At 32.3% G+C, this 132,968-nt stretch overlaps 1 protein-coding gene across 1 annotated transcript; it reads right to left on the reverse strand.

Moving 5' to 3' along the window:
- Nucleotides 1-21,921: 21,921 nt before the first annotated feature.
- LOC143912511 (protein unc-13 homolog A-like) lies at nt 21,922-121,457 on the reverse strand. The gene is made up of 5 exons (XM_077431792.1): nt 120,969-121,457; nt 86,402-86,431; nt 86,185-86,287; nt 71,376-71,493; nt 21,922-22,702 (listed from the first exon to the last, which is right to left on the reverse strand). The coding sequence occupies exons 1-5, from the start codon at nt 120,988-120,990 to the stop codon at nt 22,553-22,555; spliced, it is 423 nt and encodes a 140-aa protein (XP_077287918.1). The 5' UTR covers nt 120,991-121,457; the 3' UTR covers nt 21,922-22,552.
- Between the last annotated feature and the right edge of the window lie 11,511 nt (nt 121,458-132,968).

Here is a 132,968-nt window from a genome sequence, read left to right on the forward strand (position 1 = left end):
TATTTTCATTTGTAATTTTTTTCCACTGCTAATACTATTTCATATTTAGTATTTTCTATTAAAAAATGTTTATTGGGATAGTGTTCTGGCCACACTATTTTTTGTTTTCGTTTAAATGGGTTAATTGGAAGTGTGCTGAATTTTAAAGCGGTAAAATTGCGAGCTAAAAGCTCGTACTAGTATTTACTAGTATATCTCGTCTCTGTTCCATTTTTCGTGTCGAACAGTGTTATTTCATATTTTTATTAATGTAACTAGCTGAACCCGGAATGCGTTGCAATGCCACAATAACGCATGCAATACCCGTTCCCGTTCCAATTTGTCGGAAAAACGCAGGCAGCGAATACATTTGAAATTATTTCGTTGCAATGACATTAATTCCCGTTTCCGTTCCCATTTTTTGGGCGATTTTTTTTCACAATAATCTTCCCGGACATGCATACAACAAATCCTGAAAGTTTCATCGTAATCGGTTCAGTGGTTTAGGAGCCTATTCGAGACACACAGACAGACAGACATTCATTTATATATGTACATATATAGATTTGACAGTAATGCTATATTCAATTGCAATAAATTTTTGTTCCACAGAAATTTTGCATAGATATGAACTTTCAATGACTATTCAAAAATACCAAAAACATTGACTCATCACTCTCTTACCAAATTTTAAATTTTCGTAATCATAAGCGAGAGTAAATTAAAGTTATGTTTGATAGATAATATTTGTTTACTTGGTTACTGTATCAATTCATTGAAATTAAGTATAAAAGTCATGTTTTTTTTCAGTATTTAAGAGTAAGATTAAAATGATTTAACTTAAAAAGAGCTTTAACACTATAATTATTTTATATTATATATACATAGTATGTAGATCGTTCGATACAATATATTTTACAATCGTTTAATTATAGCTTGTACAATTTATCACTTTGATACTTAAAAGCTCGTATGAAACATATTATATTAAAACGATTAAAAAAGAATATCGCCATATATTAATATGATGCTTCAAACTAATGAAAGTCTATATATAGGTACAATGTTGGAATAATCATTGAATATTTCATGAAGATCCCTGACTGAAATTTTAATCGTGGTTCATTTTGTATTTACATAATTGCTTTCGAAACAGATATTTCAGTAGTCAAATTTCAATGAAGAATGCATGTTCTTTAGCAATACCGGCTATAATTCCGACAAACAGAAATATTGAATAGATTTTAATGAATTGAAAACGATTATTTATTACAAGAAAAAAAATATTTTATTTTATTTTTGGAATAAAATAAACACTTAAACGTATAAACAATACATTTACACTGTCACATAAAATTTCCACCGTACACATTCGGGGTTTTAGCTTGTCGGAATTTCAGCTTAAATATCCAGGTTTTCACCTGTCGGAATATTATTAAAATAAACGCAATGTTATTTAAGTTGAAAATAACCTCACATTTTAATGAAGTTGCATGCATTACAAAATCCTTTAAATCGGGGGAAAATTCGCAAATTAAAAACGAGGTTTAATTAAACGGGCATCGTAAAATTAAACAGTCTCCAATTTTCACAACAGAACGAATGTGCTCTCATACATACATACATAGAGAGTATTCTAAAACAGTGCAGCGAGTGAACGAAATTAGAAATAGTACACGCCCCTGTAAAAGTACGTGAAAGCAATTTGCTCAAGATTGGAACGAGTCGAGATTTATCCTGCGAGTGATATAACATACATACAAAACACGAAACGTGTGGTAGTGAACTGTGTGCTGAAAGTGCACAAATATGCATAACTACAATATACGATCTCGTGTTCGTTCCTAAGGCGAATAATGCATTACTAGTTAATTAAGTGGCAATGGTGAGTGCACACAAATACTGACAATGTGCGGTATACTGCAGCTGCCTACGGGCCTGGTCCGCTCTTTCTTGGCCTGCAAGACAATTTAGAAGGTCCAGCTTCCGTTGGAGTTCAGCAGCTTCCGTGCCCTCCGCGTCTGCAAACAAACACACACACGAATTTACAAAACACTAGCACAAGGGCATAAATTCGAAAATTTCTCCTAGCAGTCCAGTGAGCGGTCCTCGTATGTAGAAGAAGTTTGCACAGCATAGGAAACACGCGGAAACTGTGTAAAGGTGGCCATCCACGTACATAGGCATTAGTCTGCAGATAAGATTCTTATAGGGGCTCTAGCTACGAAGCTTGCAGTGCCGGCTCCACAACAAAAGCTCCACAGACTTTTGGTCTAACGACTATGCGTCAACGAACAAAAGATCCAGTCGTGATCGCTACTTTGTTGGATCTAATTGCATGTAGATTAATAATTGGCTGGAGCTCTAGTCAGCTATATATATTTTGTTGCTTGGATCTTTTGGCGTGGACGTATAGTCATTGGACCAAAAGTTCGTGGAGCTTTTGTCGTGACACGTGCAATAGCTAGAAACGTCACAGCAGACATATTGACAGATAAATCTTTCAACTGTATACCTGATGATTTTTTTTCAATGAGATGCAAATTTTTTCAAATAAAAAATTGTCAAAACCATTAAACTCATTCATAATAATATTTTGATTTTAATGTCTCGTCCATTACTGTAGTAGATCCACATTATTTATAAAAGTACTTTTAGTTATTTTGATTATTATTATCAATGAATCGAGAAAAAATAATGCTTTTTAACTTGAGTAAAAAATCGACCTGGTAGATTTTTATGATATAACGGTTACATATACATGTCTCTTTCATAATCGATATAAATTTTGTGTTAAAAAAATGCAATCAATACTAAACTTACAGTTTTGAAAATGCTATTTGATCTTAATTTTAAAGATAAAGATATGAAATCGTATACCTTGGAAAATCGCCCGAAGGTGATTTTGATTAATTAAGTAAATAAATTTAAAAATTTAAAGCTCAAAATTAAAGGTCGATTTTTGTGGAACTCATTATTCTTACAAAGTATCAGCATTCAGCGGCTTTGAAAAAAAACTATATAAAAGAATTATGATCTACGTATGAGCCGTTATATTTGAAAATGGCCAAAGTCCAATTTTCAGAACCAAAAACACTATTTCTGACTTAATTGTCAACAAATTGCTATCACTTTTTTTAATTCCATATCTCCAGAATCTCGGACTAGTAGAATAAATGTATTACAAGCCGCCAGTATTTTTAAATATTATTTATATACGCAAAACATTATATGTAATATTTTGTGAAATATTTGAATATAACGTTTTTAAATTTCATCGAATTTCATTTAAACTCGCAATATAACGATTTTAAATTTCAAATAATATGGCACGTATAAAAAATGGCACGCTATAAAAACGATAATTATTTGACTTGAAGACTTATGATCAGGCTGCAGGATTGCGTCAAGGTTATAAAAATAATTTATGTTTATTTACATGACGATCCTGATGATTAATAAATGAAAATATTACTAAGCAAATCTACAAAATATTAGTTACAACGATGAGATATATGAATATTTGTATTTGTAAACAGATTTTATCTAATATTATAAACTGATATCGTATTTTTAATGCCAAAAGAAATACAAACTATAGTCTGTAGTGCATAAAAAGAATATGTATATATAAACTTTTAACTAAATACCGTGGAAAATCCAGATTTATTTTTTAATTTAAAAAAGAACACAACTAAGATGATTCGACTGATTGTATTATGCCGTGAACAAAAGCATTATCCCTCGGCAGATAAGTTGCCAGTCTTAACAAAAACCACCACGACCTACATATTTAGCTGCACACTTTACGTGTATGGCTTCCTTTAGGGTCAAAAACTACCGCTCTGTGTGGCATTGGTAAGTGGCCAAGTTAACGCTATTATTTATTTGCCCGTACGGTAATTACACGAGGGAAATTTTGCACACTTTAAACATTATACATGTGTGTGTGGAAATAAAAATAAAAAGGCGTGTTAAAAAACAGCTCAGCCCATCAATAATGTAAGGAGCATTCTGCGCGTGCTTTTGTATACAATCACGTTACGCCGGCATTCAGCGGAGCTTTCGGAGCTTTGTTGGTTTACAGGACCAGTCCTTTATGTACACGTGTACATATATCGAGGTATGTACATACTGAACAAGTTTAGGGCAGTGTTGCGGTTCGAGGTATTCAGGTCTCCGGGGATGATAAACACCAAAAAGGGATTCAGGGCCACGTGAGATAGAAAGAAGGAGAGACGTAATTTATTAACAGGTAGAGAAAAATATCGAGGTTCACATACATACATACATACATAGGTATATGAGAAATTATTGTTTCAAATATTAAAACGGAATGTATCTTCTCATTCGAATAGTACAACAAAATGTCTTTACCCTTCAGGTATAAACACAGATTAGCTAAACACAATCTGCTTTAGTTTATCGACTTTAGAGAGTCTTTAATTAATATTATGTATTAGATGTATTATGAGCATTTATAAGAATTGTAAATAGGTTTTTGAGCTCTTTTTCCTATTATGCTGTACATTAACATTGGAATAATATGATACTATGATTACTAACAAAATTAAATTATAATTGTAAAATGGAAAATGATCAGTAGATCAGTAGCTATTAAAATAGATATAAGATGGATTGTGAACATGATTTCATAATAATAATAAAAATCAAAATCAATTCGAATATTCTCTCGTATGTATGTGTATATAGGTATAATACTGTTTAAATTTTAATAGTTTCTTTTATGCAAACTGACTTTAAATTGACTGTCACACTGAAGTGTTCAAGAAGGGTTTCTCCCAAGTGGTTACTTTTTTACCATCTGAATATGAAAAAAGAATGGGCAATGAAATAGTATTAAGTGGTGTTATATTTCTACAGAACCATTCCAAATACTATTCTTAAATAAGCTAAGGAAAGTCTAAAAATATTAACAAAAGTCTGCTATTTAAATTTAAGCAACTTCTAAATAATTTAATAAATTTTTGAAACATTTAGTATATATAATTGCATCTACAGAATAAGAAATTATACTACGTACATATGTACATATATTTCCTTGCCAATTTTACCACATTTTTAAATGCGGATATATTTTTCTTTTCTTTGGTGGGAAATACGATTTTTCTTCATTCTTTACTTTGTCTTTGTAAATATGTATATATGTATGTGTGTAGGCAGTCACAATATATAATAGTTTTGTGATAATACGAAAATTTGACTGATTTGAACGTTTTCATGGTTTATAAAAAAGTGTGTATTTTATTTTTTTATATGTTCAAATTATTTTATAACCATGTTTACTCTTCCATCTTGTTCGTATAATAAATTAATTGTAAAGGTCTATTCATAATAGCACAGAATGTCCGGCAGCTGCACATAAACAGCAGTACGAAAATTATTATTTGTCACATTCATGTTTAAGGTGGCGTACACGTAACAGCAAGTAGCCGCAGTAGCCGAAAAAATCTATTCATACTACAGAGCACTAAATGTCACTGTAACGTATCAAGCTAAACCGATTTTCTTTGTCCACTGTTGATATATTCACACATGATATGATGTCATGGTAGTGAGTTTTCGTGTAATATTGTCGGAAAAAAGTTTACTTTTCACTCGGCTAATACTTCTGGACGTACCGAAGCCGTGACGTGATGGATATTATGAATAAAAACTGTCGTTTACGTGAGCTACTGTGCTGTGAACTGCTGGATAGAGTGAATAGACCTTAAGACGAAAGGTTTACTTATATTTGAGACGAGAGAATTCGACAGAAGGGAAATGATGTAAGAAAAATGAATTAGTATTTAACAATATTATCAAACGGTACAAATGTATTGTATATTGTGAATGTTTTTCCGGTATTTTTCAGGCGTTGAGATTCCATCCTAATAGTATTTCTATATATAGACATACATATATTGTATATAAGCCCTATTCGAAAAACTATACATATACATGTGTATAACTGTGAAAAATATTGCCTGAACACAGTTTTGTCGGTTTACGAAACAATCGATTGTGTTCGGCTATTAAACAAAGACATAAAAGTCGCATGTTTCAAAGGCTTAAGCGGTCAGTAAACGATTCAGCTATTTGCGAGGCTTATCCGCTCCTGCGTATAATATAAGGTACGAGCCCTGTGTGTGTAATATTAAAATTTGTGAAAAATTGCGTTTCAGTAGCAACATCGCCTTTTTTGTTCAGATTTTAAATATAAATTTTTGACGCATTATGATATTTATCTATTCATACATATATATGATTTTATATTCGAAATGCAATTAATTTTTATCAAACAAGAAAATGTATTAAATGATAAATTTATTATATTATTTTTAAATATTTTTAATACTGATTATTATAATATGATATATAGCGTCTGGCACAATATTGCGAATATTAATTTGAAATTCAATTTAAAATTTCGCTGAATTGATTCAATGGAGATAAAATTTCAAAGCAAATCGTTAGCCAGATGATTAAAATTGCATATCAAACGTAAAAATTTCGTTTGAAATTATCATTTAATTTTTTTGTTCGAATTTTTATAATGAGCCGAAAATGGTTGAATGACCGAATTTGATTAGCTAATTTAAATGTAATTTATAATTGCCTATACGTATGTATATGTAAATATTACATTTTTATAAAAAAATCATTTTATAAAATCGTACGCAAACTATTTAAAAAATAAAAATAAAATTGAAACACCGTCGAGAAGTCAATTTTCTTTTCCGAAATAAAGAAAGCATTTAATGTTACAAAATAAAACAATTAATCGACGATGAATATTCAATGCCTACTCAAAAATCTGATTGGAGAAATCAAACGGGGATTTTAAATTTCCATTTTATTCTCATAAGTACAACATTTCATTTAAATAATAAAAGAAAATTATTATTCCTTCGAGAAAAGCTGGGTATTGTAATTTTTAAACGATTTCGTTTTACTTTCCTACTGCCTACGTCCAGGAAAATCGTTTGATTTATGAAAACACAATACCCAAAATATAACAATACAATGTTATCTTTTATTCTTATAATAATAAATGTGTCTCATAAACAGCGAAATTTATATCGCAGTGGCCGAGTTAAAAAATTGAATAGACCGTTTTCTAATAATTTACGATGCCTTTGATGCCAAGAAAATAGACATTTAACACAAATCGAAATCCCAACGTTACAAAACTATTATATACCTATATATTTCCAAGTACTAAAAATCACCACATATTATAATATAATAGGTCCAAAGGCACATCCCAGATAAATTTCCAAATTTAACTTTCACAGACGTGGTAGTAATAGTACTTGACACGATGTCACATTTTCACACATGGCCGTAAAATATTAGTACAATAATAATAATACATAAAAGAATTAAATTAGTTTCCTAGAGAATAAGTTTGGGGAAAGTGAGCAAAACGGATGAAACTTTTGTAATGGGAAACGTGCTATATGTATTTTTGTGCACACAAATGTCTAATACAAAGCTAAAAATATATATTTGGCATTTCTCATTACTTTGTGACTTTGTTGCGGTATTACGAATATTACATATTGATAATACTTTGTCTACATCTACGTATACCCTCAAAGAAAATTATTGACAAATTAAATTAACCTTCCACGCTTGCGAATCACATCGTCGTGGTAAATATTACATTTACTTATTACCTTGATCTAAATATATCATACATAGCGCTAGTTTGACGTCATACAATACCGATACCTTTTAAAAGGTTTCGAAATATTAACATTAATATTCTGCCACAAAAAAAATAAATAAACGAACAGGACAAACTGCAATATTTTGGTACAATTTTGCACACATCAATGGTCGAATCTGCATATTTACATCGTTTGTAATTTTGATGAAAACGTACGAAAACAAAATGAAAGTCTTTTTTTCAACAATAACACGTCGTTTTAAAAACACGAACGTTTTTAAATACAATCTCGTGCATGGTTTAAGTGTAACGTTACATTTTAATGTGTACTAAAGTTAGAGAAAGGCATTCAGAACGCTACTTTATTCCATTTAAATACTGTTATTTTTAAAGTTGCACTTCAAACATTATGCAAAATATTATATCGATTTGTATTTACTGAAATGTTCCTTTGAATAAAAATCGCATCGGAAAATATGATACTTTCATTATAAGTTTGAATACAAATCTAAAGATAGATACTTATTTCAATAGACTGATTTAGATAGTACATGTTAACAGAAACTAAAAAAAATATTGACATTCATCTAGAGACGGGTAAAATTAATAAAACAAAGATTTTTAGTATAAAAATCCACTTTTGAGCGCAATGTTCATATTTCATGATCAGTATGACATATGTACATATGTATATACTGAATTAAATAGATAAGTTCAAAAAATATTCTATATATAGTCCTATTTCGAATTTGATTTGATTTTTAAATGCTTTTTATTATTACTAAATTATGTTCACGATACATCTTATATCTATTTTAATAGCTACTGATCTACTGATCATTTTCTGTTTTACAATTTTAATTTAATTTTGATAGTAATCATAGTATTATATTATTCTATATAATGTACAGAATAATAGGAAAAATAGCTCAAAAACCTATTAAGTTTCCGAATGAAAACTAATATGTGTATATATATATATATATGTATATACCTACATAAAAACGAAACAGAAAATATATATCGAAACCGATTAGCTTTAATAAAAAAACTTAACCACTCTTCCCTCATTTCTAACGCATCGGGCACACACAGAAGATCATAAATAATCCTTTCAGGTCACACAGTTCCTCATAGAGTCTCTAAAGCCCCAAAAGGTTTACCCTCGGTAATAACTAATACATACCCCGTATAATTGCTTTGAAAGCGGTTCACCTGCAAGCTTAAGGCTCAAAACGCAATTCATTGAAATTCATACAATGTAAAGCTATTTCGAATATCGACACACTCCACTGTCGTTTCGTAAATCTTCAATATTGACTGCTGATCCTGGTATAGTCTATATCAGCGTTTCCCAACCTGTGGTACGCGTACCACTTGGTAGTACGCGGTTGATGGTTTATGGTACGCGAAAAAAAATCAGTAATGGCGGACATGCAGGAATGAATGGTTTACAATCATAAAAATAGAAATATTGAACAATGAGAAAAATCTAGTTAATTTTTGAAAATATCTATCTAATATATAATTTCGAAAGAGACTTTGTAAGTTTTTATCTTTGTTTGGGAACTTCGAAAACAAAATAAAATTTCCATGACAACAATTCAATTGGTTGAATATTATATTTTTTTCAATTCAATTAATTTTAATATAAAAACAAATGAATATTTACTAATAGATTCGCCATGTTTAAGCTGTTTATATTACAAATACTGAGCGAAGCCGGGTAAAACAACTGGTAATTAATAAACATTATCTTAATTAGTCATCGTCGACTTCAATATGTACATACAGTCGATGATCGAAAATCTGGCAATCGATACGTTTTCCTCAGATCCGACATGGATTTTGGAGTACATTTTTAAATTTACCGCGTTCACGCTTCAATTAATAAATAGCTTGAATTTGACTTGAGAACAGTTCGATAATAATCTTTAATGTTGCAGATAAAATTGAGAGTACATATGATTAGAATATTAGATTTTTGGAATGTATGTATCGAAAATGATCAAACTGAAGTATTTGAAACTTTACATAATTTCTTATCTGAAAACAAGAGTTGTATGTCTCGGGATATACGTGAAAAAATAATTGAGTATTTAATAGAGCTGAAATCGTCTTTTACGCAGTGCTTCCCCAAACCTTAAGAAGCAAACAATTTGATTTCAAACCCCTTTGATAATGAACATTTTCGGACAGCTAACAAGGAAATGGAGAACTTGATTGAACTTTCAAATTATATAAAAATATTTTAAAAATATCAAGTTATAAAATTTATAATTTGTATTACATTTGAAAAAATTTTACTTAAAAAAAGGGGACACTTAAGTATAAGGGGCGGTACCATTTCCGGTCAACTTAAAAATTAGAAAAAAATTTATATCGTGTCCATAAAAATTTCAGTAACCAATACTAAGTTTCAGTTCGATAGGACTAACGGTGTTCAAAAAATCCCCAAAATACACAAACACACACACACACATTTTTTCTAGATCATGAAAACGTGATCAGTGATTCTGAGTTGGAATCAGTTAAAATCTCGAGTTCGAATTTTCGCATGATCACAAAACTACATCTATTGTTACTACGTACATAGATAAAGTAAAAAAATCCATTCCACAATGATTTGTTATGTTTCCATACAATCTAAAACGAATGTTTATGATATGTGTTTTTTTTCCAAGCTTTTAAATTATATCATATAATTGATAATCCTTATTTACGAAGTAAGATCCTATTCCAATCTCCAATCAGATCACTCCGTATTTTTTTTATTTATTTATTTAATTTTCATATTTCAATCGAATATGTACACAAGCCTTTATAGATCGCTCCAAAGCGACTAGTGTACTAATACAGATACAATACAATAATACAAACTATATAAGCAATATAATTCGAATTCTTCGAATTCATTTTATGTATTACATAGAAATTGGCGAACCTCAAGACGCTGAATAACTTGAAATTTGCAAGAGAGATTGGAAAGGATATGCCAATTTACATTTCAATGAACCAGAAAAATTGGTAAACTCTGATAGAAAATCATCGACCTGGAGTCTGGCCAATAATTAGTAGTGGGAATAGAACCATGACCTGCTGGTCCATTCTTCATTATTTCACATTAATCCCTGTTCTACCACTATTCCTGTAATAACTTATTGTATATGATAAATCTTGATCTTCTTTTACTAATTTTCTTCCTCATATTCATCCTTTTTGTTGTTCTTATTCTAGCTTTAACTTTATATTGCTTGATCATATTTCTTTCTTCTTCACTGTTGTAATTCGTAGTCCCTTTAGAAACTTTTTTGGTGTCAATGCTATATATCTACATACATTGTAATGCTGTGTGTTTCTGGTTTTTTTTTTAAATATATACATAAATATATTCATGTAGGTTTGAGTTTTTAAATTAATTCAAATGCAATTCACACTAGTATGCCTTTCAATTAGTCAAGTTACGACAATTTAATTTTAACTTTAGACAGTTGTGACCGAATGTGACGAACTTTTATGAAGTTTATATTAAATTAACATTCGTGCTATTTTGGGGGATCATAGCTCTTTCTAAGTTTGTAAAATTAAGCCCATTCCAACTTTTGCCTAGAAGATATGTATTTTTTTTATAAAAACCAAAATTCAATTAAATTTTCTATTGTGTGAAACTTTCGTTTGCCTTTTTCAGACTAATGAAACAATTAAAGACCCATCAAAATAAATTTAGATGAGTTCACAGTAAAATTTAATGCTGTAAAGATATGTAATTTCGAAACATATATTTTAGAATGCAATCACAAACAAACTATATTGCATGTCAGTAATAAATTAATTCCCAATAATCGAAACTGATTCCGGCGAAAGATGTCTCTTAAAAAATCACCATCTATTTTTCAACGTCAAGTTTTTATCGCGAGGTTTACTCGAGGGTTCGCATTTTGATTTACCGTTTTAATTTTTTTTTGCCCTTTCGTATTCGCCTTTGAAAAAGCCTCGTTGTTAGAGAGACGAGCTTTTAAATTATTTCCTGCATCTGTAAAAAAATATAAATAAACACAACATCCTCCACGTTTACGTCAACCCTTCGAATCTGCGCACACGTGCTAGTTTCCAAAATCCGACCTGCGAGTTCTGTTTCTGAACGTCAATTAAGCACAACGGGGCGTATTTAATTAATTTGATTACACGCTAAAGATTATTTTTTTTAATATCAAACGATGCCTCGAGAAAAACTCGTTAATTAACGTGGGGCTTTGAAGTGTTTAAATGGTTTCCCCGAAATTTATTATACGCCTTGTAATGAGTTTATTAGCACTCCCCACCCTCACCTTACGACAGTACATTTACAAAAACGATTCAAACTAATTTAAACGAAATCTTAACCAATAAAAAAATAGCGTCATTTGCGCCACGCATTCTCTGACTTGGCACGAAAATTTCATCCTTAACCAGGAATCTTTTGGTCGATCTAAGTTATGCGAAAATTGCAATAGCAGGGGGCATCAATTCGTTCCATTTTGTTTTGTGTACATTTCAAAGAGGCCTCTAGTCGGCTTACCGCAAAGCCGCCGTGCCGTACCTTTTGCGTTAAAGTTAAATTTAACTGGGTAAGCAATTAAATTCCTTAGAGTTGGGATGTGATTAGAAAACTTAAAGTAGACGGATTTGTCTGCTTTGGCAAAAAGGTATGAAACTCTCACACCATCAATACTAATGTAAATTCTTTCAAAACTCTGAAATGAATTAATAATGGCTGTAGTTATATACCTAAATATATGTATGTACGTGTAACCTCTCGGCTAGCCTTAAACTACATATAAAAGCATGTGCACGAAACTTTTTTCTCACAGAATTCTGAAAACTTTACAATCTTGTACAACTTCTTCGAACAACACGGAAGAATCTAGGTTAATTTAATTTACGATATTTCACACGAGAGACCAACGGGAAATTTTCGATTAAAAAGCATTTTTTTTATCAAAAACGAAACACACTAACGTTCTAACGTTTTTAAATAATAATCCTAACAGGTCAAGACTTCTTAGCCTTTCTGACTCGCTAGCGAAATTGGTGTAATAGTTTGGTGCCATATAAATACCAATTAAATAAATTTAAATAATATAAAATGCATTACTCATATTCATGTCAGCGTTAAACTTTATATAATGTGAGACTTGGCTCTGAAAAAGTTTTGAAAGATGGTCAAATCTTGATGCTATTTAACGCTTCGTGCTATAATTAACAGCTTGGGTCATTGAAGTTGTTTATTTTATTGAAAACATCTGAAAACAAAACTTCTATATATCATCCAATGTGGAGTGAGACTTACTAGAACTAAGCAGGCAGGTGTTTTAACATTATAAGGACGTAAAATAATTTCTTTATTTTTATTAAATTATTTATTATTTAACTTTATAATATTATTACAATATAATTCATTTAATAATACTATTGTAAGTTTTGCTGTCCATAATATGACGTCGACAATTACTTTTATCGTCTAAAAAATATACATTTCCAATTATATTAAATACTAGTTGTTTTACCCGGCTTCGCTCAGTATTTCTAATATAAACAGCATATACATGGCGAATCTAATAGTAAATATTCATTTGGTTTTTTATTAAATTTATTTGAATCGAAAAAAATAATCGACTCGTCACCATAGAAATTTTGACTTGTTTACGAAATTCCCAACCAACAATACTTACATATCCAGTCTCTTTTGAAATTTCATATTAGATAAACGTATTCCATAAATAAATTAAAAATATCAACATTTATGTATTTTATATTAAAATTTTATTTATGTAAATATTTCAAAACACGAAACACGAACTCAAAACTTCCAAAAAATAAAAGTAAAATTCTACCGACAGCTATACGCACGAACAATGTTGTATTTCTTGGCGAAAATGCAACGCGAAACTGAAACGAATTGTGATTGGCCATCGCGGATCGAGTGGGGGGTGAATTTATTTATTTATTTATTATTAAATAGCAAATTAATAATGAATTATTTCACAATTAACAATTTTAAACTAAAACTAACAATTATAATATAACATATGCGATAGCATGTACATTTTACGAAAGTCTCATGGTAGATAAATCTATTTTGAAAGAGTCGTTCTAAATTTCGTTATGTATTATTTAATTATCTAAAACAAATTATTTCTAAAAATTCAATTTTTGCTCTGAAACATCCTCAAACTCCAAATCGATCCCTGAACCTATCGAATTGGTATTTGACTTGTCAATTTATTATGACCGATGCCTTTCCAAACGTTAAACTGCAAAATGTACGTACGCCAGAAGCTCACTCTTTGAACTCGATCAATCTTAAATGAACATAAAATTTTACTTATGTTCAGAAGCGACCTTTTAGAGCCACGTATTAGTATCTAATGACGGAATTTTTTGATTGACGTCCGCCGATAAATCAAACTTCGAATGATTTATTCACCCTCGCGTGAGTTTCAGTTTTGTTTACCATCGCGACGCGACGTACCGAGTATGAAAACACGACATGTTGTTGTAATATTCAAACATATTATAATTTATTCGAGGGGATCCGGACATTTTACTCGTTCATTGAAAATTAGATGTGTACCTGCGCAGTGTACCTGGGCGAATAAATGTCGGAGAAAAATACGAAGACGCGTCATAATAATTTAATTAAGTTGATTAACATTCGCCGTGTCGTTGGGTTGTTTTGTAAAATGTAATAATTTACTGTGCATAATGAACGCGAATTAACCGTGTCACTTGCGAGCAGAGATTTTCAAACTGTAGTTTTGTATATATAACCTCGAAAATTTTTTGGAATAAATTATTATATAATAATTACACATTATATATATAATATAATACATACAGTCCCACGACAGGAAATTAGAGCACCCGATTGAACGGTCATAAATAACTCACTATGGGAACTTTTGGGATCAATTTTTTTGTAAGCTCATCCTAAAAGACATTAAACTTTATTATCCTGCCAACTCAGATGGCATCAATTCTCTTCAAAGCGATTTGGACACAATTGTCACGTGGTCAAAAACTTGGCTTCTAACTTTAAATGTTAAGAAATGCTCTGTTCTCCACCTAGGAAAAATAACCCAAATCTTTCCTACAAAATAAACAACCTTTTCCTCAATTGCGTCCAATACCAATTAGACCTAGGTATCATCACCACTTGCGACCTAAAATGGTCCGCACATATAAATTATATTGCCAGCAAAACTTACTCATTTTTGTATGTTATAAAGCGGGTATTCAATTTTCTAAATTTAACTATTTCATCAAAAATATATAAAACTTTCATCAGACCTAGACTTGAATACGCTTTTAACATATGGAATCCTCATTTTAAAAAGGATATTACATGTATTGAAAGGCTTCAAAGGAGAATTACAAAGATTCCTTCTGAACTAAAATCTCTTTCTTATAATGAAAGATTGAAAAGAATTAATCTCACTACAATGGAGACGAGAAGAACTAGAGGTGACTTAATCGAAGTCTATAAAATTCTTAATAATCACTATAATTTTCATATGTCTAATATTATTTCATTCAACATAAACACTCACCTCAGAGGTCACTCGCTTAGACTCCAAAAAGATAAATCTAATAAATTGATCAGAGATTCATTCTTTTCTAACAGAGTGGTTTCAGTTTGGAATAGTCTTCCCAACGATTTAGTAACCTGTAATAATATTAATATTTTTAAGAATAAACTGGATACTTTTTTTAAAACCAAAGGATTTTTGTGATTCTTCTTTCCCATAATCATATTTCTGTATTTTTATCTTTTTTGTTTATATGTTTTATATTTTTTTTTCTTCTCTTATTTTATTTTATTTTAACATTGTTTTTTTAATGTATTTTAATTTTTCTCATTTTTTTATTGCATATATGTACATATGTATAATTTGTAAATTATGTTTATTCAAACGCCTTGAGCCTATCGGCTTTGCCGCCTCCCCCAAGTATATTAAATAAATAAAATAAATCCTTAAAAGTAACTCTATTCACTGTCAAAAAAATAACGGTACATTATTCTTCAAAAATAAAAGAAAGATGTTAGAAGTCATTTTGCTTCTGAATTACGTTTAGTGTTGACGTGCGTTCCCGCGAAGATTTTTTCTTTTACTACATCTTTATCATATTTTTAAGGTAAATTGGTATTTAATATCTCAAAATTTTACTTTGTTTTATATTTTAAATTGCTTGTGAAACTTTTACATACATATGTATGTATGTATATTAATCTAAAAACTAACAATTTCAGTTTACACGTATTTTAAAAATACATTATCTAGTTATTTCCTAATACAAAAATAAATAAAATAAGTAAAAGAAACAAAATAAATAATTGATAATAATAGTGTTTGGCGGAATATTGGCTGAATGGACATATCTACAGAATCGTTCCAATTAGAATTCATAAATAAGTTATAAAACATCTACAATTCTTACAAGAGACTTCTTAAATTTAAGCAATGTCCAAATTATTTAATGAATTTTTGAGGTTTATGGACTATTGGCCGAATGGACACTTATTTTTAAACTTTTAATTGTTTAAATTGTTATGATATGTCGAAGTGATTTCTAAAAATTGTATCTATTTTTAGTGAATTTAATCAAAACACTAAATTATTTGAAAATAATATTTATCTATATATGTATATAAAAATCAAACGATGTATGTATGTATCCGATAGGCTCCTATACGACTCGATGAATCCCTACTGAATTTGGCACGAGTATTCTTTGAAATTCGGAAAATCTATCCGTGTAATCAGCTGTTTATATATAATATGATGATCTGACGCTAATAATTAAGAAAAATTTGAATCATTTAAAATGTGTTCGCCACCTGCGTTTTTCCGACAAATTATCATTACTGTAATTTAATTTGATTATTAATTATTAATAATTTTAAATGTATTATTAAAAAAAGAAAAAATAAGTAAATTTTGACAAAAAAAATCGATGCGTCGAAGCATTTACTTATCGAAACGCATCGAAAAGCACGAGTCAAAACACTGGATAAGACAGATTTAACGTATGTTTCTGTGTTATATTTCATAAAATTATCAATTGGTGCATGTATTTTTTGAAACATTGCAAAAAGACAACATGTTTTTTGGTTTACATTTGTCTGTCATCATGTATTTTCAGAAAAAAAAAATACTAAAGAAACTACTCCATTAAGTAACCAAGATCTACATATACACACGACTATTTATATACATCGACCAAAAGTTCAAGCAGCTTCAAACATACGCACCTATTTATTTTACGATTCTTTTCTAAATATCTTTTCTATATGTACAACATGTAATCAGTCTACAGTTGCTTAAAGTCTATTTTCACAGAGTCCCGAACAACGCCGGGTAAACGCCGCTAGTATTTAGTAAATAGTAGACGATAAAAACAATGTTTAAGGTATTTAATAGGCTGGCGGTGTTGAATTTCGTTTTATTTTTATACTATTTTTAAAGAAGCAATTACATTATAATTTAAACAAATAAAAACATAATCGGCAATGATATTTTCAACCAAAAGTCCGTCAACCTCCAAAAATAATATAAAACCTACATTAAATGATTTTTTTTCTTGAACCAAATAAAAACTTTCATTAGGAATTAGACTCAATAGGCATGATGGTATTCAAAATCAATTTCACCCTCAATTTCCTTCGTAAGACGAAACTTAAAATATGCGATAAATTGTAAGGGTGCAATTCATAATATATTAGTATAGTTATAAAGTGCTATGAGCGTATTCAATTTGAATGAGTCGCTCTTGCGTATTTTATGTAATACAAATTGAAATTACCATATCTGTCTGTCGGCGCATACATTCATTGCAGCTATTATACAATGAAATAAATTTACAAAACGTAGTAATTCACATAATACGCGCATTTCAAAAAAAAAAGAAACAATTTTCGCACCACCAAATTCATCAGGCATTCTGATAAAATGCCCATGCTTAATATTTATTTTCATAAAGTAAAAGCAACGGGTGAAAGCTCCCTCAATTTTAATAAGCACAACAGTAGGCGTTCGCATTTATAACGAGCTCCCCCACCGCCGATGAAATGTATGTAGAAATGTTGGTCTACTCTGCATTATATAATATTATACTACGCAAGCTCGTTCTTATACATACATATACATATATATATATATATATATATATATATATATATATATATATATATATATATATATATATATATATATATATATATATAAATATATATACATATATTACATAATAGCATCAAAGACGCCCAAAGCCTTAAATGCTTCACCCGGCACGCGCTCGCGTCCGAAACGACTTATGCGACATTGCTTAATTCAGCGGATTCGAACCTTTTTCGCGAGGCGAGGATTGTCTCCGTTTACAATCGATACTAAATTATATGAATGAAAAGGTTTTGCTGGTATTTTATCGATACGGAAAAGGTTACCGCGGGACCTTGATGCCATTTTGGCGCTTTTATTCGACCGACATTATTTTATTGGTTTTCGTAACAAGAACGGCACGGAAGTGAAAGACGCCACTATTTATAAATAAAATAAACCGTTTTGCAGTCCAAATACGGAAATAAAATCAGTTTGAATCGATTTTGAATCATTCTACCTTACAAACACATAACCTTTACGAAGTGAAATATTTGTTTATTCATAAAGTTTCATTTAAAATATTCCACTTGCATGTTATCGTTAATTCGACATCGTAATTTTCCAGTCACTTGCCCTAAGTAAGCATTCAATTAGCATATTATTAAGGCAAGTAAATTATTGGTCAATGGTAAGTATGTATGTAGCTATATATGAATTTATCAGTTTGATTCGTAACTACTTTTATAAGATTCAACAAATAATCAGTTCTCTCAAATAAAAAAAAATCACACGTGTGTTTATCGGCTTCAATTATGCGTAGACTGACCATTTATTGTAATAACTTAACATTTTTTTAATAACGAGAATATACTGACCATTTATTTTATCAACTGATAATACAATTTATTATATTATAACCAAAAGCACTCGATGTGACTTATCAAAGGCATACAATCCTTTATAAAGCTTCAATCAAAATATTCTACTTGCATGTATCGTTAATTCAAAATTACACTATTCCGGTCGCTTTGATCAACAAAAGCATTATATTAGCATGTAAAATATTATCACATTTAATTTTTCATTAAAAAAAACGTGGTAAAGCTATGTAGTAATTATTAATGACAAACTAGATAGCTGAATTAATGAATGGCAGATAAAATATACTATATTCATAATCTTGTGCAAAGTAGCATACATACCTATATTATTCAATACAAATACGACATTTCATTACATGTGATAAATTCAAATTTATACCTTGATTTCGCAAGAAATAATGATTCCCAGAAATACAAATTAAATTGAATTCGACGGAATCAAACCGAGTCACAGTTCCTGCACACAATTTCCTTATATTAAAATAGGCTGTAGGCAAATTTTCTCCGCTTTATAAACTTCACAGGTAAAACGGAAAACTGCGTAGTGAAATTGTATTAATAATATTATATCATAGTATGTAAATAAAAAAAGCATTCGTTCTTTATCCGGTGTGACATGCACGCGACCCCAACAGCCCGGTTAGGTTTCGTGTTGAGTTTATTTTCGGATGTTTAAAACCGAGCAACCGTCAAAATATAAACGAAAAAGGAATTATTAACAGTTCCATAAACTTCTAGAAGTTGTAAATTAAATATGTGACGGCTTTGAGGTCGTTCTGAAAACTCTATCCAGCCGATTACAAACGACTCAGTCCTGGAACAATTTTTTTCACACGTGTTTCACAAATTCGAAGACACTTACTTGTTAATCGAACAAAATATTAGCTAGATTAGAATTAAAATCAACAATAAATACTGTATCAGTTTACTGTGTGTTGGTTATATATGTAAGTACACTCCTATATAATAAAAAAAACAATAAAAAAATATCAACTACTAAATTGACACATCTTTGAAATTTTCAGTGACACCACAATTTAAAAATAAAAATAATATATATTAATCATGCGAATTTTAAAGTTATGCACACAATATTAAAACACCAATATTAATTAATTCCTATGTTTGTCATTCGCCAATTTTTACTGTTGTTGGATCGTGTATCATCATGCAGTTTGACATGCACTTTACTCACACAAAAAATGTACACCATGTAAATTTGCGTTCACCGCAAAAATACGTATACATTTAAAACACAAATATATAAATATTCAACATGCATCATACAGTGGCAAGTATGGTAAAATAAAAATAAAATTTCATGAAAACTAATAAAATAAAAAATGATTACAAAAATATGACTCTTTTCGAATAAATTTATCGTATCGACTTCCGTATATAAAAAAATGCAAAATTCTATTACACTAAGGAATACAATTTAATCTTGAATTCATATTACAGTATACTTTTGAAACATGATGTGATAAAAAAAAGTTCTAGGACCGACGTTTGTCATAAATATGTGTAAAATTGAAATCGCTCTTAATTATCATAAAGCATGATTTCGCGGACAATATAGCTTTGAACATGTGTATATAAAATGTAACAATTAAAATTTCTGTCTATTCAAAAGGTAATAAGATCACCTGCTTTGTACCGTTTATCATTTTTATTATAATTATATGAATGTTACGCAAATAAATGAAATTATGTAATACTTTCGTGACATCGGTGATGTGAAAAATATGATAATAAATTCGATGAATATGCATTCACTAAAATGCTAGAGCAATGCATATGAACATACACAGATATCTCAAAATGAATTATTAACAATTTATCGGAATAAGGGATTACAACAAAACAATTTATAACAATGAAAATCACAGGGGCAACTTTTAGAGTAAAAAAATGCATCCTATGAATCATTGTTTTAATGGAACTTTTATTCCATTAAAGCAAAAACAATTATCACAGGCTGCCAATTGTATGCTGAATGATTCACAAACCATAAAACATAATATGAAAATCGTAAAGGAATATATTTGCTTGTTAACAAATTAATTTCAGAATTATGTACTATAAATGGAATAAATCCTCACTGTTTCTGTAAAATATGTTTTTTGAGTTTCAAACCATTCTGCATACTGTTTGTACATAAATATATACCTTCTCGTGATCTTTATGAATTAATGTTTTTCAAATTTTTGTTGTTCTTTACAAGCTTTTTAATCTAATCGGGCAGTTGAAGAAAATTTGAAAGATGGACGTTAGACCGCCAGACTTTTGGACGAACGGAAATTTGACCGACTTTTAGTCAAATGAAAATTAGGCCGATGGACATTTGGCTGAACGGAGATTAGGCCGAACGTACATTCGGCTGTCGAAAATTTTGCAGAACGAAAGTGTTGGTTGTCTAAATTTATTTCTGTTATGAAAAAAAAGGATAAATACAATAATAATCTGCAACGCTATTTTATTTATCCCTTTTTTAATACTAGAAATAAATTTAAGCAATTTAAAATTTCATTCGGCCTAGTGTCGATTCAGCCAAATGTCCGTCAGCCTAATGTTCGTTCGGCTAAAAGTCGGTTAAATGTCAGCGCATAAATTGGGCTGTTGAAAAGAAGTTCAATAACTTGTAATTTTGAAAATCTCCTTCTGTATTCTAAATTACATAAGTATTCTTTTTTATAAAATTCTACTCATAAAATTTGGTGAATCTCAAAATTTAAATGAATAGTTGCAAGTAGTTTAAAATGATAAAAAACACAAAACCAAGTGAGGAGAAAATATAATACTCCTTAACCTTTAGAAAAAAAAAAAACGATAACTCGTGATTGGTAGATATACGAGAAATAGAAAGAACAACAAACGTAATAAAAGAAAAACTTCATTTTCACTGTCATTGTCTAAAATGAATAATATTTAGCATAAAAATATTAATTCATAAACATTACGGGGAAGGATACATATGTATAACTATGTATTCATATCATAATTGAAACGTCCATTGTACAATATTGCATAATAGAAACGGAAAAAGTTGACGTATTCATTTTGAGTTAAGCTGCATACATGATCTGCATATATATATATATATATATAAATTCTAATTTCAAATACTGCAAATATTGCAAAAGTTTCCAAAAAAAAGCGCTGCCTAAATTGCTGATCCGCATTGCACACTTGACGTTTTGATATTATTACAGCTTTGTTTCTATTTTTTTTTTTTTTTTTTTTTGTTAATAAATCAATTATTGTCATTGTACAAGGTATGTATGTATGAAATACTTATTCAAGCACATCGTGCACCGTGGATGAGAGAAAATATATATATTTTTTGGAAAAGATAGAAACATTCGTGCGGCAGTGTTACGAGCTTTGGGCTGTGGCTGGTGGGCACTTATTTATATATATATGTATTTTTTTATATTTATTTGGTGGCTGTGGATTGTGGGATTCGGGCGGTGAGGTTACCGTGGGTTGCCAGGGCTCGAAGACCGCCCGTCCTGTAGGGCTCGAAGGGCTTGTAGGGCCTGTATGACTCGTAGGGCTCGAAAGGCCTGTGGGGCTCGTAGGGCGAGAGGCTGGAGAGACGCAGGGAGGACGCGAGGGACCAGCTCCTCCAGATACCTTGGCACCCATCCCCTGCACCATGGCACACAACTGTTTGTATCTACATACTTTACACACTCAAAATATTTAGAATTTTTTCGCGATCGATCGCCATTCTCTACAGTACCGTAGTTGTTTTCAAACGCGTTCTACGTGTGCAAGATACATACATTGTATACAATAAAAAAATAAATGTTGTTCTGTCGCTGTTGTTTCTATCGAATTATTTTGTTATTTGTTATTCGTAAGAATATTGTGGATTACCAGTTGAAATAAGTCAACTTACCAAATGGTAGTTCGAATCTACAGTCTAATAGTATGGCGTGTCCGGTTGCTCCAGCAGTTCCCACGACCTCTGATCCTCTCACGACCAGCTCACCAGCTAACGGTGCCCAACGTCCACACCCTTCCTGAAAATCAAATTGCTATAAGTTAGATCAATGCAATAAAACCTTAAGAATATGCATACATGTAGTCAAGAAATAATCTAATATATAATTTAGAAAGAGACTTTGAATGTAACTATTGTTGGTTCGTAAATCCGTGACGTCATCGAACAAATGAATATCTATATGTATATATAAAATTGAATGGCTGTTTGTCTGTTTGTTTGTCTGTCTGTCTCATATAGGCTCCTAATCCTCCTCAACCGATTACGATGGGACTTTCAGGCTTTGTTGTATGCATGCCCGGGAAGATTACTGTGAAAAAAAACGGGAAAAAAACTCTTAATAATAATATTCGTAGTTACGATTTTACCAACGCGAAAGTTTTAAGTGCCATTGTGTAGTCAAGGAAATGTGTTCTTTGGTAACCACGTTGCCAGTTATGACGAAATATTAAAATATTTACGAAATATAAAAGTTATTTATGACGAAATGGCTTTGAAGAGACACGAGTTGAGCTCCAACCATAACTTGAAACGGGAACGGGCATTGCATGCCTTATTCTGGCATGCAATTCCTATGCCTTGTATGTAAATATGTAACTATGTATGTATGTATGTAACTATTGTTGGTTCGTAAATCCGTGACGTCGTCGAACAAATGAATATCTAATATATAATTTCGAAAGAGACTTTGTATGTAACTATGTATGTATATATTGTTGGTTCGTAAATCCGTGACGTCATGGAACAAATAAATATTCAAAAAAAAATTAATAAAATGTTTACTATTAGATAGGCCATGTTTAAGCGGTTTATATTACAAATACCAAGCGAAGCCGGGTAAAAACACTAGTTAAAATATAATTTCGGAAGAGACTTCGTATGTAACTATTGTTGGTTCGTAAATCCGTGACGTCATCAAACAATTGAATATTCTAATAAATTTAAATAAAATAAATCTTTTCAAATAAATTTAATAAAATGTTTACTATTAGATTGGCCATGTTAAAGCGCTTTATATTACAAATATCGGCGAAAGCCGGGTAAAAACACTAGTATTCTATTGTATATTTATATTCTGATTAAAGAGATATGTACATACATATGTACATAGTTTATTTATTTATTTTACATACATATATACCAAGAAGTAAACTCTGATAGGAAATGATCGACTTGGAGTCACAAATATCCAAATCTGGCCAGCAGTATTACACATAATATACTCAGAATAAATTATTTTCAATCGAAGTCAACTCGCGGGATCGAACCCGGCAACCTCTCGGTTCTAGGCAAAAGTCCAACCAACGAGCCATGTTGCTGGCTAATGTAATAGTTAAAGAAGCCAAATTAATAACGAGCTATTTGACATTAAATATAAGTCTTAAGGTCCTGGAAATTAATTACATACAATACATCGTTACACTAACTTGTGTAGTTATGTACCAGCAGCATGGACTAGTGCTTAGCATATTATGCTTTCGAGCAGAGTGGTCACGAGTTCGAGACCCACTAGTGGCTGCTGGTCACACCTTAGTTTATGACTCCAGGTCAATCGATCAGAGTTTGCCAGGTTCCATTGAAACGGTTCCTTTAAAATTGGCATTTCCTTTCCAATCTCTCTTGCAAATTCTCCAGCGTCTTGAGCTTCGTCGATTTGTATAATAAAACGCTACAAAAATTTCTCCATAGATGTATCTGTGGATGATGTTTGTATGAATTCTCATTGTATAAATGCTTGTATTGAAAAGCATTTATGGTCATGTTGTGTAGAAAATACATAAGTAAATATGTACGTGTTGAGGGATGTTGATTTGAACAAACATACAGACAAATACCGGAAATCTACAAATATACATATCGCGTTACTTATTATATAATAGTGATGAATAAACGTTTACTTTTGAAACGATGTATAAATATTTAATATAAGATAAATCTACGTATGTACATAGCTTAAGCTAGTACAATTATATTTTCAGGTACATATTACATATTTATTTAATAGTACATAGTTGGCGGGCACGAAGGGATTTTCACCCCGAAAACGTATTATATAATAATATAACCAAAAAAAGAAAATAATATATGTATATAGAGCAAAATAGAAAAAAAGAGCACAAAGAAAATAAAAATATACATAGAATTGAGGGTGAGTTAGAAAATCGAATTTATTTTTTAAAATGTTTATATTCTTAAAATTCACTATTTGTTTAGACAGACTATTACAAACTTTATTCATTTTATTTGAAATACAATGTGGTCGAAATAAGTTGAATAATAAATAAAATTTACTACATTATTGTTTCTGAGGTCTTGGAGAAAGGTTTCAACCGTGATTTACGGTCCTAGTTCTACTAAATGTAATACGTAGTGATTAACATAATGTTTTCTTTTTACAAGTGTAGTGTGTGGTGTTACACGAGTATTTGACGCGTTTAAAAGTAGGCTAAAAACATAATTAAAAATGCAAATCGTGTGTATGGAAAGCAAACGTATCAAAAAACTTGTTGTGACACAACAAGGTCCATGCTCAATAATAATGTTAAAGTTCATCTTGTGCACCTAATTTCTAAGACACTAACTTTCTATATATATACATATATTTAAAATGAGTAACATACATATGTGTATGAACGTGACACGTGTTTTAGGAGTTTGTAATATCCATTAACATTTTGCATTAAGTATGTCAGATATAAAAACCACACCTTATATAGTTATTTTTTAATGTTTCCTACAGCGTTTTAATTGTAATTAAACAGACTATTTTAAATAAATTCACAACCTCGTTCTTTTTGTTTATTAGTTATTTTTACGTACACACATACATGTAGAAATAAAATAATAGTTATGTATGTATGTACATATGTGTATCGTCTTGATATATTAATGCAAATTGTTTTGACGAAAACAATCATACGTTGTTGTACAGCACTAAATTAAATTCAACGGTATCAATTTATCACATCTCAAACTACAGTATAATAAATAAGCATTCATAAATGATTCTGTATACTGGGAGCAACAGTTTCTAAGCCCTAATATGAATATAAAATTAAAAAGAAGAATAGTAGATGGAATTTATTTTATAGAAAATTTATACTGCAATAATGGCAAATGTCGAGTCTTGCCATCTTTTTAACGAGGTAAACAAAAACTGTAATTAAATACAAACGTTACGAGATTGCCAAAATCAAAAGTTTCAGAATTAAACAATTTCAACCGGAATTTTCCAGCAACAGACACACCGAGATGAAACTCCAAGAATGGTCAAAAAAAAAAAAAATCAAAAAGTGAGAAGGAAAAACACGGTAAACAGAAAAGTTAAGTTGAAAGTGGGCGCGTCTAAAAATCGAAGCAAACCGTTGGGTCTTAAGATGAAGTGGCAGATAAAAAGCAGATTTCTGGTGAAATATGCCCACCGAGAACGCCCATTAAGTGAACTTTCCTGTTTTGCTTAATATTTATCAAAATACTTCATCGACCACAGTGCAAAAGGTCAAACGCGATTTGCCCAAACTCGACCGATAAAGAGTTTTCGTCTGTAAATAATGAAAATCTCGTCGAAATCAAGATCGCAAGCTCGATCCGAGCATAATACTAATGTGATTACTGAAACACTAAAAAAAAAAAAAAAAAACATTTCGATACATTCCTACAACCGCAAGCAAGTGAGTTGTTAATTCCACCTCTTTATTTTTATTTTTTTATACCTATATAAGACGATTTTCATTTTATTTAACATTTCAACAAAAGTTCTCGCGTTATATAAACTCCCTACCTTAATTACCCTAAACTTCTTCTCGAGTTATAAAAGTGTATAAATATTAAATTCAAATCTGCGAAACTGATCAAATAAACATTACAGTCGCTACTTTGATACTTAAGTTCGTACACAATGTTTCATTGTATCGTTCATAATTTTGCCAAAAATAAACTGTCGTTATTTATATGCCAAAGTAAAGTTCGTTTGCAAAATAATTACGACCTTTAAGTATTTTTTCTTTTACTTAAAGAGCTTCGTCTATATTTAGAATGTTTCATGAATATTTTATATAACAAGAAGCAGAGGTAGGTATGTTTAAAATTTTAAAAATATCCTCGAAAAAAGATTTTCACCGGAGAGAACTACCATTAACCGCATCAGTTGCAGCTTCAGTTTTGAACCGAGCGTGAAAACTTTTTCAATTTCAAATATTGCAATTCGAGAGAAAAGGCACACATGACATATTGATCCTTTTATCACTACAGCTTCATTCAAATTCGAATATAATAAAACGTACAAAATGAACCGTAAGAAACAGAGCAATATACAACATACATATTTCGCCTACAAAATACACTATTTATTTATATATATGTACATAACTTTTGATTAAAATATTTTTAGATTATAATGAAAAGATATTGAAGCAAAAAATGGCTTCATTACTTTACAAACCATCGTGTGGCTTACATAATAATACAATCCAAAATAGATGTTTTATATATAGCAACAATTTTACAAACGAATACACATCAAATAAGTCAGTTATACAAACGTGTAATAGAATTTATTGTGACTTAATTTGGATTGAGATCCTTATATATTGTATATGTATTACATAATATTAAAAAAAAATCAGAATAATTATATTAACTGATATTAATTTGAGTTCAAAGTGAGGTGCTTATGTATGGTAAAATTTGCATACTTTAATATTGAAACCGTATACATATGTATAGTCAATAATCTGTTTCATGAGTCTCATTAAAAGTTTTATTATATTATAACTAGACCCGTGCACATTCAGATATATTTCCGCATAACGGCTTCCATCACAAAATCCCACAATTGCAAACGATACGAGATAAATATCATGAGAATATACATATTTATATAAAGCAAACAGAAGCCAACATGTTGCGCATCAAACCAACAAGACGTGACTAATAGAATATAGCAATCAACACGTTGCAATTTGATATTTGCGGAAAACCTTGCATTGTTTCTGGAAGTATACATACAAAACTATAGCGAAGTGTACACAATATATACCCACATCTGTAGCCGAATTTCGACCTAAATACGTATGTATATATGTATACTTAATAAGGGTATAAACGTATAAGCCTTGGCAACTTTTCCGTGGCCATTAAGTGCATTGGTCGTCACGCTTTTCCATTGCGAATAGCTCTCGCGTATTCCCACTGAATCAGTACGATTTACGCTCGCTGCTCCGTGCAGATGGGGATGCTTAATTACCTTTTCAAGTAGGCCAAGCGCCGTCGGAAAATAGGGAAGGAAATGATGAAAAACATGGAAAAGCTATCTAACTAAAAAAAAAGTATGCCGATATATTTTGATTGCGCGCAAAAGCGTGAGAGCATGTCGAAATATTATCGTAAGTACATGCGTACATATGTAGATATTACAGGCTTGTATTTATTTGGTCAGAAAATATATCAATCACTTAATAGTTATTTAAATAATATTATCGGCCACTGACTACTCGACTATTCTGTGTCAAAAAATATTCAAATAATAAACAATTTATTGACCGTTCATATAAAGTATACTAGTAACAATAAAATTTCGTAAAGGTCGCTGACCATTTAATTTGTTGCCCATATTATATATGCGATTAAATATGTACTGTTATTACTTTTGGATGCTGTTCATATGTAATTATATAAAGAAAGTTAAATAAAGTGGTAAATCAGTTATAAAACCACATAAATAAGCAACACGCGAATGTCAATTTAAAACTGTAAGCGATAATTTTGATGATTAATGCGAATCAGTTTAAGAACTTTTATTATATTATTTATAGGTTTTCACTTTTTGTATGTATGTATGTATGAACAAATACATTATATCAAATAATATAAGCTTTTATATTTTCTGTCAAATTTAAATGAAAAGTAAATTTAAAGTACATAAACGATATCAAAAATATTTACTTACAATTTTATTTTATTAAATTACATATATAAGGTTGAGTAACTATGTGTTTTTATATTCAATTATATAAATAAAATTAACCAAAATATAATCAATTAGCACTCATTGAATCAGTAGTTACCCATTAGTGTTACAATTAAGTCGGGAAGAACAAACTACGAGAACATTTAAGTTGGTTTAAGTCGACTTCCTAACTAATTATTCAATTAAGCTATAATGCTTGTTTAGTAAGACGGTAAATATTTAAGAAAAAAAAATTTTCTTTAAAATTTTAAATCAATTTATGAACATAATTGAATTCATTATACATATGTAATATCATTCCACTGACAAAACAGTCATCATATATATAACGACGGTAATCTGTGTGTGTGTGTGTGTCATATATATAACGACGGTAATCTGTGTGTGTGGGTGTGTGTGTGTGTGTGGGTGTGTGTGTGTGTGTGTGTCCTAACTCTCGCCGAACATAATGATCGAATCGATAAAAATCGATTTATTCATTTTTCGACGAGACGACTTTGTCGCGACTCGAACCGATCACCCCAAATAGCCTGAATATGGGTCTAAATGAGCTAATCGTCTCGGACATCGTGCCAAATCCAATTTTTCATTTCGCCTTTTTTTTTTTTTAAACATTAATTGAAATATTCCTTCTCGCCATATAAAAATACATAATTTTAATAATTTCATTTATCGAAGTTTTGAACCATTTTTTTTTCTTTTCATATAAAACAATTAAATATATATTTTTAATTGAAATTATTGAAATTGAAATTAATTTATATTTTAGCGATATTTGAAAAAATAAAATCAATTCCAGGACGCCGACTCGAACCTACCCCCATCGCGCCCAGATCAATATACACTGACCAGTACACCATGATACGGATATAAAGGCTGCTCTAAATAACGTTAATATTCAATAATCGTACAGAACGTATGGACAACCAATCAAAACGGAATCATATCTTCGGTAGTTGTCGGAACAAGTCGGAATTAGTCGGGTGTCATGGATCGAGTGAATCGATTTCGATTTGCAGTATCGCTCGGGGCGATAGCTAATAATAATAGAAAAAAATAGGTCTTTAAATAAATAATTGAAAACTCTCTATGGGAGTCTGCGTATTTTTAAGAATTGAAAATTATTACAAATAAAGAATTGAAAACTATCTATGAGAGTCTACGAAAATAACGGTTCCGGTTCCGGATTTTTTTTTTAGTTTTATACGAGTATATAATAATTTTATACCCATGCGATGATGTTTCATCGGGCTATTCACTATAGATAATAATTTTCGATATATTGCTTCAACATTTATTTTAACATTTAAAACATTTATAAATATAGAATTTAGAGATCGGCTTTTATAAATCTTCGCAGTAAACGAAAAAAAAAGTAAAAACACCGAGAGAAAGGCTGAAAGCGACGGAAACTCGTGGGTGAGTGATAGATTTAATTTCGAAAATACTTTTATTTTTTATATCGTTTTTTGTGCGAAAAACAATCGAAAGTGACAACGTTATTATATTTTCTCCATTACCCCATCGGATAAATTTCGACACCGTATTTTCGATACTTTCAGAAACCATAAAACAGATCACACAACATTCAGAAAATAAATATTCATACATTTTCAACGGTTGAAGCGACACTCGTACTAGTTTAAATTTAACCTTTCATCGCGGTTTGTATACGTATTGTGATGATTTATTATTAGAATGAGCGAAATGGGCGCTCAAAAGTGAGGCGACGCGAAATTCACAGGGTCGGCCGTCTCCATTATCCACGAAGATTTCCCTACGCTAAGAAAACGTATTTACAGTGGGGTACTATTGACCCCTTTCTCCACAATGGCGAAGGCGGAGCTCAACCCTTGCACAATGGAAAACAGGACGAGCTTTCGTACTGAGGCGCGATCGTACGTACGTGAATGCTCTTTCGGTAGCGCCTCGCCAACGAACAAAAGCACACATGCAAATGTTAGAATTAAAAAAAAATAACCCCATTGTTACCGAATGGCATATTCGAAAAAAAATCCCTTCGCCTGCGGTGACGAATTCTATCGATTCGAAAAGACGTGTTGTTACTCTGATACTGTGCAAAAAAGAGCGAAGTCGTTTGAAAATGACGGCGGGTAATTTTGTTCATTGTGTGTTTGGTTAATTGCCTCTATCCACCATCCTACACTTCTTTGCTCTTTCCCTTCTTGCTGTCTTCTCTTCCACCTGTTCCTTCCAATCTCTTCCAACGATTGTTTTGTAAACAAAGGGAACCGATTTAGAACGCGGATCGACCCTACCAGTCCCATTTCTGCGCTACTATGTAAACAAAGCATTTAATATACACACTAGAACATAAGGATTGTTATTTGCTTATTATTATTGCTTCTATTCAAAGATCTTTACTTATAATATAATTATGAACTCATACAATCTACTGAATTTGAGTGAACCAAGACAGGACCGTTCATTTTCTTTTACATATCAATAGTGGTGAGTATTGAATTATTTCGTGCTTGATGTCACGGGTTCGATTCCCACTAAGAGTCTTATTGTTGGCCAGACCTTGGTTTGTCGAGGTCAATCGTTTCTTATCAAAATTTTACAATTTTTCTAATTTTCATTAAAACGGTTCCTGTAAAATTGGCTTATCCTTCCCAATTTTCTGTTGCAAACCTTGAGTTATTGTTAAATGTCAGGTTTCGCCAGATTTCTCACCATAGATATCTCTGTGGTTGTTTATCGGATGTAAAAATTCGTATTGTTACATGAAAAATGTTACTAATCGTAGTTATTCGATGTTTGTAATATCTGACCATAGATGTCAGGTATTGTTTCGATTTACATGTATGTATGTAATAATTATGTATTTACATGTCTCGTTAGTTATGAGTTTTCAACGTCTTGTAATAAATTAGCCATAGTGACGACCTGGAGCTAATGTAATATTTGTAATGTCACTATGGCAAAATTGTAAAAAATAAATAATAATTAATAAATAACTTGCTGATTTTTTATCGTAGTTTTGAAATACACATTTAGTGCTTAATTTTACATATTTAACTTGCCAATGTTGTTGGATTATTGCAATGTATTTTTGTCCCACTTACACCGAGTATTTTTTTCAAGTTCTGCAAATATATATATATTATATTATTTATTAAGTAAAATCCTATTCCAATGTCTGATCAGATCCCTTCGTAATTCTTCACTATTCCACATAAATCCCTTTTCGACCAACAATTCCTGTATTTCCTTTTTATAAAGATCTTGTTCTTCATATTGATTACTTTTGTTGTTCCTTTGCTTGCTTTAAATTTCTATATCTCATACCTATATCTCATACCTACCAATATGCAATAATTTATTTATTATTTATTTGTTTTCATTTTTTTTTTCATTATAGTTATTAATCTTTAGGAATTTTTTTTGTTAATGTTATACATGTTGTAATGCTGTTTGTTTCTATTTTTTTCAAAATAAAAAAAAATATTTTTATTGACAGTAAGATAACATGTCGAAAACTGAGTTATCTATCTCCCAATAAACTCATCGAAATGCTAGCGTAAGTGATAATCGCAATGCTAGAAAATGGTATATTTTTATGAGTCTAGTATATTTTCACGAAACATGCCACTCGCTGGCTCTACATGTATGTATGTAGTAATGAGTCTTAAAAATGGTTTTTCAGAAAAAGAGAGTAGTAGGAAATTCCCATTGTCTTCTATGGGGACAGAAAGGAATTGATTGAAAACAATATATATCTAGACAATTTTATATAAAAACTCTAAGCTGAATCAGATGAATTCCTTGAATTATTCCAAAAATGTTTTAAAACATTATTTAAATCTAATCATTAGATAAATGAAAATGTACGTTGCTGAATTTAAAGATTGAAATGAATCAATTGTCCAACCATTATCTAATGACTGAACTTTGAACTTACCGTAAACGACCCAAATTCTCAGCAAACAGAGCTATATCTTCATATATACGTACATATGTATGTGTCTACGGATATTATTTGAACCGGTAGTCCATACAAAATTGACATCACCTTAATATTCATCTTTTCCTTATTCCCTTTCTATTTCCTGTAGACGTTACAGGAAAATATTGCAGACTATCGTCACTATCGCAGATGGATAAAATCTTTGAAAGTATGTAAATACAAATATGTACATACGTTAAAAAGATAGAATACATTATGCATTGTATATAGTCTTAATATACGAGTGTATTTTAAAATACATTGAAATGTTCCAATTCCATTTTTCATTCTTATCTCCAGACTATAGAGATCTATTAAAGCGTCGTCCATTCCGAAATATTTGAATAAGAGCTTCGATATGCAGAAATCGAGATAAATTATGTGATACATTCTGTAATTTTCGCACGGTAAAATTTACCATTTAACACGCGCACATATAAATATAGTATGTGCAAAATATACAAGTATAAATATGTATATAAATATAAAATAAATTCGCTAAAAGGTATTGAACGATTTAATGAATATTGTAATTAACTTAAAGGTGTCCAACGTTCGTTTGATTTATGTATCGCATTCGTTTTGAATTTAAATATGAAATAAATACACCTAGACCTCGTTTGGAATATTAACTGAATGTATTGAATCTTATGCGTATATTTTTCTTTCAATCAATGCAACAATAGGAAAAGCTTTCAGATTTAATACTCGTCTGTCAGTTTCGGTTAACGCTAACGGCACATAAAATGAATAATATTCAATGGAAAGTGTTATTTATTCATTCCGAAAAAAATCATGATAAAAGTAGAGGATTCTGTGAGAAAATTCGGCAAAAGCTACCGAACTATGAAACCCAAGAAAGGCTGAACGAAAAAATAAATAAATATAAATTTATGCCCACCCCCGTTCGTTCACTTTACCGAGAAAGATATCAATCGATATTTATTGCCGCGGTTATGTAGTACATCTTTGATGCCCATTTATACGATCATTGGTATAACGACGTAGAATTTTTCAGGAAAAAGTTCTATTCTAATGGAATAATCGATCGCCAGACCGCTAAATATAACAGCATTATTTAGCTCGGCCGATTTTCGTGGGTCAACGATATTCGAACACACGAACAGGTACGACAAAACTCAATACGTACGGGAAAATCTCCGAATATCGTACGAAATATATTTATATTTATTATTTTTATTGAGTGTGGCAAGTCACGTAGCCTTTGAAAAAGCCCATAAATGAAATTGCCCCTTTCGTAATTGGTATTTAGCCGCGTTCATACACCCGCCAATAAACTAATATTAATACGAAACATCGCGAATAGAATTATTAATAAATGAAGGAGAGATGCCATCGCGTCTCGAACAACGGGTTTATTTCAGCTTGTAATTTTCTCATCATGGACAAAAACGTTCCTTCATTCTATACGTGTCGTCTATTATGTGTGTGTGTGTGTCTTATATCAAAGCCGGGTTAATTTTCTTTCAATTACTCATCAATTGTGTTTTGGGCAGTTTATTGGCGTCTGGCTGAGGCTAGTAAATAAAAGTACATACTTGAGGTCGATTCATACCACTTGGCAACCGAGGCTTTTGCCTCAGTAAATGCGTGTAGTTGGGTTCGAGGAATGAATATATTTGATTGTACTGGTACTTTATGTGTGTGTTTGTGTACTTTTTAGCTTTTTACTTTATTTTTTGCTTCGGGATGGCGCCTAGTGTCTGTCGAGTCAGTGTCTTCCCCAAGACTAGGTATTCATTGCTCCAGACATTATATGAGTAGTCTGTGCATGTATAATAAAGCTTAACCTTCGGATATTTCTGCTCAGCTCTTATACTTTCCAATGAGTCACAATTAAAGCGATTAAAATTGTCTGGAGAAGGGCAAGTGAAAGATTCTGGTATACAGTATACACAATCGCTTTATAAGATCTGACTAAATAAAGTAATTAAAACTACATATGTGTGCGGAATATTATTAATGTAATAATTCAAAGTTTTGAGTTGATTCAATATATCTAATAAACATTGAATTCGGATGCCGATATTATTACTTGGAATTAATTCAAATTATATTACATTTCAATGGATGAGCTTTTCATGGAAATAGAAATGTATGTATAAACCTTGTATTTATCTAATTCCACGTCATTTCAGATGTAACATTATCTGTGAAGCAATAAAATACATCAATATATATTTGTGATAATTGAAAAATTGAAGTAACATCAAAATGTTACATTTTAAGCTTATTTCGGTACGGGAAAATTGGAAAAATATATTTGTCAATATTTTTTTTATTTTCGTAGTATTGGGTTTCGTATATCTATCATCTTTACGTATTTTTTGTATGTGTATTAACTTTTGAGTCAGATATATATATCGACATCAATTGAGAACGAATTTATACAATACTAGTGTTCCTGAATTTATAATTGAAAATTTAAAAATCAGAAATGAAAATATTTCAATCTTACATATTGAACGAGTTTATACAAATTTTGCATTTTCTATTTGTTTTTTTAGGCCAAAATATGGCATACTATTATTAACTATCCTTGTATTCAATTAAGATTCAAATTTTACATATCATAAAATTCAAATTACATATACTACATATATGTAGATTATAACTATCAAAATAATGATTAAAATAGAATAGCACAACTCCATTCTATTTCATATACAATTGATAAATAAATAAAAAATAGAATTTTAAATTAATTAAAATGTTAATCTCGCTTAATATTGAAGTAAATTACATAGTACATACCTACATACATATGTAAGGCTTTTACATTTACGTTTGAGAAACATCTCTGTCCTTCAACTTCAATGTAACACATACCTAAGAATATATACATACATATTATATAATAAACAACAAATTTCGCTTGTTAAATCTGAGAAGAGACGGCCCTCGTTATAAACAAGAATTTTCATATGAATAATTGGACCGGCGAAACGACGCGTCGGCCTCGCAATTTGCTCGCTATAGTCGAAATATCGTTATAACCAAACTCGAGCGTGCGTATAATAATAATATAAAAAACGCACATAAATTTCTTGCGAATATTCTTCAGCACATTAACGGATAAAGGTCGCTGGTAAGAAAGTACAGTATATATAATTTTTTACCCCGATTTCTTCGTCTGCGCACGTGTTCCGCGAGATAAGGTTTATTTTTTGCGACAATGAGAAAAATCGTTAAGTGATTTCCATACACACGACAGCCTCCTCTATAAACCTCCTTTTTACCAGGACGACCACGTACGACTTTCAAATATATTAAACAAAGAAAAAATATTAATAAAACTACTACTACACGTTTCCTCTCCAGTCTGAAAGCTTTAATCTCGCATGTTTACAGTATGAGCGTGTCCTGCGAATAAGTCCTCGTAATAAGGACATTGTCGTCGGGAAAGAAAGTGGGTCGATGGGAATATTTTTATTGTCCACGCACGCAGTTAATTCGGAAATTTACAACATTCGAATCGCTGTATACGGTGGCATTTGGGAACGATTCCAATTCTGGGGTAGGTCAAAACACCCCTCGCACAGCCTGTAGAATCAATGAAGTTTTAACGCGGAAAAATTCGCACGAGCCGGGGAAAATGTTCGAAATAATAAAACCGCTTAGCGGGGAGGTTAAAGGTTAACTCGCACTCGTAAAATTTTACATTTAAATCTGGATTCGGAATTTCCGTTGACACTTTTAGGCGCGTTTGTCGAGCTATCGTGTCCTGTCACAATATTAAACAACGGACAAAAAATGTTTCAGAGCTTTTTTTAGCTATCTCTTCCCCTCGTTATAATTGCGCTTGACCTTAAACGATCGAACGGGGTTTTTCAGGGTGGGTTGGGTTAGAAAGGAAGGGCATAATAACGTTTTCAGGTCATGAAATGTAACCCAGTGGTTTTCAACCTAGGGCAACGTGGGCACCCCTATGATTATAAAGCGGTCAAAGCGAATTCGCAAACTACCCATTTCAACTTCAAAGTAGTATCTATTATATTATATAAAACAGACTTGAAATGTTAAAGTGTACGTTATAGCAGATAGCAGTATATTCCACAATGTATCATATACGCAATTTATTACATAAGTTTCGAGAAACTGAATAAGCAAAAATATTAGATCACATTTGCGAACCTAATTTAAGAGTCTCGTCAATTTTCAAGACTTCATATTTTATGGTTCTAGTACTCTTTTATGTACTTATGTACAATATGATGGTTAAATGAACTTTAAATTATATGAATTTGATATGACCATAAGGAAAAAGCTCAAATTTCAACAGCTTTTTAACATATTCATCTAAGTATGTAAATATGTATATGTGTCCTTTATTTGTTCAAATTTACCAAAAATATCTAAGTTTTATGCATTATTTCGTATTTAATTTTATACAATATACATTTACACATTTCATTACATGGTTAACAGTTCTATACATTTTCTCTCATATGAATACAAAAGTTGATTTTGAAGATATAGAACATAAAATATACATATATATGTAGGGCATAAAAAAATATATATTAATAAAAAATATACAAATATATTATAATTTGTATAACTATTTCAATAGAAAAATGTCAGGAATTTCGGATAGTATTGACTGAAACTAAATCATACATATGTATTTACATATATTATCATCATTTTCAATATTTCATAAACCAATTATATACATACAATTATTAAAATGAATATTCAATGATACCAATTATGTGTGAAACCGCTTCAAATAAATCTTGATTATTACATTAAAAAATAATATTCATATGTACATATGTATAATATGTCTACATCACGGAATCGAAAGGTCGAAAGATCGAAAAAGCAAATATCGGAAAGCAAATATCGAAAATCGAATGATCTTAAGTCGAAAGACCAAAAAGTATGTATGCATGGTAAACGATACTATGTATGTACATATATATATAATATGTATATATCAGTGGCATTCGGTGAAATTATCTCTCTTTTTGTCGTACAGCCATGCTTAATGTGCGCGGGCAGGATACGGGAGGAAAAGCCTATTCCTCTTGTTCCTTTTGTATCCTGCTCGCGCAATTTAAGTGAGGCTGTACGACGGGGGGGAGAGAGAGTTTTACCGCACGCCACTGATATATTATATATACATACATACTACCCGCTTTTCATATGTCAGCCAGCAGCATAACTCGGTCGTTAAGCTTTTGCTTAGCGTCGAAAGGCGCCGGGTTTGATGCCATGAGCTAACCTCGATTGAAAATTTTTCTGAGTATATCTGTAGTGCTGCTGGTCAGACCTGGATATTTGTGATTCCAGGTCGATCGTTTCCTATCAGAGTTTGCCAATTTTCTCTGATTTTATTGTTGAAACGGTTCCCGGTAAAATTGGCTAAATATCCTTCCTACCTACTATGTCACCACTATTTGAGATTAATTAATATACAATAAAATTTATATACAATTCATAGATGTCTCGTTAATTCACGAGTTTTTCAGTGTCTCGTAATTCAGCGACTTGTATAATAAAAAAAATACTGCAATGTTTGGCCAGGAAGGCGCATTGGGGCTACCTGTAAGGCCATCCTGGTATATATGTAAAAAATAAATACATAAATATGTATAATATATGCATTCTAGAGCTATGAATGAGCATATATCAAAGACCTCAAAACCTCAAAAAATAATTAACAACACCACCCACTCAAAACTATTACAACGTGTCTCGGAATAGACAAGAATGGAAAAAAAAGTTTAGAAACACCGACTGTAGCCCACAGTAGCATTCAGGTTCGAGTGTAAATGCCATTACAGCCATTCACCGGAAATATTTGTTGCGTATCATACTAAAAGTGGATTTATGGTAGAGAGACTCTATTGAAATCATATTATACGTATATCGAACAAGTTGTTCTGAATATGTGAAATGCACTAATGGTACTGCGACTGGTAATTGGTTCGTATCACCATTAAAGAGTAGGGGGACCATACGCGGCGATGTGATGTGTATAATTAACGACGTTTAATACTGTGACCGCATGTACGCTCAAATTGCAAAACTGTTTGCTAAACATCATTAATACACAAAATTGATGCGGCGAAATTTACTTAAAAGTCCGTCCTTACATGTAGACAAATTGAACACGCCGAGGCAATTTTCCCTTTTGAACAGTATTATTATATTATATCACATGTGTCGGTACATACGGTATATATCAATTTAATTAAAATATGTACATATGTGTATGTAATTTAATATCGGGTGTATATAATAAGTAATTAAAGTGTGAAATATAAGTAATTTGTAGAAAATAATTCCTACGAATAAATATATGCAGTGGCGGCTCGTGGATAAGATATTTGGGGGTGCTGCGGTTGATTAAAAATGAAAAAAATGTTTATTTGGATTATATTTTACTATTAACAACAAAATTATCAAAATTAAACATTATATGTATTTTATTTCATTAAAAAATTGATTCTTCTGTCTTTTTTCCTTGAAAAAAGGTGTATCACCTTTTCATTAAATTTTTCACTGTTCATAATCATTTTTTTTCAATTGACAGCATAGAAAAAGCCGTCAATCTTTCATGAATCATTGTTTTTCTTATGTCTTTATTCTATTTATTGATAAAAAACACCGTTCTGGCTCAGAGGTAGTTTTTAACTTTTTAAGTTTTCTTTAATTGAAAATGAATCGATATTACTAGATTGCAGCTTCTCTTGATTTTGATACCATCTTAAATAGTGACGTGTAGAAGGAAGTGTAGAAACGTGGAAAGTGTAAGAGGTGTAGAAGGAAAGACAAAAGGTGCAGAAGAAATGAGGAAAAATGAGGAGCTTGTCGAGCGCGCGGCGCGCACACGAACGCAAAAAGAAATGTGTACTGTTGGGAGTGCAGTACGGACCAAGCTTCTAGCTGCCCCCGCGCCCCTCCTTCGCCCACTCGGCATATTCCATCGAAAACCGTACTGCACAAAATCATAAATGATGCCTCACTTTCTGATATTAGTACCGCGATGTATGATCATTATTGGATGTATCGGTGTACGGGCGAGCTTAATACACGCTTAAATAAAATTGATATTTTCATATAATATATTATACATACACTTATGTATATAATAATATTAAATTTTTCTCAATTTCCTTGGGGGTGCTGCAGTACCGCAGTGCGTATGGACGAGCCGCCACTGCATATATGTATTCCACTTAATTAATTCATTTAAAGAAAAATCGCCAGGAATAGAGTAAATGGAGAAATGGAAAGATTTTCAACCAACTAAGAGTGTGGATTATTCAATAGAAAGGATCCCGAAAGTTTAATACCATTAAATCTTAAATTAAGCAAACTGCTGAGGTCTCCATTATTTATTCACTCTAAATCCTTATTTATAATGATGAAAAACTTGAAAATGTATTATATAATAAAACTTTTCATATGCAAAAGTTATCGATATTGTAATTACACGCATTAATACTTAAATAGAATACGACAATCTAATTTTCCGCAATAAACACAATCTATGTATGTTTTCATAAAATTTATTAGGAATACAATTGAGCTCTTTCAAGAACATTATTTACAATATAAAACCCTTTAGTTTCCAATCTACTTAAAAGCTTCTTTATGACAATAGTGTTTACTTTGTTTGAGAAAAACTGAACGAGTGTAACGCGTAGTGCTCTATTCGATTCTAAGATCGCTTTGTACAATACGTTTAAGTAGTTTTTGAACTTTTAATAGTCAGAGGCAAAGTTCAAATCCACTGTTTTATTAAATTTAACAATAAAACGTAATCTGTATAGCTGCAACTGAATTAATACAATCCTCTATACGGCATATGACTTATCCTATTAGACAAATCCCTAAAAATAATATGTAATACGGGAAATAACTTGAAAATACTACAAAATCCAAAATAGCATTACTAACAAACTAACCAAGGGATTCACTATTAACCAAACATTAAACTTGTGAAGAGTCACGTTGATTACATCAAAATGTCTATACCCTTCTGGTATAAACACACATTACCTAAACACAATCTGCTTTAGATCGCCGACTTTAAAGAGTCTTTAGATAAAATAATATATATGTATGATGAACATTTTAAAGAATTTATATAGATTTTTAAGGTTTTGTTTCCTATTATAAGCTTTTTTAATCACTCGTCACTCGACGCTCCGTGAGAACGGACGTGCCGAAGACGTACTCTCTGTGTGAGCGCTCATAATACAGCGATACGCCATACCGTCAAAAAACCCACATCTTTTAACATACAAAACAAACACCCCCCACAAAACGAACACCAAACGAACACATGTTGGCACCATGCGAGGATCCAACCTGAAAAAGCGAATTAAGAAGACACTGATAACTACAACCGAAGCTCCTCAACCAGGCTGCTCTCAGACCGCTCAGATGGAGACCGAGTGGCAGTTTCCAAAACATACGGCAAAGAACGTGAAAGATGTTGCTCCTGAATTTAAAATTCAGGAGAAAAACAAATTTGAAGGGCTCTTGGAAGTTTCCGATGTCCCCAGAAGCGGTGGAAGAATCCCGCCCATCATCATGACAGCTACTGGCACTCACGGCAGCATGATCGAGTCGATCAAGAAGTTTATAAAAGACTTCACAATGACTTACATTGGTCAAAATAATGTCAAGATACAATGTAAAAGTCTTGAAGACTTTAAAAAACTTCGGGATGGATTGACACCAGACCGACAATTCCATACCTTTTCCAGGAAGGAGGAAAAGGAAATAAAAAGTGTCGTACGAGGCTTGCCGAAATTGCCGGAAGCTGATATTAAAGATGACATCATCAGACAGGGATTCCCTGTAACCAAAGTCATACAGATGAAGACGAAGGAGCCTAGGAGCAACGCCACCGAGCTATACTTGGTGTTCTTCGAGCCATCGGTATCGGCAAAGAAGATTAAAGAAATCCGGTACATCTGTTACACAAAGGTCAGTGTCGTTAAATATACTAGTAAATCACAAAATATTACTCAATGTTTCAGATGCCAAGAATATGGACACGCTGCGAAAAACTGCAATCGGCAGGCCAAGTGCGTCAAATGTGCCGGCACTCACCTCACCGCACAATGCAATAAAGGAATAGTTACCCCTGCTGTCTGCTCAGGCTGTTCAGGATCTCACCCCGCTAACTTCAAAGACTGTCCAAAAAGACAGAGCTATCTGAAAATGCTGGAATCGAGGAAGAATCGAGCATCGATTGTCAAAGCCAACCCTTGGAAACTCCCAGTGGCGCAGCCACAAAATATCCCGGTCGTTAACGATCATAACTTCCCAAAGCTACCGACCATTAAAACTCCTTCACCAAATATCCCAAATATCCCTAAAAAACCCCACCAACCAACCAATCCCAACATTCAACCAACAACAGACCTAACTTCCATGGCGTCTATGACGAAGATGTTGAAGATCCTCCAGGAGATTCGTGCCAAGGCCAGCGGTTGCACCGACAAACTAGAGCTGGCACTCATGCTTGTCGAATATCTCGATGTCTTTGATTAACGGGAGGCGCCTGAACATTCTAGCTTGGAATGCTCGTGGACTTAAGAATAAGATTGACGAACTAGAGTCGGCGATCGGTGAGTACTGTGTTGACATAGTTTTAATCTCCGAGACCTTCTTAAAACCTCATATCCGTATTAACCTACCTAACTTTAACTGCTATCGCGAAGACCGAGAACAGCATGGAGGGGGAGTTGCCATTTTTATAAAATCGTCAATTAAACATTGTCGCGTAATAACTCCGCCACTAAAAAATTTAGAACTAACCGCCATCGAACTAACAATTAACAACACCCATCACATAGTAGCATCCGCTTACAATCCTCCCCAAAAACGATTATTGGCATCCGATCTTAACAAAATATTTAACATTGGTAGTTCGGTAGTGGTAGCTGGTGACTTTAATGCCAAACATCCGTTATGGAGTTGCGTAAACACTGACCTACAAGGCACAACTCTTTATAAATACATTCAACTAACAGATACAATCTTACTTCATCCGGATACATACACACACTATCCCACAAATAACTCACAACCATCCACACTAGATCTTGTCCTCGTCAAGAACTGCCCAAAAATATCGACACCAAATGCCCTTCAAACCCTGTCGTCTGATCATCTCCCGATAATCTTCTCAATCGACGGGAAACCCGAGGAAATCATCAAGCATAGTTCGGATTACGGGAGAGCTAACTGGCGAGAGTTCAAGTCATACATAAATGACCAAACCATTCTAACTTCTACCACACTCACAAACAAAACCGAAATCGACAGCTCCATAATACACCTAACGGAATCAATAACTCGATCCAAACACCTTCACATACCTAAGACACAATACATTGAACACAAATTAGAGATAACTGACTTTGTTGCAAATCTAATTAAAAGTAAAAATAAACTCCGTAAAATTTGGCAAACATCAAAAAATCCAGCATTGAAAACATTAATTAATAAGCTCACATATCAAATTAAAATTAGAATCAAAGAAATCAAAAATGAAGCTTGGTCTAAAAAAAATTAGAAAAATTGAGCTCAGTTGATGGCTCTCTATGGAAATTAGCTAAAGCGATTCGCAGGACAAAAAACTCGATTCCTCCATTAGATGATGCAGGAATCTCAGTGACGCGTGATTGCGACAAAGCAGAACTATTATCAAAATCCTTCCAAAAACATCACACACTCACACAACATTACAATCACATACCAACGCATAATAAAGTCAACCGGTCCATTAAAATCATCACAAAAACTCCCACTAACAGTACTAAAAATATAAAATTGGTGCATCCGTGTGAAATCCAAAATATAATACGTAATTTAAAAAATAAAAAGGCACCTGGGCGAGATTCAACAACTTCCATTTAAAGCTTTAGTCTCATTATCTAAAATATTCAATGCATGTTTACTCACCGGGTATTTCCCAGAATACTGGAAAACAGCCAACGTAATTCCCATACTTAAGCCCGATAAAAGCTCAAAAAACCCGGCCAATTATCGACCCATTAGCTTACTTTGCACGCTTTCAAAAATTCTGGTAAAAATAATCTACCCTCGTTTACTTAAAGTCGTAAATAAGAAATTAATAAATGAACAATTTGGATTTCGCACTGGACATTCCACGACCCAACAACTAACAAGACTAACTGAACACGTGACGAAGAACTTTAATATGAAGAGAAGTACCGGAATGGTATGTCTCGACATAGAAAAGGCCTTCGACACGGTTTGGCACGATGGACTCATTCATAAGCTCCTTATTAACAAAATACCAAACTACCTATATCTCTTCATCAAATCGTACTTAACTCGTAGAAAGCTAGTGGTTAGCGTAAATAATGAATTATCGTCTCCAAAAATAATCGCAGCTGGCATTCCGCAGGGGAGCTTGCTTGGCCCTCTCTTGTTCTCCATATATATAAATGACATACCTATTCCAAAAAACTGTCACATAGCCCTATATGCAGATGATACAGCTTGCTTCACAAGTAGCAAAAAACCAGACACTATTCTTAAAAATCTTGAATTTGCAATTAAAACAATGACTGAACACTTCACTAAGTGGAAAATTCAAATTAATCAAACCAAAACAGACGCCATATTCTTTAGTGTTAGAAAACATAAGCCAAGTTCAGATCTGAAAATCCCCTCTGGAGAAAGTCTGAAATGGCAGTCAGTAATAAAATATTTAGGAGTAACGTTTGATAAAAGAATGAGATGGGCACCTCACATTGAGGCAGCGAAATGCAAGGCGATGCGGGGTATATCCTCAATATATCCAATATTTAATCGCCATAGTTCTTTATCAACGCTAAATAAAATAAAATTATATCGCGCGCTCATATTACCATTATTAACCTATGCTTCACCTGTATGGAATAACGCCTCGAATACTAACCTTTCCAAGCTCCAAGTAATACAAAATAAATCCCTTAAAATAATTTATAATACACCCATATATACTAACCTGAAAAAACTGCATGCTATATATAATATTCCGTTTGTTACAGACATTACTAACAAACTAACCAGTAGATTCTATGAAAGAATCACTAATAACCATACTAACACACTTGTGAAGAGTCTCGGTGATTACAACAAAATGTCTATACCCTTCAGGTATAAACACAGATTACCTAAACATAATCTGCTTTAGGTCATCGACTTTAGATAGTCTTTAATTAATATTATGTATTAGATGTATTATGAACATTTATAAGGATTGTAAATAGGTTTTTGAGCTCTTTTTCCTATTATGCTTTAGATTAACATTAGAATAATATAATACTGTAATTACTAACCAAATTAAATTAAAATTGTAAAATAGAAAATGATCAGTAGATCAGTAGCTATTAAAATAGATATAAGATGTATTGTGAACATAATTTCGTAATAATAAAAAGCATTTAAAAATCAAAAAAAATAAGCTTTTTAAACCAGTCGGAGTCGGAGCATTTCAAGTGGAGTTGGAGTCGTAAAAACTCAACCGACTCCAACTCCTGCTTGTCATTATTACCTTATGTATGTACGTAGTAACAATAGATGAAGTTTTGTGATCATGCGAAAACTCGAACTCGAGATTTTGACTGATTCTAACTCAAAATCGATTACTGATCACGTTTTCATGATCTAGAAAAAAATTGTGTGTGTGTGTGTCTGTGTATTTTGGGGATTTTTTGAACACCATTAGTCCTATCGAACTGAAACTTTATTATTTTATTTTGACCTTTTAAATTATTTTAATCTTCTTGATATTTATTGTGTATAATAAAGATAGTAAATTGTAAGTAAAAAAAATCACTAAATTTAATGAACCGGAAATGGGATTTTTTCCTCTTAGATATGTACATAGGTCAAAAAAGTTGTGCACACTATTCTGCCCACACCCCTGAACGTATCAAGCTGAAAGTTTGTATACATATATTTGTATTCTTTATGTACTAACTTAGAGCTGATAAGGTTTTGGTAAGAATTAGTAAACCGGAAGTAATTTTTTTTTTAAAAACAATATTTCATTATTTTATTTTGACTTTTTAAATTATTTTAACCTTTTTGATATTTATTGTGTATAATACTGATAGTGATTGTAAATAATAAAAAAAATTGAACAAAATCTGACTACCAGAAGTAGAACTTTTGTCTAGTGCAAGTTTCCATACATTTGCGCTCAATTCGTATCGAAAATGCTGTCATAGCTATTAGTATTTCATAATGCTGCCGGTATGTGTGAATGTTTCTGTACGGTTCAATATCGAATTTTGTCTTGTAACCATATATACATATATTCCTCAAATACATAGATAAAGTCATAGGTTGGTCACACCCGATTTTTTTTCTTTTGACATTGCAATGAATGTCTTTGAAAATGAGTTGATAATATGAAAAGCGGAACGAAACTGCATTAATAATTCAATTATGTATAGGTATATAAGTCAATTAAGACTTTGGAACATTTTGCTCTTAGAGACCGATAAAAATATATAAATATGTATATATTATATTAAAATGTCTAACTGATATCTATTTCAACTACATACGGTTGACCGATAAACATGAAAACCGTCATCAAAGCGACGACAGGTAGATAGTGACACCAGAACTGAAAATTAGACCATCCCCTTCAGTGCGACAAAGTTACATAATAACGTACAGGTGTCATTGTCCCTTTGATATAAACAGTGAAAGCTTCGGGGGTGCCACGTCCATTAACATTGCACCTTGAAGTGCTAAAGTTGTATAACCGATAAAATCTCGGTCGCCTTTCGGTCGGTCGGATCACAATAGCACGACAATAAACTCACGTACTCTCTGGGCGGGAATATAAAAATCGAAAAACGAAAAATGGAAACGGCGATGTGGGCAAAAAAAAAATGAAAAAGCTCAAGCCGGAGAGTGTCACGCTCTCGAACGACCAGAAACTGGCGAAAAAAAGTATCTCGTTTGCTCTACCTACATATCGATTCTGCCGGAAAATGTTTTCTTTCCTCGTCCGTGGTGCGTGCGACGACAATTGAATGGAAACACGTTGAAATATTACATTAATTACGAGGAAATTTGAATGGGAAAATTCTCTAGGCATCGTCGTCGTCGTCGTCTGCGCAACGAGGACATTTCGAATAATTTATCGTTTTTTGGCAGGGACCGAAATTATTGTGGAAGGTTATCGGAAATGTTTATAGCGCAAATTTAATTATTGCCGATGTAAAATATGTTGACGTGCTATAAAACGAAAAAATTTAAGCACATACACGTGTACATGCATATATATATTTATACATTTACAACCAACAGCGTGGTCTTGTGGTGAGTATTGAATTATTTCGTGCTTAATGTCACGGGTTCGATTCCCACTAAGAGTCTCGTCGTTGGTCGATCGTTTCTTATCAGAATTTACCAATTTTTATGATTTTCATTGAAACGTTTCCTGTAAAATTGGCTTTTCCTTCCCAATTTTCTGTTGCAAACCTTGAGTTATTGTTATATCTCAGGTTTCGCCAGATTTATTCCCATAGATGTCTCTGTGGTTGTTTATCGAATGTAAAAATTCGTAATGTTACATGAAAAATGCTATTAATCGTATTTATACAATGTTTGTAATATCTGACCATAGATGTCAGGTATTGTTTCGATTTACATGTGCATGTTTGTAATAATTATATATTTAGATGTCTCGTTAATCATGAGTTTTCAATGTCTTGTAAAAAATTAGCCATAGTAACGACCTGGAGCTAATCTGTAATGTCACTATGACGAAATTAATAAATAAATAATATGTACATATGTATGTACATATATTGTTTCAGCTTCGTGTCGATATAATAATGTGCCAAACACAGAGTGTTTTCATTATTTTATTATATTTCGCATGAAAGCAAATATATTACTGATAAGTAGTAACAATTAAATATTCGACCATTATGTGTGTACGCGAAAGGCAAATAGCTTTTTATTCACACACGATTTTAGCTCGGTATCAAAAGTTAATTTTAGCTTTATGGACCATAAGTTCCATGGTCATACGGTGGAGAGTTATTCGTCGTAAAATGTTTTTCCTTTCAAATAAAAATAATAATTATCAATTAGTAGTGATACGAATAGGTTAATTTATACACAATATTTCGTACAGTACCCTATTTCATACCACATTCGAGACAATTAGTCAAATAGTACAAAAGGGTTTATGATATGAGATATGTATGTTTCACCTTTCTACATTTGCTATGTCCATAAGTATAATATGTATCATATTAAAGTGCTACTCCTTGTTCAAATTTTACTTCAATATATGCATACATACACATACAAACTTAGCGGCTGCGAATTGTTATATTATACCACTGGAGTGCGATGTCTCAATAATAAAACACTATACATTTAGTAATTAGTGTATAAAATTAAATTAAAATCCCAAAAAATGTCTATCTGTTCTTAATTTACATAATTTTTTAATTTAGCCTTTGACATTGTTAAAAATAGATTTGTGACTTTTTGTGCTAAATTTGCATGGTAATGAGCTACGTAAATATTTATTACACTTGAAAAAATTACTCACCAACACAACAATAACAAATTGTATTGTATGCGTATATATATTTTTTTTTATTAACTAAACGTTTTTTTATTTATAATATTTGTACAAGTAACTTTGATTAATGACACTGATATTTCACGCTTCAAAACGAATGACATGCAATCAAAATAGCATCAATACACCGCAGGTAAATTCAAATGTACATATTATATGATATACATATATACATATATAAATTTAATTTCACACAATTTCGAACCGCATTAGAGACCCAATACGTATTTTTACCACTGGAAAAAATTATCCCAAATCGAACCACCGACAACCATTTATTCATCCCAGCCCACGTCTAGTCTCTCTGGGTCAAACGAGAATCAATGCTACGGTCGGGATTGCAAACCACCGGGTGGTCACAAATTGCAGACCACTTAATCGTATTACATTTTCATACAAAATAATATATTTTAATGATAATAATCTTTCATGTATAAATACAGATTACCAAAAAAATATTTATTTTGGATCGTTGACTTTAAAATAGTATTCAGTTAAAAAAAATTAACATACATGACTACATATATGACTAGTAGATAGGTTTTTGAGCTATTTTTGTTACTACATACACATGTCTTAAAAAATGACATCAAAATAATATAATATATATATAATAAAGGATAATGATCACTGAATCAGTGGCTATTAAATAAGATTTAAGAGGTTTTGTGAGCATAATAATATGTACATACATATATGAATAGAAAAAAGGTTTTAAAAATGAAAAAAAAAATACGAAAACAAACTTCCTGATCAAACAATTCGATTTCATAGTTGCACATGTGACCTAAGAAAAATCAAAAAACGCAACAATCCACACGTGAACATTTCTAGGTTCTTATCTGGCTATAAACGTGAACATTTCTAGGGTTGACAGACTATTGGCCGAATGGATACTTAACCGACGGACGCTTAATTAAACGGACATTTGACTGAATGGAAACTAAGCTGACGGACATTTGGCCGGATGAAATTTTTAATTGTTCAAGTTTATCAAAAATATTAAATTTGTATTGGGGTCGACGTCATTTCTGAATAATGTATCTGTCATCAGTGAGTTTTGAATAATTTCGGTACATATGTCCGTTCGGCCAAACGTCCGTCCGCCAAGTGCCAATTCGGATAAAATTCCACGCACGATTTCTAGCCTTTATTTATCTATAGAATATATGTTTATATGTTTCTAGTTATGTCCTGTTGAAATCCTTTACTTTATAAATATATACATATAATTTCGAAAGAGACTTTTTATGTATGTAAGTATGTATGTATGTATAATATATTTGGTTGATCGATTCAAATAAATTCAATAAAAAAACAAATGAATGTTTACTATTAGATTCGCCATGTTTAAGCTGTTTATATTACAAATACTAAGTGAAGCCGGGTAAAACAACTAGTACTTCATAAATAAGAGATTGAGTTTCGAGTCAAGTCAAATCAAATCAAAAAGATGAGATTTTTTTGCTAAATGCCAATAATAGTTTCACAATTAAACGAAAATTCATTTATTTTATTAGTATGATTATTTTATTATACATTTTGTTTGAAATTAGCAATATTTTAATTTATTGCGATCATTTACGAAATTTCATACATTATATACATACTTTCAACGCAGCATCGAGGACTGACTATAAGTCAACAGGACAACTAGTAAATATTTTTAAAAAGTATGATTCTTGTTGTATTCAACAATAAAATAATTAGTACTATGCGATATATATTTTTGAATTTATGACGATTCTAAAAATGAGTATTGACGAGTAATGAACAAATGTTGATATATTACATACAAACATGCTTGTAAAATTGTTCAAAATTGTGTCATGTAGGGATTTCGACCTTTCAGGATTATGTACAATTTTCGGGATTATTAACGTCACGAGAAAAATCTTACCCTAATCCAGCCCAGAGGGCCCCATAAAAAGTCATCAACAGACCAATCATTTTACACCGACCAGAGTTTTCGTTAATAGCTTCGGCGTGCATGCGACGATAGCATATGAAATATAATGATTTTATTGAATGACCGGTAGTCGGTTAGGGGCGTACTATAGTCCTAAAATTCCGGTTAAGCGTAATTTTACGAGCACGTTGTAAGGGAGGGTCGACGGCCGGTGCACTTCCACCCCGTACCACCCCCAGCCTCCCAACGCCCACTTCTGTTCAGTCTGCCGAACACACACAGACAGCCACCCCACGTTTTCCACCCCCACACAGGCCGCTTATAGACACACGGACAAACCCGGTGAACTATTTCTGTTCGGTCTCCTCGCTTTAGTGCGGACTACATTATCTTTGATCGTTGTAGTGCTATTATCAAAGAGGAACGGTATCGCGATTGCATATCGAATAGGCAGCCAGCCGCAAAACAAACACCACTATTTTCAATTATTATTCTTCGTTTTGGATGCCTAATTTGCTCGTGGCGTGCGTCCTTTACAATTTAATTGGATTTTTATTTTTCAAAAGCAATCGAACGTGCTGATAATTGTCACCGTCGATTCGGATCGGATTGATTTTTGCATAAATTATGGTATGTATGCTCGAATTTGATTGTTCGTTTTTACTATGCGACGGCGCCGGTATAGATTAATATTATTTCGTGTTGAAATATTATTAATTTTTCTTAATAAAATATATAACGAAAGTTGGAAATGACGTATTATTTTTGATTACAAGAATAACATGTAATTTTGGCCTATAAAACAAAAATTGAATTATTAAATAAGTATAAAGATTATCGGCTTAAACAAAAATATGATTTTTACTTAACTCATTGTGGACTGCTCGAATTTTCCGAAAAGAAACCGCGTATTATTCGCAAAGTTACTATAAAATAATAGTTTTATAAATTAATCATAACTCCTTAATCTGGTTATCAATTTATCGGAAAATTTTAAATACAAATTATTTACAGTTGTCTTCATATCAGTATTTTTCAAACTGTAATGATTTTTGTATTCAATTTTATATAAATTTCAATATATTTTCACGTAATAAACGATATATGTATATCTGATAAATCATTCTATTATTCATTTGAGTAAAAGGTTCAATTTGAGAAGTGGAAAAATTATTTTATTTATTTTATTCTAAACAGACCATTGTGGCATTACAGGAATTCCTAAAGCGCCACAAAGCTCAAAAAATATAACACAAAAAAAAAAACAAAATAACAATTTAACATAAATTAAAACATAACGAAAATAATAAACTAATCAATTAGACTTAAAATAAAAAATTCATTATGAATACTACAAGAGAAATAAATAGTCAATTTCGATATCTGGAGATTTGAATTTTTTAATTATCGCTAAATTCTATGGAAAAAAGTCAGGCTTTAAACCATTGAAATATGTATTTTTTAATTTTTTTATCTTAATTTTGGATAAAAAATATGCTGGTATGATATCAATGAATGGAATTTTGAAACAAACTTTTTAATAATACTTTTTTTTCTCTGATGTTTTGAGGATTTAAAAACATAAATGCTGTATTGACGACCCTCGAAGTTATTTCAAACGTATAGTGAGTTAAAATACTACTAGATGAATTGTACGGCGTTGCTCGGATGAATACAATTTGAAAAAAAGAGTTTAAGCATTGTTTAAGCATCGTACAATAGCATACCAAATTTGGTGGTTCCAAATTGTACGAGTATAATGTAAATTCACAAAACAAACAAACAAACATGAATTTTTATTATACAAAGTAAATATTTATATTACCAAGCGCTACTCGGACGAGTGAAATTAATGAAAAAAATTGTAGTCTGTAATCTAAGTTATACTACATATGTATTATGAGATTGAAAATCCAAAACTATGGTTTTCCACGGGGGATACATAAACAAACAAACAATCATCTTTGTATATATGTACATATGTGTCATATGTATATAGCAAAATATTCAAACAAAGCTTGAAATTAATACCTTAAAATATACTCATAGCTTTAAAACAAACAATCTCGCTTCTAAAATACACCTCATAAAACTTGCATGCTTATTTTATTACATTTGTATACACGTAAAAAATGTCATAATACTGTCGTCTGGAATGAGTATCATTACGATTTAATATAATACAACTTTTTTAATATATTTTAATAAATTATATAATATAACATATTAAATGAGCGGCACAAATAATCATCTATGCCATCAACAGTGACAGAGAAACGAGCACGCAAAGATGATATTATTACTTATTAATTTGATATTGTACAATATATTTAATTTGATAATATAAATTGAATACTTCCAGAAAGAAATCTAATTCCATGCAAATTGAAACGTAATACTATATATTTTTTAATATAAGTAAATTTTAAAAGATACCTTTGATTATATGTATTTGTACAGAATATTTATGTGTTGCAAGAGCCTTCTAATACTCGTATAATGAACGTAATCAAGAGAGATAATTTAAAAAACTAAAAATAAAAAGCAAAGGAAATTATCAGCGTCTTCTACAGCGATTCGACAACATCTGTATGAAATATGCCCTTACTTTTTTTTTGTTTATTTCAGCAAACGACAAACTCCTTATCTAGCCGCGCTAAATTACTCTCGTCCCTTTTAAAAAGGGAGTCAGAGGAGCGCTCGGGAAATTTTCACGGTGTCACCCTCCCACTCGGACATGAAAAATTTTCAACACTTTAAATTGAATTTCAGACTCCCTTGCACGCGCATAGTGAGGAAAAACCCGACTGAAGAATCGAATTACCGGATGCGTCTTACGGACGCAAATTGACGCCGAGTAATTCGGCGCGGGACGAATGAGCGAGTGCGAAAACGAAATAAAGTGACGGGGCCCGGGTAATGGCGGGAAAAAATTGCGGATACAATGAAAAAGAGTGCGGCTTATGTGCGTAAAGAAAATATACGAGGGGTGACCAAAAAGTACCGAGAGCGAGCTTTGAAAATATTTTACGTGCGAATTCTTCAGACACTACTCGTATGAAAGAGGATGATTGGAAACGTAGACGAACAGAAAATAATATAATGACTCATATTATATCAATACTAAAAAAGCAACTATTTTAATTAACATAATACCGTGGCGTGGACGTGTAGACGGGTTTTTGAAATCGGAATAAAATACGCAGTGAGTAGTGATAAAGTTTGTTTGTTGTTGTTCCGTAGACGAACCAGCTTTGAATGAAGCACGGAACAAATCCGCCAGATATTTATATACGGCGTGTACTGCCAACACAGATAGGTCATTGGTTGATGGATCGCGAGACCTTATTGGCTGTTGTATATAGCCCACCAATACACCGAGGCCTTTTTGGTCAGGTGATCAGTGCTAGTAAACCAATAGTCGATGTATTCTGTGTATTGTATTATTACCCACGGGTCATCAAGTAGCTTATTTGACAATTTTGAGTGACCCACTTGAGTTAACCAATTATGTAGGTCTTGATTTGTTTTCATATATTAGGTACCAAAAACAATATTTTATTTATGAATATGGGTCAGGTGAAAAATAATTTGTTATCTAAAGGCATCTACGCGATACAAAAGGTTTTTAAGATCTTGAGCGAAATAGCAGCACAATCTTTATTAACACTTTATTGAATCTAAATATTATTTATTTAATATACTTGGGGGAGGCGGCAAAGCCGATAGGCCCAAGGGGTTTGAATAAACATATTTTACAAATTATACATATATGCAATAAAAAAATGAGAAAAATTAAAATACATTAAAAAAAACAATATTAAAATAAAACAAAATAAGAGAAGAAAAAAAATATAAAATATATAAACAAAAAAGATAAAAATACAGAAATATGAATATGGGAAAGAAGAATCACAAAAATCCTTTGGTTTTAAGAAAAGTATCAAGTTTATTCTTAAAAATATTAATATTAATAGAGGTTACTAAATCGTTGGGAAGACTAAATATGGAGATTTTCTGTTAAATGCCGAAAAATACGATGGTTAAGTCGAGGCAAAGTTCTTAATAGATGTTTAGAGTAGATTATTAGATTTATAGATGCAAATATTTACTAAAAATATCGATAAAAATAATCTCGAACTTAATGATGAACAATGTATGATGTATTATGACTTTTGTTATAATGATTTCAACGAACGACTCAAGGAACATCTACATAATTTTGAAACTGTACGAGATATGGAAGAGTTTTTGTCTCTATAAAATCGATCTTTTTATTCACTAAAAGACTTTCAAAACGAAAATACCCACTGACCCGAAACATCTTAATATTCACATTTTGGTTGATTTTGACCGGCAGCCAAAAAAGGTTCAAAGGTCATGCAAAAAATGTATGAAGTTTTATGAATAGCCGTAATATTATTAATTTTAATATTACGGCTATTACCTATTATTAATTTAAATGAATTACATAAATAAATTTTTATAAAACAGTTATTTTATAGTATTCCTTTCGGATGATATGTTCATAAAAAAACTGCGGGATAATCCAGTACCAGTAATAAAAACAAACAGAACACAATATGTGCTTTTCAAATATAGTCATTGGATATAAAGTTTATTGAATTTACAGCGAGTTTTATCATTTTCAAATTGCGATTCGAGTTAAACATCATTAATCTTTAAAGCATTCAAAATGGCGACACACTCCTTAGCCCATCCGTCAACTTTTTGCAGAGTTACAATATCATCATCACAAGATAGCACAAATAAAAATCTAACGCTTTCGACGCTGTCATCTTGAATTTTAAATATAAATTAAAATTCACTACTTTCACCAGAAATCTTTATGCAAAACATGTCTCAAGAATATTTTGATCACACTGAAATATTAGCATGACACAAAAGGATCGCAGCTATTAATTTTCACATCATTTGTATAAATTATTTCGTATTAATAGGCAGTACGACGTCAATTTAATAAAATTCGTACAAAACTCATTTCATTGTCATTTACAATATCACACACACATACATACTTGTATCTACGATAATGAAACATTCTAAATGTAAACGTCTTCCTTAATTAAAAATCATTTATTCAATAATGAAACACCGACAAATCAATAATGACAACTATATAAATAAAGAGATTAGTGGATTTATTACCACTGATCACCTGATCTCGCATTCGTTCCAAAAAAAGCCTCACAGTATGAATATACAACAACCAATAAGGTCTCGAAACCGATTGACCAATAATTTTTCTTCGCTGAGAGTATACACTGTATATAAATTCGAGGTATCTGTTCCATGCTTCATTCGGAGCTGGCTGGCCGACGGATCAAGAACGATAAATGCTCTACTGATGCGTCTTTCACTCCGATCTCGGAAACCCCTCTACACGTCCACGCTACAGAAAGTTATATAAAAAATATATACAAATACACATGCATGAATGTGACTTGTACGTGTGCACTAAACTTCTGCTTGCATATTACGTACCGATAGATAAATTGTATCCATGAGAAATTTTAATTAAAATAAAATTTTATTTCAATCGAACATGTACATAGGTACACTCGCCTTTACAGATCGCTCCAATGCGACGAGTGTACTAATATAGATACAATACAATAATAAAATTAATACAAGCATTTTATACAATGCGAATTCAAACAAATATCATCCACAGTGACATATATAGAAATTAGCGGTTTGGGAGATAATTGAATTCAAAAACTTAAAAAAGGGGACACCTATAAGTGGAGGTACCATTTCCGGTCAACTTAAAAATTTGAAAAAAATGTACGTCGTGTCGATAAGAATTTCAGTAACCGATACTAAGTTTCAGTTCGATAGGACTAATGATGTTCAAAAAATCCCCAAAATACACAGACACACACACACACACATTTTTTCCAGATCATAAAAACGTGATCAGTAATCGATTCTGAGTTCGAATCAGTCAAAATCTCGAAAAATTTTTTATATAGAAATTGGCGAAGACGTTGAATAAATTGAGATTTGCAAGAGATTTTGGAAAAGAGAAAAAATTGGAAAAATCAGAAAGAAAACCACCGACCTAGAGTCACAAACCAAGGTCTGACCAACAGTTATTAGTATGAATCGAACCGTGACCACTCCGCTCGAAAGCATAATATGCTAACCACTAGTACATAGCCAGCAGTTTGGCTTAGTGATAGCGTATATATTTAGCATCACTGAGGTCATAGGTTCGTGTCCTCGCCACTGCTGGTTAGATTTGGGGGTTTTGTGACTCCAAATCGATCGTTTCTCTATCAGAGTTTGCCAATTTTATCTGATCATTGCTGAAACGGTTCCTGAAAATTGGTATTAAATCTAATCCTGTTGTCACAAAAATCTGCCTGTGTATAATTTGTATTAATTATACACAGTAATCTGAAATCCATAGATGTCACTATGATTATTATTTCTGATTAATTGTCATATTCTATATATTCTGATTGTATATGTATGTATTACTGTATTTCTGATTTCTGATTGTTTATGTATTTCATTAACGTACACCCGTCGCATTGGAGCAAATCTGTAATGGCGAGTGTGTATTGATTTGTGACAATAAAATAAATAAATAAAATAAATATGTATTCCATTATGAATAACAATTTTACACCTTTAGATTAAGTACATACGTACAATTTGAAGTTAACTCAAATACCATTAATCCCCCTGATATTATCTTCATATTGATTCTATGAAGATAATATCATTCTAATATGAGTGTTACGAAGTTATAAGCTTAGTTATCTGGAATATTGCGTGCATTCGTCGCACTTTCTTAGCACACCGAGTATATGTATGTACATATATGAAAATATACATATATATATACATACATTTATCGCCAGGAGAAGGCAAGGGCACCTCGTATCTATAAAAAGGCGCGGAAAAGGAATAACAAATGGACGCCAGTCCCGAAACGAACCCGACACGCACCCGAGACTCGGGACTATAAACGTGAACGGGAACGAGAACGTAAACGGATGGAGTTTCACGGACAGGATGTGCCTGTCAAACACTGGAAACCAAGCCCCACTTTTCGATATTTTACAATGTAAAGTTCAAAAATGCGTATCTACACAAAGGGATCTCTGCCCTAATCTATGTAATACATTGGACAGGTTTGCATCATATTTACATATTATAATACACAGTTGTTGCTTTTTTTGTGTTGATTCTATCGAATATTCATTAGATAAGATACGAATGTGTATTTTCGTTGCTTCGATTGTATCGCACGTATACAACATACACACATATGTATGTACATATGTAGTAAACGATGAATATTTAATGTTCGGATGGAATTTTAATGACTTTTGTATATGTATTTTGACGAGTGAAAGCGCGCGTCAGAAATGACGGGGAATGATCTTTGAGACTCATCCTGTTTATTCGTCTGCCGGCGTATTTTATATTCCTTTTGAGAGTTTTTCATCGAGAATTCGAATACGTCCAATGTTGTTTATCTTGTAATAAATTCTGACTACTCAGAGTACGTCAAAACTTTGAAGTGTATTTATTGATTTTGATTTTTATTATTAAATGCTTTTTATTATTACCAAATTATTTTCACGATACATCTTATATCTATTTGAATAGCTACTAACCTACTGATCATTTTCTATTTCACAATTTTAATCTAATTTCATTAGTAACTATAGTATCATATTATTCTAATGTTAATGTACGGCGTAATAGGAAAAAGAGCTCAAAAACCTATTTACAATTAATATAAATGCTCGTAATACATCTAATACATAATATTAATTAAAGACTCTCTAAAGTCGACGATCTAAAGCAGATTGTGTTTAAGTAATCTGTGTTTATACCTGAAGGGTATAGACATTTTGTTGTAATCACCGAGACTCTAAAGCTTTAATTTTAATAAGCTAATAATTTTAAAATCATACAAACAATTAGCGAAAATGAAATGATTTCACTTAGGAAATTATAATTAAGCAATACCTATACAATCCTAGTTACTATTTTTTAGATCAATTCCGGCTAAAATGAAATGATTCATTCGATACCTATGTATGTTCTTATGCGATACGTGATATCTTTCTTTATTTCTCTATCCAGACAGTCACGAAAAGCTACTGAAGAGTACTTTTATTAAGACACTTTACTATAACAGAAAATAAAAATAGCATGATGCAAGTAGCAGCTTCGCTATAAACTTAACCCTTCTTCTCAAATTTAAATCATATACATACATGTATACATATACATAATACAATCAATTCAATAAAAAAATATTTTATAAATAATTGTCCACATGAACATTAAAATTACATCGAAATATCGATCATATGAAACATGTATGCATATTTACACATGTGAATTCATAAGGACAGCCATTATTATGATACGTTGTACATTGGTGAATAAACATACACATATCGGGTATGATAATGCGAGTATAATAGTTCTAGATCTAGAATATTTCAAAACTATGTATTCCACGAACTTCGAATACCTTTACAATATAGTTCAATGAACCACAAGTACATACATACTATAACCTCAAGCGTGAGCGAAGCATGTTTATACACAAAATTTAAACGGGCAAACTTCATTCTAGTAAACAATAATATATAATATAATATTGTTATAATAATGAACAATTCTCCATATATGTGCATATTATAATATATTTTAATCATAGTGAATTTTAAACATTCTTTCACACACTTACATATGTGTTATTTTAGTATATGTATGTATGTACGTGTATGATCCTCATCGAAGCACCCAGCTTTGCTCGGGTTTAATTCGGGTATGAATTCAAGGGCGGATTCAATCTTGATAAAACCAGTAATATTCTTATAGTACATACATACATAGCTATGCATAACAAATTCAATTCAAATTCAAAACAGGTTCAAATCTGTGGATGAACTTCGAATCGTATAAAGAAGATACATATGTATTTATAATAGTCGATGACACATAGGTTTTGTTTTTTTAAAGCCATTTTTTTTTAATAAATACAACCAACATGTTTATAAACTCTTCATTATTATATGCTAATATTCCTCTTAATAAACATTAGATAAATTAATTATATAAAATATTCCATTTAACATTTCTCAACTATTATAAAATTGATATATTCCATAAAATAATCTATTGATATGGAAACTCAATTAACATAAACCATGTACATATACAAACATAAATATTATATATACAATTAATTCTTGCTGAAAATTCAAAGCATTATATCAATATTTCAAAGACTTTTTAAGTAGTTTAAATAGTTAAATAGTAGCCTTTGGGAAGTGAGTCAACTGAAATTGTGAAATATCCATATTATTATTACATAAAGATAAGACGTATGAACAAGATGTTTATAACAGCCAATAGGGTCTCGCGACCCATTGACCAATGATCTCTCTGTGCGAAGAGAACCGATGGGTATAAATATTAAATGATTTTGGTCCGTGCTTCATTCAATGCTGGCAGGCTGACGGATCAAGAACAATAAATTACCTCTACCACTATTCCAATCTCGGAAACCCCTCTACACGTTCATGCTACAATATTATTGAATATTTACGATTGCAAAATATCAAGAACTCATTTTAAGCGGGTCGAAAACTGAATAGAAGAATCTTCCTTCACATCCTTCCATTCCTTCGCGTCCCGATTAATCGGAATTGTCACCAGTTTTAAGTCTCATGTCCCCTTGTCCCGAAAAAACCTCCCGGGACGACCAAATGTCACGGTTTACTACTTTTTAAATTCCTACAGAAGTTTTTAACTCAGAATTAAAAAATATTTAACATAAACTATGAACAAAAAGTCGATGACAGATGAAAGAAATAGACTTTCTGCGGATACTGTTGAAAGTATTCTAAAATGCAACTATTATTTAAATTGTTGCCAAATGTATGATTATCTAATTACAAACAAAATACTCTCGCAAAAGACTAAATCTAATGAAAAGTATAAAAAAATATAGATTTTAGAAACCTATTTATTAAAAAAATTGTATTATTTTTTAATTTAGATGTATATAGTTGCTTTTGTTCCTATTCGTTGGTTTATATTATATTGTCAATTGTTTATAAATTTAATTTTTATGACTGATTTTTTTCCTATTTAAGTAATTAATATAATTAAATTATTTAATATGAATTAAAAATTATTTGATCTGATTGTCTGACTGAGGGGGGTGTCCCGGTTTGAGTTGTATTTTTTTGATTTTTAAATGCTTTTTATTATTACTAAATTATATTCACAATACATCTTACATCTATTTTAATAGCTACTGATCTGCTGATAATTTTCCATTTTACAATTTTTAGTTAATTTTGTTAGTAATCATAGTATTATATTATTCTAATGTTAATGTACAGCATAATATGGAAAAAAGCTCAAAAACCTATTTACAATTATTATAAATGCTCATAATACATCTAATACATAATATTAATTAAAGACTCTCTAAAGTCGATGACCTAAAGCAGATTGTGTTTAGGTAATCTGTGTTTATACATGAGGGGTATAGACATTTTGTTGTAATCGCCGAGACTCTTCACAAGTGGTTAAGTATGGTTATTAGTGATTCTGTCATAGAATATACTGGTTAGTTTGTTAGTAATGTCTGTAGCTAACGGAATATTATTCATGGGATGCAGTTTTTTCAAGTTAGTATATATGGGTGTATTATAAATTTACCGTCATCCATATTTTGCAGTAGCTCTTCTTACAGGGAGGTTTCAAGATACTTTCTACCAATATGAAATACATGTGAGTGTACGTTTACGAATCGAAAAATTCCACCAAGGCGAAACCTATGAACCTATCCATTAGGATCGACGCGTTACGACTTGCCTGCTATACTGTTCGAGTGGCCGAGTTAAGCGAATGGAAAATCTCCGAGAAAGGGTTAAATGAGATCGCAAGAGAAGTATTTGTACATAGGTTCGTAGACGATTCTGTGTGGAAAGGTAGAGTCGGTTGGTTGCAAGGCTCTATTGATTTTACGGTGACTTTACGGGCATTTGGAGCTGCACACGCTACACGACGCGACGCGTCGACTGATTGCATATCACGTACGGCTATGGCAGATGTGCAAAAATCCACCTCAAATTTATTCTGCACGTGCAATTTTCGACGTATAAATCTGAATTGGGAATGTCGAGGGTAGTGTCGGTTCGAAACCACGTCCGTTGTTGCCTAGGTGTACTTTTATTTGGTGAGCGTAGCCCCTATATTTCAGTGGAAAATTCACTCCGAAGAAATTTGATTTATGAAATGAAGGTTTTACTTACAAAAACCGATTTAAAATATTCTTCTTAGGTAGAAAACAAGATTTTTCTGGTACATAAATGTTATAAATTCCAACCAATATTTGGAAAAAATGTATTTTATCTGCTTATGGAACTAGACGCTTCATTAGAATTTCATATATACATAAGTAGAATTAATTTTCAACAAGCAATGACCAAAACGATTATCATTTATATCTGAAAATGCATTTCATTAAAAAATACGTCAATATGATTATTTAAATTTCGAATACATGTACATATAATACGTATCTATTATATCATTTCGAAAGAGACTCTGTATGTACATATGTATGTATGTAAATTTTGGTTCGTAGAATCCGTGACATTAAATTTTATAAAAAAAAAAATGAATATTCAATTAAATTTAAAAATAAATAATACAATTCAAATAAATTTAATAAAATGTTTACTATTAGATTAGCCATGTTTATGCGGTTTATATTACAAATACTGAGCGAAGCCGGGTATAACCAATATGTACATACATATAATAAAACTTAAATTCATTTTTTACCTACATATATATAGTTAAAATATGATAATATTTTTTAAAAATTATTTTTGAACTTCTAAATGTTTATTACTTAAAACTAATCTTAACGATACTTTTATTACGTCTTTAAATTAGACATTTAATTTTATTTCAATGGAAAAAAATGATTTAATAATAGAAAAATTAATATTTTAGTTTACCAGTATAAATAATATTATGTTTTATGTCTGAAATAAAATATGTTTACATATATTTTCGTATATTTGATTTCAACCATTCTCAGTAAAAAACAATAAGATTTCAATCCGAAATAACAAAAATAGAAAATATCTTACTATGTATTTTAAAATATCCATTTCCTTAAATGTAGATAAGAACGATTGAAAAAGAACGAAAATCGAATCTGAGAGCACTAAAACTATATATTAGGCAAATGCTTTAGCCAATTTTGAACGGAGCTGTTTAAAAAGAGCAGATAAAGTCATAAAATTCCACCTAGAAACTACATAGATTTTTTTCAAAAGCTTTAAGAACTCATACCTATATAAAAAGCTGTATATATTTATATATTAAACTGCAGCGAAAAATACAAATTAATTTTTTTTTCTCAATATACATAGGTACCTACTGAAAAACTTAAAAATAAAAATAGACACCAAGGAAATTTCCAACAACTTTAAAAATCAAAATTATAACGGGAACACGAAAAAAAAGTCAATTTTCTGAAAAGATTCCTTCCGCTATACGTACATACATACATACATACGAGCTCGCTGCACTTTGTATGGGAGTTTCTAGTAAAACGGCACCTTTGAATAATCATTAATTAATATAAACCAATAATAATCGACCCAATTAAACTGTAAAATGCTACTATCGAATGCTTATTTTTTATTATTATTCTAAACAACATATATGTATGAAAAAAATCGAACTTTTCATGATTTATGTCGAGATAAATCGATTGGCACAGGACATTGTTTTAAATCGATGTTTTTTTTTTTATTTAATACAACGCAGTTTTACAATTAAATCATCGCCAGAAATTTACATTTTTTGCTCCGACCATAATAAAAATAAATATTTAACTCGCATACACATAGTAAAATACAGCAATATATTCTACCGACCGTGCAAGCTTCACTCGAACACTTCACAAAAACGAGAATACGGAATTATTTCAAATTTGCATATGTATGTATACACGTATACGATCATCACGATCAACATTGTACACTGACAATCATCCGAATACGTAGACCGCCGTATCCGTAGAGCTCACGTTCGGCCTAAATAACGGCTACGAGCCGGTATTACGTCAGCGAATAATGAATGAGAGGCCGCGGCTACGATCGTCACACCATCATCGCACTATCGTAGCACTATATCGGCTACGAGCTCGGATATTGCACCATAATCGTATTAGTAGCAGACAAACTGCCTGTCGTACGTGAGCATATCGTATGTCGTCCTATTCGGTATACATATATAGTCTGCCTCAAGATAATTTGATAACTTTGAAATAAATTCAATGACACCAACATACACCACATATCTTATATAGGTACATACATATACATATTTAACTGTAGTAAAAAAAAAGTTTTTTAAAAACCGGCCTCTTCTATGTTTTGTATATAATATTATTTTAAGTATGAATAATGAGAACCTATAAAGCAAATTTTATAAAATATAGAGTGAAAAAAGAAAAAAGTTATAGGCGTATAAACAATTGAATTCTGACATGGCGAAAAGTGAGAAGACTTTAAAAAAACGCTGGATAAACGTCAGGCAGATCTTCGTGGGAGTATTTTCAAACGTGTCTAATACGATATTTTTTCACCATCATAATGACGGATGATACCTTTACTTATATTGAAGACCAAAATGAGCATAATGGCAAAGTATGAAAACGATGGAATAAGAGGCAAAATTTTTACGCAAAAAGTTGAAACGTAAAAAAGGTATGTAAAAATATAGAGTGAAAAAAATAAAAAGTTATAGGCATTTAAACAATTAAAATCTGACATAGCAAGATGGTGGCGAAAAGGGAAAAAAACGATCAAAACAGTCTGGACAAATAGTACAGAGTGGACGATAGACATCACCGTGAGAGAAGATGCAGTATTTTCAAACGTGTCTATTACGATTATTTTTCACCATGGTAATGGCGAAATTTATTTCCACATATATTGATGACCAATCCGAACAAAATTGCAAAGTTTGAAAACGATCGAAAGAGTGTGGAAAATAACCCAATTTTTTTCTGACTAGAAGTCGTTAGTGAAAGTAAAAAGAGGTTAGTAAAAATCAACAGGCCTCAAATGTAGAAATTCATAAAAATAAAGAATAAATATAACAAAATAACATCTGAGCCCAATTATAGATTTTTACAAATTACAAAATATATCTGGTACATATAGACGAAAAAATGAAAAAGAAAAGAATAAAAACTAAAATATGACTAAATAGGACAATTCATAATTAAACATAAAGTGATATAATATAATTGGATAAAGATTATATAATAGAAATAGAAATAGAAATGGATCAATCAATCAAGACTCTCCTGATGGCAGTCCTGAATTGATGTAAGGAAATACCAACCAAATATATCAACCTCATTCAGCTAAACACACAACTTTGACACACCGTAAACTTTGATCATGAGTATTACAAAAGTGGGAAAAGGGAAAAAACGATCAGAACAGTGTGGACAAATGCGACAGTGTGGACGATAGAAGATTCAGTATTTTCAAACGTGTCTATTACGATTATTACTTCTTCTTTCAAATATGATTTAATTAATATTTGAAAGAAGAAGTGATAAGGAATGAGTTACTAAACATAAATATACACAGTTATCTTATACATACATAAGTACATATGTATATATCTTATACAAAGAAACGTAAAAGAAAATTATTTCAAAATATATAAAAAATTGTTTTCGTATTTCCGCAAAATAGTCAATATGCACAAAGAGATCATATGATGATCTCCTTGTGCATATTGATGAGTCAATATGAATTTATCGGATTTTATTTCTTTGGAACTGCCCCATCAGTACAATAACGTATGCATTATTGAATAGTTTGAAGAGTACGGATCAGTTGTAGATAAAAATAGTACAGAATGAGACCTTGAATGATTAAAAATAAACACAAAGAAAGATAATGGAAATCTTTGTAAAAAAATACGAAAATAACGTAAAAACGAGACCAAATAATGAGCTCGGAAATCAAACTTATTTTTAGTCATATAAAAAATGAGTAGAAAAAGAGATTTTGCCGCACCTTGTACATATATATGTTTATATATGTAAGTATAATGAAAATTTCCAATATACGTAGCATTAGTAATTTAAGAATCAAAAATGAACATACATACATACATATTTACATATATACACAGTAGGAAAAGCTCACGTCGACTTCTCGGCCCATTTATAATGTAAAAGACTAGACAATCGATATTGACGTTGACATATTTCGCCGTAATTGAATGCGAAGAGATTCAATCAGTGTAATCATATACTGTTCGTACATATTTTTGTTATCCTAAATACACTGAGCAACGAAAAAAAATACCAGAGCGGAGACTAGCCAATCTTTACTAAGTTTGACCCACTGAATTCAAATATGATATTGATTTTTGTTGGTGGGTGATCGTTTACGAGATATGAGCGTTTAAAAAAATCCGCGATTTTTACAGTTTTTTGGCTTTTCTCCTCACCTCACAGAGTACAGCGGTCGGACTACATGCCATCTCGCTTGCACCTAAATATTACGCGCTACAACCATATACACAATGAAATCATTTAAATTGCAACTCCCGCTTGAGTTAGTACGTTAGATAAAAAAAAAATATCGAGATAACCAATCCTTATAAACGTGGTGAAATAAAAAATTTGCCAAATAAATGAAAAATAGCACGGAAAAAAAATCCGTAAAAAAATATATATTTTTGACTTTTAAAATTCGCTAGACAATTAGTTAGAAGTATTTTAAAGCAATGAAATAAAACAATTAATAGAAAAAATATCTGACTATTGATTCCAATACTCATTTTGAGCGTAACAATCCTAAATTTTGAGTTAAAGACCGCAAAAGCCAAAAAACTGTAAAAATCGCGGATTTTTTTAAACGCTCATATCTCGTAAACGATCACCTACCAATAAAAATCAATATCATATTCGAATTCAGTGGGCCAAACTTAGAAAAGATTGGCTAGTCTCCGCTCTGGTAACTCAAAAACGTGATTTTTTGTTGCTCAGTGATATCAGTTCCTAAATTTCATATATGTACATATGAAAGATAGGAACTGAGACTCTTGAGTGAACTTTTCTTTTCGAAGAAAACATAACTTAATGAAAATGTTGAAGAAGTGCACTAAAAAGAAGATATATGTATATAACGTTATATAGAGCCAAGATTTTTTTTCGTATTAAGTTGTCAGAATTTTTTGCTTGTTTGAATGTAATCCATCCATTTTTAATTATAATCTTAAATAATTTCATCTATAACGAATATGTATAGGTACATACATATATACAGCCAGAAACTTAATACTCTTCGAATGCTTTGATTCGAAAATCGACTATAAAATTCAAAATATTTTACACGGAGCTCTCAATTAGAATGTGAAAAGCAATATTTTAATAATATAATATGTAATAGAATCCTTTTGATTTAATAGCTTTGACAAATTTCGAGCGAAAAGACCCTTTTGAAACGTGACTGTCGATAAGAAAATCTTTTGGGCTTGATCATCGTTGAATAAAGGCATTCTATAATTTCACTGTAATTTCAAACAAAGTCAACATCTACACCTACTAATTATAATTTCCCAAAAGTCTTTAAAATCACCTCTTATTCATTTAAATTCAATCAACATATATCTTGATATACTAGTCAGTTCGTAAAATCCTTTTCAAACTCTATTTAGGCATTTGGTATGTAATACTTATGTACATATGTACCTTTTAAAGAATGAAGTCCACATACAATGTATTACATACATACAAATTCTAACTAAAGCCTGATCAAAAACATATTTTCAGAATATACCGACCACTTCTAAAAACCGTCTGCGGTCCAAGTTATAAACTACATACATACATAACTATGAGACAATACACCAAATTTAGAGATTCCAAATTAAAATAAGCCAGCAAGCAGTATGTGAGCCAGTATAATTGAAAGTGGGATAAGCCCACTTTTCTTATTTCGAGAAATATCTCGCAAAACATTAAATATAATGCTTTGAGTTTTACAATATTTAAAAATACTGCTGGCCTGTAATACCTACACATATTCTGTTTTTACGAGATTATGGACATATCGAACAAAATAGGTGACAACAATTTGTGAATTAAGTCAAATAGAATGTTTTTCGAACTGAAAATTGAACTTCCGCCACTTTCAAATATAACGGCTCATATTTAATTGAGTATCCTACTGAGTGAAAGATCACAGGTTTGAGCCCTGGTTAGACATATGTACATTAAAAATAATTATACTTTGTATGCTTCGGATGTTGGTGACTCCAAGTCTAAGAGATTTATCTGGTTCAATTGTTGAAACGATTCCCCTCAAATTAACGACCAACCCTCTATTTGCCACCACTGTCTGCTTGAATATAATTTAAAATTTATATACATACAATATACAGAGTATATATATTTATGTGAGCATAACCTGACAGGTTGACAAGCAGACTTGACAGGTTGCCCCAAGGTGTCACACCAGTCTTACACAAAAAGAAAATAACAAAGAAAAGAACAATAAAAATTACCAATCATTCATCTCATTCAAATAGACTTGTGTTTAATCTCATGAAACTGACCAGCTTATCAACCTGACAATTGAACAAGTCCAAATGTTCATCTATCACATTAAGGAACCGGAAAGCCTTTACAAGAGACGAGTTATTGAAAACAGACGTTTTCGCATAAATAGGTTGGAAAAGTAAATGGTGACGCAAAGCTCTACCACATTCAGACGCCGAAAATTTAAATTCCAATAAAATCGAAGGGTTGTCAATTCTTCCCTTTAATACTCCAAATAATTATTTGGAAACGGCAATAATTTTTATCGAAGATAGTGAGTCAAAGCCTAGCAAACCTTGTAAAAAGGCAGTGAGAAATAAATAGGCGAAATATTTATATTTCCTCATATAAACGCAATTAAAATACTTTTTTGAACTCTTTCTATCGGGAGAGGAAATTTAATTTCAGTGGGACTCCAAATTACAGATCCAAACTCTAATATGCTCCGGACAAGCGAACAATAAAGCAACACCATTATACTAGGGTTCTTGGAAGTAGTGAGCATTGCGCAAAACAAATCCAAGCATTTTGGTAGCCCAACAGCACATACATATCTGAAATATGAGTCGAAAATTTCAAGTCACTCCTAAACAGTATGCCAAGATCAACAGTTGAGTCAGTTCGCGTTAACTGATAGTTCCGAAGGCTATAAGCGAACTCAATAGGGGAAAGAGACCTTGAGAAGGTAATAGCATTTCATTTAGTCAAGCTGAATGGTAGATTATTATTTAAAGACCTTTCAAATATTAATTCTAAGTCATCCTGGAATCCCTCACAGTCAGAATACATGCATGTGAGCATAATACAATATACGAGTATACATGCATGTGTACAAGTTTGGTCATAAGTGTCGATTTGGGGCAACCAATCATGGCACCGTGGTAAAAATGACAACATCACTTAAAAATAAATTGAAAACGAAAATGTTACTGCAATTTTGCATGCATTTGGTTAGCCACCATTGTGAACCGCGTTTCGGAGTAGTTTATTCAGTATCAACCGGTGTTGTAGATGGGGACCCGCCGCTCATCGGCAACAGATCAATCATGTTCGTGTCGGGACCACTTCAAGGGGCCGGGTCCCCCGTTAGCATAACAACGTCCGATATGGAAATGCGCCTAAAAGCCAAACCGCTCGCTAAATATACGCCAACACACCTCCAACCAGACCCACACTATTCTGCATCGTGGATACGGTTGTTAAAGCCATTCCGGAAAAAATTAGCGGCTATAATCGTGTAATTATGGGGGTATACTTATGTACATACATCGCATGATACGATGTGGAATGTGAACGATACGCGAGATAGCCGGTTCGGTTTTTGGAAAACTTCCCTCGAATTATGCATACATTGTATTTATAATCACTATAGCGGAAAACGTAAATCCATTCGGAAAAATTGTTCAATTCAAGAAACTCTGTATGTATAAACACAATAAAAAAAGGTTGAATTTAGTACAAATGGTATATAATAATGTTGTTAAAAACTCTCGACGTTGAACTATATGTACATATGTACATTCATATTCTTGAGATTACATGCTAAAAGTAGGCATGATTTGAAAACATGTACATATTTTATTTATAAATCGGTTATATTAAATGACGCCAGATTGAGGCTTTCCAAAAAAGTAACTAATTGTCATTGTGACATACATTCAGTATGAAATATTGCGTCAATGTTATAAAAATATGTATGTATAAAATTTCGTATGAAGTGCTGTAAATGACACTAATAAAAGTTAATATTGATGTTTATAAAGCTACTAGTTATAAGCTCGATGAATTAACATCACACGGGCTATGGCTTATTAACATATTCAATAAAAAAAATTAAAAGTAACAAAAAAAAATAATTAATCAAAAGAAAAAACTCTCAATTAAATAAGGTGAATTGCAAAATTGTTAAAATATAATAAAGAGCTCGGTCACCATTGTGGAACAATCGTGTTCCGTCACACGTCAAAATCAGAATCGAAATCGGAATGAAATTATACAAATTTAAGGCATTTTATCAATTTATCAATGGATTTCTGTGGATCAATGGATCAATTTATCAATACTTCAAACTCCGGTATTTTCAAACTCCATAAAGTTAAAGCACGAACATATGAAACTAAATATAAAAAAAATCAAATATTTTGCAGAGTGGATTAAGTTAATATGAACTTTAGCTCAATACTTTTCGTAAATATACAAATAAAATACCCGCTTATTATAATATACTCTACAATTTATTTTAATCGATATAAGGCAAGTTTGAAGATGCAGTTAGTAAAACAAACAAGGCTCAAAGTTTCTAGAGATCAAATCGTCTACTCGGAATCCATCAGGCATTTTAATAACATTTTATGACATAAGCTTAAAAAAATACCACTTTTATATTTTATATATAAGTGGTATTTTTGTGGGAAAATAAATTGCAACAAAAATGCAACAAATCTGTCCTTTTTATATTTTCCGTGTAAATACATCCCTCACTCTCAATTTTTACTCAGGACAGCATTTTTGTGATGTGATAAGGGTGACTGTGCCACACGGTATGTTTGTATATATGTACATACATACAATGTATACAAGATACTGGAGCTTTGTTCAATGCGGTTTATTTGAAATATCTCCAGGATATTTATAGAAAAGCCACAAAGTCAATGACAAATTGTAGAAGTCCGAATGAAAGACATGTTTATTTTAAACAACTCGTAAATAAGATCATAAAGTCTATGATTCCGACAGCTGAAATCCCGTCAAGTGGATCGAAACATTTTCTACAAAGTGTATTGTGATAATTTATAAAACCTAGTCGATTTCATGATTTAAAATATTCAAATAATATTTTAAATCACTCAAACCAGAATACTTTCATTAGCTTTGTCCTATGTATTTCATGACCCAATATTAATTTCAGGCAAAGGCATTTAACCACATTAAACTTTTCAATGCAATTGTTATTTGAGTTACAAATTGAGTCTAATTTACATAATTTTCGCATTTCAAAATGAATAAATTAATTTATGGCATTGAAAAAAATAACATTTTTTATATTTTTAAATAAAAAAAAACAACAGAAATAATGAATGATTTAATCAAAATAATAATAATACGCTACTTGTTGCAATTAGCTATATTTTCAAACTTGTCGTATACACCGATTACAACTAAAATTATCCTTACAAGTCGCAATATTTCATGCGCACTAAACAAAGCCATACTTACTTACATCATTACATTTTAAAATATGTATGGCGATTAATTCTCTTATTTATCGCCGTCGTTTATGTTTTCAGTATTAAAAATATTTTCTTACGCCGACAAGTGTATAGAGGTAAAAAAAAAACAAAAATTCTTTACGTGACGGTAATGAGCGATAGGGTTGAAGAAAAAAATTCATCGTCGCGAAAATTACCGCTTACGGGAAAAACTTAATTAATATCAAATGTCAAATATTATCAAGCGACTTTAAATACATAATTAACGCTTTGACAGCCGTTTCGCTTATCGGGGCTGAAATTTAGCATAAGTAAAAGTGTCAGCACTCACCTCGTTGGAAATGTGGACTGAGGGTAAAGGTAACCAGTGATATCCGATGGCTCGATCCCAGATCATACCCTTGTTCCAAACTTCGACCAAAAGTCCAGCTGTTACGTCATTCGTCTCACTGCGGAACAACAAACGGAATATTAGACAGTTTCAGCCGCACAGCGTGTCGTTGCGTAAGTGCGATCCAAATTTGACCCACTTTCACTCTAAACAATACATGTGTACAATATATGAATATGGCATCAAACAAATCTGCAAAATAATATCAATCATTTTAAAACACGAATCGCAAACATTTAGCACTTGATCCTCATCAAAGTCGACCGTAAACAGAACGCGACGCAACCGTTTGTTTTGCGCTTAGCGATCGACAACGATCGACAGCGTCGCTCAAACTGTGCAGCCTTCGTTTTATTGGAGGGAATCGGTGAAGTGTCGGGTGGCTTGTCGACAGCACAAATTGGCCGAGATTAGGCCAAACATGGCACGAAGCAATTTATTCCGGCACGAAAGGTTGTGCGACTCTGTTGCGCGTGACCTAAAACAAACATGCACTCTTGCAACGAATTGCATTCCCCCCCCCCCATTATTATTATTTTAAAAATGTATGGAAGCTAGAGAGCAAGCGCCGATTATGTGCCGCCAAATGGACTTTAATAACTTTTCTACGAGACGCCCATTGAATGCTCGGAAAATTGCGGGGAAAATATGTTTCAGTTCCCAAACAGACCGTTACAGACTTCTTTTCTGGTTTTTACACTTTTTAATTATAATTTATTGAAATTAAAATGAAAAATATATGTAACAATATAAAATCGATGAAAAGAAAGTATAAAAATGTGGTAACAACGTACTCTGTGCCGCCAGTGGGAAACTTTTCCCTTCGCAGAAGTTCGTTAACTACGTTGGTTAGTGGGTTATAAAAGGTAAGTTTTGAATATAGCCGATGTATAAATCATAATAATTCTCATATTACATTAAAAATTCGAAATAAAAATTATTTTATTTTTTACATATAAGAATAATACAAATACTATATATAAGAATTAACGAGACATTAATTTGTGTTAAAGATAATATTTTATTTGAAATCATATTCGAATAGTGGTGACATAGTGGGTGGGATGGTTTTTGCCAATTTGATGGAGGAACCGCTTCAACAATGAAATCAGATAAATTGATAAACTCTGATAGAAAGCTATCGGCTTGGAATCATAAATATCCAAGTGTGAACAGCAGCATTTAAGATTTTACTCAATCGAGGTCAGCTCATGGGATCGAACCCGGCGACCCACGGTGCTTAATATCACCGCAACCACTGATCCACGCTGCTGGCTTATGTTGTAAGTAGAGACCGGAATCTGAAGGGGCTGTTTATTGTTCAAAGATTGTAAATGCATTGTTAAAGGTTTGCCGAACCTTTTTTACAAAGGATTTACAACAATGGAACAATAGGCGGCGCGTTTCCGGCCCCTTCAGATTCCGACCTCTAGTTGTAAGAGTATAGATGTAAGAGATTTCTATCAGTAATATACTTACAGACGTACGTATATAACATAAGAAAATTACAAACTTGTATCATCAAATGACACTTATTTTACATTTTTACATAGATATATACTAGGAAGGCTTGACAGGAAAACCCCAATGCGCCATCCTGAACAATTAATTACAAACAATGCAGGATTTTTTTTATTATTACATAAATCACTGTATTTCCAGAAGCTGAAGAACACGAAATAACAATTAATTAATTAATTAATTACAGAATTAATCCATTGAGATATCTATGGATTTAGATTTTGTAGATAATTTTTACAAATTATACACACAATAAATACAGAAGATTTGTGACAACAGTCACTTGGTGCTAAACATACACGATACCACTGAGCCATAATGCTGGCTTTATGTTTATGTATGTATCAATCAGCAGCGTGGACCAGTGGTTAGCGCATATGCTTTCGAACATAGTGTTCACGTGTTCGAGTCCCACCGGTTGTTGCTGGCCAAACCTTGGTTTATAATTCCAGGTCGATCGTTTCCTATCCGAGTTTGCCAATTTATCCGATTTTAATTGAAACGGTTGCAACAAATTGGTGACCATTGCCCATTTTTCCCAATTTTTACTAGATTTTAGCATCTCGAATTTCATCGATTCTTATAAAATGCTACAAATTTGTGCATAAATGTCTCAAGTTTTTCATAATCTCGAAATTTGACGATGTATATAAAAAAAAATGCTCCGAAAATGTATGTAAGTATATCCAAAATTTATCCATAGATGTCTCTATGTTACAGTGTTAAAATTATTCTCAAAACTGTGTATCGGTGTTTGTCATTCGCCAGGAAGGCGCATTGGGGTTTACCTGTTAGGTCTTCTTGGTATTATTATTGGTACATATATATGTACAAACATATATGTATGTGTGTAAAATAAAAAAGTGAACGTATGCTCCCATTAAATATTACCTCTTCTGTTCGCATTATTTATTTGTTTAAATAAGAAACAAGAACTTATATTCTTTCGAATTTGATTTATCTCAAAAGTGTGCACGCACTGTTTGACAACCATGTTTATAAGATAGGGCTTCAACTCACTTATCGACCTATAAAGTCAATAAAATCTTACGAAAATTAATACGCCGATCAAATTGGTCAAAATCATACAAATACTTAAATACAAAAGCACTTAATTCCACAGAAAACGAGCACTAAAGAAGTTTATGGTGGATTATAACTGTATAAAAGCTATTCTTTATATAATACTACAGTCTAAATCTCTGCAAAAACTATACCAAAATATAGCACACTCATTAATTCGAGTACATTAAACCGGAAACGTATCGCAGTTTGAACGCTTTCATGACACATAAAATATCTTGAGATTCTGACGTAATTAATTCAAGGCGAATATTAAACTAAACCGAGCCTGAAACGACATAAAACAAATTTAAATTAAATCATTCACATTAAACATTCAGACATCTTCAGAGCACACACACACACATGAAATCGAATTAACAACAAAAAATCTACCGAAAAAACAAACCACAACAAAAACGACAAAGCCAAACAAATTAACACAGATAAAACAAACAACACGTACTACATACGCCCAAAAACAAAACGAAAAAAAAGTTTGATGTATATTAAAAATTCATACAGAGAAGGGGACAATAAACGAACAATTTCGACCAAACGTCACATCACAATTAAATTAATTTATATAAAAATAAAAACACAACTCAGACACACTTAAACGACACCGAAGGGTACACCACATATACAAACACACACACAACCCCATAAATATAAGGGGGGTCGAAATGGGGTTCACGTGAACGATAACAACGACCCTCCGGGGGTGTCGCGTCAATTACCCCATGCGCGCCGTATAATTCCGAGGCCGCTTTTCATCCGCACACCCTCTCGTTTTGATTAGCGGGATTTTCCCACCGAGGGAGGGGAGGGAAAAAAAGAAAATTCGGTCCGTTCGAGCGGTGTCCCGTGTTCGGATGCGGGGCTCAGACGTGTCCCCCGTCCGTCTGGCGGATTACTCGCGGAAATACGCGCGTGATTTATTAAATGGCCGCTTTTTATTCGTCGTCGCTTTTCGACAACAATATGATGCCCATTTCGGGCACATAAAAATAACTTATTTTTTATTTAGTGCGACACTTTTACCGCCCACCCGCCCGTACGGTATCTCCCACTCTCGTTTAATAAATCGCCCCACTTTTGACCGCATTCGTCAAGCGTTTCGCTCTCCTCTCCCTGTCGCAGTCGAGCTTTCGATATAAAAATATTCTTGTTTTTGTTATTTTTGGACGGGATTACAATCGGCGGAGACCAAAATAGAACGACTTTCAAACGAAAATAAAATATTGACATATCTATATGACATCTATATATAATGAATGTCTGAGTGTGTGTGTCTCGAATAGGCTTCTAAACCACTGAACCGATTACGATGGAACTTTCAGGATTTGTTATATGCATGTTCGGGATGATTACTGTGAAAAAAACGGGAATGGATGTCATTGCAACGATATAATTTCAAATGTTTTCGCATCTCGACCAACGAGTTCGATGCCTGCGTTTTCCCGACAAATGGGAACGGGAATTGCATGCAATATTGTGACGTTGCAACCCATGTCGGGTTCAGCTAGTATGTATATAAAAATCAACATTTGTCTAGTAGTCTGGTTCCTATGCCATTCAACCGATTGCGATGAAATTGAATCGTCAATCTCTTATCTAAAAGCATTACGATGAATTTGTCATGATACACGATTCCACGATCTATTAAAATAATTTTTAAACAATTTTTAATACGGCACTAAACTTAACCTTAGTGCAAATGAAGGTTCACTTTCCTGCAAAGCAATTATCAGATGACGATTTACATAGTATATCGTGAAGCCAAATCACTAGCCAACTAATATGTCAATGACTTTGACAAATTATTGCCTAATCAGGTGCTTGATTTCCCTTCGTGCTTAAAAGAAAATAAACCTTGTAAAAAGAAGATCGACAGTTATCGTAATTTGGCAAAGCTCTTCATTTGTTATTTTTATTATACTTATATATTCGTCATTGCAATCATCCTGTTCCTTGTAAATATAGCCACTACGGAGCGCTCGTTCACAAGTTGAAACTTATTAAAAATTACTAAAGGTCAACTATGTCACAACACAACATCAACATCGAGGATTAGCAATGATTTGTATTAAACTTTAAGAAAATAGTCGTGTTTGCACATTGCGAGGTCCAGAACAAAAAGTTTTTCTACGTAAAAAATGTATGAATTATTAATTTGGAAAGTTATTTTGCTGTAAGGAAATAATATGAATATATGGGGGGGGGGGAGGCCTAAAAATATTTTGTATATTTTTAAAATATTTTGCGGGGGGGGGGCTGGAATTCACGCTACGCCACTGGTATAGCAGGTACTAAACTTCCATAAGTATTCATTTCATTCGTCCTTTATTAGTCTAAAAAAAAGATTCTCGCCCTAAATATAAACTACGCCCGAAAACAACTCACTTGACGAATACTAAATACAGAATAATAGTAACAGCGATACGAAAATGTGTCGTATTTACAATCGCTATAAATCCAGAACAATCTTTCGCATAGAAATAATATTTACATATACATATATTAATAGAAAAAAAATACAGCTTTATAATAATTCTAACTAATTTACCAGTCGACTTTATAGTCAGTTCACAGTGATGGGGCAAAGTTGCCAAACAAATGAAACTTATATTTATTCCATTGATGTTCATAGAGCAAATATACAAAAAATATCATGTAAAAACACAATTTATATGATTTTAAATGCTTCATTTTTCATGACAAATTCACACGCTATATATACTACGGGCACTGAATGTTGACTGATTTATATCGTAACCAAGTAAGCAAATTTATCCAACACAACTTCTATAAGCTCTTGCTAACGATTCAAATAATTGAAAACAGGGTAAAATCAAATTTTAATATAATCTTGTATTTTCATCTGAAAAGTATTCGTGTACAGAATTTCAACAGGATTTATTTGGTCTAACTGGATCAAAAACAACAATAACAACGGTTCCAGGCTAATACCTTTGAAGTAAGTCGATGAGTTTATTATAAAATCATATCTTGAACACTTGAATTCAAGCTGCCGAAATGAAATAACTGCGTTGAACATCGGACGTTACATCAAGAAATAGATTCCGAAACGTGGAAATTCGCCAAAAAAACTATCCACTCAATTGAAAAATCTCAGTTGACTCGGTCGGGGAATGTTTGATGATACAAAAACAATCGATACCATATAATATTGTTTAGTTTGAAGACCAAAAAGGGCAATGAATTGCCGAATATAAAATTTCCTTAGAATTATATAATAATAGAATATATGTATAATTCGAAGGAAATTTTGCAAAATTGTAGTTCACGATAATATGTTTACGTAAACAAAAATACATTACAAGTGTATATACGAGAGGGCGAATACAATCAGCTTCATTAAATTATAATAAACTCGTAAGTACGTTCTACGCAATTTGAATTCACCACAACCACAAAATACATTTATTTTCTTTCAGTCCTATTCATACAAGCAAACGAATAATCACCGTGGAAAATCTTTCTTTTGAGACTCCACTGTGCCAAACGGTAAAAATGCCAAAATATGAAAAGACAACATTTAAAGTACACACGTACAATGTACGTACATATATGTTCATGTAATACCATATGAATACCATTCAAAAATATTGTTGGCACATAAAAAATTCAAAATATGTAAAAAATAAAAATTGATGAATGAAAAAATGAATTGAGAGATGTTTTATATATGACTTTTCTATTATGCAAATGAAATTACTTTTTATTCGCGAGTTAATAATAGCGTTATGAAATTTTCTATACGAATATTTTGGAGAAAATGTGTACATTTTATTTTTATTATTACATACACATATATACATATGTACATATATAATATATGTATATGAACCCCAATGCGCCTTCCTGGCCAGTTACAATACAAACATCGATATACAAACTTTAAAATAATTTTAAGAAAGCAAAGAAAATTTGATAAAATAAAAATAATAATTTGACATCATTTGATCTAATAAAACATTCCATATTCAACTTATTTTTTCTACTCAAAGTAACAATACTAATTGTGAAATATAATATTTGTATTTTTGTCATCTGTAATTTCTATAGTTATGTATTTTATTTATTTTCTGTTATATTTTTGACCATTGTGGCGCATAAGGAATTCCTTTAATGCCACAATAGTCCAAACTTTAAATAAGTAAATAATTTACGAGGAACACAGGAAATTGACTGTCAAATATCAACGACTCGCGAATAAAACTTGTAAAACAGCAAACTGTCGTCGGTATAAATTATGGTAATTTGGACTTGTAATTTATATAAAATACCGCTGAAGCATATGTATTCATATATACTTATGTCTATATCAGGTATGGACTTACTTCACGAAATTAAATACATTAACCAATCATATTTGAAAGAAGAAATGTCACTTCAATTCATTGAATATAAATTAAAGTCTTTATTACCGAATTTATTCATATTTAATTATCCGTATTTTATTATATTTTATTCATTTGGATACATAAAACGTGCCTATTATGAATACAAATTTTAAATTAATTTTTTTGTCTTAATATATATTTTTTCAACATAAAATTTCAAGAAATTTATTGTTTAAAAAATTAAGGGGGGGGGGTGCGGAAACCAATCTGCCTAGGGCCGCCATATACCCTCAGACCGGGCCTGGATAATAATAAATTATATTATGGATAATAAATTTTTGAAACTGTATTAAAATAGTGGTGACATAGTGGGTCGGATGATAAGTAAACTCTCAGCATATTCTATATGATATTTTCAGTACAACGTATATATGTACATACATATGTAAATATCCATTTTTTTTTTCATTTAAACTTCACTCAAGAAAGATGCTTAAAAGCTGCACAAATTTCAAGACAAGTTTTTAATTTCATTCCAAGAACAAAATCCACTCTAGACAACGACGTTGCAACTAGCCATGATAAGATTAACATTTCAACGTCCGCTCACATACAAAATCTCAACTAATCAACTCGAGCTTTGAAACCACGAAAAACAAACAACATTCGACATCAAATTAAATTTATAAGACCCCAGCTCGCGGTTTTGCACCAACCCATCGCGTATCACATTCTTGCAAAGTTCAAAGGATATCATCCCGCGCGGGGGTATATATCTAATATTATATACATATATAAGCAAACGATTAAATTAACCCGCCCCCGCTCGCGATCACTTGTTTGAGTCATTTCATTGTGCGGTGGATCAACTCAATTTCACTAATTTCCCACGTGCAATTTTCCCCAATATCAAACAACACCCACGTCGAATAAAAGCCCATCCATCCCTCCCGCCCACCCACCCACCCCACCCACACCGTCGTAATAAACGTCGCGCTCGCATCAAAAAGTTAAAAGTCAAACAATACGCAAAGCAGCCGATCCGAGAGTCAAGTTTGCACTGTAATATTACAATTTCAACGAGGTCGACGTGACGTGGCAAACTTTCAGATGTGCCGCGATAACGGCGGCCGTAAAATTAGCCGTTAAACAATTTAACGGCTTCTCAAACGGTAGTGGTTCGGGTCTCGTAAATCAATCCTGCGTCGAAATGCCGGTCGAAAAAAACATGTATAAAATGTTGCTACAACAACATTAGAGCTACCGTACACTGGTCGTCTAATATGGTCAATGTTGAGGTACATATGTAGGTTTTTAGGATAAACCAAAAATATTTTCATAAAATATAGACTAAAAAAAGAAAAAGTTATAGGAGTATAAACAATTAAAATCTGGCATAGCGAGAGGGTGGCGAAAAGGGAAAAAACGATCGGAAGAGTATAAATAAAAAAACTAATAGCAGTCGGGTAGGCTTTGGCCGTAATAACTACATTTTATTTTATTTATTTTTTATTTTTTTATTTAATTTACACCAAGAAAGCCTAACAGGTAAACCCAATGCGCCTTCCTGGCCAAAGACAATTATATAAACATATATGTACACCATCCATATATACACAAATACACATACACATATATCGATCTACCTCCTTTATAATTATATTTCTTTGGAGTATTAAAGGGAAGAATCGACAACCCTTCGATTTTATTTGAATTTCAATTTTCGGCGCCTGAATGCGGTAGAGCTTTGCGTCATCATTTACTTTTCCAACCTATTCCTGCGAAAACGTCTGCTTTCAATAACTCGTCTCTTGTAAAGGCTATCCGGTTCCTTAATGTGATTGCTGAGCATTTGGATCTGTTCAATTGTCATGTTGATGAGCTGGTTAGGTTCTTGAGATTCAACACGAGACGATTTGAATGGGATGAATGATTGGAATTTTTATTGTTTTTATTTTGTTGTTTTCTTTCTTTTGTTTTGTAAAACTAGTGTGACGCTTTGGGGCAATCTGTCAGGTCACACTGGTCATTTTATTGTTATTATTATTATAAATAATAAATTAAATAAATAATATAAACATTTTAACATTCATTATTAACACTATGAGTGAACCAAAAATACATATGAAAGATAACGACAACCTATAAAGCAAATTTTATAAAATGTAGAGTGAAAAAAGAAAAAGTGATAGGCGTTTAAACAATTGAAATCTGACATGACGAGAGGGTGGTGAAAAGGGAAAAAGACGATCTGAAGAATGTGGATAAATACGACAATGTGGATAATAGACGTCACCGAGAACGATAATGGAGTATTTTCATTACGATTATTTTTCACCATCGTAATGGCGGATTTGATTTCCACATATATTGATGACCAAACCGAGCAAAATGGCAAAGTTTGAAAACGATCGAATAAGAACCCAAACTTCGTCACACTACAAAATCGTTTCCAAACTAAGAAGAGGTTAATAATAATAAAAAGTCGCAGCCACCCGAGAAACAGCATCCTGTTTTACTTTTTACAAGGTTTTTATTAATTTCACTTTTTCCAATGGTATTAAAAAACTTCCTTAACTCTTCCGATCGCTTTGAAACTTTGCCACTTTGCGAGGTTTGGCCCCCGATAGATATTTCAATTGTTTCCGCTATAGTCGATAGTGAAATTTAGTCTCCATAAACATGTTTAAAAATTCGAAAATTGTGGATTACCCATTGCCAATAGCCAGTAGCCTTGTTTGTTTTTACTTTACACCTCCCCCCCCTCCTCACCCCAGTCGTTTTGTCAGATTTTAATTGTTTAAAAACCTAGAAATTTATCTTCTTCACATTATATCTTATAAAATTTGCATTATCTTCTTCTTCTACATAGTACGTTATCCGTTACCGGACGTAGACAATCATGTTTCCAATAATGACTTTGCCCCGAACAGTGCATTGGTTGAACCGCTGCCTCAGATTTTTCAGCCAGCACGTCCTTCTTCTTCCAGAGCCTCTCCTTCCACAGATCTTCCCTTTGATAATGAAATACAGGAGTTGATATATCCCGGGGTGTAGCATTATAGGCTTTCATTATATCTCATATGTGTATATTTTTACTTCACTAATAGACTATAAAATGAATGATAACAAGTTTATATTATAATTTCAATATACATATTATGTACGTGTTATGTCTAACAGCCATAACGTAGCCATAATAGATTTGAAGTTTTCCCGGTCGCGTCTCCATTTCTATGTTTTCAACTCTCTGATACCGACTTTCAGACTTGATTTTTAACTGAGAGCGTCTAATCCGAACTGTGATAATTTACGAGCTTTATATTATACTAATAATTATGAGCTTTTACTTGGGGGTGACTACGTACTCTGTTGGACAAGGTACCACTTCCGATCGTCAAATCCATTTGATATTGATTCCATTTGAAAATTCATTCTGAAATTCCATTTGATATTGATATTTAGGATGTCGTGGTGGAAGAAATCATCGTAGTAGCCCGTTGAAAGGTTCGACAGGTCATCGGCGAGATGACTTCGAATACACAAACCTCAAATTTGTTAATCGATCTGTTTCCACGGTTTCTGATTGGTTCTATTATACAACACTTTGATGAGTTTCGATTTTCTCCAGCATATTTACATACTGCATTGATCCAGATATTAGTTTTGATATTATAGTATTTTTACTTTTAATTTAGTATTATAGTATTTAAGTTTACAGGACTAAATATAATCAGGGGGGGGGGGAGACGGTACAAATTCCTGGGGGCCTGCCACTTTTAAGGACCCGGTCCGAAATGTACATAAGTGAACCCTGCAAATTCCCGTCTGCCCAGTGGTGACGAATTCGTCGAAGAAATTTGCCATAAAGAGTCAAATTACTAACCAAAAAAAAACCACCAAATAAAATTCGATTACGTTACACTCGATATTTTGAATACGCTGCGTTCAATCACTGATTAGGTTAACATGTCAGAAAATTTTGTCTTAGTATGTGTGTTGACCAGAAATGGCACCTCCCTATAAACATATGTACATACATATGTGATCTCATATTTTTACATGTTTTTGGATTAAATTATCCCCTAATTCGCTCTACAAATTAAGCTGAAACTTTTTTAAAATTACCTTTAATTTCATACATTAATTACTTTATAAATATTTTGACTTCAACTGGAAGTACATAGTATTATTATTCTGGCGAATCGAGGTTTTTTATGTTTTTCTCCGAATCCTTTTGGCGTATTGAACTGAAATTGCATATCTATAAGTATCAGTTTTATATTACGTAACGCAATAAATTTGGTGAAGATCCGTCATCCGAAGTGGCAGTTTATTTTTATTTATGCCAAAGAAAATTTCAACGGACAACTGAACCCTGAACCCGTACCCAATTTTACTTTATTTTTGGATGGAAATATTCCATTCACATTAGTGCCGAGCAACATTCATTCATACATTTTCCTTATGTTTTTCCACCATTTCACTTGTGACCTTGTTTGTACTATCTTGGATACTTCGCTTACTTCACCTTTCAATCTATTTTTATAGCCATATGACTCGTCATATATTTTTATAGCCAATTAAGTTCACTATCTCTCACTATTCCTAGCAGAAGTCCATACTTCATTGAGTGCATAAAATTCTTACGAGATGTTCATATGCATACGTACATAGATACATACATAGCAATGATGAGTCACGAATTCAAATCAAAAGTTTTATGCAACATTTTATGCAAAATCTTGATTCATCGTCAATATTATACCATCAGAAATATCCATATAAAAAGTGTTCAGAAGCAAAATCCCAGTAAATAAGCGGGCAGAGTAAAAATTGTTACACACATACTGGAAAAACCCGACCTGACGGAAATTTAAAGCCTTAAAAAGAGGATATGTCCGGGGAAAATAGCGTATGGCAACCCTACACAACGTTGCAGACAATTCGATGCGATACTTGAAAAATTTCCTGATGGCGAATTGTCACGCACGCCACTGTTTTGTACATGCATACATACGTTAACAACTCGGTGCAATTCAGAAGCCGGTGTTTACACGAGTTCTGAACTTTGTTATCGTTTCTGTAGTAGACCTTCCTCGGAGCTCGAACGAGAGTGTTAAAGTGACGTTTAAGGTACGTAAGATCGTCGTTCAGGTATAAAATGAAGCATTTATACTTCATTTTAGTGCCAATGTGATATAGTTTTTATCTGTCCGTACATAAAATGGCTATACGTACATACATAGATGTTTAAACCGTCGACGCTTTTCTAAATCGAAAAAAAGGTTATACGACTTTTCCTTTTTTTAAGTAAGATTGAAAAAAAAAACTTCGAATATACATATGTACATACATACATACATACAGAGAAAAAGCTCACGATAAATTTTATTCTTTCCAAGATAAAATATGAATGATTTATACGTCGAAATTTATATGCATGCACTTTTTACCGTACTTGCACTCGAGAGTTATTACAGCTTAAATATTTTATGTCCAAAAGTGAGTCGAAAGTATTAACCAACACGAATTGCTCGTAAATATTCAAACATAAAAGTAAATCAGTACAAATTTGTTTAAAAGTAAACGCTATAAACATGATTCATTTATATTTAAAAACCATCTAAAAATTCAATCAATGCTTTTCATATTTTGTACTACGTCTTTGTATACAAATTTGGTTATATTATACCTATAAAAATTAGTGCTAAATAAGAATAGTGAGGCCCTTCATAATATATGTACATATATATATTATTTTGAAATGAATTATTTAGTACATATGTATGTCTTCTTCTTCTTCTTAATGCCCTGTCCGCATCCGGACGTTGGCGACCACCTCGTCAATTATTTGAAGATATCCGCATCGGTCTTCACATCTTCGGCGCTCATATCGGTCCACATGCGCATGTTTCAAAGCCAAGACCACTTTTTTCTGCCAATACATTTCTTTCCTTCTATTTTCCCCATGGTTATAAAACGGAAAAATTCGTTTTTTGGACCCCGTATCATGTGATATTTTTTTGGTCCACGGGATCTTCAGCATACGCCTGTAAACCTACATCTCAAAAGCTTCGATGCGGCTGATCATCCTGGTCTTCAGAGTCCACGTCTCACATAGTAATACTGTTCAGACGTAGCTCTTCGCGAATCTCAACCGCGTACGAAGATTGAGATGCTTGTTTGTAAGCGCCGCCTTCATTTTGATAAATGCTGTTCTAGCCATCTCGATGCGGATTCTTACATCTTCATCTGGCTCCATCTATTCATTCAGCCAGGTACCCAGGTATTTGAATCTTTTTACTCTTTCCAACACCTCTCCATCCAACGTTAAAACACCGGTGTCTGTTTGCATTGTATCTACTATCATACATTTTATCTTCTTTAGGTTTATGCGCATATCTCTTCGATTGCTTTCTTGATGTACACGGACTAGAGATCTATGATAAATTTTCAGCGACTAGTGCCGTGTCATCAGCATATCTTATATTGGTGATACTCGGAGAGCATCGTGGAAGATGGATTCGGTGTAGGTGTTAATTACCACTAACACGAAACCCATGTGAACTGTATAAGAGGTATGTAAAAAAAGAGTAGGTGATAGGATGCATCCTTGCCTATAGGAACCTCATCAGTGAATTGACCATCGACGCACACTTTCGCAGCCTGATTCCAATAAATATTTCGTAGCAATCTGACATCTCTGTCATCCATATGTATGTACATATGTGGGTCTATCTCACGGGACCGAAATTGAAACGCCCGAAAACGCAAATATCAGAAGGCAAAGATCGAAAATCGAAAGATCTTAAGTCGAAAGATAAAAAAAGGGTCTCTCCCCCCCGTCGTACATACTCACTTAATTTGCGCGAGCAGGATACAACAGGAACAAGAGGAACAGGATTTTCCTCCCGTATTCTGCGCGCGCACATTAAACAAGGCTGTATGACAAAAAGGGAGATAATTTCACCGAATGCCACTCATATATATTATATATACATAGTACCGTTTACCATGCACCCTTTTTATTTGATCTTTCGAATTAAGGTCTTTCCATTTTCGATATTTGCCTTCCGATATTTGCGTTTTCGGCCGTTTCACTTTCGCTCCCGTGAGGGAGACCGGTATGTATTTATATGTAACTCGTATGTATGTATATACATTTGTAAGTATATGTAAATCGTATGTATATACATATGTATGTATATGTAAATCGTATGTATATGTAAATCATAATCAAAATATAGCTACTCTAAAATCACTACAAAATAAAATAAATATAATGTGTTGATTGAGTGAACGGAAAATTTGACACTTTGAAGTGTTGAACCGACTTTGTATATATACGTATCTTGTACATGTACAAGTTGAAAGTTAAATTTTCGAATATTTTATTGAATTATTATATTAAAATTAGATTCGCGAAAATTCGTCGAGTCAACATTTAAAACTAATTACCTAATTTGAACATCGAAAATAATAATCGACGAAATGTAAATTTCCAACGACCGATACGGACAACGAAAGGTCTCCCTTTTAAGTTTTCGCGTTGATTGAATTTCGCCTCTTGGAAGAGACAATTAGCAAATGACCGCGAGAGAGGCGTCCGTCTGTCTGTCCGTGTCTACGAGTCTGCGAATCGAATTCGCAACATGAAAGAGACCGCAACATCCGTTCGCAAAGTCCGAAAAAACACGGTGCCGATTTCACATTTTCGCAGGAAAACTTTCCCGAAATGTCCGTCCGTCCGTCCGATAACAAAAATATATGTATTTTATTAAAATTGTACTCACAAAAGAAAATCTTGTTCCCAGCAAGGATCCGCTCCTTTAACAGTGACAGTGGTGGATTTTACGTTTTGTAGTTTAAGCGTTACATAAGTATTAAACTGGGCCGCTGAAAACATAATATCAAAAAATATAATAATAAAAATAATAAAATGTATTGTAATTGTATACCATAAATCAAATTTTAAACATCGCATGCAACCAGCGAATTAATTCCACTCACCCTGCGGTCCAACAAAATGCGCTTTCTTGACTGAAACAAAACAAAAATAATACAATTATTTTTCCATAAATGCATACATACATACGTACATTGGTTATAGAGTGATTAAAGCTTGGAATAGTCCATTCAATGCAACTTCTAATAACTTAAACTTGATGATTTCCTTAAAATAAATGGATTTTTGCATTTCTTCCTTTTATTTACATATTTATTACCAGCAGAATAGACTAGTGATTAGCATATAATGCTTTGAACAGAATGTTCGCGGGTTCAAATCCCACTGGTTTCTGCTGGCCAGGCCTTGGATTTGTGACTCCAGGTCGATCGTTTCCTATCAGAGTTTTCCAATTTATCTGATTTTCATTGAAACGGTTCCAACAAATTGAAAATCTTACCCATTTTCTCGCAAAATCCCAAGTTTTCAGCAATCTCGAATTTCGCTGAATTGTATAAAATGCTGCAAATTTACAAATTTGACCATATATGTCTCTGTGGATGCTAATTAATATGTATTTAGGTACTTTGTATAATACGGTTTTGCCACCTTTCCACAAGTATTATTAAATAAATATATGTATGTGTAAATACATTTACACTTATTTTATCTCATAAAAGCGTACTACATATATACATACAAACATTTGCTAAAAATGGCATATTTTCTTCACTCGATAAAATGTACTCAGCGTATGAAACACTATGTACCTAGATGAATTACCCAGCGTTGCTTGGGAAGGTGAAAGTTTGTTTGGGAGCTCTTTGACCTTGGATTTAAAAAATAGTTACAGTCTAAGTACTATGAAATGATATACCAAATTTGGTGATTCTACATACATACATACATGAAAAACGGTGTAACTATGTACATAGCGGGCAAACACTTGTCTGGGCGATAATATCTAAAAGGTTATTTTATTTTTATACATACATACATATGTACGAGTATGTGTACCTACCAGGAAGGCCTAGCAGGTAAACCGCAATTCTGGCCAACTACATACAAACATTGCAGCTTTTTTATTACAAAAATCACTGAATTTCAAAATGCTGAAAAACTTATTTAATTAACTATTAAGTAATTAATCTACATAGACATAATTTTTATTGTACATGTATGCTAATCAAATTCAGACACTGGTGACATAGTGGGTAGACTGGTCAGACCTGAATATTTGTGACTCCTGGTCGATCGTATCCTACCAGAGTTTGCCAATTTTATCTGATTTCATTGTTGAAACGGTTCCCGATTAAAAATTGGCTAAAAATCCTTCCTACCTACTATGTCACCACTATTTGAGTATGATTAATGTACAATAAAATGTATGTACAATTCATAGATGTCTCGTTAAATTGCGAGTTTAAGTCAGTGTCTCGTAATTTAGCGACTTGTATAATAAATAAAAACGCTGTGTTGTTTGTAATTGGCCAGGAAGGCGCATTGGGGTTTACCTGTAAGGCCTTCCTGGTATAAAATGTAAAAATTATACTAAATACATGTCTTAGTTTCCTATATATCCGAAATCGATTCGAAATACGCTTTCGCGTGGTGGAAATAGTTTACATGGCTTAGCAAATGCAAGTTTTAAGTTTTACCCTCGGTTAAAATTAACACTAGTCCTTCGGGAAAAAAGTGCGTAGGCTTCGTTTCGGTGCGAAAGAGTTAAGTGTGCGTGCAGGGCTGACACAAAGCGCTATTTCCACTTCCCTCAGGGATGATTTATTGTCTGGAAAACGACAACTTCCCTTAGAACGGCGCCATTTGCGCTGGTAATCTTTTCAGCGTCGTGAACGACTGCTGAAACTTAATAATACGAAGGCGTTCCCAACGACTAACGCACATTCGCAAATTACCGTGGAAATACCTGTTACGAGATATTAAACGACGTCGGAAAATTGCGCTTTTGTCAATTTGAATATGTTAATAGAATATGTAATTGAATTTCAAAACCGCATAAGGCTGTTCGTCAAACAAATAGGAATTGATTTCAATTGGCACCAAAACACCCAATACTTCTTCTGCTCAGCTAAGATGTTTTGAGCAATAGGAATCGAGTACGTTAAAGGTAGATACATAGTCAAAGCTAAGACTACTGAAATGAAATATTACATTATTATTATGGCTTTATCTTTCTTGAAAGCACAGTCGTTTATATGACCGAAACACCATGGCTTCGTATACTGGAAAATAACCTGAAAGCGAATAAATATATTTTTTGTCCTATTTACAGTCATAAAATCAGCTTTGCGTTTCGATGCAAATTTACGGTCGTAAAAACCAAGTCAAATGCATCCGTGCGTAAAAACCATCCGGGCAAAGGTTCTATGTATGTATAAAATCATGAACTCGGACAATTATTTATCTTATTTTATAGTCTAACAAAATGACGATACTTTCACATACTATAAAAACAATTTTTTTTTTATTCATTCCAGTGATAATATATATGTATGTATGTACATATCGTATACATATATAATATCGCTATTATGTCTGTCTGTCTAAGTTAAAGTTCGCCGTACTATAATAGTCGTTTCGATTCGACATATGTATGTATATATGTACGTCACAGCTAAATCACTGCCAAAACATATATATGAATATAATAAAAAAATAAAAAAAACCTCAATATATACTATTTGATACCAATGTTTTCTATTGGCAGAGAATTTGCCGGCATCTATTGAAAATGTATTTAATTAATTAATTAATTTTTCTATTGGTATTTTATATTGTTTACATGTAGGTAGGTACAAAGGTAGTTTTTACCATTTTTTCATATTAAACAATTAAATTAAATATATTTAAAAGGTATTTGAAAAAAAAATAGATCGCGTGTGGATCGAACCGACACATTTCTTTTATTTATTTTTTATTTAATAACTTAATATGCCAACACGGCCTCATACTGTATATTGCGCTACAACGCTCAATCTATTTAGTGGATTGTGCATTGCAGAAACTGCAGAAAATACAGAATAGGGCAATTTTGGATCCGAGGAAACGTAAGAATGGTAGAAGTATGTTAGGCGAATTGAAATGGTTGGATATTAGAAATAGTCTTAAATTAAGCACTTTAAAATTTGTATATAAGTTAGATAAGGGTCTATTACCTAAATATTTTAATAATTAAATAGTTGGGAACAGAGATATGCATAATCATAAAACTAGAAATAGGAATAATTTAACTATAGGTAGAGTTAAGAAAGCAAAAACTGCAGAAGGTATTTTTCGCAGAGGTGTTCAAATTTATAATGCCCTTCCGGAGAGTATTAGAGGTGCTAATAACATGGGTGCTTTCTTGAAGGGTGTTAATGGATACATTTGTGGAAGATGAGTTTTTTTTTAATTTTGTTATATTATACATAGTAGTAATTTTAGTTGTTACTTTTATTATTTGTTACATATTCACTAGCAATTTGCTACTAAATAAATAAATAAACACGCATGCGAAGATATGTCATCGGGTATGACACGAGTATCAAATATTTGTACAAATCCCAACAAATTTCATTCGCTCAATTTTCTTGAGAAAAATCCTTTGAAGGATTCCGTCAGTATCCATCTGTAAAACGAAAAAGAATCATCCTTTTGAAGAAAACTACGACACAATTTTAGAACGAATGCGACGGATAAAACCAGCAATTATTAAATTTTCCTCGGGGTACTTTCTTTCTGTTAGCGAAAAACATGAAATTTTCCAACACCCATTTGTCCTTTACCTACACCTTCTTAGACACTATTCCACTATTTTCTTTATTCATCTGCCATTCGTAGTTTAAAACTATTCACTTACTTGTTTACCTTTAGATTCAGTGTCGATATTCCAAGCTTTCTTTTAATCTTTTAACAACAATCAATCTTCAATCAATTCAAGCAATCTTTTAACATATGTATATCTACATACACTAAGCTTTATTTATCAAACATAATGGATACATAATTAGATTCATTCAAGAACACTCCATCTGAATTTCATTTTCCGTCTTATTTTCCCTTCCCCCATATTCAAAAACCAATATACATAAATGTAATAGTTACTATTTTCAACTACTCTATAAAGCACCCACACGTATATATGTATTATGCTTATAAAATCTAAGAGTATTATGTTTATAAAACCTAAGAGTATTATGTTTATAAAATCTAAGAGTATTATGTTTATAAAATCTAAAATAAATAGCTCACATTTATGTAAGTTAGCATACAAAAATATTGATTTTCATTATGTGTGTAAAGATATTTAATACATGATTTCGAATATGTTTACTTAAGCAAATCGAAAATTCGCTGAAATGAAATTGATACGTTCTCAAATAAAATTGAGGAACTTGATTTATCATTACAAATGGTTTCAGTCGAACGTAAATCGAGCTCATATTTATACGGTTCTAAAACTTCTACTAAAAAAAGTAAAAATTGGAATACGTCCAAAGGATTGGCCTCGAAATCGAAAGAGTAAATTTCAAGTGAACGATTCGTTACTGAGAAGAATATTTGAAAAACATTTTCGTATAAAATTTTTACTTTATCTATGTTATATATTGATACTATCAACATAAATGTACTTTATTTTCAATTCTGCTATTCCAATGTTTGATGAAAAGTATTTATAACATACATAAATACGCATGTTTGTCTGCATACATTTTTGTTTGCGTATTTGTATATGAAACAGTCCGCTATGCAAATCCTCCATTTTAAATTTAAGGCCATCAAATTTAGTATACAATCTTGTGACACCTTAACTAAAACTGGAGATGATTTTTAAATAGTGTGACAATACGTCCCGTTTTAGCTCCTACAATCCCGTTTTTTTCCTTGCTTTGCATTCGCCCCGTCGTTTTCGTAAAATTGTTTGATTTGTCCCGTTTTGACCGTCCACTGATGCACAAAAGAATTTTACTATACACTAGCTGAACCCGGCATGCGTTGCAATGCCACAATAACGCGTGCAATTCCCGTTCCCGTTCCACAGACATTAAATTTTATATATATAGGTTTATATTAATATACATTATATTGTTGACGTGAGCCATCCGCTGTGTGTTTGTGGTCAAGTCCTGAATGATCAGTACATTCGATTGTGAGGTAGGCGTGGCGCAATTATTGTCACACTAGCGGCGTGATGCGTCGAAAGCTTTACTTTCGCTTCAGTAAAATCGTAATTACGAATATTATTTTTAAGAGGTTTTTTTTCACAATAATCTTTTCGGACATGCATACAACAAATCCTGAAAGTTCCATCGTAATCAGTCTAGTGGTTTAGAAGCCTATACGAGACACACACACACAGACATTCAATTTTATATATATAGACATATTATATTTCCATATTTTGCCTTAATTTTCCAAATCAATATGTTTCCAAAAACAAATATGATTATATGAATATCATTTACATATGATTTAAAAATAACATTTAAATATTGTGTTACATGATTCATTTTACTTCTGAAAAATAATCACTCTTATATCACGCTTTTATTTTCGTCAAAATTATTTTTAAATACCTGTTAAATACAATATTATGTTATTTTATTTATTTTATTTTATTTTATTAATTGAAAAATCAACAGACAGGATGTACAGAGATAGGTATAAAAAAAACAAAAAGTAAATAAATAATATATGTAACATCCGAGTCCAATAATAGATTTTTACAAAAATGAAAAAGATAAATATAAGGAAAACAAAATTAAAAAGTAAAGAATAAAGGCATGACAAAATATGTAGTACATTGCATAATTAAACTATAGTATTAAAATATTTGGAAAAGGTTATAAGATAGAATATAAGAAGAAATTGAAATTTACAAATATAAAAAACAAATGAAAAAGGTAAATACAAAATAAATGTTATGTATATATAATTTATTATCTTAGTTTTATTACAAAATGTGTGGATGCACTTTCTATTTTCTATTTCACTATTTCAATAACGAAGTTTTAACAGCTCTAACCTTCGACAGCTTAATGAGGAAAACGATGTGGGATGAAAATGGCTTATGAAATCTAGTATGATAAAAGGATCGTAAAATATCGCAATTCGGAATAGACGCTTTCAGTCCGAAATCAATCCAAAAAGTCGAAATCAGAGAGTAGAAAACAAAGATATGTAGATGAGATCGAAACAAGCGGTGAGAACGTCTTATCCAAAGAACGAACACCGCATCAGCCATTTAAATTAGATAAAAACATATTTTAATCATTCATAGTGTTGTTCCCATTGATTTCAACGGGTGGTTTCGGAAAGGAATTGATACACGAACTAAAATAAAGTTATCTAATATATAATTTCGAAAGAGACTTTGTAACTATGTAAGGTTTATTGGAAGCATCTAAAACAAATCAAAGTTACTATGACGATCGTTGAATATTAAATTTTTTTCGATTCAAATAAATTTAATAAAAAAAAAAATGAATGTCAACTATTAGATTAACCATGTTTAAGCGGTTAATATTACAAATACCGATCAAAGCCGGGTACAACCATTAGTATGTTATAAAGATATATAAATATAACGTAACGTAATTAATAGGCCCGCACACGTATTATTAGTAAAATGTTGAGTGTGCGCATTACACGCTCGCCAATCCAACGCGTTCACCCGTTCGAAATGATTAATGAATGTGATCATATTCAATTATAATTCCTTGAAAATATTTATGGTTATTTGAGGGGAAAATTATAAAATTTTTGAACTTGCAACAAATTTTTTTATATAGGGGTGGGGGGTGAAGGATTTTTTATGGAGCGTCCCGTTTTGAGTCCTGGGAAATATGGTCATCTTAGGTCACGGTTTCGAACATCTTTTAAAAGGGTTATTTTTCCAATTTTCATCCATCCGAACGACTCTGATAATTAATATTATATATACATACATATACATATATTTGCAAGAATCTTTTTAAATTTTAACCTTTGAAGGACGGAGCGTCGAGATGGAACGAGTGTCCCGAGCCAGGGTCGAGTAAGACTCTAGTATTATTTTAACAAAATACAGCTTTTCTCAATACAAATGGGTTCAATATATATCTTATTAATCATTTTATATGTACATCAACATAAAAATTTTTTAGTCCTATAGCATGTTTTTGACTATTTTTGTATTTAAAAATAACGACAAGCATTGACATGCAAACGCACATAGGTAAGGCTAACAGGCAACTGCACGACTCAATAGCCACGCGCCGAAAGCGACGAAAACAATAGCTTACGAATATATATAGCTGTCTCTTTCTCTCGCATTGATTCATCGATCTACAAGAATATGCAAGCGAACAGTCAAAAGCATGACTTATCGCTACCGCCTTTAAATCATACTTTGGAACGTAGAAATTCTAAACCCTTTTCTAACTCCATCACAATTTCTTTTAGTTCATTCTATGAATACACGAAATATAGGGTGTATAGCTTTGAAAACCACATAGCTATTATGAAAAACGTAAAAATTGAGGCACTTGCATACCCCCCCGTGAGGGAGGGTTAATATAAAGTTATTTTTTACTATATTACCTCACATGTGAAAAGCACGATATACATATGTATATACATACATATGTATATGTACACATAGATAAGTGTGTACGCCGGAAGCCGAGACCGTCTACTCTCCGTAGATTTATCTCGGCTGTTAGCGATTTGGGCTCCCCAATTTCCTTTTTATATTCTATCGGGAAACAGCCTCTAAAGGCAATCTCCCATAACCGCAAAATATCTCACAATATTAATTCCATTTCAACATATGCGAAAATAAAATTTCACAACCGATTTTTCAACCCGTCACATAAAATTATAAATACATCATTTGCATATCGACCGGCTGTCGAGCATATTTCACTTTTTTTTTTTACTTCCATAATTAGCATGATATTCACAAGTTGCTACGTTAATGATAAAAAAAAGCACTCAAAAATATTAAGTCACGTTTGGGATGCATTGACGCCAACGGAAGGGTTAAATTAATGCAATTTCATTACACCGTTGCATGTTTTACAATTCACAAATAGAAATTCCGCCTACAGAGTACATAAATACATATATACAGGGAGTAAATTAAAGGACGTAATTCACGTGACGGCATGCTACATATATAGTGTATTATTAAATCCTACTTTAAAAAATCGATCTTAAATTGGTTCAAATGATTTCAATTTGTAATTCAGCGTGAATTAACGCATTTTTCCCATTAGAAATAATTGGCCATTCTGGAAGTAACCTATGTACATATGTACATAAATTTGTATTATATATGTGCGATGTGCGTCGTAATTCAATTTACCGAAACACATTAAGGAAAAAGCCCACTCTTTTTTTTGTCCCCATTCAAATGAACCCGAAAATATGATTGATTGCAATTCGTATGACAATTTTTGTGCGGGACATGCCGCAATTTTCGGTTCATAGCGTGACAAGCCACACGACAATAAATGATATTTATCTGTTCAAAACAAAAATAAATTAATACATATTTATACATGAGAACAGAAGCGAATGGTCGACTTTTATCAATCGTAGAGAGGGCCGGCGATGAAAAGCGTTTAATTTCGGAACATTCATGATAATGGAAAATTTTCGTATAGAATCGTCCGATTTTGAACAAATAGCGAAATAACGAAGCAATTTTCCCGAAGCACTCAAACGCTTTTGTCCGTGTAATTCTTGATAATATTCATCTCCCTTTTGGATATCTCGAGAGACTGATGAGATTTTTTGTTCACACTTCAACAGCGTTCCAAAAAAAAAAATATATAAGAAACGAAGATATTTTCAATACACTGTGGGATAGGTTTTTTTTCATTGGAAATCAATTAAGAGTTTTACACACGAGCAAAGTGAACCAATAAATTTGGATGAATATTTTTTTCAGAGATATTTCTTAAATATAAATTCTTTATTTGACATTTATTTGAAAAAACATTTGATTTGCCACGATTGTTCAAGCGTGTGCAAAAAAAAAGTAAGAAATCAAACTTTTTTCAGAAATATTTATACCTATGTATATTATACGACCTGAGTTAGAGTACCATGAGTATACCAAATTTGGTGATTTTAAATTATAAACTGTAGATTTGCACAGTAGGCAGGCAAACAAACATTCATCTTTATATACATATCTATAAACATTCATCATTAGCCAGCAGCATAACCCGGTCGTTAAGCTTCTGCCTAACACCGAGAGGCAGCTGGTTCGTTCCCATGAGCTGACCTCGATTGAAAAGAATTTTTCTAAGTATATCTGTAATGCTGCTGGTCAGCCCTGGATATTGGTGACTACAGGTCGATCATTTTCTATCAAAGTTTGCCAATTTCTCTGATTTCATTGTTGAAACGGCTCCCGATTAAAATTGGCTAAAAACCTTCCTACCTACTATGTCACCACTATTTGAGTATGATTAATGTACAGTAAAATTTATGTACAATTCAAAGATGTCTCGTTAGTTTGCGAGTTTTTCAGTGTCTCGTATTTCAGCGAATTGTGTAATTAAAATTCTGCATTGTTTGTAATTGGCCAGGAAGGCGCATCGCGGTTTAACTGTAAGGCATTCCTGATATAAAATTTAATAAAAAAAATTAAAAAAACAAGAATATATTTTAAAGAATCTCATATGAAGAAAATTGAAGTCTCTCCTGAGAAGTTCAAGTGGCAATAATTTTCATTATTAGTCTTCCTTATAACTTTTCCACATTATTTTTATTATTGTCATAGAATGCTATTATGTTTAATTTTATTTTTACATAGATATAGGTATACCAGGAAAACAATTTAATTACGGAAGGTAAACCCCAATGCGCAATTTATAAGGAAGGTAAACCCCAATGCGCATTCCAAGACAATTATAATAACAAACATTGCAGAATTTTTTATTACATAAATCGCTGAATTTCGATATGCTGAAGAACATGATATTAACAATTAATTAATCAATCCATAGAGACTAATTAGATAATTAATCCAAATTCAGGTACTTGTGACGTAGCGGGCAGGATTGTTTGCTGAATTGTTTGTCAATTTGATGGAGGAACCATTTCAACAATGAAATCAGATAACTTGGCAAACTCGATAACAATTGCGATACCAAGTGATCGACTTGGTATCGCAAATATCCAAGTATAACCAGCAGCATTAAAGATTAGCAAGGGATCGAACCCGGTAACCTCTCGGTGCTAAACATAAACGCCACAACCGAGCCATACAGCTGGCTAAAATTATATTAAATAATATAGATTTTCGTATTACTTTCATCAATCATTCAGTTTATAAACATATTTTTAGAATGAAAGTAGTTCGCATTTGAATACAACTCTTATTTAGGTTACATAGCAATTTTAAGACACGCCTAGATTCGATTACAGAAACAATATACGGCGTAGAGAAGCACAATATAACAAGACAAAAACCAGAAACCGGCACACAGATAAAAAGCATTCATACATCAAACTGTCACTATCTACATTATTATATACATATTCAACTTCAGTCTACAGATCTAGGGCCGCGTAACTGATTAAAAATTACAGCGTTAACTTATTATTTACAAATTCGAAACAACACGAATTCATATCTCACATAAGAACAATTCGTATTAGCGAACTGCTTAAAGAGTCACGAGAGTGCCCCGGAGTTTGGCGTCGCTTTCATCCCTCGAGGATATACGAATAGGGGGGGGGGAGAGGGCGCAGAGAGAGAGAGGAAGGCGAGAAAATTTACATGCAACGCACCCCTTCGACCCCCCGTCCCCCACAGGACGGGATAACGGTCAGAAAATCCCGCGGAAAAGCCTCGGGAAAATTCAGGGTTCACTATGATACATGCAAGCGGGGCTCTCTCGATGCCCAGAGTGGCTGTCACCGACACTAACGACTTTTTAACAATGACGACTGTTTGATGACGGTTCCGTTCGCCGTGTTTACAATTTCATCGGGAGGCGGGGAGGGGGGGGGGATTTCGCGGAAATTCCTCTTCGCTTCGGCGAAAATCGCCTTCTAATGCGCCCTTTCCACGACCGACAATCTCGTCGGAAAATCTCGGAAATTGCCTGGTCGTCTAGTCTAACCAGGCAAAAAAGCTTCCTCTGGAGGTGTTGCCGCTATAATGTAACACTCACGTTAATTATTTCCACTACATATGTATGTACGTATCGATTTATGCGCACATATTGCATATTCAATTTCATCGTGTGAAATATATGAAGCCTCTTGAGAAGGGTACTCCTCCAGTGGTTGACTCGCGGCCTACTGGAATGAGGAAAAGGACTGTAATTCGGTCGATGCGATGGGATGAAGATTTGTTGGAAGCATCTCTACAATTAGGTCAGATCAAATCGGCAAACGTTGACAAGATATGACAGATTTTGATTTTAGCATCGCCTTAACTATGCCATAGTCTATCTATACCGAAAACTATTGAAACATCGACTTAAATTTGTGCCAGATGATTCAGCTTGAGCCTTTAATCTACCAATAAACTTCCAGTTATTGCTATATGATATGATATATTCTGATTGCTTAATCTATATATCTATATATATAAAATTTAATGTTTGTCTGACGGTCTGTCTCGAATAGGCTCCTAAACTACTGAAACGATTACGATGGAACTTTCAGGATTTGTATGCATACAGCATGTCTGGGAAAATTACTGTGAAAAAAAAACGGGAAAAAACCTGTTACTAATAATATTCGTAATTCGTATTATCGACGCGAAAGTATGAAGCGTGCATTGTGTTGTCAAGGATTTTTTTTTGTTGACAACCACGATAGCCAGTTGGTTTTTGACGACACAGCTTTGAAAAGACGTTGTTTGATCTCCAACCATCACTTGAAACGCAATATACAAGTCCACCAACTCGAACCATTACTTGAAACGCGACGTCTGCCAACTGAAGAAAGCAAATTCAAAAAGCAACGGAATGCAATATTGGAAACCGATCGAGTATGCACTGCTCGATCCAGACTAACACTGTACGCTGATTTAAATCTTGGTGCATTTCATTATGATATAGTATGAACATGTAGCGTAACTGCACTACCTCCCCTCAATGAATTGAATATATTAAGATCATCACTTATTCTAATGAGACTCTTTGAAAATGAGTTATAAAGCATGGGAAAAATGCATTGAATAATATATCAAACAGGAATAAGTTGAAGTACTATGACAGTGTTCGATAATTTGAAACAATTTGGATGAGAGAGTTTCTTATGGTTTTGAAAGAATTGTTTACTATTATTTTTTTTTGCAAAATTACCTTTAATTCATTATCTATTCAAAACCCGAGTGATAATCTATATATATATAAATATATATATATATATATATATATATATATATATATATATATATATATATATATATATGTGTATATATATGTGTATATATATATATATATATATTTATATATATATATATATATATATATATATATATATATATATATATATATATATATATATATATATATATATATATATATAGATTATCACTCGGGTTTTGAAGATAACTGGGAAAAAAAATCGCCCGTAACGGAAACGGGAAAAACGGGAATGAATGTCATTGCAACGCAATAATTTCAAATACTTTCGCGTCGCAATATGTGTTGTAAAATAAACAAACAAATTGAATGATTTCAAATGTGTTCGCTGCCTGCGTTTTTCCGACAAATGGGAACGAGAACGAGAACGAGAACGGGAACGGGAACGAGAACGGAACCGAGAACAGGAACGGGAACGGGAACGGGAACGAGAATTGCATGCGTTATTATGGCATTGCAACGCATGCCGGGTTCAGCTATTTTAATATAAAAATAGCTATTCTACCCTTTGTTCCATTCTCTGTTGCTTAGTTATTATATCACCAAAGGCTTTTAAACGTGAGTACAACCATTACATTTATTTATTTGCTTTTCAATTCATTTGTCATCTGGAATTTGCTTGTACTGCTTGGAATCCTTTTTATCGAGTATGCATAAATATATAATATAATATTAATAATTAAGACATTTAACAAATAAAAAAATTCCATTCCTACTGCAATTTTCCAGATCCAGATTGCTTCACAATGCTTTTTTTTGTTTCCGTTCAATCGAGGAGAAAAATTTATGATTTATATTTTTGTTTAAGCTTTTGAATTATATAATTGGTATTCTTTATTTATAAACCAATATCGTATTCCAATGTCCAATCAGATGCCTCCGTAATCCTTCATAATTTCACATTAATCCGTGTTCTACCAACTGTTCCTGTAATTCCAATGTACATACATATACATATGTATATGTTTAGATCTACATAGCTCTACTCTTAACAATATTCCCCCCTCATATTTATCTATTTTGTTGTTCTTTTTCTCATATTAAATTTCTATTATTTGGTCATCATTCTCAGTATTACGTATGTAAATATATCCCATATATATGTATACCACTATTCAATGCTTTCGTCTTTGTTTTATTTTATTTCATTATTGTAATTTATGTTAATGTTAATATACGCTGTAACGCTTATTGTTTCTATATAAAAAAATAAATAAATTTTCTAGAAATGGACTTGAGTCTACTTATATATTTACATATGTATTAAAATTTATATTAATTTGGCACTTTATTTCACAATAAGGAAAGACAACTACCAAAATTTTGTTATCATCTTTCTATATAATACAAATGTTTTACTAATGCATGATTTATGTACATATGCTGTTTCATGCTAGTTAAATAGAAAACGACAAGATACATAAATACATTCACATGATAAATAATATAATTCAATTCGATAAAAACTTGGCATTGGCCCTTTTGAAATGAAGCCAACAGTCATATAAAAATTTCACACCAGAAAGGATAATTTGGTTTCATATTGAAAAATACCTACTGTTGGGCTCATATTGCGCAAGTTTTTTATATCACATTTATATGATATAACTTTCAATTCGATACCATTCCATAATATCAGAACAATGTAAATTTAGCGACGTAATCTCAATTTCACAATTAACTCGACACAATGGGCTAAAAATCATCACGAGCACTTGCACGTACATTGAAAATATAATATTATGCTAATCTAGAGTGCACACATCATCGCTTAAGCGCGAATAAAACCTAAAATTTTCACGAACGGCAACAACAACAGCAACACAACGCTAAAGATAAAACCCTCCATATGAGAAAAGCCTTTGTTGTAAATCCTCTGGATATGAAATGTGGCTTTCCAGAGGAGTATAAGTTAGTTTTGTGGACAATAAGCTCCGAGCTCGACAAGAGTGTGGTATGTGTCGACATGTTAAATGCAACCATAACAATAACAATTTGTGACTCTACGGAAAATCCCCCCCCCCCCCCCCCCATAAACATCGTTAATATATAATAACGGATCACATCATAGATGCGGAAAATCTTCTTATTAATTTCCCAACTTTTTATGTCGATTTTATTTATTATATAATGGATTCAAAATGCATTAAACAATCTCCCAACTAGATCTGAAACGTTCAACTTTTTTCATTTGCAATTCGGCTGTTTCCCTTAACCGCCTTTTCCAGAAACGGCGAATAGAAAAAAAAAATAAAAGGAAAGAAAACGCTTTTACGCGTTCCGAATACTTTGACAAGACAAATTGAAAAGTAAAAGGCACTTCATACTTTGTGATCGAAGTCACCGGATTGTAAAACACATAACTAATTTAAATAAAGTAACTTGTAACGCCAAACTCGTTTAAAAAGTTTATTTTTTGTTTGCTACGAACGTGTTCCGAACATACGTATATTTCATTGAAAACACACTCGATCCAGATTATGACCAAATCGAATGGATTAACGACACCTACATACAATTTTCACATATAATTTTCTTTGGCGATTAACTTTTCTAACCCTCTTAAAGTACACACACACGCACAGCAAATTATACGTTATAAGAAATCTAGATTGATGGCGACAATCTTCTTCCCGATCACTCTTCTAGTGACGTTGAAGTTAAGCTAGCCGAAATAATTAGCAAACTTTTACAACGAGCTTATTTACTATATAAATCGGCACATTTATTCGCAATTTATACATTTCATACACTCGACTGGATCGCGAGCTGATGGATGGATGAAAATATAGTTCACAATATTGTCTTATTAGGAGAATATCTTCTACCGTCGAACAGCCGGGATTACCGTCAGACATTTTCTTGGCTTTTCATCACCGCACGAAATTTATTTTACTGAAATAAATTCGCCGAAAGCGGCCCACGAGAGTATCGTAAAGTCACGCGACAAAATGATGACGAAAAATTATTATTTGCCACGTGTATTTGTTTGTGTGTGTGTGTGTGGTCGAAAAACCCTGACGTATCGTACCGTAAAAAAAAAGAGACAAAAGCTGCCGGATTGGGTACGAGATCAAAATGAAGGGGAAAAAACCGTAAACGGCTTATGGAAATACTGCTCGACAAGGGATTTTCGCCAAATCAGAGAGAACACCGAATAATACATTCGTGTTTGTTATCGCCGTGAGCAATTTGACGATAGTTAATTTGAATTTCTGCAAATTTTCCGAGGACCTTTTCGAGTCTTAGCCCTAAATAATGTATAAACATTTATTTTCTCATAAAAATTATGCACGAAAGTCTTCTAATACTATTGACTGATATTCATAAACATTTCTAAATATAAGATATAAATAAAATATAACTGAAGAAAATCTTTAGAAAAATTTGTATAGGGATTTCTTGGCCTCGAACTGTGACCCTTCCCAAATCCAGACTATGAAGTAGTGTGAGATTTCGTGGATCTACATACATATGTATGTAAATTGAAAAATGTAGATTTGGATAAAAGACTATCAAACACATATATTTTATACGGTGGTTCAAAAGAAACGGACGTGTTTGTAATGAGTTATGAGTAATAATAGTTATTCAACTCGCCACTCTACATACATATGCAATGTAAGTAAACATGGTAAAAATAATTCTTAAGCTAGACTTTCAAGACGAGGAAATAACAGGAAAAAATTATTGAAAAAAGTACCTTTTTCATATATGTATCTCTTTTTACAAGCTTTTGTATAGAATAGTTTAAATTTTTTAGGTATTTAAAAAAAAATAAGCAGTTAAAAGTAAATTATTTCACTTTAAATAAGTCATTCATGATTAATTTTGGCTAAATAAATGACTCCTTTAAACTGAAATCTATAACTGTCAAGTTTTTATTTTTTAAAAGAACAAATTAAAAATCGAAACTAAAGAATTTGAAAAAAGCCCACTTTTTCGAAATCTTCGTCGAGATAAATCGATTAATGGAGACACGGGACATCGATGTTTAAAATTTATGATTTTTATTTTTATTTAACGTTTCCATGATACGACGATAATTTTTCACTAGGTCCAACGATGATCATATCACAGTTAATCATACGTGTCAAATCTGTTTTGATTATATTCGCTATTGAAAATTACTAAACCTATTGAAAGTGTTCTGAAAATCAAAAAAAAAAATACAATTTTTAGATTTAAAATAATAATCATTGTTATTGTTTTTATATAAAAACAATGTTGAATGATGACTCAAAAATAAATTTGACTCTAAACACATTAATTATCGACAAGATTCCCATTTCATTTGCAGCAAACCTTCATAGCTCACATTTTATTATTTATAGTTCAAAATAATGAAGTTTCATAAATTGAATATCAAACTCTCCATCCGTTAAACGGTTTCAAACTCTTTGACCAACTGCATCCAAACATATAACAGAATCATCTAAAATTCTCTTTGAAACTGCGTTCGATGGAATAATTAAATAATAAATTAAGACTTTTCCCCATCTAGTTTTTATATAAAATGTTATCGATATATATTTTTTTCAATTCAAATAAATTTAATAAAAAACAAATGAATATTAACTATTAGATTCGCCAAGCTTAGCTGTTTATATTACAAATACTGAGCGAAGCCGGGTAAAACAACTAGTATTCTATATATGTATGATGTTGTATAAAAAAATAGCGATTTATTTTAAATAGAAAGTACTTTTAACACCAAGACTAAGCTAGATGCATTTTTTCGTTTATGTTTTTTTATTTTTAAATGCTTTTTATTATTAAGAAATTATGTTCAAAATACGTCGTATATCTATTTTAATAGCTATGATCTACTGATCATTTTCTATTTTACAATTTTAATTTAATTTTGTTAGTAATCATAGTATTATATTATTCTAATGTTAACGTAAAGCATAATAGGAAAAGTAGCTCAAAAACCTATTTACAATTCTTATAAATGCTCATAATACATCTCATACATAATATGATTTAAAGACTCTCTAAAGTCCACGATCTAAATCAGATTATGTTTAGGTAATCTGTGTTTATACCTGGGTATAGAAATTTTGTTGTAATCACCGAGACTCTTCACAAGTGTGTTAGTATGGTTATTAGTGATTCTTTCATAGAATCTACTAGTTATTTTTTAGTAATGTCCGTAACAAACGGAATATTATATATGGCATACAGATTTTTCAAGTTAGTATATATGGGTGTATTATAAAATATTTTTAGGGATTTATTTTGTATTAATTGGAGCTTGGAAAGGTTAGTATTCGAGGTGTTATTCCATACAGGTAAAGCATAGATTAATAATGGTAATATGACCGCGCGATATAATTTTATTTTATTTTGAGTTGATAAAGCATCGCCTTCAATTTTTTCGAACAAGGAAGTAGTTCGATTCAGTTCGGTCGGCTCAGTAAAGTATTTCAGAATCTTAAGTAATATTCCTGAATATTTCACACATCGATCTCCAAAACCTAAGCCTTGAACGAGGTCGAAATTTTAAGCGGGGGGCTACACAGCGTTGCATACGTAAACTCCACCTCGAATTCATTCATTAATGAAACCGAACTGAAAAACCGGCCCCAACGGCGTTCCGTCACTAAAATAATTTTCATATTTATTGCCCAGTCATGTGTGCGAGACTATTTTTAAACTCGTCGATACTCTATAAATATGGCGGGTTTGCATTGGGTTAAAGTGTGAATTTTAAGTGAGTCGGTAGCGGCAGAATTGGCCGTGCCGACTATGCAAACAAACTTAACCCGACTTTAACTGCCAACGACCGAACTACCCCATAAACAGGGTGAAATTCATTTAAAAATTTCAACGACATATACATACATATGTATGTATGTATGTAAATGTTCACTGCGAGCCGCGTTTTGCGGTAATGTACGCTAATTGCAGCTGAAATGTGCTCGCGTCCACTATTTATAGACATAAATTTCATCGAAATACTTTCCGCTTTTAAATAAAATATTAGCAGAGGTGAAATAAATATTTCCTTAATGAAACAACACGATTTGGGACAAGTTTTTTTACATTATTTCATTTAGCTTGATGATTTGTATAGGCATGAATTCTGACAATCTTACACTAGACACTTACACTAGAAATTTAGCAAACATACATATTTTGAATGACAATCTATTTTTTTTATGCCAACTTTTAGTTTGATCTCCCACCGAATAAAAAACGTATTAACAAAGTGTAGGTTAATACTAAATATAGTAAGTTTATAATAAAAATTAATCAACATTCAGTACTTGTATTACAGTTTATAAAATCAACTCAACATAAAATAAAATCATATCGTGCGCTTATATTAATAGTAACCTATGCTGCACCTGTATGGAATAACGCATTCAATACTAGCTTTTCCAAGCTCTAAATATTACAAAATAAATCTCTTAACATAATTTATAACACACTCGTGTACACTAACCTGAAAAAACTGTATACTATAAATAATATTCCGTTAGTCACAGACATTTCTATCAAACTAACCAGTAGATTTTATGACAGAATCACTAATAACCATACTAACACACTTGTGAAGAGTTATAGTGAAGAGTCTTTAGTTAATATGATGTATAAAATCTATACCCTTCAGGTATAAACACAGATTACCTAAACATAATCTGATTTAGATCGTGGACTTTAGAGAGTCTTTAATTCATATTATGTATTAGATGTATTATGAGCCTATATAAGAATTTTAAATAAGTTTTTGAGCTATTTGTCCTATTATGCTGTACATTAACATTAAAATAATATAATACTGTATATAAGCCAGCAGTTTGGCTTAGTGATAGCGTATATATTTAGCATCACTGAGGTCATAGGTTCGTGTCCTTGCCACTGCTGGTTAGATTTGGGGGTTTTGTGACTCCAAATCGATCGTTTCTCTATCAGAGTTTGCCAATTTTATCTGATCATTGCTGAAACGGTTCCTGAAAATTGGTATTAAAAAATCTAATCCTGTTGTCACAAAAATCTGCCTGTGTATAATTTGTATTAATTATACACAGTAATCTGAAATCCATAGATGTCACTATGATTATTATTTCTGATTAATTGTTATATTCTATATATTCTGATTCTATATGTATGTATTACTGTATTTCTGATTTCTGATTGTTTATGTATTTCATTAACGTACACCCGTCGCATTGGAGCAAATCTGTAATGGCGAGTGTGTATTGATTGTGACAGTAAAATAAAATAAAATAAAAATAAATAAAAATAATGACAAACGAAAAAATACATAAAATTGCAAAATAGAAAATAATCAGTAAATTAGTAGCTGTTAAAATAGATATAAGATGCATTGTGAACATAATTTAGTAATATAAAAAAGCATTTAAAAATCAAAATCAATGAGTGTTTGTGTTTTCCAATAGTTGAGAGATGAAAAACGGAATACTCAAAATAATTTAACTTAAACAGTGTTTTTAAACGATATTATTTTACTAAGCAATATATATCCCGTGCTAATTTTTAAAACTGCTGGTCAGACTTGGATATTGTGACTCCAAGTAGATCGTTTTTTTTATCCGAGTTTGCCAATTTATCTGATTTTCAACCAACAAATTGGCAAAAATCATCCCACCCGCTATGTCACAAAAATATGAATTTGATATATGTACAATATGTAAAATTTATGTACAAGTCCATAGATGTATCGATGGATTAATTAATTGTTAATTTCGTGTTATTAACCCTATCAAAATACGGAGATTTATGTAATTAAAACGTGTAATCAATTGTCTAGGAAGGCGCATTAGGGTCTAACTGTTATGCCTTCCTGGTATATATCTATGTAAAAATAAAATATATATAATTATATACATATGTATGTAGGGATGATTTTTAAACGAGCCGAGCCGTATGTGTGGTTGGCCAAACTGCTAGGGATAAAGTGTGCGTGGTATGCATGGGAGAGACCGGATGCGTGTTGTTATGGTCACTTGTTGGAGAACAGGCCCGAAGACATGTGATAATAAATAGTCTGACACTTAATCTGCGCGTTTCGCTTAGAATCCTTCACATCCGGTTCCTATATGTATGTATATAAACTAATTAAATCTGTATTTACTCTGGAGTACACCGGGCAACTTTTTAAGCTTTCGTTTTTCACTACTGATAAACAATATTCAGAAGAAAAACAAGGGAGACTATCAAAAGACAGCTCTCAGGAGAGAGGGAGTATACTTGACAAATAGAATAAAAAGATTCAACTTCGATAAAAAATAAAACGTTCGATAAAAAGTTTCTTTTGAATACATTTTCACGTTATCGAATACTTTCACTATATATGTATGTAAAATTACATTATATTTTAAAACGCGAAAAATTCAACAATGTGTTTACGTTGGATATTAAAACAAAATTAAGCATTCGTTGTATAATTTACCTTGTAATAAAAATTGTGAGAAAATTTAACGAATCCAAATATCCTCAAAGCGAAAATTTGATAGAATAAATCAAGTAATAAAATAAATCGAACGACTTTGTTCTGGCCCGCGGCCTTTTATAATACAAAACACGGGTAAATTTACATAAAATAATACAAAATATAATCGTAAACAGTATCACGTGTTCAACATGCTGAAATTCACACAATACAATACAGTTGACACGAGTCAAACGATTGTTAAAACGGCGTCAATTATGCGATTCGACCTTCGGAGCTTTTTATGCTACACTAAACATTTGCCGGAAAAGCTCTATTTTTATGAGAGATTTTAATCATTCGGAAAATTTACGATTCCGTGCGAGCGCACGTGCGAGAAAAAAAGCAAAGAGCACCGGAAAGGTTATAGAAATATTGCGCTTTCAAGTTTTTACATTCCTCTGCGGGAATAGGGTTAGCATCGATCAAGGGGTGGAAAAATAACGTAAGAAGTTACACGAGAAACGCATACACTTTTATACGAGTGTGTGCTGCCTCACTTTGAATACATTTAAGATGTACACGTATACACATTATTTTCAAGCTGGTGTATATTTATTTGAATTGCCCTAGAGTGGATGATGTTTCAGGCGACTTATATTATTCATACACGGTTTTTGTATTGAGCGATACATAGTTGCGAATTTCATTTGACATCCGTATTAGTAACCAGCAGAATAAACTAGTGGTTAGCATATAATGCTTTGAACAGAGTGGTCACGAGTTCATATCCCACTGGTTTCTGTTGGCCAGAACTTGGATTTGTGACTCAAGGTCAATCGTTTCCTATCAGAGTTCGTCAATTTATCTGATTTTCACCGAAACAGTTCCAAAAAGTTGGCACCTTTATCAATTTTCTCGCAAAATCTCGCGTTTTCAGCAATCTGAATTGTATAAAATGCTACAAATTTACAAATTTGACCATAGATGTCTCTGAGAATATTAATTGATATGTATTCATGTACTTTGTATAATACTAATAATATTTGTATCAAATGTACGATGTTTTTGGCCAGAAAGGGGCATTGCGGTTACTTGTTAAGAGGGCTGTACACCCGAAACCTTAATTTTGTTGCCGTTCCTTTCTTCGATATATATATATGTATATTGAGTAAATGCGACAATATACATATATCAATATATATACATTGAGTGAATCCGACAGTTGCGCCTCGATCAGATAATACCTATTTTAAATCGACAAAATCGAGGTTTTGTATTCTCCAGTTTTCTCCCCCGAAACTTGACCAATTAAAAAAAAAAATCATCATCGGTATGAGAAAGATATTTTCTATGATTGTGTTTTCGTATTCTTTTAAAAATCAACCGTTAAATTAGCACCTTGGACTCTTTTCGTGGGTGTAAAAACGAGGCGATTTTATAGATGTTTGGTGGCTCCTAGCTCCTATAAAAAATAACTAATCAAAAAAATAAAAAGGTAGAAACATGCCTATGGTAGATATCCATATAATATCCATCCAGATAATTTCTCTAGTGCCATAATTGAGGAAGGGAGAAGTTTAATACGTTTGTATGGACAAGTCGCTGGTGTGCGGCCCTCTTAAGCCTTCCTGGTATAAATTAGATAAAATAAAAATAAGAAATTAATGCTATCGGAATTTCGAATGGGTAAAACTTGGAAAGAGATGTAAAAAGAATAACCAATACAGAAATTATTGTGGAGTATGTGATCTAAGTTAGAATAACCATGCGATATGTATGTACATATGTACGTATATCAAATTTTATAGTTTTAAATTTAAAGCTGTAGATTTACATCTCAAAAAACAAATTCACACTCATCTTTACGTATAATAAGATAATTTATAACATACCTTTCAAATTACTTGTAAACATTTCGGATAATATGCAGAAGTGTAGAAAATTTTATATAAAAAACTTCAATTGTTTATAATTTTCCTTTTTTTTGTAATTGAATTTTTGAATATGAATTAAACTTCTATTTAAAATACTCTTTCCAAAAGTCAATATTTCTTAATCCTCAATTAATTTGGCTTCTAACGAAATCACGGCTATTATATTATATAATATATTGAGTTTCTCAAAATTTGTTTTGGCTCAAAGGAGGTTCTCGACATGATAATTAGTTTTAAAATGCAGAAGGGAGTCATTAAGGTGAATTTCAATATTCTAAACCTGAGTAAACTCAATTTAAAAACACTTCCAAGAGTTTTTATGATGAAATTTATGGTTGGGTAATGGTTTCTACAAATAAATCTCAACTCTCTCTCCCTGTGAAAAAATTTTAAACGGTTTATAAAATAAGAAACTTTGAAGGCTTTCAACTCAAAACACTATACAAGATTGCTTACAACACATTTCGAGGCTAAATATAACTTTCCGTATATGTATGTATGCATAACCTTGTAAATAAATAACTTTCTTTATAGAAAATAAACGTAATAATATTTTACTATCGTCATACTCATATGTAGACAAACTAAAATTTAATCTTAAATTCTTGTTTATATTTTCGAATAAGTTGGGCTAAGTGCGATTAGATTTTTTTCATAGAATAATCATCGATCTAAATACTGCTTAAAATTCGTTTATGTAATTTTTTAAAAATATTTATAAATACATATGATGTGTGTATTAGTAGATTGCATAAGTTCATGCTCCATTTTCATTATATTTAAACGGTAAAAGGGCACGAATTTATGCAATCATCTCATATAATATGAACAGAAATAGAATGTTTGTTATTTTTTTTAAATAAGTACATTAGGATATGTACATTAAAAACAGCAAATTTTAGAGTTTGTACAGTTTCAGTGGGAAAAGAAGTGTAAATAGTAAATAATAGACGTGAAAAACGATGCTTAAGGAACATCGGTAATGGACTAGAGACGCGTTAATACTGGTGTTTAAGGAAAGCATGACGAAGTTTCAGATTTTTTTTCGTACCTTAGCAATGTGAAGAAACATCCAATGTGAGGTTTTTTTGATGATAAATTGTTCTATTTATATCATGAGATGAATTAAAAATAATTACTAAAACCGATTTACGATTTTCATAAACTTGAATGTGAAATATTTAAGTAAATATTAAATATTATATAATATTTTTCGTTTAACAATATATAAAAATACTTGTGGCATGTAATACGTTTATTCTGCTTTTTCAAGATTCTGGACATATCGAATTAAAAGAAATGATAACAATTTGTGAATTAAGTCAAACAGAAATAGTGCTTTTGGAATTGAAAATTGGACATCTGCCAATCTCAAATATAACGGCTCATATAACGCTTGGTAATTTAACTAGCTAGGATTTTTTTGCCGTAGGTTATGTTAAAAGAAAACATTATAATATGAGCATTTGGAATATTATACATATTTACGTACATATACATATATCAGGAAGGCCTAACAGGTAAACCCCAATGCGCCTTTCTGGCCAGTTACAAACAATGCAGCATTTTTATTAAATTACTGTTAACTCGAAATTAACGAGCCATCTACATATGTATGAATTTTAAGCTTGTACATAAATTTTGTTGTACATTAATCATACTCAAATAGTGGTGACATAGTAGGATGGTTTTTAGCCAATCTAATGGAGGAACCATTTCAACAATTAAATCAGAAAAATCGGCAAACTTTGATAGGAAACGATCGACTTGGAGTCACAAATATCCAAGTCAAACCAGCAGGATTATAGATAATATACTCAGAATAAATTATTTTCAATAGAGGTCAACTCACGGGATTGAACCCGGTGCGTCTCGGTGCTAGGCCCAACCATGCTACTGGCTTATAAAATATAATAAATATATGTATATAAAACGGACGCGATGTGTGCGGATATGTTTGTGGGTATGTTTGTGGCGGACGCGTGGAGACACAGCCAATCGGAGCCACAGAGGCGCATAGCCAATCAGAGTCAAGTGGTTGAGGAGAAGTGGGGGGGGGGTGTGGACGTTTGAAATGTGTGAGACGAGTGCACACACACACACACACACATTCATTCATCATATCAAACGGGTGAACGGGTTGGATCGGTGAGCGTGTAATGCACACACTCAACTTGATACATTATATTAATTTCTTTCCGAAACCACTCGTTGAAATCAACGGACACAACACCAGTAACATATATTACGTTACTATTTATAATTATTTCAGTACAATAAACTATAATGTATCATTAAAAGGAGAAGCGTTTTAAAAATATATGTATACTGTAGCATATGCTAAAAGGAGGCGCCGTTTTAATTGGTTTTCGAGGAATATCTCCAGGCGTAAGTGCACTCGGCTAACAATGGAGACCCCCGAATTGACTTAGTGGTCACTAACGGCATTCGGTCACTTCCCGCTAGAGTTCTCAGAACTGACAGCGCAAAAGCGTGGGACTGCGTATCTGGTACGTGACTATAACAATAGGCAAACAAGCGCGTCGAGGAAGATGCAGTGAGCGACCTGCCCTTTATAAGAAAGTACTTAGGCCATATGAAGGCATTTTGGACGGAGCACTGGCAGTGCGTGGATCTCCTTAATCACCCAATAAATGCTGTGAAGCGACTGTGGCCTTTTATTTGGATCCTCCACCCACCTCTACGCAACAATATCAGCAGCGTGGCTCGGTCGTTAAGCTTCTGCTTAACACTGAGAGGCGCCGAGTTCGATCCCTTGAGCTGACCTCGATTGAAAAAGAATTTTTCTGAGTATATCTGTAATGCTGCTGGTCAGACCAGGATTTGTGACTCCTGGTTGATCGTTTCCTATCAGAGTTTGCCAATTTTCTCTGATTTCATTGTTGAAACGATTCCCGATTAAAAATTGGCTAAAAATCCTTCCTACCTACTATGTCACCACTATTTGAGTATGATTAATGTAAATATTACAATAAAAATGTATGTACAATTCATAGATGTCTCGTTAATTGTCGAGTTTGTCAGTGTCTCGTAATTTAGCGACTTATGTATATAATAAAAAAAATGCTGTATTGTTTGTAATTTGGCCAGGAAGGCGCGTTGGGGTTTACCTGTAATGCCTTCCTGGTATGAAATAAAAAAAAATAAAAAATAAAAAATAAAATATCATTATTAAAAATTAAGAAAAAAAATCACAATTTTATATCAAACATCTATCATTATAAATTTCATAAAAATAAATACTAATATACTTAAATTACAATGTTAAAAAATAAACAATATTCTTCTTATTCTCATTAAAAAAAAAAACAGGTATCGAGATTTAAAACCGTAAAACTACCTGGCAGCAGATTACGCCTACTCAATCATTCCACGTAAGCGTATTACTCGAATCATTAATTGAACATTAAGACCAATCGCTGAAAACTTTCAGGCTCATGCGCGCACAGATCTGGCACACGTAAAGGGGAACAAACGAAGTGTAATTTAATATGTACAAGGATACGACAGGGACGAAATTCGTCACGTACACGCGAGGCGTCACGTAAAATTGAACGTACACGCGTAAGATATGAACTTCAGTTATTTTTTTATTACGATATCATTCCTCGAACAATAAAGGTCATCCCGAGCCGCCTCTGTGGGCGAACGCAAATTCTGCAGAAGTGAATGTCAATTCCATTTTTTTTTTCATTTTTTTGTGGTAGTAAAACTACAGATATTTGTCTCGGGGCTGGTTTTTTTTTTTTTTTTAGTACGCAAGATTGTATGGTTTTCATCATCACATTACAAAACGTTCTTCTGCGTGGTAAATGGGAGGTTGGGGATGAATTTGCGTTCGTAAAAATATAATAATAGATGCAGTTGATAAATGCTATGTGGGAATGAGAAAATTTCTGTTGATATAATATATTATAATACATATAACAATGGAATCGTATAAGTCTTCGCCTTAATGTACCAACTCAAACATTCGTAAACGAACATAAAATAATTTTATATTGAATATATTGTAAAATAAATTAAACGAAATGAATAAAGTAATATATGAAACGTCCTCTATGTGTTTAAATTGTTCCATACAATAAAAGCAAGAACTAATGCTCTTACTTTTTCACCAATTGCTCGAGTTTTACGTTGCTTGAATTTGGTTAGCAATCACATTGATATTTTCAATAGTTCACCAAATAATCTATCCGTTTTTTTATTGTTTTTTACTTTTATTTCTCAATTTTAAATTTTTAGTTTACAATATTTTATTTTTTAATGTTTAATTTTTTTTCTTTTGTATGTTTTTATGTTTATACAAAATGATTTTTTATGTATTATCTGGCCACGTTGTCATATTGGGCTAACTTGTAAAGATACTGTGGTATTGTATGTATAAAATAAACAAAATGTGATAAAAATATGTAATCAATGTTTCGAGAATGACCAAAATAATAGACAGAATCAAATGATACTGTCATCAACAGCATACAACCTAAAATAAAAAAAATACAGAATCCCAATGACTAAATTGTACCTATAGATTCTGCTGATCAATTTGCAGAACATTTCCAAATCTGTTTTCAGAGAAAAACAAGTCAATTATATATCTTTATTAGGTATATAAAACAAAATTCCATACCCTTTTTATGCCATGACCCAAATTTTGATAATATTTTTGAATTTACGACTTGAATTTTGATATCAATTTTAATAATAAAGTATTTATAGTGATTACAACATCAACAAGTATTTAAACAAATCACAGATAAGCTGCACTTACATATGTAGAATCATCTTCAATTAAGAATTTTAAATAGGTTTTTGAACTTTTATCCTATTATGCAGGACACTAAAATTAAAATAAGATAATACTATAAATACTAACATAAATGTAAAATAGAAAATGATCACCATATCAGTAGCTATTATATGTAATAGACCTACATAAGATGTATTGTGAACATACTATATAAGCGATAAAAAGCATTTCAAATCGAAATACATCAGTCTTCCTTATAATTTTTACTTTATCTACATATGGACGTAGTAACTAGAGGTAGGATAGTCACAGTGCTATCCATTGTTCGGTAAACCTTTAACAATGCATTTACAACCTTTGAACAATACACGGCCCCCTCAGGCTCCGGTGACTAATAATAACAATAGATGAAGTTTTGTGATCGTGCAAAAATTCGAACTCGAGATTTTGACTGATTCGAACTCAGAATCGATTACTGATCACGTTTTCATAATCTAGAAAAAATGTGTGTGTGTGTCTGTGTATTTTTAAAACACCGTAAGTCCTATCGAACTGAAACTTAGTATCGGGTACTGAAATTTTTATCGATAGGACGTAAATTTTTTTCAAATTTTTAAGTTAAATGGTACCTCCCCTTATAGGTGTCCACTTTTTTTAAATAATTTAATTGAATTATCTCCCAAACCACTAATTTTTTTATGATATTAATGACGTCAACAATAAATATTCGAATATTGGGTCACAATCCATAAGTTAAAAACGAATATAATATAATATAGGTATATGCAGTGGCGGCTCGTGGATAAGATATCTGGGGGTGCTGCGGTTGATTAAAAATAAAAAAAATGTTTATTTGGATTATATTTTACTATTAACAACAAAATTATCAAAATTAAACATTATATGTATTTTATTTCATTAAAAAATTGATTCTTCTGTCTTTTTTCCTTGAAAAAAGGTCTATCACCTTTTCATTAAATTTTTCACTGTTCATAATCATTTTTTTTCAATTGACAGCATAGACAAAGCCGTCAATCTTTCATGAATCATTATTTTTCTTATATATGTATGTCTTTATTCTATTTATTGATGAAAAACACCGTTCTGGCTCAGAGGTAGTTTTTAACTTTTTAAGTTTTCTTTAATTGAAAATTAATCGATATTACTAGATTGCAGCTTATCTTGATTTTGATACCATCTTAAATAGTGACGTGTAGAAGGAAGTGTAGAAACGTAGAAAGTGTAAGAGGTGTAGAAGGAAAGACAAAAGGTGCAGAAGAAATGAGGAAAAATGAGGAGCTTGTCGAGCGCGCGGCGCGCACACGTACGCAAAAAGAAATGTGTACTGTTGGGAGTGCAGTACGGACCAAGCTTCTAGCTGCCCCCGCGCCCCTCCTTCGCCCACTCGGCATATTCCATCGAAAACCGTACTGCACAAAATCATAAATGATGCCTCACTTTCTGATATTAGTACCGCGATGTATGATCATTATTGGATGTATCGGTGTGCGGGCGAGCTTAATACACGCTTAAATAAAATTGATATTTTCATGTAATATATTATACATACATTTATGTATATAATAATATTAAATTTTTCTCAATTTCCTTGGGGGTGCTGCAGTACCGCAGTGCGTATGGACGAGCCGCCACTGGGTATACATATGTCTATTCTCATAAGATATTTATTTAATAACACGATTGCCTCGTAACATATAGGTAATCTATAAATTACAATATATTTATGTAACAGTGAGTCATCCGATCTTATAGAACCACATGACAGATATAAATTCAACAAACTTTTCCAAAGACTGATAGTAATGCACCGTAAATAATAAAGTTGGCTATCTTTCTGACTAAGGCCGTATTTTTTAATAGAACTTGTTTGCCCCTTTCCATTTATGATTGAGACAAAATAAATCATAGCGAGTAAAAGTACATCACATACACTTTCCCTAGACGTGTAAACACACCGCCCACCCATCCACCACAATTCGGTCCACAGCACGACTATGGCGACACCCTCTATAATACGAAACGATAGGACAGAGTGTGTTGAAGGCCGTTTCGTTCAACTAGAAGGGCCGTGGGTCGACCTGACTAAGGGCTATTTGATCTTCGGCTCATTTAACACGTTTTCCGTCCAACGAAACACGAATGATTCATGCCGGAGTTTATTTCGCGGGCCACAAGCGTCATATGTGAACGGTGGCAAAGGTCCCGCGAGCCAAATTTCGACGAAATTGCCACGGAAACTTCTTCTCGCTTTTCCACGTCGAACCGTTGCCCGTTATTATTATTAGGGGGTGGAAAAACTAACTCGCGTCTGCAACAATATCGTATCGAGTTATCGCACCCGCTTGAATACGAGTCGCGTGTGTATAACTTACTTACTCACTTTCGAGTGTGGGAAGCGATGCAAATCGAGTTAATAAAGTGACAAGATTCAGACTCGGATGTACCGAGGTGATATCGTTCTTGGTTCTGTTGCCGAGAAGTTTTCCGGTGGTGTTAAATTTATGTGTGTGTGGCGTTGCTCTGAAAAGGTAACAAATTGCAAGTGTTTTCCAACCCTTTCGGGGAGCGATCGATGGATTTAAAGTTCGTGATATTTTAGCCCTTTCTGTTTGAAGCGGGAATAAAGGACAACGTGACATAAAGAGTTGCAGATTCATTGTGAAAAACATTTCAGCCGTGTACATAGATATGTACAGAGGTGTGGCATATTAAAAACTATATTTTTGCTCAATTTATTGATGTAAATAAACTTTGGTTTCAATAATCAATTGAAAATATAACACCGTCAATTATTTTATTTAAAAAAAAAATATTAAACACGCGAAAAATTGTAATATAAACTAGTAACGAACAAAAAAGGTTTTTTAATGAAATAAAATTTAAATAAATACTTCAAGTCTTATGTGAAATAAAATATGATTTTTTTTTTCGCGAAACGTATCAACATCGCCAAAGGTGAAAAACTGCTAATTGACCGATTTTGCATCCCCCTTCGACCCATTTATTTTTCTTTTCAACTTGAGTTACTACCTGATTTTTGTTCATATTTGCATTCAGTAGCCTGTTTTACTATTTAACCTTAGTGGTCTATCCATTTTGACACACCTCTGTATGTACATACATATGTACATATACATATGAGCGGTCTCCGTGACGAGACAGAATGTTAAATGACAGAAAACGCAAATATCGGAAGGCAAAGATCGAAAATCGAAAGATCTTATGTCGAAAGATAAAAAAAAATGGTGCATGGTAAACGGTACATACTCACGTACATACTCACTTAATTTGCGCGAGCAGGATACAACAGGAACAAGAGGAACAGGCTTTTCTTCCCGTATTAATGTGTGCGCGCAGAATTCATTTAACATTCTGTCTCGTCACGTAGACCCATGTATACTTTCATAATAACTTTTTATTCCATTCATTCAAATGTATTGATATGTTATATACGTTTGCGATATAAATGACGTACTATTTAAAAATAGAGATAGACAAATATGGGACACTTGAAAAAGTAGAACAATTTCCTAATTCTGAACATTCAGATGTCTAAAAATAAATATGACTCAATTGAACGTTTCGATAAAAACGCTTAAAAATATCCGTGACAGATATCTACAGCTCTTTTGAAAGCTGATAAAATATTTGATCAATTCGTCCAAATTTTATTATACATTTCAATATAAAATATATGTACATAAGTCGAAAAAAATGAAACAATAAATTATGTAGAAATTCAACATGGAAATGATCACAATCGCAAAGTAGAAAATACGAGCTTCGTGGAAAATTTTGTATCCATGGAAAAAAACCGTACAAAAAACCTTTTATATTTTGTACATATATTGATATTGAAAATGAACTCAAATGACAGTGACTAAGCGCTTTCGAAATGAAGCAATAGTAACGAAAGCTTTATAATATCCTTTGGTCTCTCGAGGGACGACAATTTTCAGCACCATTTATCACTAAAAAAAAGTCAAAATACACTCAAAGCCCTTGTACGCGTATACACAAGGAATTAAGCAAAAAAAAAAACATATTAAATTCGCCAAAAAGTTAGAAAAGAAAAATATTGGAATATTAAGAAAAATTCAATTATCTCATTGTGCGCAATTTGCATATATATTGGAGGCTAAATCTCGTTTTTCTATTACTTAAATGGATTTAATAAATGTTCGAAGCTTTGTATTAGCATTTTATTATGTTTAAATTGTTCCTTATATCCATTACACCTGCGAAAATATTAAAATTTTATATATTTTTTTGATTTTTAAATGCTTTTTATTAATACGAAATTATGTTCACAATACATCTTATATCTATTTTAATATCTACTGATCTACTGATCATTTTCTATTTTACAATTTAATTTAATTTGGTTAGTAATCATAGTATTATATTATTCTAATGTTAATCTACAGCATAATAGGAAAAAGAGCTCAAAAACCTATAAAATTTCATATCAACACGTACCTAAAGTACGTACATATTAAATCATACATAAATAGGGGGGGGAGGATCGATATAATCGACTTGCAGATACAAAGCGGCATTTCACGCGTGTAAATCGAGTTCTGATAAAAGGGTTCAACGCCTGGAAATGATAAACGTCGTTATGACAACGATTCACCGATTCACCTGGCTGAAATAGCCAAAACAAACTTCAAATCGAAACGTCGATTTGCTCGAATCGACATAGAAAACGCTTTGCACGAGCATTCCTTCGGTATACCCTTGAACGTCACATAATTTTCCATGATAATAAACATTTCAACGTTGGTAATAATATAATTTATGTATACAATATGTCAATCTTTGCGATAAAGGTGGGTTTTTTTCATGAAAAATTATCCGCTTACCTGTAAGGTTAAGTCAAATATAAAATTTTGCGGGTTGGGTCGTTTTTAAACTTTCATAGTAATTGATCGTGACTGGTGCTTATGAAAATAACCGTACGCTTACGAATACGCTCTCAAAATTTTCATTTGGCGATTTTGGCTCAGGCCAAATACCACTCGAGTAAAAGTGTGTGTGTTTTTTAATATGAATAAGCATTTTTAATTATTTTCGTTTCGAAGAGTAACGAGAACCGTTTAAATTTCGACTACTTACGTAATCAAACGTTTAACAAAATGGAAATTCGTTTAATTTTGAAATATGTTATGGTGTCGTTCAAAAGTTTTGACGTTTAAATATTACAACTTTTCCACTACGAGGGATGCTTTTTAACGATTTGAAAGACCCATTACAGCTTAAATTGATAACTATCGTTGGATTTTAACTACGCGAAACAATGTAAAATATATACACAATAAAATTAACTACAAAATGGTTCGATAAAACTATATGATCATACACTACAATTACATATTGAAATTATACCTTTTTAACTGAATCAATGAAATTTCACGCAATTAATCGTTGACACGATATTTGGAAAGTTTAACGATGGCTTAAAATTATGTTGAATTCGTTATGTAACTAAGAACAAATAATCAACATGACAAATATTATATTATGTCAGGTATTGTCGATAGAAAATTCATTTTATAATATATAAAGCACATTTCATTCAAATATATATTCAAATTCAATACGAAACTTTTATACGAGTATAAAAATAAAACAGCTGATGTTAAAATATACGGAAATATATTCACTTCATATCACATAAATATTTTAACGTTACAATAGTAAGGAATCGATTAAGTTAACTTAGCTTAGCGGAAAGGAATTAATTAGTCAAATTTTATTTATGGAAACGTATTTCATGACTTCAATGTACTAGTAAATCAAATCTCTCCACCTTCGTTTCAAATAATGTATTAAAAATATGTATTTTCTGTATTACTCAAAAATTGTATTTTAAATACATATGTATTTAAATGAAAAATAGCGTACAAAATTGGATAAAATAAGTTCACTATAACGATGTGAATTGTATTTATCATTATTTATTTAAAATATTAGAAAATGTATTTGACAGTAGCGGTAAATCCGAAACAAAATAGTACCATAATAGAAAATCGCAAAAACCCTTAAAATATTAGGAAAATTCATCGAGTATAAAAGTACACAGTAAGAAAATCACAATCAATATACATAATACCAGTCAAAAAGTGCAAAAATTTTAAAAATTATAGGACAATTCATCGAGTATAAAAGTACATAGTAAGAAAATTACAATCGATATAAAACGAGTCAAAAAGTGAAAAAACTTTAAAAATTATAAGAAAATTCATCAAATATAAAAGTACATAGTAAGAAAATCACAATCGATATAATACCATAGTCAAAAAGTGCAAAAACTTTAAAAATGATTGGAAAATTCATCGAGTATAAACGAACATAGTAAGATAATTACAATCGATATAAAACGAGTTAAAAAGTGAAAAAACTTTAAAAATTATAAGAAAATTTAATACCATGGTTAAAAAGTGGAAACCCTTAAAATATTAGGAAAATTCATCGAGTGTATAAGTACATAGTAAGAAAATCACAATCGATATAATACCATATTCAAAAAGTGCAAAAACTTTAAAAATGATTGGAAAATTCATCTAGTATAATCGAACATAGTAAGAAAATTACAATCGATATAAAACGAGTTAAAAAGTGAAAAAACTTTAAAAATTATAAGAAAATTTAATACCATGGTTAAAAAGTGGAAACCCTTAAAATATTAGGAAAATTCATCGAGTGTATAAGTACATAGTAAGAAAATCACAATCGATATAATACCATAGTCAAAAAGTGCAAAAACTTTAAAAATGATTGGAAAATTCATCTAGTATAATCGAACATAGTAAGAAAATTACAATCGATATAAAACGAATTAAAAAGTGAAAAAACTTTAAAAATTATAGGAAAATTCATCAAGTATAAAAGTACATAGTAAGTAACCCAACCTAACACTAAACCGCAGGAAAAAGCTCATTGTCGATCATAACAATGAACTAAATCCAACTCTGTAGTTTAGAAAACAATCGATATACGTTAAAATCCACCCTAAACAGTCGATGGCAACCGTGTTCCCGCGTTGGGAGAGCGTGAAAAGGAGCGCGCGCTCGGAAAATCGCCGGAAAAGCGTATCCAATCAACGTAAACATATCTCACCTGTGACACTGAGCAGGGACATGGCGCCAACGTGACAACACACAACCGAACCTCCACCGGACAATAACAAGTAAGAGTATCAGCAGTACGCGGTGGAATCAGCAGTGCCGAGCTGAAACACTAGTTCAACACTGTCACCTAAACATGGTACGCGTAGTGTAGTGATAGTGAGTGCAGCACGAGCGTACTGTCTAACTAGAGGCGCGCGCGAACCGCGTACATTGTTTACGGGGCGCACTGTGCCACTGAAGTACGGGGACCGAGGGGGGGGTTGGTGTAAGGGGTAGAGATTGTCGGTGGGCAGGGAGAGGGGGAGGGTCGGGGGTGTGGAAATTGGGGGCGCGCGTGAGGGGTGCGGGACGCGGCGCTGCGTCTGCGGCGGGGGGGGCGCGGCTGCGTCGGCGACAGGGGCGGCGGCGGCGGCCCGGGGCCCCCGGCCGCGGCTCAGAGGCGCCCCATCGCTTACGGCCCTCGAGCTGCCCGCGGACTGGACCGCACTTCGGACCGAGCTTTACCCGCCCTGCCCGCGGCCATCTTGCACGTGCGCACTGAAAGCCTTCCAAGCCCGCCTCGGAATGCAGGGTATGCCTCCAGGGCCGGCCCCACGTCAAACTTTCAAGATCGACCCCCCGCTCCCCCCCTCTTCATTTTTCCAACTTTATAAAAAATGTGGCTTCTATCCTAGAAGAATGCCAATGTGAATGATTAGGTTGGCATGCGTGAGCTGGAGAATAGTTAAGTTGTCACCTTGTCAGTGCATGTAACGTGGCGACCGATTAGTTCATTGTGGCACTCCAAAGAATAAATAACGATGTACATAAGACTCGTCTCATTTTGTTACATACCTCCTTTTAGCTTCACTTACGATTACAATTCAGGAAAAAAATTGCCCCTTATCCGATCGTTTTCATACTTTGCCATATTGCTCATTTTGGTCATCAATATATGTAAACTAGATGAAATTTTTATTTATTTTTATTTTATTTATTTATTTATTTATTTTTATTTAATTTACACCAAGAAGGCCTAACAGGTAAACCCAATGCGCCTTCCTGGCCAAAGACAATTATATAAACATATATGTACACCATCCATATATACACAAATTCTTAAACGTATACACAAATACACATACATACATTCATAAATATAAAAATACACATATATACATATACATACATACACACATATACATACATACACACCTACACATTTATATCATCATCATCATCATCATCATTTACAGCCATTCGCCATCCACTGCTGGATGAAGGCCTCTCCAACACGCTTCCACTCGTCTCTGTTTTGCGCAACACTCATCCATCTCATTCCGCACATTTTCCTAATTTCGTTCACCCATCTTCCTTGCGGTCTTCCTTTTACTCTTTTGCCTTCTCTCGGGTACCATTCAAGCACTTCTTTTGTCCACCTTTCGTCCATCCTCCTAGCTACGTGACCCGCCCATTGCCATTTCAATCTCTTCACTCTATCCACTATGTCCACTACCCTTGTCATATTTCTCACCCACGTGTTCCGCTTCCTGTCTTTCCTCGTTATGCCAAGCATACAGCGTTCCATACTTCTTTGAGTGCATTGGATTTTATTTTGCATCTTGGCGTTCAGTGTCCAAGTTTCACATCCATACGTCATCACTGGCAAAACGCATTGATCAAAGATCCTTTTCTTCAGGCAGAGTGGCATCTTTGATTTAAAAACAGCATTCATCCGTCCAAATGCACTCCACCCTAATTTCATACGTCTCTTTATCTCTTCATTTTTACTACCAGACATGTCAATTATTTGACCTAAATATAAATAATTATTTACTACTTCTACTGGTTTATCATCTAAGGGGATGCTATCAGGCATGCAATAACTATTGAACATTAGTTTAGTCTTATCTACGTTAATTTTTAATCCTACTTTTCTACTTTCCCTGTCCAGCTGTGTTAGTCTGATAAGTAGGTCAGCTGAATCACGAGCTACTAAAACTATATCGTCTGCGAACCGAAGGTGACTCAAAAAGCGACCATTGATGCTTACTCCGGCTGTATCCCAATCCAATTTCCTGAAAACTCCCTCAAGCACCGCATTGAATAACTTGGGCGAGATTGTATCTCCTTGTCTTACTCCTTTTCCTATGTTAAATCTATCTGTACCTGAAAAAATTTTAACCGAAGCTGTGGCATTCTTATATATTGCAGCTAACAGTCCCACATAGGGTTCCGGCACTCCCTGTATTTTTAGAGCGTTAAGTACTGCATTATGACTAACTGTATCGAAGGCTTTCTCATAATCGACGAAACCTAGGCACAATGGCCGTTGATATTCGTTGGCGCGCTCGATTAGTTCGCCAACTACTTGGAGGTGGTCCATTGTGCTGAAATTTGCCCTAAACCCTGCCTGCTCTATAGGTTGGTTCTCGTCGAGGATATTTTTCAGCCTTTCTGTAATAACCTTCGTGAAGAGCTTGTAGACCGCTGAAAGTAGACTAATGGGTCGGTAGTTCTTGATATCGCTTTTGTCGCCTTTTTTGTGTATTAAAATGATAGTTGCGTTATTCCATCCTTCTGGTATAGCTTGGTTCTGGATGCATTTGCTGAAAAGCCTAGCTAAGATATTAATTAGGGGGGGGCCGCCACATTTTAGTAAGTCAATGGGAATATTATCTTCCCCTGGGGTTTTACCGTTCTTTGCAGTTTTTAGCGCGGCCTCTACTTCGCTAGGCAATACTGCAGGAACCCTTTGGCCGTGTGTCGATTCCAGAGCGGGGAATTGGCCGTTGTCGTTCTCGTATAGTTTTGCATAGAACGTGTAAACTCTGTCTATGATTTCTTCTCTATTCCTAATTATTACTCCGCTCTCTGATCTGATTGCGATCATTTGGTTTTTGCCTAAGAAAAGATCCTGTTTGCACTTTTTCAGGCTACGGTTATTCTTAATGGTATTTTCTATTAGCTTGCTGTTAAAATCCCTGACATCCCTGACTATTCTCTTTTTAATTTCCTTATTTACTAGATTGTATTCTTGCTTATTATTATCCCTATCTAAATTCCTTTTATGCTTAATTAGGTTTTTTGTTTCCGCTGAAATTTTGCTTAATTTAATCTGTTTCCTGAATCCACCTAATTTCTTACCTGTTGAGGTTAGAACCGAACTAATTACAGTGTTCAATTCCTCGATGTCTGCTTCTGGGTTTAATTTCCCGTATCGATTTCCAAGTTCGAGTTCGAATTCCTTTTTCCTAGACCTTAGTTGAGCGAAATCTGGAGAGTTACTGCATCCTTTTATTAATTTCCTTCGTTCGCAATTTATATTAATGGCCATCTTGGCACGGACTAATCTGTGATCGCTACCTATATCTACTTTACTTAAAACACTAACGTCTTTAACGGAGTGCAGGGCATTTGTTAGGATGAAATCGATCTCGTTTCTGTCTCCTTTAGGACTCTCCCAAGTCCACTTATTGTTGGTGTTTTTCCTGAAAAATGAATTAGTGATAAAGAGCCTGTTGTGTTCTGCGAATTCTATGAGGCGATCGCCTCTGTCGTTTCTTTGGCCGGTACCAAAATTGCCTACTGCTCTTTCTGTATTTGCCTTTTGTCCTATTTTTGCGTTAAAGTCGCCCATGATTATTTTAAAGTGGTGACGGCTATTATCGTATGCGTCCTGTATTTTTTCGTAGAAGTCTTCTATTTCCTCGTCTGGGTGGCTAGATGTGGGGGCGTACACTTGGAAGATTTGACAAGTGTACCTGCTCGAGATTCTTAATACTATATAGCATATACGTTCCGATATGTCGCTTATTTCTATAATATTTCTTTCTATTCTCTTATTGATAAGAAACCCTACTCCTCCTATTCTACCATTTGGTAGCCCTCTCCAGTAGAGACAGTTACCACTTTTTAGGATTATTTGGTTTTGCTGTTTTCGTCTTACTTCACTAAGTCCTACTATATCCCATTTGATATTTTCTAATTCATTCTCTAATGCAAGCACACTTCCTTCACTCGATAACGTTCTTACATTGTACGTGGCTAAATACAGGTTTCTATTAGCTAAGCTATCATCCATCGTCACTCTTACCTTGTTGGAGGTTTGGATATTATTTTTCTCGCATTTATCCAAGATGTGTTGAGAAAAAGGCGGTACCTGAGAGAGATTTCCATTCAAGGAGTGAGTTCTTACCGCCATAGACTCTTCTCTGTGGTCAGCTTTGACAGATAGTCATCCTAGGTATCACTTGGATCACTTATGAATTATTACATGCCATTTAACAGGGTTACTTTGTAAGTGAAAGTAGTTAGTTATGATAATAATAGATTAGCAATTGTTATACTACTTTTTTATAGATCTTTATCGTGAGACGCCTCTTTGGAGACAACGGATTTATATATGATATATATATATATATATATATATATATATATATATATATATATATATATATATATATATATATATATATATATATATATATATATATATATTCACATATACATACATACACATATACATATACATATACACATACACATACATTACATACATCCATAAACATACAAACATTATACATGCATATACACATAAACACATAAATACACATAAATAAAGATAAATTACATATATATATATATATATATATATATATATATATATATATATATATATATATATATATATATATATATATATATATATATATATATATATATAAATAAAAAATAGCATACATATATAAATAAAGATAAAACCAACATACATACACATTATGCTAAATAATAAAATTACAAAATGAAAACAACATGTGTAAATATGTATGTAGCTAGAAGTCATTTAAAATATGCTGCCTGACAGAACTGTATGATGAAGTAAAAACATCAAGGCTCCCAGAAAGCAGGTTAAATAGTCGAATGGCTCTTGAAAGGGGTGAGTCATCAAGCACATTAGTTCTGGCCCGAATAGGCAGGAATAGAGTTCTGGAGCGAGATTTTCTCAGTTTCTCAGGTACTCTAAGTTTAAGATTACACAGAACTTCAGGAAGATGACATTCACCCCTTAGATTTTTTAGAAAAAGCTTACCAAGATGATTTCTACGTGAAGCTAAATATCATCGCATGGGTATAAAATTATTATATACCCGTATAAAACTAAAAAAAAAATCCGGAACCGGAACCGTTATTTTCGTAGACTCTCATAGATAGTTTTCAATTCTTTATTTGTAATAATTTTCAATTCTTTAAGTTAGCGTTAACAAAATGTAATATTTTCCGATTATACACAAACGGTCATTGACCTCGTAACGTTGAATATTATTATTACACATAAAAAATTAGGTGCATATACATATGATGTGTATTTACAACACGTATTCTGGGCGAGGATATGGCGTGCGGCGCGGGCTCGTGAGGACATTGCGTTTGGATCGAAGTGTCCGAGGTTCGATTCCCGGTGCCCGCGGTGAATAAAATCAATTTTTTTCTCAAATATCCTCAAAATATAAATAATTTAAATTATAATTCTAATTTAATTGGAAATAAATATATAAAAAAATGGTTCAAAGCCACGCTAAATGAAATTATTAAAATAACGTATTTTTATATGGCGAGAAGGAATAATTCAATTAATGTTTTAAAAAAAAAGGCGAAATGAAGAATTGGATTTGGCGTGATGTCCGTGACCATTAGCTCAATTTAGACCTATATTCAGACCATTGGGGTGATCGGTTCGAGTCGCGACAAAGTCGTCTCGTCGAAAAATGAATTTATCGATTTTTATCGATTCATTCATTATGTTCGGCGAGAGTTAGGACACACACACACACACACCCACACACACCCACACACACACACACCCACACACACACAGATTACCGTCTTTATATATATGATGTATCCGCCGCCATTACGATGGAGAAAAAATATCGTTTGAAATTTGAATTTCTGACAAGTGCCTGATGATTATCTAGTTTTTAGTTTTAAACATAAATGGCGGTAGTAAAATAAAATTATTGGTATTTTTATTCAACATAATAATTTTATATACAAATTATAGAAGATGTATGTTTTTAAAAAACTTTTTTTTAACACTATGACGGCCACTGACTCATATTTCTATCATGTTGGGTGCACAACGCTTACTGGCAGCTAATACAGTAGCCGGCAGCGTGGTCTAGTCAAAATTTCCGATCGGCTAAGCAACCGTCGGCATGTAGTGTCCATTCGGCCAATAGTTCGTCAACCAATTTATCAGGATCAATTGTAGTTAACCAACAGCGTAGTCTAGTGGTGAGTATTGAATTATTTCATACTCGATGTCACGGGTTCGATTCCCACTAAGAGTCTCGTTGTTGGCCATACCTTGGTTTGTCAAGGTCGATCGTTTCTTGAAACGGTTCCTGTAAAATTGGCTTTTCCTTCCCAATTTTCTGTTGCAAACCTTGATTTATTGTTATATCTTAGGTTTTGCCAGATTTCTCACCATAGATGTCTCTGTGGCTGTTTATTGAATGTAAAAATTCGTATTCTTACATGAAATATGTTATTAATCATATTTATAAGATGTTTGTATTATCTGACCATAGATGTCAGGTATTGTTTCCATGTCTCGTTAATTATGAGTTTTCAATGTCTTGCAATGAATTAGCTATAGTGATAACCTGGAGCTAATCTGTAATGTCATTATGGCGAAATTGTAAAATAAATAAATATACAATATACGCTACCATTAAGCCAGCAATGTGGCTTAATGGTAGCGTATATCCGCTCGATCCGCTATACTGCTGGTTAGATTCGGGGTATTTGTGACTCCAAATCGACCGTTTCTTATCAGAGTTTTCCAATTTTATCTGATCATTGTTGAAACGGTTCCTCAAAATTGGCAAAAAAAATCATCTTTCCTGTTGTCACAAATCTTCTGTATTTATTGTGTGTACAATTTGTAAAAATTATGTACAAATCTAAAGAAAATCCATAGATGTCTCAATGAATTAATTATGTAATTAATTAATCAATTAATTATTATTTCGTGTTCTTCAGCTTCTAGAAATACAGTGATTTATGTGATAATAAAATGCTGCATTGTTTGTAATGAATTATGCAGGAAGTATTAATTTTGAAAACAAATAAAACTGTACATTTTCCCAACAAAATAAATAAAATAAAATTATGGTAAAGTTTCCATAACATGCAAACACTGACCGTGCCTAGTTCCAATTGTTTCAGCAACCTAAAAAAATAGTGCATTAATTGCACTGCAGCCGCTAGCGTGCGTCTATTATAAAATATCATATTTTTGATTTCATACATACATTTCGTGTCAGTCTCGAAAATGTAGCTCATCCCCCACAGTAAATTTTTCAATCCAATGATCTGATGACTCCTCCCGCACACTGCTTTATTGGATGGCTCCCATCATCCAATAAAGAACCATCCGCATTACATTAATTAATCCTTTAACCAGCAGCTTGGTCTAGTGGTGAATGTTGAATTATTTCGTACTTGATGTTACGAGTTCGATTCCCGCTAAATCTCGCTGTTGGCCAGACCTTGGTTTGTCGAGGTCGATCGTTTCTTATCAGAATTTGCCAATTTTTCTGATTTGCATTGAAACGGTTCCTGTAAAATTGGCGTTTCCTTCCCAATTTTCTGTTGCGAACCTTTAATTATTGTTATATCTTAGGTTTCGCCATATTGCTCACCATAGATGTCTCTGTGGTTGTTTATCGAATATAAAATTCGTATTGTTACATGAAAGTTATTCATCGTTATTAATAAGATGTTTGTAATATCTGACCATAGATGTCAGATCTTGTTTAGATTTACATGTATGTAATAATTATGTGGACCAGGAAGGCGCATTTTGGGGTTTACCTGTTAAGCCTTCCTGGTATATTTGTATATATGTATGTAGGGGGGCTGGTTTTAGGGGGGGCTGGGTCAGGCCGCGCCCGAGGGTACCAAGTAAGTTAGGGTGCCGCTCGATGCACCAAAGGCGCTTTAAAATTTAAATCTAGAGCATCAAAAGCCGTACAAAATTATGGATTAGAGCGCCAAAGGCGAAATTTTTTTCTAAGGGTGTTTAGAAAAAATTGCCCGGGGGCGCCATTGTGTGTAAGGCCGGCACTGTTAATGATATCACTGCTACTAGATATTCAGCAATAGTCGACAGTAGAATTGTAATTGTGAATAAAATTGCACTTCACACAAGCACTACATATGTAGATAAGCTGTCTGACGCATTTCGTATCGTTCATGACTCATACATGACGTGCATGTGAAAACACATTTTTACTTTGCTTCAATTCAGGATCCAACGTAACGAGTGAATGTTCCAGTGTTTTCTGTTGCAACTTACATAAACACCTGGGTCATAAATTAACGGATCGATGCACTCATTAGTATAAGCACGTGTAACCTTATCTGGAATGGAAAAATAAAGCTGCCCACGTCGAACTCAGCATCCTTCAGACACCCGCGAGCGACCTTTGAACTTGACCACGTAAACATTACGTATCCCCTGAAAGCATACCCTCTAGAAAGCGACGGGGGAGAGCGCGTGTGTGAGGGGTGGCCAGTGGGAGGGTGTGTGACGTCACGTGCCCCCGCGTCGATGCGCATGCGCGTTTTCGTCAGCAGTTGTTGATCGGCAACTTTCCCCGGCGTACGGTTTTTCCTACTACGCTCGCACACTACCCGTAAACCGGAAACGGAAGCAAAAGCGTCTCACTCACCCAACTTCGCTCGACCACTCACCTACACATATTGCAACACACCCCATTGATACCATTCTTTTTTATATCCTCCACTTGGAAACTTTATTTCGTCTTCTATTCAAGTTTTCACCGCTTACTCTAAATGATGTAGCGCAATCAACTTGAAACGATCATCGCTTTTACACTTTGAGTACACTTCGTCGTAGCAATAACGAGACTGAATAAAGAAAATGATTAATATTTCACTTGGAAGCAGTTTTATGTATGTACATATATGATACTAAACAGTGGTGTAGTATCCCCTCCCCCCCCCCCCCCCATTTTTTTCGTTACTTAAAAAATATGTATCATAATATTGGTAGTAAAAATATATATAAACTTCTAAGTGGATCAATATACAATCCTCGTATTCTTGCGGAGTTGAAATTTAATGTTCCCAGCAAGTTCAGAGCTACTAGATACCGCGAATTGTTCTTCCCACCTGAGGCACGTACCAATTTAATGCTTTCGTTCCCTGTCGCCAGGGGCATCAAGCTCCTCAACCAGATTTCTGTTGAGGTACTGTTTAGTTTGAGATCGTAGCAACTTGTAACATATTGTATTTTTATATTCATATTTTTACATTTTTATATTTTCAAATTTTTATATTTTTATGTTTCATATTTTTATATATTTATCTTTCATATTATTATTTTTCATTATAATAATATAAATGTTTTTTATATTTCTATATTTCATGTATTTACAATTTTATATTTTATATTTTTATTTTTACAATTTATATTTTTATATTTTATGTTTTTACAATTTCGTATTTTTATATTTTTATATTTCATGTTTTTACAATTTTGTATTTTTATATTTGTTTTATCCATATTTGTATTTTAATTAATATATAATATTATTATAATATAATAATAATTAATATCCTTTTTATATAACCATAATGTCGACTTGGAGTTGATCTGTAAAGTCACTTTGGCAAATTTGTGAATAAATAAATAAATAAATATAAAAAATCAAATGCTTAATTAAGTTGAAAAGTCAAACAAAGTGGTCTGAATAAGGCTTATTATTATATACAGTTCTGAAAATTTTGTTAGATGATTCAATTTTGGCATTATTCTAAAAATTCTATAATTTTTTCAATGGGTTGTTGTTGGGATGTTTTTTTTTGCACTCAAATGATACATAAATGAGTGAGGATAAGGTTGTAGTCACCAAATGTCTTTGGCACTTTATATTATAACAGCGTATGTACATACATATGTCCAACTTTTCGTATGGATATGTACGTCAAATAGCAAATACAGCTGAAATTGACGAATTCTGACATTAATGATTTGTAATATCTACCCTAATATAATCAACAACCGTTTGAATCGAGATGTTTCATTGGATTTTGACATGTAGTGAAGTTTCCTGGCGTAGAAAGAAGTTTTCCTGGCGTAGGAAGAAGTTTTCCGTGAGAAACGAAAGGAATTAAGTCAGCCATATTTACTTATAATTTGTAAGTTTGAGAATTCAAATTCAATCCAATTATTTGAATATTGAATAGCGAATAGTAAGCTTTTAATTATTTAGATGAAGTTTTAGAAAGGTCAATATATTAAAAGGACAGAACAGAATCTTAGTGTGGTACATCAAATAGAATCAAATGTACTGTAGATCAAAAGCAATAAAATATGTTCGTATAAAAAGTATTCGAATACACAGATTTATTTATTTAGCATACTTGGGGAACGCAGTAAAGCCGATAGACCCAAGGGGTTTGACTTATGCATATGTACATATATATATTAAACGAGAATTAATAAATAATAATACATTCAAGATAACAATAATAAAATAAAAATAAAAATAAAAGAGGAAAAAGTAAACAAGAAAAAAAAAGAAAATACAAAGAGATATAAAATATAGCAGTAAAAATATGATAACGAAAATATAGCTTAAGAAAGACTTGTTTTTAAAAATATTAAAATATTAAAAAATTACCACATTGTAGGGAAGACTACATATGTATACCAACTTTAAACCACTCTGTTTCAAAAGAAGTATTTCTAATCAATTTGTTCGATTTTTCTTTTAGGAGTCCGAGAGAATGACCTCTAAGATGAGTGTTGTCATTGAACATAAATAAGTTGGACAGTTGTAATGCTTATTTAATATTTTAAAGACTATTTATCATTCGCCTATTATTCTTCTCGTCTCAAGAATGATGAGATTTATTCTTTTCAACTTTTCATTATAAGAAAGTGAATTAAGTTCGGAAGGTATTTTAGTAATTCTCCTTTGCACCCTTTCACTACATATAATATATTTTTAAAATGAGGATTCATCATACTTAAAATAATTCCAATTACTCAATCACTGAGAGAGTATCCCTCTCAAGGCACTTCATAAATTATAATGAAAAAGCAGGTACGACTTAATCAAGTAAGCTTCGTTAAAAAAGAAGATTTTATCTCAATAATTAATATTTATTTACTTTGAATTTAATATAATATTCCGCGGCTTTCACCAAAATTTGACCTCATGGACTTTTCAATTCGAAAGTTCGACCGACTAAGCTAACGCTGTGGCTTATAAGTTTGATTACACACAATTTTCCGAGATGATAAATGTAAATATTTGTATGTGAGTGGGTGGTGTAATCGAGTAGGCGTTGTCTGGAATACAAAAATAAATGAATTTTCTTTGAAAGCTCTTCGCCAAAAATACAAGATTTATAATGAGAACGAACTGCAACGTTCAATCCTGTAATGTTTTTTTAATTGCAAATTGATTGATAATTCGATATACATATATTAACTAACACAAACATGTACATTTACATATGATAGTGATGAGTTATAAATTATAATTTTATGCAATATTATATTTTACATACTAGTTCAGTTACACGGCTTTGTTCAAGCGAACAAAAGCTGGATAAAAAATGGAACTTTATCAAAAAAATATATATATAATCCATGTTTATGTTAGATTACCATGATACAGTACAACATAATCGGGAATTCTGAATTTATTAATAACTATAGACTGTCATAGCGGATAAATAAGGAAACAAACATTTATTTTATACAATACTAGCTGAATCCGGCATGCGTTACAATTCCACAATAACGCATGTAATTCCCGTTCCCGTTCTCGTTCCCGTTCCCGTTCCCATTTGTCGGAAAAATGCAGGCAGTGAACCCATTTGAAATTATTCGATTATTTGTTTATTTTACCCTAACAACGCATGTCGTGACGCGAAAACATTTGAAATTATTGCGTTGCAATGC

The sequence above is a fragment of the Arctopsyche grandis genome, chromosome 6, assembly GCF_051622035.1.
Source record: "Arctopsyche grandis isolate Sample6627 chromosome 6, ASM5162203v2, whole genome shotgun sequence".
In the NCBI taxonomy this organism is placed as follows: Eukaryota; Metazoa; Arthropoda; class Insecta; order Trichoptera; family Hydropsychidae; genus Arctopsyche; species Arctopsyche grandis.

Coding starts and splice junctions, on each gene's coding strand:
- LOC143912511 (XM_077431792.1), bottom strand. CDS start 120,990: ATGTCCCTGCTCAGTGTCACAG. Junction 86,432..120,968: donor GTCCCTGCTCAGTGTCACAG/GTGAGATATGTT, acceptor GTTTTGTTTCAG/TCAAGAAAGCGCATTTTGTT. Junction 86,288..86,401: donor GCATTTTGTTGGACCGCAGG/GTGAGTGGAATT, acceptor TTATGTTTTCAG/CGGCCCAGTTTAATACTTAT.